The 143,455-nt window shown below is 40.8% G+C and overlaps 10 protein-coding genes across 13 annotated transcripts in view; 4 read left to right on the top strand and 6 right to left on the bottom strand.

Annotated features, from left to right (window-relative positions):
* Positions 1-22,772: 22,772 nt before the first annotated feature.
* On the bottom strand, positions 22,773-45,910 carry LOC306977257 (hydroxylysine kinase-like; the record flags this gene model as incomplete). Its single annotated transcript, XM_079575463.1, has 10 exons — positions 45,836-45,910; positions 35,196-35,446; positions 30,702-30,768; positions 30,467-30,609; positions 30,209-30,389; positions 29,696-30,111; positions 27,193-27,363; positions 26,091-26,165; positions 23,700-23,817; positions 22,773-22,930 (listed from the first exon to the last, which is right to left on the bottom strand). The coding sequence occupies exons 2-10, from the start codon at positions 35,439-35,441 to the stop codon at positions 22,773-22,775; spliced, it is 1,575 nt and encodes a 524-aa protein (XP_079431589.1). The 5' UTR covers positions 35,442-35,446; positions 45,836-45,910.
* LOC306976697 (hydroxylysine kinase-like) lies at positions 39,398-44,174 on the bottom strand. 2 transcript variants are annotated; one of them, XM_079574732.1, is made up of 5 exons: positions 43,851-44,174; positions 41,743-41,885; positions 41,485-41,665; positions 40,946-41,412; positions 39,398-39,444 (listed from the first exon to the last, which is right to left on the bottom strand). In XM_079574732.1, exons 1-4 carry the CDS (start codon positions 44,152-44,154, stop codon positions 40,970-40,972), a joined length of 1,071 nt encoding a protein of 356 aa, XP_079430858.1. In that variant the 5' UTR covers positions 44,155-44,174; the 3' UTR covers positions 39,398-39,444; positions 40,946-40,969. The 2 variants fall into 2 exon arrangements, with proteins under 2 accessions (XP_079430858.1, XP_079430857.1); XM_079574731.1 differs by lacking the exon at positions 39,398-39,444 and having other exon boundaries at positions 40,932-41,412.
* A 1,248-nt stretch (positions 45,911-47,158) lies between the features above and the next one.
* hykk.2 (hydroxylysine kinase, tandem duplicate 2) lies at positions 47,159-49,724 on the bottom strand. The gene is made up of 4 exons (XM_079574446.1): positions 49,405-49,724; positions 48,111-48,253; positions 47,850-48,030; positions 47,159-47,777 (listed from the first exon to the last, which is right to left on the bottom strand). The coding sequence occupies exons 1-4, from the start codon at positions 49,706-49,708 to the stop codon at positions 47,335-47,337; spliced, it is 1,071 nt and encodes a 356-aa protein (XP_079430572.1). The 5' UTR covers positions 49,709-49,724; the 3' UTR covers positions 47,159-47,334.
* Positions 49,725-57,038: 7,314 nt separating this feature from the next.
* nmur1a (neuromedin U receptor 1a) lies at positions 57,039-67,071 on the top strand. Its single transcript, XM_079575265.1, has 3 exons — positions 57,039-57,174; positions 62,311-63,252; positions 66,333-67,071. Exons 2-3 carry the CDS (start codon positions 62,334-62,336, stop codon positions 66,710-66,712), a joined length of 1,299 nt encoding a protein of 432 aa, XP_079431391.1. The 5' UTR covers positions 57,039-57,174; positions 62,311-62,333; the 3' UTR covers positions 66,713-67,071.
* Positions 67,072-74,152: 7,081 nt separating this feature from the next.
* On the bottom strand, positions 74,153-75,728 carry dynlt2b (dynein light chain Tctex-type 2B). The gene is made up of 5 exons (XM_079575287.1): positions 75,585-75,728; positions 75,292-75,425; positions 74,856-74,925; positions 74,405-74,468; positions 74,153-74,337 (listed from the first exon to the last, which is right to left on the bottom strand). Exons 1-5 carry the CDS (start codon positions 75,629-75,631, stop codon positions 74,290-74,292), a joined length of 363 nt encoding a protein of 120 aa, XP_079431413.1. The 5' UTR covers positions 75,632-75,728; the 3' UTR covers positions 74,153-74,289.
* Positions 75,729-85,678: 9,950 nt separating this feature from the next.
* LOC306977256 (5-hydroxytryptamine receptor 3A-like) lies at positions 85,679-92,620 on the top strand. Its single transcript, XM_079575462.1, has 15 exons — positions 85,679-85,747; positions 85,916-86,085; positions 86,153-86,313; positions 86,403-86,613; positions 86,683-86,868; positions 87,008-87,219; positions 88,430-88,496; positions 88,600-88,763; positions 89,127-89,171; positions 89,242-89,348; positions 89,520-89,689; positions 89,900-90,063; positions 90,661-90,871; positions 90,955-91,164; positions 92,359-92,620. Exons 2-15 carry the CDS (start codon positions 85,917-85,919, stop codon positions 92,613-92,615), a joined length of 2,334 nt encoding a protein of 777 aa, XP_079431588.1. The 5' UTR covers positions 85,679-85,747; position 85,916; the 3' UTR covers positions 92,616-92,620.
* A 2,010-nt stretch (positions 92,621-94,630) lies between these two features.
* LOC306977255 (5-hydroxytryptamine receptor 3A-like) lies at positions 94,631-98,033 on the top strand (the record flags this gene model as incomplete). Its single annotated transcript, XM_079575461.1, has 7 exons — positions 94,631-94,721; positions 94,866-95,035; positions 95,106-95,266; positions 95,337-95,547; positions 95,824-96,030; positions 96,881-97,125; positions 97,944-98,033. The coding sequence occupies exons 1-7, from the start codon at positions 94,687-94,689 to the stop codon at positions 98,031-98,033; spliced, it is 1,119 nt and encodes a 372-aa protein (XP_079431587.1). The 5' UTR covers positions 94,631-94,686.
* Positions 98,034-98,134: 101 nt separating this feature from the next.
* Positions 98,135-100,155, top strand: LOC306977253 (5-hydroxytryptamine receptor 3A-like; the record flags this gene model as incomplete). The annotated part of the gene is made up of 8 exons (XM_079575460.1): positions 98,135-98,289; positions 98,359-98,403; positions 98,469-98,578; positions 98,666-98,835; positions 98,906-99,066; positions 99,168-99,378; positions 99,584-99,868; positions 99,941-100,155. The coding sequence occupies exons 1-8, from the start codon at positions 98,155-98,157 to the stop codon at positions 100,153-100,155; spliced, it is 1,332 nt and encodes a 443-aa protein (XP_079431586.1). The 5' UTR covers positions 98,135-98,154.
* Positions 100,156-101,813: 1,658 nt separating this feature from the next.
* Positions 101,814-116,476, bottom strand: rubcn (rubicon autophagy regulator). 3 transcript variants are annotated; one of them, XM_079575417.1, is made up of 22 exons: positions 116,286-116,476; positions 115,133-115,286; positions 114,920-115,003; positions 114,653-114,812; positions 114,414-114,520; positions 114,079-114,304; positions 111,138-111,542; positions 110,867-110,914; positions 110,376-110,468; positions 110,182-110,297; positions 109,882-110,080; positions 109,693-109,800; positions 109,160-109,234; positions 108,029-108,089; positions 107,716-107,851; positions 106,880-107,025; positions 106,737-106,801; positions 105,403-105,641; positions 105,222-105,283; positions 104,989-105,142; positions 104,196-104,289; positions 101,814-102,650 (listed from the first exon to the last, which is right to left on the bottom strand). In XM_079575417.1, exons 1-22 carry the CDS (start codon positions 116,318-116,320, stop codon positions 102,514-102,516), a joined length of 2,904 nt encoding a protein of 967 aa, XP_079431543.1. In that variant the 5' UTR covers positions 116,321-116,476; the 3' UTR covers positions 101,814-102,513. The 3 variants fall into 3 exon arrangements, with proteins under 3 accessions (XP_079431543.1, XP_079431545.1, XP_079431544.1); XM_079575419.1 differs by lacking the exon at positions 109,160-109,234 and having other exon boundaries at positions 101,815-102,650; XM_079575418.1 differs by lacking the exon at positions 110,867-110,914 and having other exon boundaries at positions 101,815-102,650.
* Positions 116,477-119,278: 2,802 nt separating this feature from the next.
* tsc22d2 (TSC22 domain family 2) overlaps positions 119,279-143,455 on the bottom strand; it is a 25,553-nt gene continuing 1,376 nt past the window's right edge. Inside the window, exons 1-3 of the mRNA XM_079575530.1 lie at positions 142,912-143,455; positions 121,403-121,454; positions 119,279-121,088 (exon numbers count right to left, since the gene is read on the bottom strand). The exon at positions 142,912-143,455 is cut by the window's right edge and continues 1,376 nt beyond it. Coding sequence (XP_079431656.1) covers positions 120,792-121,088; positions 121,403-121,454; positions 142,912-143,455 — 893 coding nt within the window. The 3' untranslated portion in view covers positions 119,279-120,791. The remainder of the gene's footprint in view (positions 121,089-121,402; positions 121,455-142,911) is intronic.

Below are 143,455 nucleotides of genomic sequence, written 5' to 3'. Positions count from 1 at the left end.
TGGGGATTAACCTTTTGTGCATGCTAAGGTATACATGCCCAAATATGGAAAGACATGCTTAAATTGGATCATTAATGAGAATTTGCTCATGCCATTTTCATGTTTTTAACATGTAAAAAATGTTTATTTCCAATATAATGTCACAGAAATTGCTGCTCCATCGATGATTGCCGGGCAGAATGGACGGGGCGGAAGAGGAGCGTGCTGAGGGGGAAGGCAAGGTTATGCAGGAGAGATTGTGTAGATGAAATACTATCCATACATCATAAAAAAAAGTCAAATAAAAAATGTAATCTAATATTGTGCTTATTTATACAGTAGTTTTTTTTTCCTACACTTTACACTTGTTTTTGGTAAGATCTTAAAGTAATGTTTTTGTTTCCTTTTTCACTGTTTTTGTTCTATCCTAAATGCATGATAGCCCGTCGTGATAAACTGCACTCTCAGGATGTCCTTTATGGCACAATTTTCTGCTTTTTAACCACACATTATCAATTGGGGCCGCTAAAGTCACTTTCTTATTAGAGGTCAAAGTAAACAGCACAAAAGCAAACAAAGTCCAGACATGCCACCTCTGTAACCCCTCCTCTTTTCACCTGGGACACTGCTCCCCTGTGAGCCCCCTCCGCCCCTGCTCAGGCTCCGCTCTAAAGCACCATCAGTGAAGTGACACGTCTGGGACAGCCTCTCTGCTGCCGGCCTGAGGAAATGCAGAGCCAGTCAGTCCAGGCTTTCCAACAGGAAGCCCTTTGGAGCGCTGAGGCCTGTTTGAACCTTGTGGCCCTTGTGGTAATAAGCCACACTGTGTCAGCATGCGTAGCCAAAAGTTACATCCCATGGGCAACTACACAGACCAGAGGTGAGGACCGGAGTGAACTGCGCATACAAGAACAAGACAATGGTGTGAATGTTTATATACATTTTTGTACCACTTGAACTGATCACATAAAGGCTGCAGCTAATTCATATACGGTATAGTATAGGCTCCCCATCCGGTTGAGGTGCCAGGATTTGTGGCTGAGTCTGACAGATTTGATCCAATGACAGCACAACATCATCTTGGACAAGCAGAAACTCACTTTTTTGTCAACACTGACAGCTGCACAGTCCATTAGTGTGGCCCTTTTCTGAGAAGACACTGGAGCATGTCAGTACTGCATCAACAGGTATGCAACAAAAGGATTACATTTGATTGCATAAAAATCAATGCAGGATTTTGCATAATCCGTTGTATCTAAATCTAAATAAATAAAAATCTATAGCCTATTCCAATATCCACAGCAAAGACAAACGGACTGGCCACTTGCTAATTTTGTTTATTTATAGATTCATTCCACATTCACAGCTTTTTGGACAAATCATTTGGCTATTGATGATTATTGTTCTTTACTGACCAACCTATAGACACAGGGGCTGAGTGGAAACAAGCAGGTCCCATGTTCGATTCTCACACTGTATGTGGCTTTCTTTGTGGAGTTTGCATGTTCTCGTGCTAAAAGCTTATCCTCCTGACCATGAACTTAACTCAATATATGGAGATGGTTCCCGGGCCTGGCACTGTGTCTGCTCTCTGATCCACAGTGAACAAATAATCCATCAGGGACACTTAAGTAAACCTTACATTGTTCTTGCCCATTTACAATTTCAATATTATTATGGCGCTGGCTAATTCTCAGTTTATTTTTGGTGTGGGTTGCTAAGAACTATTTGCTGTTCCATTTCAGGGGTCACGAATGAAGTGGTGCTAATATGAGAAATCCATAGTAATTACAATAATTGTGTGCTTCCCTGAGTTGAACTGCATCATGCAGAAACAGCGACATGATGGAAAATTACACTGATAATGTGAGCAGGCAAAGGGAAAGTACGCGTATATGAAACTAAACCATCACACTGGTGGGTCGCTCCACCAAGTGGCTCTGTGTTTGTGTGCCATTAATTTGAGCTTAGGAGGGTAATTGTTATCAGCTGTGAATTATAGCATATGCAGAGCCATGTGTGCATCATTTAACTTTCAGCACCAAGTATTTACAGAGCAGCAACAGACCCTCACAAACAATGCATACAGGCTTTAGGAGATTGCGGGACAGTGCACTCCGCAGACCAGCAGTGGGTTCCTCTATGCTCCTACAATCCCACGCTTCAAAACAAGTCCAGAGAACAGAGACCGAGCACAAGCCAAACCCAATGTCTTCTGTTCTTCCATATATCCTATTGGTAAAATGAAACCACATGATTGATGAAAGTCGCCATTAAGGCTGCCAGTCATGTGACGCTGATCTTAGCCTATAATGTTTGATACATGTTTGATACAGCGTGGCGTGGTTGTGTCCATTGCATCCCATATGTCCCATTACCAGCAGCCCGGAGGCCGGTTTCCAGTCTCCGAATGTGACGCACAACTTTGGAACCGTTTTTACCCTCGACACTTTTACCAAACATGTTAATTATAAAGCAGAGACACACGGGTTACCTGTAACTCGAAATCAAAGAAAATCAAGATATCAAATCGAAGGTAAATTAGGTATAATATTTGTTCATGAAGCTATTTCAATGATTTAAGATGTCGCCTTATTTTGTGCAGTTTAACTTTAAGGTAAGGTTGTTTTTGTGATCCTTGTTGCTCCAGCTAACAGAGTGAGGAAGTAACAAAAGTTGTGCAGAATATACGTATACTCTTTTTTCCTTAGGAGTTTGGCAAAACTAATACAAGCAACTCCAATTCAAAAGTCAAAGCAACTGAGAAAACAACCCGATGCACACACAAAGTCCACTGATGTTTGTAGTGCTTGTTACAAATGAAGAATGAAAAAGGCATAAACACAATAAACATAATGTGCAGTGCCGCACACACAGATGTGCCCCTGCACTGTAACTTACTACTAATCCAACACAGCCGCACATCTCACATGCTTTTGTCACGATTTTGCTTCATTGTTTAATTTTTGTTTTTTAAGAATGCCTCCCGATGTTATATGGCAGTCAGGAACATTTGCAAGAAACTGAATCATTAACAGAGTGGAACTTTCCTATATGGCATTATAAGTGTTGCAGTAAAGTTTTGAGCCAGGGGCAGAGGCACCTCTGACCTGAGTGGAGAAAACTGACCTGACAGCCAGTAGCACTTACTGCAACTGCCTTTTTCCACTACACCAAATCTGTAACTGTACAAACACAAACAAATCAATTGTATTGCAAAGTATTACTGTGCTTTGTCAATGAGTTTAAGTACTTATGGGCAGAAATTGTTTTTAACATTTCGAACACTAGTTAGAGTGGGAAAATGTCGCAGTGTGTTTTTTTAAGTCAATACTCTTCTTCAGCCAGTGATCGTTGGTGTCACTGTATGATGCTTCAGTAGCCAATGATTTGACCAGAGCTTTACCAGTGAGTAATTACTCTCCTCTATCTAGAGGAGCACACTGAAGACATGCATCACTCATTTAGTGGATGGGAAAAACTCTGGTTCACAATGGCACCCAGGAGCAGTGAGCAATTAATTGATAAACGCCAGGACGTGATGTCCCATCAGATAGTAAGGAAGTGCTGCAAAAGAGTGCACTGGGGCGTGAATCAAAGACTGAAAAATGCATTAGGAGAAAGTTAGCGAAATGCCATTAACCTACCAAAGCCCTCGGCTGATAGTGGAGGGCAATAAAGTGAGTTTTAAATTGCACCAAGCCCTGGAGATTATGGCCATGAGTGCGTAAGTCTGTAAGTCTTCCATGTAAAGCTGCAGACCTGCTTTGATTGCTTCTGACATAGACTCATGAAGTTCTATCAGCAGGACTTAGTATCTGAAAGCCATCATTAGAATGTGGTAAACGTGTTTTGTCGGAGTGATTATTGTTTATACACGTGCTGATTTACAATCATATTGAAATTTTAAGGAAAAGGAGCATTCTTAGTTAGTTGTATTGTAAATACAGACGGCATGCCAGTATGACAGCATGTTTCCACAAAATATTAGTTTTAGTCTCTCTCCAAAGGGCACCATCAGTAAAGCTGAGCATTGAATTCCCTTCCTACGCAGTCGACAACAAATTAGCAGACTTGGCAAAAGAAAGAAGCGCTGCCTTACTGCAAGACTGTGGTAGTCAAGCATATCCAAAAACATCTGTATAAAAGATACTCATGATCCTCCTAACAAACACACAGTGAAAGAAAATCACCTCACTTCTGCTGTGGAGATTCTCTTTGCTCTGGTTGAGCTGCATTGTCAAGGGGAAGATCACGGTTTGGTCCTGACGGACCTCTGCCCACTACACATCTGGAAGTTCTAGACATGAGATCTCCACACATGCACATATACAAAAACACACGCCTTGCTGAACCATTTACTACCTTTACTTTTTCCACTGTCTCCAACTGATCTGTAATCAGCTTATCCTCCAAAACTTACTGCACAGATTCTCAGAAGACTCGGGTAAATGGATTTTTATGGACCCAAGATGAACCAGTCGGTATCCTTTCAATGCTATGCAGCGTACCCATAAATAAACCACTGCTATTGTCATAAAGGTAAAGCTGGGTCACATGTTGCTCGTGTGCGCTCGAACAATTGTGAAAGTGTTGCGTGACTGAAGCAGCTCAAGGTGTCCCTTGCTACAAACAGGAAATGAAAAGGCTAAATGGGACGAGATAATCATCTTAAAATGAGCAGCTAGTATTGTCATAGAAGTTTGATGAAATCCATTATATGAATACAGGGCTTCTCATAAGGTATTCATGGACTAAAGTTTCATTTGAAGTTAATACTCAGCATATTACAGTACGGGCCGTCGAAAACAAGATGAAGAAACAAATCTTTGTCCCATGAAAAATGTAGATTATTATATGGTGTAAAACTTATGAATGAATACATTTTCTTTATCTCACATGAATTTGTCTAACTATAACTGGCATCCCCTCTGCTCTTTATTTAGCCTTTAAACACACATTATCCAATTCACTCCTCTAATTTCAAAGGAGCGTCCACACACGCCAAACCTTCCCTTAATATTTTCGTTAGTGGCACGGTTCTTCACCCGATTCACTTTGACACTGTTGCTCCAAACACATGTATAGGAGTCGTGCCTGTCTGCCAAATCAAAGCCCATGTATTTAAAGCTCTGACAATAACATTTGAGCTAAAACGTCTCCAGTGTAATCAATCAGGACAAAAGCGGAGTCAGTAGTCTCCAAACAGCGTTTCAACACCAGCATGTATTTACAGAGCGCGCCTTTAAGGAGTTAACAGGATTGTGTTTTGAAGCGAGCGTTTACAGTTTGCAGTGTGATGATGTGCCAGGAGCAGACTGGCTCCAACGTCTTTCATATACAGCGGGAGATACAGAAGGGGAGTGCTGTGCAGAATGTAATCGAGGCTTACAGTTACAATAAATTAAGATCGGACTCTTTCGTGTTACACACTGGTACGCGGTGTTATCCTGTAATAGTACATGCTTTTCAGACAACACTTTATTTTCAACATCACGCCAAATGAAATGATAGCAATAACGCATTAAGATGCTGTTAACGGGAAAACTATAAGAGGGGAAGGCGGCTTTAGAAAGGTTTGTTTATCATAAAACGTCAGCAGAAGTTGAAATGCCAGTGTAAGGGAGCCGCAGCGTGACGTATTGGTTCACGGAGCGCTGTTCTGGCCGACCCACATTGACCTCTTTTGTGCCAGAGACGGGCCACCCTTCATTCACAGACACTTCATTAAGTCCACTTCCTCGCTCCCATCAAACCACTCTGTTATTGTAGAGCGTCACTTTGCGCTGTCAGAGAGTGAAGACATTGTTCTGTTGGAGTCGGGCCTGTGTATGCCTGTGTGTCCCACGCTCGCATCATATATCTTCTTAACAGGCTCACTACGGGGTTTGGGAGCGTTTGTGGAGGAAAAAATGTCTGGGTGGGAATGTGATAGCGGTGGTGGAAGGCTGCCTCATAGTGGACTGCCGCCAGAATGCAACCTGGTGGCTGTACGGTAAAATATAAATAAATAAAAAAGGGAAGGGGGGGTTGTGGGGTAGTAAAACCTAATCATGAATGGGAAAGTCATTTTTCACTAAGAGATGTTTTGCATTATCCTATTTTAGGTTTTTAATCAATTGTATTGCTTGATGTATACACAGAAATTGGACACTAAAAATGTAGGAAGCATGTGTAATACAAGTTAATTTGTTTATTCACTCAAGGGTGCTTGATGTAAGATGAATATGTGCTCCTGGAAAGACTTGGTGGTGGCGGTAAGCTACGTACAGTATGTAACCATGAGGCGATGCTAATCTGACCCCTCAGCCTCTCTGACCACCACCAAACATTCATTCAAGTTACCTGGTATACCCTCACGGTTTTCATCTCCCCCTGGTGTCTCTGGTCAGTAAAACCACAATTGCAACTTCCCTGCCCCCCAGGTCGGAGGCCCCAATACACACTAATGAAAACATGAAGAAGCTAACAGGCTAACGAGCAAAGCTAACTGCGGGCTAGCACTACATAAACAGTATTTACAGCCAAGTTTGAGTGAAAAAAAATGATTTCCATTGTGTAATTGGATGTACAATATCCCGCTCTCCCTTTGTCTTTTCTGTCAGCGTAGCATTTACTCTCACGGACAATTAATGAGTTAAAAAAAACATGCTACAAAACCTGCAATGGCGCTTATGGCCTCTAGGGGCATAGTTTTTTTTTGTATCTAATAACTTTTTGTTCTAGTATGGTTCTAGGAAGAGCCAAATACTGGCCGGTCGTGGAGCATGTGCTGAACACACACCAGCTCGGTATGAATAATATTAACCCACAACTGAATATTTCACCAGAGTTAACCTCTTTATGTTAATGTGGTAGAACATTTTATGAGAACTATCATAGCCAGGCTTTTGATCTGGTTTTGTTACCGCAGTGGAATTTTGATAACCCCCCCCCAATAATCACAAAGAGCCACAGCAATTATCAGAGCCGGGGCATGTCAAATTGTAGATGATAATAGCCGTCTTAATTTGAACTGTGCTTTGAACTGTAGACATGCTCTTTCCCTATGAAGCCGGTGCAGACTGCTCCAGCGGGCCCACAAGTGGAGAGCGTTATTAGAGTGGACTCATCGGTGGACAAATCAAGGTGATGACACAGACGAATGCAGTGGGAGCATGGGAGGGAAGGAATAAGGCAGTAAAAGAGATGACAATGTCGATAAAGTGAAATCGGAGATCAAGCCAGCAGATGGACGAGCAAAGAATGTGACCTGCCAAGTTGCTTGTGGCACCAGGATCCCGGATGGAGCGATATGTACAGTCAGGAGATAAAAAGGGAGGGAGAGTGGATTTGACAGATGCACAGCAGAGAGGAGCCAGAGCGGGGGGAAGGAACACAGTCAAATGAGACACACAAAAGGAAACGGGCGCAGGGGGAAGATGTGAAAGCCGTGAAATCAAAATATAAAAAAGAATGCATCAATGGAGAGAGACAATGGGAATTAAAAGAGGCAATGTGAAAAAGGGAAGCGAAAGATCAGGGTAGAGGCCAGAGCTCGCCTTCCTCTGATTCAGCAGTGGAACAATCGGTGCCCATCAGTCTGTCAGCGCCTATAGGCGCAGAGGGAGTGAGAAGGTAGGGGTGTCACGTCGCTACCAATGAGCTATTGTCTGTGGGCATGAGTCGCCACAAGGCCTGGACTCACTTTGAAGTTGTAACAGATTGGGTAACAGCTTTGAATCCAAAAAAGTAGAAAGTCTATTCATATATTTCAAAAATTAATTTCCAAAGATACTGTTTGGCTCAGAATTTGTTTAATGGTCTGACATTGACCTGATCCCAAATCAGATAAACAACTTTCGTCTGACCAAAGTGCAGACCAAAAGTGATATGCATATGGCATTTTATAATTGGTTGTCTCATGTGAGTTCCAAATAAAACCAAAATGTAACTTGAGTTGTAAGGTTGTATTTATAAACAAAAAAAGAATCCTATATTACACTCATGAATGATATAATAATACTAAGTGCTAACTAAAACTGTAAGCTATGAATAGTGAGAAAAAAGTGTAAAATCCTGGTGTTGATAAACAATGTTATGTTAAAACTACATAATACTTCACAAACCAATGTAATTGAGCCAAAATACATGTGCAGAATGCAAGTATAAACGATAGATATTTAATGCTATGATAATGATTATCTCTATCGATCACTGATGTTCTCTAATCATTTCCATAACATTTCTCCAACTCTAACTATATGTTTCAATTTACCCTTTTATTGTTTTTTGACAACACACATCAAAGGAAAGGACTTGGCATTTGCAAAATGTGTTGTATTTAAATGAGCCTCAGGTCCGCACTTGGCAGCCCCACTTTAAGGACAGCAGTCCTCTGGCAGCCAGCACAACACTTGACGAAACAAAGTTGTTCCGCCTGCTTCACACAAACGGGACGACATTCAAATATGGCGTTGTGATGTTCTGCAGAGATCAGGGCTACGTTTACCGGAATCAGCACGCACAGTCTTCATAGCAGTCCATTATGAGTCTGACTGTTAACCTTTAGATGGAAAGAAACAGCAACGTGCTAGACAAAACATCAAAATCAAAATCCCAGAAGGAATATGCATTACACAATGTCCAGTGAGCACAATCCCCTGACTGTACTTTTTAGTAAGTGAGTAAGACTTAAGCCAAATTTACAACAGGGCTGCGACACTATGTAGGTCAACTGCAATATAAAGCAAGGGCTCGATGGAACAACCTGTACCTATAAACATGTAAAGTGTACATGATGAGAAAACAAGAGTCTTTTTTTCCCCCAAAACATTCAGTCATGTGGCATAACAGGGCACAATATGTTTAAATTTGCTGCTGCCAAAATAACTGCTGCAAAACCTTGACTCCAAAATCTGTGGTTCAGAGAATTGGGTGAATTTACCATAGACACAAAGGGCTTCATGGCACAAAATTAAAATACATTTACAGTTGCAGTAAATTAATTTAGATCTCTAACTCCAATAAAATACTAAAGACTAAAATTCGGTCTTACAATCACAGCCACAGCAATAAATCATTAAGTTATCTTTTCAAATGTTTCCAGAGGCGCAAACGAACGCGAGGCAAAACTGCGGGTAGCCTATTTATTTGCTTTAGAAACCTGCTCAATTCAATGAACCCGGCTCATTCAGATAATTGAAGTCAACTTAAAATTGAGGGCACGAAACCTCGACGCTGCCCCCGGTTCGAGCTTCATCAGCAGCTGAATGAATCTATATCCCAAGTAATTTTGACAGGCTAATCATGTAAAACACCGGGCGAGCCGTTAGTTTATTTGACTGTGGCCCGCAACATGTAAAAACACAGCTCTCAGTGACCTGTTAATACACTGCAGTTATTAGTCTGGCCCGGGCCCAGACTCGCAGACCGGCTTTTTGGATCCTGTGCGTTCAAACCCAGGGCCAATGTGTTTCTGGTTAGGAGAGGAAGCCCAGGAAAACAAAGCAACGAACTCGGAAGAGGGAGGCCTATGTAAATGTTCTCTTAAAACAACATGTCGGAGCACACTTTGGACACACGGTACTATAAACATTTGAACATAAATATCTGCAAACGATAAAGCGGCACTTTGGGGTTTATCAGTCCCGTGTGTGAGGAAGGGCTGCCTGGCGATTGAGCATGTTTACGGACATGTTAAGCACAAGCGCCGCACATGGCTTGTTTGTGTACATGCATCTGCGAGGGGTGTGGCGGGGAGGTAAGTGACGGCGGTTTCATGGGCGTCGCTTTAAGTCTTGTGTGTATAAATATCCGTAAAAGCCGCATTTAGAGAAGCCAACCAACCAGCTAACCGGCATGCCAACCAGTCGCACGGTGCCAGAGTTTCCACAACAGCCTTCATTTCCTCTCACTTATTCCCCCAAATAACAGAGGAAAGCAACTCCCTTTGACTCCATATCGACTTGTAATCCGCTGTTTTACAAATGCAAAATATGGAGAAGCGGTTGCTGACTTGTGTATTTCCTTATGCTCTTTGAAGAACATGTAAAAACATCCTACTCATTAAATCATTTCATTTAGAAGCAAGAGCATTTGATCTAACTCATTCAAAGTGTTAAAGTGCACTAGATATTTATTAAGATGCACAACCATCAAACCAGCTGTTCTATCTTGGTCAAACCGATATTGTAGCCTCTTCAAAGAACGTATTTCACCAACAAACACAAAGGAGAATATTACTCAAGTGAATTGGGACATGATGAATAATAAATCACAATCCGGATTAATGCAGAAACATTTTGCACAAACAGTCCTTGAGGTCAAAGAAGCTTAGAGATAACATTTATAAATGTGCGCGTCGTGTCGAGCCGTCCACTGTTGTCCTTTGCTCTATGAAGTTTCAGTCTTTACATTGAACTTATTTAACTGTTATGGTGTGTGGCATGTGCGCTCCAGAAATGCAATGGTTTTCACGGTCGCAGGCCGCTGCACAAGGCAATTATGAATGTCATTCAGCCGATACTCTGGGCAGGGATGATAGTATCACTATGTGTTCCACAGTCTACTATAACCACCTGCAGCTTCTAATCAAATCCAATCTTTTCTACTAGTGTCAAAGACAGAGACTAGACTACAGACACAACCACACCCAGAGTCACACTGGCTTTTCTGTCATTTAATATGCAGCAAAGGAAGCAGTGGATAGTGTTACTTCGCAGGCAACACACTTATCACCCGCCCCATTCCAAACCTCAAAAAAAAAAAGCACTGTGATCTGGTAAAGAGCGAAACAGGGCTCGTAATTATAATAAGCAGGAGCCACTGTGATCTTCAGTCAGATAGCACCACACTTTTGGTACTGCAGAGTAACAGCTTTCCTCAAACACATTGTGTTAAGTTCGTGCGCTGATCAAATCTGAATCTGTATGATGTATTTAAGTCCAGCAGAAAGACTAATGCTGTGTATGGCAGGTGTCTCGGATAGACGTACATCCTTTTGCTTCTATCAGGGAGTGTCTTTATGTTTATTTATCTCCAGCTCAGCCTGTCGCCTAGCATTAAACCACACAGATAGTAATCAGAGGCGCTAATGGTAACTGATAGTAAACAGAGTGGGCTCCTTTCACAGCCTCACCCCACACACAACGACACACACACTCATGGAGTGGCACACAGTCTGGCAGGGCCAACCCAAACAGCAGGGCTCACACTCTTCCCCAGGCAGGCAGCGCTGGTGTCAGTGGCCCACTGCCCTCAGGGTAGCGGCCCATCACTCTGCCTGCAGCCTGACTGGACCTCGAGCCCTCAGGGCAGATGCTGCAGCCATCAGCTCCTCTGGACTGGATTATTGATGAGAGCTGTGCCCCGTGGAGCTCTACACACAGATGCTGCTCTAACAGTCAGAGTGTAGGATGAGGTCGCAGCAGAAAACATATGCAGGTATTAGATGCATATAAGGTGTGAATAGTGGTTTTGCTTCAGCCTTATGGTCAGTATGCTTGTTCAGTGAAACACTGTGTGGTGTGAATTCACACTGTGGTCAACAACAGTTGGAAAACACAGACATACAACCTGCCCACTTCTTTAACACTTCATGTGAGTCAGCCTCACCTCAGACCACTGCAATGCAAGACAGGAAACCTTTCAAGGGGATTTGAGGAAACAGACCTTTTGTGCTTGAGCCTGAACGGTTCACTGGAAGTATAACAAAAGAGAAGTGTGTCCCAGGAGCCACCACATTCTGAAACCCACTCTGAGAAACATAGAAATGTGCTGCACTGTGTGGAAAGATGGCGAATAATGGTCCTGTCTGAGTCGAGTCGAGCTCCCAGCTCAGAAAACTGCAACCGGGGGAGCCTTTAAATGGCAGGCATACTATAAACCCAACTTTTTACTCCCATAAATCAACAGGAGTAGGCTGAGCATTTCAAATAAATACCCAGCCCAGGAGAGGGGGTGTGTTCAGGGAGGGCGAGGGCTCGGACTTTGGCCAGTTAAGTGCTAGCAGACATCCGCGGACACAGTGACATCATATTTCTCTATAACAGACAATGTATAATAAAAAACAAGTGACAGGTCTTGGAAATGTTAGAATAATCAAATGTAAGCTAAATAAATTGATTGTTAGGCAATGGGCAACAGGATAAACAATTCACTTAAGCCTGAAATAAAGTTTAAGACACACTGCAACCCGGTAGATTTATGACACAGGAGATGGGCAAAAGCAACTGGAATAAGAGTCAACACTATTAGGTTTCCTTTAAGCCGTTGTCTGTATGGCTGAGGTAATGCATGGAGTCTACCGCTTTTCTCCACTTCAGAGTCTATGCTATTGTGCTCTTTGACTTTTATAAGGGTTTGGAAATGAGTTAGAGTTATCAGTGAGTAATAACTCGAGATGAAAGTGAAATAGTTGGCAAACCGGGGGTTCAAATCCGCGCAAATAGAAGACACTTGAATAAACACCACTATCTAATCTGATGTAGAGTGGAGGAAAGAGGAGAAGAGTTGAAGGGGAGAGAGACAAGAAAGCGTAGCGGAAAATGGAACCTAGCCTGTAATGAAGTAGCCCAGAATTCGACTTACTTGTTAGATAATACTGTGCAGTAGTTAAATGTCCACAGTTTAATTTGACCAGAGAGTGCTTCATTCCTTTGGGCAGTGACTTTGCATAGCCCCAGTTGCCAGTTTAATGCTGCTGCCTGCCTAGTGCCGTTTGCGGTCAGCAGACTGGAGACTCAAGCTGTCAGGGCATTTGCCATGAGACTCCAGGCTCCCGCTCCTGCCCACCCGCAAATTTACCACTGTCTCAACCTCCCCAGTTAGCGGGCCAGGCGCTGCCACCCCCCCCTTTTCAACCCCTGTTTTGACAAGTGCTTTGGACGTAAAGTCACAGGGAACCCCCGGGCCGGCCAAAAAATGCAAACGAACCATAACACTAATTAGTCAGAAGCAGAAAAAGGCTTTCGAAATGGTCGCTCCCCAAAAAAAAAAAAAAGGCCAGCAGTGTGCGAGAGGTGGCCATTGTGGGCAAGGCTTTGGACCCCATCCTGATTGACTGAGGGGAAGAGAGACGCAGAGCAGGAGGTGAGAGCGCGCCAGGGTGGAATTACTCAAGACGGCGCTGCGGGGACCGAGGGGTGAGCGGAGAGAGAGTTTTTCTGTGACTGGCTAAAGTTACTCATAGTGTCAGCTCCACCCGTTTATCACCACTATCATCTGTGTCACGGGGGTTACTCCTCTTAGAGTGGTTTAATGGTTTCATCGCCCCTGTCCCAGAGACGTTTTATAAGACAAATAAAGTCTTTTCTCTCGTTACGTAGGGGTTTCTCTTTTCCTCCCGGGTGTTGACTCAGCAAGACCTTCTGGCCACATTTCAGGAACTGCCAGAGATGATGGATACTGTATTAGTGTGACTCGGTTGTAAGCAAATGGTTGATTAATGTCTATTGATTTATTGTGGATGGAATATTTTCAATTTGGCTAAAGGCTAAGAGCCGTATTGAGGACTAATTCAAGAATGTGCATAGACAGTTAACATATGGAGAGGATGGTGTTTTTCATAGTGTTAAAGGTGGAGGGAAGTAAAACACATGTGCAGAGGGAATGGCATGCAGCTGTCTGAAGGTGCACAAGCGCTCATCTATGTCCATAAGCATTCAAATTTGAGAAAAGACTGAAACTATGAACCGCCAAACAGATCCAGAATGTATTTTTAAACATGACAAAATCACTTTATGGCAGCACAATATGAGATAAAACTGTTCTATTCGATAAATACTCGAACCGAGACAGTTTTTATATTAAAATAATAAGCAATTATCAGATTGTGTCAAAACAAGTCAACAGAAAGATAAAAGGTGCTGTACCAGAACCAAAGCAAGGCTCTAACGGAGATAAATTAGAAACAAAAACATCGGCAACTGAACTTTAGTACATTTTTAACAAACTTGTTTACCTTAATAAATCCTTTTTGTAGTCCCTCTGTAGGTAATACATGTGTTAATGGGGTGATCGGGGGGTCTTTCATCTTCCCCTGGTGTCTCTGGCCAGAAAATCACCCTTGCAACTTCCCTGCTTCCGGGTCGGAGGTGCAATACACACTAATGGTATCATGAAGAAGAAGCTAACAAGCCAACAGGCAAAGCTAACTGTTTTTTTTGGGGGGGGTTTTCAACAGGCAAAGCTAACTGCGGCCTAGTACCACTTAAACAGTATTTACAGCCAAGTTTAAGTGAAAAAAATTATCTTCATTGTGTCATTGAGTTGTGGCACAATTTCCCTTTCTCCCTTGGTCTTTTCTGTCAGCGTTTTTACAACAATGAATGAGTAAAAAAAACACACACACTGAAACACTGAAAACCACACGTGTTTATGACAAGCGTTTGAGACATGGTCCTTTTGAATGGGGCGTCACAGTCATACTGTCTCCTCATTAGAGCTAATCACAGCAGTCAAATCACAATTGTGATTCAATAGCAATTAGCTAATCACAAAGAGTGCAATTTAAACAGTGCAACAACACTGAAAACCGCTTAATATTATGTCTCCATGTCAAGGGTTGTACGATATAGATCCAGATTAGATATTGGACGATTAATTGTGCAGAACTAATGAGAAGACAGTACGACTGTGACGGCCCATTCAAAAACATCATGTCTGAAAAACAAATGGCTCAAAAGTTTGTCAAAAAGTCCGGTGGCCAAGCCAGCATATTTTTCTCCACTCAAAGTCGTCTTCATGGGTAACTCATTTATTTGCTTACATTGGCTCCGTACAGTGAGTGAGTGAGCGAACGGAGACAATGAAGTAAATGGTCTCTGCAATATTTGTCTTTAGAGGTGCCAAGAGTCGACCCAAACCTAAAATACATTCTGCATAAAAACGTCTTGTAAAAGTATACAAGCTGCGTTGACAAATTCCAAAACGTTAAAAGCTGCAGAAATAAGAACACAGCCTTTTCAAGCAGAAATTATGTGCGGTTTTTCGTTGCATTTTATCCAGCACAACTGCACCGCGCTTTACTGGGAAAGCGGTGATCAAGCTGAGGATATGGTGTGTTTAATGTCTCAAACTGTAGGGGGCTTTTTTTACACTTGTGGTGGAGTTAATTATTATGCCGCCAAGTTAGTGAGTCTTGATGACGGCAGGAGAATAACTGTATTGGTCTGAATGTCAGATTTGCTTTTATAATTTACGGAAAATTAAGTAAACAGTGTGTTAAATGAGGTACCATGTCCTTTTTTTTTTATATAATATACTCACCACTGAAGCCACACTCCTCTGGGGCACGCCTCCAGGCTCCACTTCCTTCTGACATCGGGACAACCAAGCGTGTTGTTTTCCCTGTAATTTCAACCACATGAGAATGGAAGCAAAGGGTTAAACACAAAGCTAAGAGGTCGTCGTCATGGGGACTCATTACAACAGAAAGGTCATGAGGACAAGAGGCTCGAAAAGTGTCTGCGAAGAGCGTCAACGTGAGCGCTGACCATTATAGCTAGCGATTATTTGAGTATTATAAATCCCATGTTGTGAACTGCTGCTCTAGATGGTTGCCTGAGAGTTAAGCGTCCATGAAGGGGGGAATGTTTGTGTCACGTAAATTTCCTTTTCAAACGTTAACACCAGCCTGCCAAAGGACTGAAGCCGGCAAACGTTCGCACACATACAGTAGCTGGCACACATGAACGCGGTCCTTATTTTTGGTTTGCCTTCTGATGCAGCAGACGCCTCTGTTAAACGGCTTCAGAATTACGAGGCTGCGCTTGTGTCTGTGACCTCCCTGACCACAATCCTCCGCTCCTCTGTCAGCGCACATTACCCAGAGAGTCGCACACACAGCACTGGAGGGAACTTTCATCTTCAAATGGTCCGTTAATTAACCACATTTCAAAAAGATCAATACAAACTTTCTGACTTTCTGGTCCAAGAAATCAAGGGTTAAAATTGTACTTAATCTTACAAATATTTCGATCAGACGTCTCGATAGTTACTTTATTATGTAAGGACAATACATGTAATTCAGTTTCATAGTTTGAACAAAAACTTCAATATCAATAGAACTCATTCCTATTTGCTGAGTGAACAAAAACATGAAATGCAAAGTCCAGAGTAAGGGCTCTCAACACTGGAGTTTGCACAATATTTCCAACTATAATAAAGACATCATGGATCCTTAGTAAACTAAACCTGTGCAAAATCATGGTGTTGGTCTTTTGAGATGTGCTCTTCCACTTTTTTTTTTAAATAAGATCCAGCTTCGAGTCCTGACATGACTGATATTTATCCATGTGCTATCACTTATTACAAGAGAAAGTATTGAAACAATAATACACAATGAAATCCCACGCTGCATCAGGAATTATTTGTAGGTTGAACTTCACCCAGGCTGGAGCCAAGGCAGACTGATGCGGGCCAGTTGTTTCCAGAGAAAGCCCCTTAGGTAGATCAGTTTTTAGACTCTGGACAAAAGGAAAGGTGTCCAGAGCCAAGTGTGGAGCTCACATGAATCGTGCTTGATGTAGCTGGGTGCAAAGGGTCAAGCAAAGTCACACTTAGCTGACCCCCCTTCTCGTCTTTCTCAAGATTTCAGAGTTTTCCTCCCACACACTCACCTCCACTTCCTCTCATCCTCTGCCATCATTTTTTTGCTCTGGTGCAGCTTTTGTTCCCTCTCCGTCTCCAGCGCCATTAACACCGACGGGCTGTGTCTGTAAACAGATGCACAAACACAAATGCGTTTCCTTCAGTTACAAAGCGCGTGACGGTGACAGAGCGTTATCAGAAACACATGTCGGGAGTTGCACTTTCCCCAATCCCAAATTGTGTTTGCAGCAACTACGACGGCAGCATAAAATGAATCCAATCTTAATTCTTCGATCTAAAATGGAAGGATCAACCCCGGAGAAACCCCAATTTCTGCCCTCAAAGGGATTTTGCAGAGCTACTGGAAATTGTGTGTCAAATTAAAAGCCTATTTATCTGAAAACAGGGGGACAGAGAAGGAGAGAAAATATACAGATTTTTTTTTGCTGCAAGCTTGAACTGCCTACTGCCACAAATCCCAATGTATTGCCATATCAAATGCTCAATAGTCCTAATTCAAGCTTTGTTCTTCATGAATTAATTTAGTCAATAGATAAAGAACTCTGCGGAATTCAAAGTGCCTAGCTTTTTTGGTAACTTTTAGGAAGATTAATCGTTTTTGGTAGATAAAATTAAAAAAATGGAGGGGGTCTCAAACAAGACAAGCAAAAACTTTTAGATAATGTTCTTCAATTAAATGTTTAGAATAATTGATAGAAACAAAATTTCTGATAACAAAATCCCTTTCATAAATTTGCTTTCATGTAAAGCTTTTGGATTTAAAGGAAAGAAAATGGACAACTTCCATCTAGTCCCTTTAGGGATTGGGAGTGGGGAATTTGTTTTCCTGTTTGGAAAAAAGTTATCAAACCCCTGTTCTGTAAAACAGCAATAAACAATACCAACACGCCGTGTGACAGAACCATACAAAGGACAGGCCACATAGGGCTGGGTACTGTTACCTTTTTTTTTTTTTTTTACAATACTTTAACGATACCTGAACAATACATTCTTCTATACCTATACTAAAATATGTGCCGCCTTGAACCAGTAGCAGAACAATAATGTTAATTTATTCCATAAAATACCATTTATTTCAAATTTGTATAATTTATCTGAGCTGAAACAGTGAGTAACTTGCTGTCCCTGGACCCAACAGGCCTCAAAGCTTGGTCAAGTCATTTTTGTCTAAGATAAGATTAAATTCTTTCCAGTGTAATCTTTTTTTTTCCGATGCTAGTACAGCCCTACATCCAAGATTCAAGATTCAAGACTCAAGATTTTTTATTTGTCAAACCATGTGAATGGTTTATATTTATTTTATATTTCTCTCATCCTTGATTGTGGGGCGGGGGGAGGGGGAAGAGGGGTGGGAGGGAATGCAGGGAGTTCATATATGTAAACTGACCAGAAACTATTACTACAAATATGTTTTTTTGTTCCATAGGCTTTATTCAACCAGGCAGCACAGCTTACAGTAAATGTGGGTGAAGAGCAAAGAGAGACATTTAGCAAATTATTGGAGCCGGGACTCAAACCCACAACATTGAGGCAACACTTTACGTTCTTTCTTTCTTTCTTTCTTTCTTTTCAAGCACCGTGACATGTTTAAAAGTAAAAACAAAAAAGGGTGGTTATGAGGGAAAAAACAACAGAACGAGCCTTATGAACGTAACCATGACAAATACCAGATGCGCAGCTACGGACTTAATCAAAAAGCAGAATGTCTAGAGGTGAAGGAAAAATAAAACTTTGCTTATTTTGCGGTGCGAGCGAAACAGCTGTTCCAACACGGCGCATAATAGAAGCGCGTACAAAGAGACGCCGCGAATTACTGTGCAACAAACACCAAAAGAGCCCTGCACGTTCTGCGCTCCTCCATCCACCATTTCACTGGAGACTCGTTAAACATACCGTGTAAATTCCTGAACAATTATGCCATCCTATGTAATGGCCTCCCGCTAGTAAAAGCAATCATTTCAATATTTCAGACCATTATCGCGAGTAGATTGGAGATTTGTGTTCTTCAGATTCAGGATTATAATCACGTCTTAGTACAAATTGCGATCATCAATCCTCCGAGCCAACATTTCACACAAAAATGTATTTAAAAAACTTCAAATTTTGATGTAACAATGGATCTTACATGTATAGTCTTACTTGGGTCACATGGCCTTGTAGCTCCAAGCTGTACAAGCCGGGCCTGTGCATGATGTAACCAGCGGGCAGGGGAAAACATGTTGAGGTCTATGGCGAACGCACTGGCAGCATTTGTCTTCGCCGGACAGCTCACTCACTCCCTTTTTGGTCTCTAATACCACTCCTAAGCCTTCCTGGAAGAACGGAAAAGAGAGCAGACGAGCTCGAAGTGAAGCGGGGGTGGTTCCTTGCTTTCGAATTAATGTTCTCTCGCTGCAATATTTGTGTTACCATACTGTTCACATTGCGGTGTTAATAGTCTCACCAAAACTCCCCGACAAACTGGACAAATGAAAGTCGTTACCCCTTTTACAAACCTATAATGATTGCTTTCAGACGGTGATGATTCATGGACCGCATTTGCCTTTGCTGTGCGCATATCAAAACACCCCATTTGTTTTACTATATTGAGCTGCTATGTCACATTCAGTGGGGGAAAAATTAGCCTTTTGAGTGTATTTGTTGGCAATCTGTTGTAAAACCACAATATATTAGTCAATTGTTGGAACTTGTAACACAACAGAGCAAAGAGTTTAAAAGTTGCCAACACAGCCCGCTCCAGCGCAGTCTGAATGGCTAAAAAAGAGACGTGACATTTTTACACTAAGAATTATGAAAATATAGGAGTCTGCTCTCTCCTCCCACACAATACCGTGCGGTGCTTGCAGATAATTTGTCAATAAGTGGCGACCTGTAGGTCCACGATGTTTGCACAGGGTTTTATGTGTTTAAATTCTCCCACTGGCATATCTCGGCCCTTGTGGTGCAGAGCTAACTGATGGATTTTTGTGAACAACATAAAACCGTGGAGTCGCGCGTGAAGTTTTGTATCTACTTTCTGTAGCTGTGGGGCTTGCGGAGGTGTTTGAATGTCCGATGTGAACGTCAATCCGGAGCGGAGCATTAAACTATTATCTGCGTTCTTTATTGTCCAGGACCATCTATACGCTTGCTGCGCGGGCGGAACTGAATCACGGAACTATTCGAGTCAGACAGTGAGTCAGAATGAAGAAAAGTACATATAGTTTGCACACTATTGACAGTGTCTGTTCACCGTGTTACGCAAGTGACTACATTTTAGTTAGATTCATCTACGCCAGTATAAAGCTGTTACAGTGACGAACTGAAAACTGCAAAGTTGTTTTGTCTCAACAAGAGAGCAAGCAGGTAATTTAGTCAAGTAAACAATAAGTACCGTATTTTCCGGACTATGAACCAAAAAATGCAAAATGAAGAAGAAAAAAACATACATAAGCCACCCCGGAGTATAAGTCACACCAGCCCTGGCAACTACCTGGGCATGGAGGCGTAACTGCACTGTCAACAAGCCTCTCCCGGCAGCACGTTGTTCAAGCTCCCATTTGCAAACTCGGTCCTCTAGCTTAGTGGTTCCCAATGTGGGGTCCGGGGCCCCAAAGTACGTTGAAAAAACACAGATTTTGAAAAGAAATATACATTTATTTGCTCAAATGTTCCTCATTAAATCAGTATTTAGCTATTGTAGATGATTTCCATGTAATTTTAGCTGTAAAATCCATCCATCCATTTTCTTCCACTTGTCCGTTCCCGGGTCGTGGGGGCAGCCATTGGAGTAGGGCTGAAACAACTAATCGATTAATCGACGACTAATCGATTATTGAAATAGTCGACAACTATTTTAGTAATCGATTAATCGTTTTTGAGTTCACCCAGACTCAAATAGAGCAAAAATTACATGAAATGTAGTATTTTTGATGAAAACCTACTTTGTTTTTATAGCAAGTGTATGTAGTAAACTTTGTACATTGTAAATTTCAGGAATATCTGTTTGTGTCTCATCCAATCAGAAGCAGAATTAGCACCAAGAGCCTCCAACAAACATTTACTTTACCTTTACTCCATCAACACGTCCTCAAGCGGATCCACTTTAGCTTTATGTGATAAAAAAATTGAAAAAATGAAATTTTCCTACACCATTCATAGCCAAGCGACTAATCGATTAATCGTAAAAATAGTCGATAGATTAATCAATTACAAAATAATCGTTAGTTGCAGCCCTACATTGGAGCTGCCCAAATCACATTGCACCAACCCCTTATGGCTCCTCCTGCAGGTGGGGGGTCCACAGAAGGACGGTTTCATGGTTCTAAACGGGCTAAAGGGGGTTCTAAAGGGGCTTCTGAACCGCTCTTAGTCTGACCCGTCAACTAGTTTGCCCTGGGAGACCCTACCAGGGGCACAAACCCCCGACAACAGAGCTCCCAGGATCATTTGGGTGCTCAAACCCCTACACCACATTAAGGTGGTGGTTCCAGGAGGGGAGCTGTAAAAAAAAAAAGAACTATTTCTGTTGAATAGAGTAACTAATTATTATTGGGGGCCCTGGGAGATTTTTGGAACAATAAAGGGGCCGCGGTGTCCCGGACTTTGGGAATGGCTGCTCTAGCTTTTAGCCTGCAATTAGCTTTTTTTGTTTTCTTCATTGCAGTAAGAGAAACCTCCGCTTTTCACCAGTCCCTCACAAGGTCAATCTCAGTTATTGACTTGGGGCTTTAAATACAATGGTCTACAGCCTCGTGTGGGAGAAAAAACTGGGGTGGAAAGGATTCATTTGTTGTCCAAGCTAAGGTAGTTTAAACCTATCTATTCACCATTTAAGCACACGCCATATTTTCCCAAACTAACAACAAAATTGAGCAATATTTATGAAAGACAATATTGATTTGTTATTTTGACACGTCGCCCAACCTTACGACCCACGGCGCCCCTGAAACTGCATAGAACCTTTGCCACAATCAATCTTTCACTACAGGTCAAAAAGTTATTACAGACTTTTATCAACTTTATGACATGTTCTTATCTGTGAGTGTTTAAGAGCCTGCACGTCCTGAGACCAGAGGTTATATTGTGTTAAGCTCATCCTCTGATCACATTTCAGCACTTTGATATAAAGCTAATATTTTGTGGACCTTTTATCTCACATAAAAGCCTGATAAAACTGAAACAGCCTCCCAGCGTTGACACATTACAATCCTGCTCTTGAATCATCCGCCCCCTGTACTCTCTCCTCACTCACTTTGACATAGACAGATCCCATGGTGCACTTCAGGACTGACTTTACAGGTAGTGGGGATGGAACCTGAGCCCCTCTTCATCTTCCCACACACAGGCTCGCAGTCTGCGTCCTTCACTCCGACATTCTCCCGGTGAGTCAGTCCTGGCTCTAAATCGGGTCTGTCCAATCGATTATGCACCCCTCTGGAACACGGCTGTGTGCTGCTGCCCACCTGTTCACCTCATACAGACTGTCAGTCTGCCGGCACATGCTGGGCCTGTCCACATGCGGAACACCATAACATTGGGCTGAGAGCAGAAAGTAACCCAACTTTAGTAAATGCAAACCATGTTAAATGATATACTGCATAACTATCTCTAAACATATTTTTTATCTTTTTAACTCATGAAAGCACTATATCTTCTGAGTTGGAAAACGATGGTGCAGTAGTAGTATCAGAATAAACAGTAGGAGTGGTTGTTGTAGTAGAAAAAAAAGTATTTCTAGAATACAAAAAAAATAACATTTGGAAACTTCTCATTACTACTCTCATTGGTGGTAGGCCTTAATGATTTTAGATTGTTTTTTTTCATTATAAAAATATATTGCCATTACTCATCAGAAAACTCCAGCAGAAGTAACATTTCTGAGAAGACCGAAATATTCACTGCTTGACTAATGCAAATATTACAAAATGTATACAATTTAGTTAACACATGGTATGTTGTTGCTATTACTGTATTGTATTACTGTATATCACCTACATATGTGTTGTTTTTTTTTACTTTTTGAAGGTCTGGGATATCCAGGGCCGCTGCAAGCCATTTTGGTGTCCTAAGCAGAAATGTTTAATGGTGCCCCCAAACCCCCCCCAGAAAAAAAAAAAAAAAACCAGGAAGGAGGAGTAGCTCATTCAAATTAAATTCATGCAAGAAACTACACCAATAATATTTGCAGAATTAAAATCATTTAGTTTAGATGTTTCACTTTAATAGTCGGTGCCCGCTCCCCCCAGAACCGCCCCTGCAGCCACAGCAAACTTCAGCTCAGACGTGTCTTCCCTCTCTGCGCCTTCCCCTCTTTTCTTTCTCACTTGCCGCTCCAAGCGCAAGCACGAGAGAACACAGAGAAACAGAGAAAAAATAACTGGAAAACACCCAAAACATTAAGAAAATACATAGAGAAATAAAATAATACAGTGAGAATAATGTCTGTGCCATTGTGTGCCTCTTTCCATTAAAGAGGGGGTATTATGCTTTTTTTCAATCACATAGCACCAGTCTATAGCACACTACAATGATGACCAAACCTTCTGTTGGTCTGTAAATGCAGTAAATTAGAATAACTGCCTTGCATAAAATTGCTCTCTCAAAATGGCTGTAGTGAATGTCTTGAAATAGGCCTCTGTCTCTTTAAGAACCTCTGTCCCTTTCCGACACGCCCCCTCCACACGCTGGCTGTGGCATCAGTGGGGAGGGGGTTCTGCTGAGGGGCAGTGGTTGGTTACTCGGCTGGTGACGAAAGCTCGGAGGCGTCTCCAGGAGGTGGGGGCGTTCCTAGGAGGACTCAGGCAAACCGATCCCTAAAATGGCTGCCATCAGAGTTTTTACAGATTACTCAAAAATACGTGAATGTGCCAAGGCAACACTTCAGGCATGTTTTTAATGAGGGAATGACATAATAACATGATGGAAAGCTTGAAAAAGTCGATTTTGCATAATACCCCCCCCCCCATTTAAATATATTTTGGTTACTTGTGTAAAAAGAAATATATTAAAAGTGCATTGGAAAAACATTAAATTAAATGACTGGGATTCAGTTCAGGGAAATTGAAGGTTTTTTCAAAGCACTTGCAGCCCACAGTTCTTTTAGTCTCTTACGTTATAATAGTATGAATCGTGGCAATGCTACTTACAGATAAAGTACTTGTAGTTGTTGCGGCACTTCTGTCCCCTGTGTTGATGGCTTTCACTGGACCGGCGTGCGCCTGATGGGATGTTGTCCACCGCCGAAGACCGGGGCACACGTCCAAACTGCACAAAGAGGACATTCTGAGAGCTGCTGATAAGCCAGGAGAAACCACTGAGCCGCCACAGTTTACTAATTGACGTTTCTGTCTTTTCAGCCTCACAGCCATTGTAAGAAGCTTCCCTTTTGTTTTTAGGCCCAAGTTTGGAGGCTGCGGATGTTGTGATTTTGCACTTTAGAGGTGACTTTTTTACGGAGCCGGCTTTCTCGGAATTTAAATGATGTCCCTGAATTCTAAAGCAAGAAAGATAAAGAAAACACTTTGTACATGTCGGCCTGTTGTTGCAGATAATGACAAATTAGCAATCCGCGTAACACAATAAAAGTAAATGCTGGCCTAATTTACTAATGGGCTTGTTTTAGGCGTAAGTGTAGTGGGTTTGGAAGCTATCGCGCCTGCCAGATGAGTAATACCTTAGTCAATATAATATGGATTACACAAGACTACGTCAAGGATCCATGTAGTGAATTAGACCTAACAGGTTAGCTGGCAGCGTTGAAACTCTGGCAAAAACGGCGTGTCCAATTAATCCACGTAAAAAGAAAGAGAATTTAAGCAGCTTGAAATTCAGGCCAAACCGTGGGGTCATGGGAAATTTATTTCACTGCTCTCAACAACAGAGCATCTGCAATACGGATTTTGAATCTTGTCCAGGGAAATCAGGTTCACAACATCTTGGACAACATGAGTCAAGCAGCGTGATTGTTATTGGCAGGGCGTCTTTCTTTCTTTCTTTGCGGAGAAGTCAAAAATCATCAGGAGAACTGACCCTGACAGGCCCCAAAAACCGCTGGAACAGGCCCACGGTGACGCAGTAACTCCGAAGAGCTGTAAAGAGGGGGACGCATGATTGAAAAAGTCAACATCCAAAAGACACGCTCAAGGAAATGTGAAAAATCTCAGTCCTGTGATCCCGCTGCCATCGTTTACATCCAGCCCAACATGGCATGCACTGTGTGAATGGAGTGTGTGTGTGTGAGAGAGAGAGATCGGTGCTGGTTTCAGAGCCCGGTGGCACAGATCGGCCGACATGTTTCCGTCACTCAATAATGAATGATGAATAATGGCTCACTGTAGCGCTTTGAGAAGGTTAATAGAGCAATATAAATCCAAGTCATTAATAAAACCACGATACGGAGCAAGAAAGTACAGCACTTTCAGCATTACCACCCATAATAACTTACTGTGTGTAAACTAAAATGACCCTGTAGTGAGTCTTTACTTTGCCTGTGAACAATTATGTAGTTCATTAACTGTAACCATGAATTAATCAAGAAATCATTAGTCACATTTTTGCTGTCATTTAACCCGTTAACCCAGACACATTTTCGGCAGTTCAACTTTAACCAAATCTAAAAGCTTCAAAATAGCGAACAAAAATGAGACGTAAATGAGGATGAAAAAACAGCAAAATAAGCAACGAAAGAGCAACAAGAACACGACAAAAACACAACAAAACAGGCGACAAAGAAGCGATGGTGAAGCAACAAAACAGCGACAAAAATGAGACGTAAATGTGGATGGAAACACAGGGGGAAAAAGCAACGAAAGAGCAACGAAAGAGCAACAAAAACGCGACAAAAAAGCGACATGAACACAAGACAACAGGTGACAAAAAAGTGATGGTAAGGAAACAAAGCGGTTACAAAAAAGTGACAAAAATACAAACCAAGGGTTACAAAAAAATCTGTTTTGTAGGTCTTAGCTTTCAAATGAGGCGCTACTCTGGCCTGTAGGAGAAAATGTGCTCAGTTAAGGCAAGTGGCAAGAAGTTAACACCTTGCTCAGTGGACTACCGGTGAAACTAACACTGACACATTTACAGAAAAGTTCATCCATGTATGTAACAAACACATTTGAAATGGCATTAGACAAACGCGTAACCAAGCGCCATGTTGCTTTTTGACATGCATTATTCATTGATTGGTCCACATCACATAAAAGAAATTCAACCTTTTGAGGGGGATAAAGGCTAAAATTGAATTTATTTGCTGCGTTTTACAAAAAGGTGTGGAGCTCCACTCTGAAATGCCAGGAGGATTAATGGCGCTGATAAGTGGGGTGGGTGTATTAAGCAAAAGCCATTGAACGTTTCCACGTCTTTTTGCTTTGAATGTAAATTTGATCAAAAGACAAAAGCAGGAAGGAAAGAGACCCTCGAAAAGTGTAAGGGCGGTGCTGGTCCACTTCACCAGATACCAGTGGGCCACAGCAAAACAGACGGCAGACAACATGCACACGCCGAGGAATCTTGTGCATGAGTGCATATCCACGTACCAGGCTGCGGAGGAGGCACAGGGCATATGGTGCTCGGAGAGGGGTCGGGGAAGACCTGTCCTCCTGTTCAGTGCACTGGCAGAGACGGAGAGGAACACTCAACTTAAAATACACTTCACAGTAAATGGTAAATTACAAGACTACAAAGCAAAGACAAATATAATGGATCCTCTTTGATGTAAAATATAAGTAGAGGTGGGCAGAGTAGCCAATGTATTTACTCAAGTAAGAGTAACGTTACTTTGAAATAATTTTACCCAAGTACAAGTAAAAAGTAGTGACAAAAATAATGACTCAAGTAAAAGTAAAAAAGGAGAAAATGTGACTGAGTACTGTGAGTACTGTGAGTACTGTGAGTACTGTGAGTACTGTGAGTACTGTGAGTACTGAGAGTACTGAGTAACGGTTTCAGTGAAAAAGTCTGATTTATTGTTAATGATGATGATTTATTGTCAGTGAATAATTGTATGAAACAAAACATAAAATCATGTGGACTTTGTGAAATTTAATGCAAATACAGAAAAAACAAAATAATTCTAAAGGAGCTTCAGCTACTTTATAGATCAAAAGGAAGCATTTGCCGCTTAAATGAGTAAGAAAGAGAACAGATCCTTCAATATAGTTTTACTCAAGTAGAAGTCAAAAGTACTTTGTGATAAAACTACTCTGTACAATTTCTTCCAAAAGTTACTTTAGTACATGTACATGAGTAAATGTAACTGAATACTACCCGCATCTGAATATACATACATACATACATTTGTCGTTATTACATATAAATACATTATTTCACATTTGAATTCAAATTCGTCAATGTTCAGGACAGAACAAGACAATACTTGAAAAATGAAGCAATGGCTCCATCTAGCGTGTAATGACTGTGAAGCACGTTTTAAGCGATCGTGATTATAAAAGTTCAGCCACAAAATAAACACATCAGATTGCTTAGCGAGTTTTTTTGTTTTTGCTGGGCACCCATGGTGTATGTGTCCTGGGTCATAGGCCTACAAGCAAGATAAAACTCCACATAACAATCGATATGATTTGTTTTAAGTGAGCGGGTTTGGTGTTTTGTTCCCATGATTTTCGGCCTTTGACTCACCTTGGAGATGTCCATGCGCCTGTGGCTGCGCAAGTCTTTACGCAAGTGTGGCCCACGCTGCTGCTGACCAGCTGCGACTGCTGTCCTCAGCACAAGATGGCGGTAGAGCACGAGGACAGTTTTGTGTTTTTTTAGTTTCGATTTGTTTTTCCGATTGTTTTCCACGTAGTTCTACACCTGTAACCTTACAACACACAGTATCATAAACTCAATGTCTGACACTTTATAATGACCTAGTCCATTTCCATCTGAGTGACAAGTTTAGGTCAGGGTTGAGCAGTCTGACCAATTTCTTCTTGTTGAATTGGTGCACTATGGCAGACATATTTCTGTGAAACTGTGAAACAGCTGCATTAAAGGCCCAATTCCTGCTTATTTTTCACATGTCTTTATTGTAAACTCATACATTTGTGAATATAACACTGTGCATCTTATTATAAAGCGTAAACTTATGGGCTTGTTTTCTAACATTTCAGTGAACGTGACCCTGCGAGTTATAAAATGTGCTTATAAACTTGTTCATGTGGAGAAATGAGATGCTAAAATATATGTTAGGAAAGTGAGCTTGGATAACTACAAACATTTTAATTTAGTGGCTTCCTTTTTCATTCCTTTTACATTCCTTTTACAAAATCAGCTTCCAAGTCCAGATGGCTCCGGACACAGTTAAAACTGCTCTTAAATGTTCCAGTGGAATGTTTCGTTACACTTGTTAGTGGCCCTCAACATTGTATAAACTTCAAAATGTGGCCCTCGATGAAAAAAAGTTTGGACACCCTGCTGAAATGCGAAGTACAAAATAGAGTATTTGTAACCGAATATGGACTACATGATGGAAAAGAGGTGAGTTTTGGAAGCACATTAGGTTTGTTTGTTTGTTTGTTTGTTTGTTTGTTTGTTTGTTTGTTTGTTTGTTTGTTTGTTTGTTTGTTTGTTTGTTTGTTTGATAATTTCCTGCTAAGGATCATCCATCACTGACAGGTGCTACAGTAAATGTCAATCTCAATGTCAATTTTATTTATAAAGCACATTTAAAAACAACCTTAGTCGACCAAAGTGCTGTAACAATATGTACAATAAACACAATAAAATGTAAACACAGGTCATTTAAAGGCACAAACTGTGTCTGGTCTACATAGAACTGAAAGCCAAAGCAAAAAGATGAGTTTTTAATTTGGTTTTGAACTCCTCTACAGACTGAGCCGAGCACACATGTAGAGGAAGGCTGTTCCAAAGTTTAGGGGCCGCCACTGACAAGGCTCGGTCACCTCTGGACACACGCTTGGATTCAGGAACAGACAAAAGGAGCTGGTCTGCAGACCTCAGAGCTCTGGAAGGACACTAGAGCTGCAGCTGCTCTGACAAAAACTTAGGTGCCAGCGAATTTAGGCATTTAAAAACAATCAGCAGAATTTTAATGGCATGTGGCCTATCCACCGAGTCTTGTTAAAGCTCACATCTAATATATAAAGGTGTGGGTGTTTAAACAGGAATAAGGTCAACAGCATGATCATAAATATTTGATATGTAATAAAGAGTAGGCCTATATGAAGCAGTAGATAAGTTAACAAACGGCCACATGCAAGTGACCTGTTGGAGCATGCAAGGAAATGAGCCCCCCTTTGGAGAGGATGCCAATTTCTCAAAAACAGCACGTTACCACATGCTCAAATTTGTCCGAACTATATCCTGGATGTTCAGGGAGTTCTGAGACACAAAGACCTTTGTGATAGTTTAGCTTTATATTCACACATTCAATGAAATCCCTGCATAATCCAATGTCAAAAATAGCCAGAACACTTGAGCAGAAGTTGTGTAGTTCCTCAAAACGGAGTTGTTCAAAAGTGTGTCCAGATGTAATCTTCAGAATCAACTGAGAATCACCTGTGATCCTTACAGACATTTTCATCACCCACTTGTTGAGAGATTAGATCTGGTTGAGAACATTCGTGCATGCATACCAAAGTAGTGACTTTTATTTTTAGAGTTTTTTACAGTTTGTTTTAGATTCGATGTTCCAGGGCAGGTTGCCCAAAGGAAGCAAATGGAAGTTTAACCTGATTCCAAAGCAGGTATGTAAGAAAGTTCCTTCAAGTTACATAATCTTTTTTACTTTTCAAGTATCTTTTGCAAATGCAGGCTGTTTGATGACTTCAAAAAATGTCTCCGCCCCTCACTCTACTCTAGTTTATGGACACCAACGTAACACGACACCTTCAGATGAGAACAACGAGAACAACAAAGGGGGCAGGTTGAAGCAAAGTATACACTTATACAATGTGCATACCACACATTGAAGTATTTTACCATGTCGGCTGTTGTTCCACACATTATTATGGTATGTTGCAGTGAAGCTTCAAATTCTCGACTTGACTGCGTTTATAGATATTATATAGCTCAAATTAAGCATGTTTTGATAACATATTCACCATCATGAGGGAAGTATACAATAACTGCATATATACTGTCAACCACAGGGGGTCTACTGTTGTACTGCACTGACCTCAGCACCGTGAAACCACACTCTCTCCACGTGCTCTCTGCTCTGCTTCCAGAAGTCGTGCAGAACATGGTCCACTTTTTTGGGCCACATTATCAGATACTCATTCTCCGGCTGTATGAGAAGAGAACGGCGAACACCACAAACAACCTGACAGAAGCGGGACAGGACCAGTGCATATAGACTGTCCCTCTCTGCTTCACTGAGGGGAAGTTCACTCTCCCATCCCGCCAGCACTGCTCCTCCCACTTCTATGGGATTTGGGTGCACTGTCATCATATGCATTATGGTAATAGCCAGCTCATGAATGTAAAATCCACTGTTCATGTCTCCAAAGTCCAGGAGGCCAGATATCTTGCAGCTGTCTTTTTCAGGTTGGACCAGTATGTTCAGGTCATTGAAGTCTCCCTGAATAATGCCTGCATTTAATCATAAATATATAAGACTGTCACATTAACAACTTATATACAACTAGTACATTATTCCAGCAGAAACAACATTTTTGGAAATACTTACATTTGCGAAAATCTGAATATTTAGGGGCTACAGATGTCCTGAAAAGCTCAATTACAGACTTCACCACCTCCTGAAGTGGCTCTCCGTCTAATACGAACAAGTCCTTTTCTACCTGAGGAAAGTTTGACAATATCCATGCACGGCTGTTCCTGTCAAGCACACTGATATTTGGGTGTTTCATCTGAAAAATCATTGAGATATGCATCATTATTGATTGTTCAGGCGATGGAAAAATGTGTGACTGGCAGCTAATTATACCGTTTGCAGGACTTTGTCCACTCTGGCAGCCATCTTACCGGTCTCATACAACAGCTGTGGAGTTAGAGGGACTTTGGAAATGATAACTCCAGGTAAATAACTCAATAGTCGCACAAGGTACTTCTGACGACCAAAATCACTGTCTGTCAAAGGAAATATATGCCCAAATGGATGAAAGGTCTTAATTTATATCCAATATTTATTTATGCTACAGAGAGGCTTCTTTCACGTTTACCTTGTTCTTGCAGACTCCAGAGCTGTCCTGTGTTTGTAGGTGTGACCTTTTGGGTTGGAATCCCATTCTCTTTTTTTGTGATCAAGTTTTTATTGGGTTGTGCGGGTTATAAGTTTTACATAACAATTTCATATGCAGCACAGATTTTTTATATTTTTTTCCCCCCCTCACCCTTTGTGATAATGGGTCTTTTAGTATGGGCAGTTATGCACAATACATGTTCATGTAAATTTTAAGGAAATAAAGATACAGTAAAACAATACCACACTTAGATACTACACACTCACACACTCACTCACACCCCCATGTCCCACCCCTACTGTCCAGGCATGGTGACAAAAAATAAAAAGCAAAAAGCAAACAGCACAAGTCTTGGTAGACAAGAGTGATAGACAGAACAAACATATTTGCTAATTTCCTCCGTCATTGACATCTACAGAAATAGCTTTGGATACATATAGTTATGTAACATTTACACTGTATTTGGAATACATATCGTTATGTACTGTACATTCATAGTTATTACGTACAATCAAAGCATTTGCAATCAAGTTTCACACATTAGCTGCATTTTATGTAACAGATTTGACCAACATGAGATATTTTCGCTTTTGGCGCCGTGGATCCGAGCTGCTGAGAGCTCCAACTGGACAATGTCTTTAAATGATGAGAGCCATTGCTCCACACTCAGGGTTTGTCTAAGTTTCCATCGACATGCTATCATCTTTTTAGCAGCTGTGAGACCAGCTAGAATTTGGCGGCGTTCATTGATATTTAATTTAAGATTGGAGGTCTCATTCAGTAAGAGTAACCTCTGAGTGTAGGGCAATTCTCTTTCCATTAGGTTTGACAGAGCACCAGCAACATTTTCCCAAAAACAGTGAACCTGGGGACACTCCCATACCATGTGAAGAAAAGTCCCAATGACCTTGTCTGCACAGAAATCACAATAAGGATTGTCCTTAAGTTTCATCAGGTGCAATCTCCTAGGATAGAGATAAGCCCTATGAATGAACTTGTAGTGGATCATTTGGTGGTTTGGGTTTCTCGAAGACAGAAATACATTGGACCAAATACTTGTCCAATTCCACTCAGAGTGATCTTTTAGCTCTGTTTTCCAGAAGTGTTCAATAGGCAATTGTTTGTAAGAGGCTTTAGTGACAAGTATATAGAGATCTGAAACAAGGCCATTGTTTTTTTCCTTACACAAAGTGGTATGGAGGGGATGATTTTCTAAGCGACATCCCCATGGGACGCCATGGGCACGCATCGCTGCTCGTATTTGCAAGTAAAAAAAAAATGACGTTGCAGGTAATTTGTGATTTTCCTGCAGGTCTTTGAATTCTCTTAGTCCGTTTTGGTCTGTTATTTTCCCGAGCGTGTGGACCCCTTGGCGTTCCCATGGAGAGAAGGAGGCTATTTTTTTGCCTATTAGCAATGCATAATTATGGAAAATTGGAGATTGTTGATAATAATTGTTTTTTATTTTCATGAATTTATTGACTTTATACCAAACGGAGATGAGGTGAGAGATAATTGGACCACATTTGTTTTTTACTATCTTTAGTGGTATATTGGAGTATAAAAAGCATGACGTGTCATGGGGCTTAAGTAACTGTTCTTCGATTGGTTTCCATGATGTGAGTGTGTCTGGTTTTAACCAAAGAGAAAGTGAACGTAGGGCAAAACACCATGAATACCATTCGAAGTTTGGAAGGTTAATGCCACCTGATGATTTAAGCCGGTATAATGTTGAGGTTTTTATTCTTGGTTTTTTCCAATTCCATAAGTAGGAACCTATGATGGCATGTAATTTTTTCCAATATCCTTTTGGAGGGGCCAAAGGGAGCATGGAGTTGAAGAAATTAATGCGCGGTAGAACATTCATTTTTATGATAGAAAGGCGAGATTGAAAGGATATTGGGAGTGAGCCCCATCTATTTAGGTCATTTGTAATAGAATGCAATGTTTTATTATAATTATTGTTGATTAAAGTGTTCACTGCCGGGTATATGGAGATGCCCAGATACTTGAAACTTTCAACCACGGGAATATTAAAAGATTCCAAGTTGGTTGAGGTTCTATTCAATGGCATAACTGCTGATTTTGTCCAATTCACCTTATAACCTGACATTTTTCCGAATTGTTCGAAAGTTTGAAGAAGGAATGGTATTGATGTGTGTGGATTGCTTGTATAAATTAAAATGTCGTCGGCGTAAAGGGAGATATAATGGGGGGTGTTGTGGACCATTATTGGTGCCAGATTTTCTGATTGCCTGATAAATTGAGCAATGGGCTCCAGCGATAGGCAGAATAGGAACGGAGACAGTGGGCAGCCTTGTCTAGAAGAGCGAGATACTTTAAATCTAGAGGAGCAGGTATTGCCCGTTATCACTACTGCTGTGGGGTTGGCGTATAATGTCTTAATCATAGAGATTAACCCCTCGCTGAAGCCCATATGCTGAAGTACTGACCACAAATACTCCCACTCTAGGCGGTCGAACGCTTTCTCTGCATCAAGCGAGAGAATTGCGTTTGACGCTGTGGATTTGGAAGATGAATCTAAAATATGGAGTAACCGGCGCGCGTTATCAGAGGCCAAACGTGACTTTATGAACCCTGTTTGGTCGTGATGTACAAGACTTGTCATGATGTGCTCTAATCTCATTGTCAAAACTTTGGCATAGGCTTTAAGTTCAGTGTTCAAGAGGCTCAAGGGTCGGTAGGAGGCACATTCGGTAGGCGGCTTGTCTTTCTTTAACAGTAAGGTTATGATGGCTACATTGCTGCTGTCTGTAAAGGAACCTTGGGAGATTGAAAAATTTATCATATCTAGAAGCAGTGGGCCAAGCTGAGACCAGAAAACTGAATATAGCTCTGGAGGAATACCATCCAGACCCGGGGACTTGCCTTTATTCATGCAGTTTATTGCTTGGGTTAATTCTTTCAAGGTGATTGGCTTTTCGAGTAAGCTAGCGCTTTCAGATGAGATTTTAGGTAAGTGGAGGGAGTTTAAAAAGTTACAGCAGGTTTCACTGTTGTAGGTGGCTTCTGAGGCAAAAAGTTTTTGATAGAATTTTTTAAACGTGTTATTTATGCCGACGGGGTCAGAAGTTATAGTGCCCTCCTCTGTCGTGACTACAGGTATATTTGCAAGCTGCTCACTATTTCTGATTTTAAGGGCTAAGAGGCGGCTTGGTCGGGCATCGTTTAAATAATGCTTTTGGCGAGTACGATGAATCTGAAATTCAGCTTTCTGTCTCAGCAATTGATTCAATTCCTCTAATAATTCCTGACGTTTTATAGTGTTTTCGGATGTTGGTTGAATTAGCATTTGTTGTTCTGTTCGAACTATATTGGTTTCTAATAAACTAATCCTATTGTTCTTTGCTTTGTTAAGTCTGGAAGCAAATGAAATAGTTTTATTCCTGATACATCCTTTGACTGCCTCCCACAGAATTCTTGGATCCTCCACTGAAGGTTTATTTATATTTATAAAGAAGTCCAATTCTTGTTTGAGTTCATTTTTGAAATCATCGTTCTGGAGTAAAGTGGTATTAAAACGCCAGCGAGATGCCTTAGCCTGTCCGGTTTTGACTTTGAGTGAGCATGACACAGCTCTATGGTCTGATAGTGGAAAAGGAATCATATCCGTTTCGTAAATTAACTGAAACAGTGATTTGGAGACAAATATATAGTCGATCCTGGAAAAGGTTTTGTGCCGTGATGAATAATAGGAGAATTCCCTGGAAGAAGGGTTCATAAGACGCCAAGAATCAATAAGATTAAAATCGCTTGTCATTTTTTGTAGTGCGCTGGAGGCGAGTTTTTGATCATAGCTTTCGTTTGGCCCTGTCCTGTCTTCTTGATGTAAACGCGCGGCATTGAAGTCTCCACCTATAAGAAGCTGATAGTCAAGGAGATCTAGCAAAATAGCTTCTAAAGAATTAAAAAAAAGTTTTGTCAAAATTATTTGGAGCATAAACACAGATCAATGCAATTTTAATGCCATTATAGGAAATTTTACAATAAGTGATTCGGCCATCACCGCTTTCTCCTGTACCTAGATTAATATATGATAAATTACGCCTAATGGCTATGAGAACACCTTTGCTTTTTTTAGTGTAACAGGAGGACGCGGTCACCTCATAATGCTTATTGTTGAACCTGTATGTATCAGCTTCTTGGAAGTGTGACTCTTGAATAAATGCAAAGTGGATGTTCTTCCTATGTAGCAGATCTAAGACACTAGCACGTTTTTGTGGAGAGTTCAACCCACGGGCATTCAATGAAAGTACATTTATTTTATCCATTCATAATGATAACATTTTGGAAAATATAACATAGTGCACCCATGCCTGGACATCCTACCCCCCGCTTCCACCCACACACCCACACACCCACACACACACACACACACACACACGCACGCACACACACACACACGCGCACACACACAAAAAAATAAAAAAATAAAAAATAAAAATAAAAAAAAATCCCATTCTCATGCAAGTAGGTCATTGCGTAGGTCTGGACTTCTAGAAGAGTGATGTTCTTGCTGTCTTCTGTGTTCGATATTTTCAGCACATACTCGTTGCCATCGTTGGCTGAGACGTGAAAGTTTTGGTCTTCGTAACTGGGCAGTGGCCGGATTTCAGTGGTTGTCAGGTCATACAGCCTTTTCAGTAAGTCTGTGGCCTGACTAAGACTGAACTTGGGCGTCATATTGTTTTCAGACATGTTTTCTGGAACAAAAAGAAAATAAAATCCTTGTAAATTGAATACAAACAGGATGTGTTTTGATCAGAGTGTAGGTATACATTCCAACAGCACCAGAGCCAAATGGGTCTGCATTGTTACTGTATGATTGGACACACCATGTGGAATTTGGAGAAAAGAATATGAGCAATAATAACGACCAGAGTGACCTGGAATAGAGCGTTTATACCTTACAGGTGAGGATTTCGCAGAATCCCACATTTTTGTGCTTTTGGAGTTTTATATTTTGCATAGCTCCTAGATTGTTTCTGCTAAATGCGTGGATTGTGTGAAAATTGTATTTTTGGTGATCTAAAATATGTCATTTATTTAATGTCATTTAGAATTAAAAAAAACTAAAAAACTCCCGTCTGAGCTTCGACACAGAAATGTGCTTGTAACTAAAAAAAGCTCTAACTTAATTTTTACTTTATTTTGAAGGATGACATCTCTTCTTTTCATACATATACATATACATATACATATACATATACATATACATATACATATACATATACATATACATATACATATACATATACATAATATTACGTTTTTAAAAACATTTTCTAATACTTTTATATTTTATATATTCATTGGTTTATTTGTTCGGGACAGTGCATGTTAATGAACACATGACGGTTTCAGGCTTGTAAACACGCCACACCGAAGTGTAGCCATGAGCTCATTTCCATCCGTCGTCCCCCATGCACACTCTCAAACACACTCTTACTCATTCTGGCCTATTGTACATGTTTTTAGTGGTAGGAGAAACCGGAGTACCCGGAGGAAACCTATGCAGACACGGGAAACTCCACACAGAAAGGCCCCGTCAAGGTGGGAATCGAACCATGGACCTTCTAGTTGTGAAGTAAACACTGACGCACGATGGAAACGATGTCACCTTAAAACGCAGATTAGCCGTGGTGTTGTGGGACTTGAAGGCATGTGTGGTTTATTTATGGAAAACTACTGTTGTTTTTGTGTTAGGGGTGTGCGTGTCGATCTACTGTATCAAAATAAGCTCATGTGTATGCTCAAGCAGACTTTTCAAGGTAATTTCGCTTTTGTTTTCAATTTGACATGATTCTAAGGAAGAAAATAAGGCAGCGGGATGTTGAGGAAAGTAATGTGAAGAGCAGCTCCGAGTGCTGTTTGCAATGAACCACGCCTCAGTCGGCCTCTTTTTCTTAAAGGAACAGGCCACCGTTTTTCCATATTGAAATGTGTTCTTACCTCAGTGTAGACGAGTTCATACTTATCTGTCTGGTCTTTGTGTGTGCCCTCAGTCACGCGAAACAACCAAAGATGTTGTTAACGTTTGGCCTCTCCCAGTATATTCCTATGGCTCCAAATGGGGTGAAGGTAGAAGCGACCAAGCTCTTCCACGGGCGCGCACAAAGACCAGACAGGTACGCATCCGTAAGCTCATTTAAGAACATATCTCAGTGTGGAAAAACGGTGGCCTGTTCTTTTAAACAACGCCCTCTCCTCGCAGCCTCACCTTCTGCTGCTGAGCAGGAAGAGCATTGCTCTGGTTATGGGTGGGGAAAGTGGGGTGAAGTCTAAACCATGATGTGTTTTCTAAAACATGTAATCCTCATTCACCTTCTCTGGAAAACAGCACAAACCTGATTTCTTTAAAAAAAAAAAGTTTTACGAAATTCCTGCAGAAAGTATGCTCATAACAGAGCATTTATCCCTACTTCAGTAAGTCTGGCTGACACAAAAGAATCCTCCCTCAGGCAAAACCACTTTTGGTTCAGCCATGTGGGGGCTGTACAAAAATGCATTCGAACTGGTTCTTATAGGTGCCTTCCACATGACGTCACGCCAACTAAGTTACTCCATCTTGACGGGATATATGCTAATGAACTCCAGATAAACTCACACCAATGTTTCATTTAAAATCTACATTTCAAAACTGCTGAAATGCCTGAAACTTGTTGCACAGTTGGATGCAAATTAGTGGTGTCAGAATTTCTCATGTCTTTACTCTTTTAATGGGGTCCCATTGTACTTTTCAATCGGATATCTCATCAAATTATTAGCCTATTGAAAACTGCTGTAGCATAGAAGGATTTACTGTCAATGTGAGATTTACTGTTCGTTAATCTGTGAAAGATAGCTACAGTATCTAAACAACAAGCTGGGTGTCCAATTCAGCGTGTTTTACAGTATTATTAGCCTGCTGGTTTAGCGAAGTGTCAAGTAACTTACCTTACTCATGACAATGATACTATCCTTTCTTTTTGGTTGCCATACAGATGTATTCGATACCCATCCTGACTCAAAATATCTGTATGCAGAAAGGCTTTTATATGCTTTTAATGATTTTCCTGTGTATGAAGACGGAAAGTCTATCAAGAAACTATGTACTATGTAAATATCGCCAAACTCGAGTGAAGGTATGTTGACCGAGAACTTCGCGTCAGTAAATAACTTGGCCAGAAGCGTGTATGGGTCTGTAATATCCAACAATCCAACAATGTCCAACAATCCAACAATGTTTGCAGATCGAAGTGCCACATTTCCTTGTAAGTGAGTTGTAACAGATGTAGGTGAAAAAACACTGCATGATTGTGTGGAATCGCAATCGTTTTCTGTTGCATACGCCATTTTTGCTTCCCTTCAAAATGTCGCGTGCTTGCATTTCTAGTCACGTGACTGGGAGACCTTATTCCGCCCCGCCCACTGTTGCCACTTTTTGCTTTGTCTCGGCACTTCCGTTGTACAGACACTTCCGGTCGAGCTCGAAGCCCATTCATTTAAACCAGGGGTGTCCAAAGTATGGCCCAGGGGCCAAATGTGGCCCTCAGACCAATTTTTGGTGGCCCTCGGCCTTCTTGCTGAATTGGTACACAACATCAGAGGTGGTCCTTTTGATTTGAAATGTGATCATTCTACACAATAACCGAACAACTAACATTTTATTGTGAGACAGAGCTGGCATGAAGGTTTTAAGCATAAATAAAGGCATGGGGCACAATTTAAACCTCTGCTAGTCAAAGGTTTCACGGTACTAGCCACCGATCTGTGGCCCTTCACCCCGAGGAGGCTTCAAAATGCGACCCCCTGTGAAAAAAGTTTGGACACCCCTGATTTAAACGGAGAACGAGGGAAAATATTCTCCGCTCAAATCTGATGTTTAGTCGATTGATTTGTGTAAAATGGCCAATGTTCATTTGCACCAACAAGTCAACACTGCACCATTCCTCTGCATGGCCGAAAAACAGCTTTCTTTTCGTGTAATAACTGATTTTATGTGGACTTCTCCAGTCCCACGTTTACAGATGGGAGAAATTGGCGGCGCCCACGCGATCGTCCGGACTATTCCAGATTGTTTGTTTTGTTTACAACAATATGTGAGGGAACAAAAGTTTAACATGTTAGTTTCAGCCAACATAACCAACGCTTTTGGTCATGTTTTCGAAGCTGACAATTGATTAATTGATTTATAACTACCGAGAAAGTTTTCTTTTACAAGCCACTGCAAAATAATGTATTAAGCATGGCCTTAAACATTGTGAGTGAGTCTTAGTATGAACTAATGGTAAAATGAGAGAGATTGTCAGACAAGCTTAGTCTTGTCTAAAACTTCAGTTGAGGTGTGTTGTCTGTGTCGTCCTAGTGATCAGGAGGATCAGGACTGAACAAAACAAAACAACCATGTGTGGAAGGTTTTCTCTTTGTTTATTATACTATAGCCTATGTAGTACTAAAACAAATCAAACACTTAGAAAGTCTCATATTGTCGCCATGTACATGGAAAACCACAAAAGGTAAATCATTTGGAGCCCAGATTCTAGTCTGTTTAAAAGGGGGAAATAGCAGGAACTCACACACACATATTGATCGCATCAGTGTACAGACACTGATGGAGGAAAGTAAGGCATATGAAGTGTCTTGCCAAAGCACACAGCAGCAGAACAATTTCCTTTATAGCTACATTTCTTTCAAGGCACATGATAGTTATAGGAAAGACCTGACACTAGAGGGGGCATTGTGTTTTTTAGTGAACAATGCTGAGCAGCACTCTGAAGCCACACTCTCTCCACACGTTTCTTGCCCAGTTCCCAACTAATTTGAAAGCCAAGACCCTCTAGTGTTTAAAAATATGTGTGTAACTCTAACCCTAGCCCTCTGATCAGGGGGGATGGTAGGTAACAGGTCAATCAGATTTTAGCAACAGTCATTCTAGATGTTGTTTTTCAGGTGATTCTACCTGTAAAATACTTAGAAATTAATTTTAATTGAGTAGGTTATTAATAATGGGGGTCCCTGGGAGATTTTTGGATCAAGAAGGGGTCCGCAATGTCTTGAACTTTGGTAATTGCTGCAATATGTCAAAGCTTCAGCGTTTAATGTGTTTGGTTTGTTTATTTCAGCATTTTCATTGTTGTTTTTGTAATATTGTAAATACACATTACACGGTAATGAGAGCTCAAAGGGGGCAAAGCATACACTCACACGCACTTACATTTTACCATGTCAGCTGTTGTTCCACACATATTATTATGGTATGTTGCAGTGAAGCTTCAAATTGTCAACTTGACTGAGTTCAGATAGCTCAAATTAAACATGTTTTGATTACATATACACCGTACTGACCTCAGCACCGTGACACCACACTCTCTCCACGTGCTCTCTGCTCTGCTTCCAGAAGTTGTGCAGAACATGGTCCACTTTTTTGGACCACATTATCATACTCATTCTCCAGCTGTATGAGAAGAGAACGGCGAACACCACATACAGCCTGACAGGAGCGGGACAGGACCAGTGCATATAGACTGTCCCTCTCTGCTTCGGTCTATACGGTCCATCTATACGGTCTTAGCATGACAGATAGACCTAAACTTTGACTTTACTGTGCGGACATGGAAATGCACCTAAGGTATTATTACGCCTTACAATATAGTACCCCTTTTTTATTCGTTTAGAAAATCAAAATAAAATGTTTAATTTTGTGTAACTATACTTGGATTGTGTAACTACTCACGCAACCGTATTTAAATAGGAACAACGTGGAAGTTCTTGGTCGCTTCTCACTTCAGGGGAGGAGGATAGGCTAAATGCTAACATGTTCGGCGTTATTGCGTGACTGAGCACACGCGTAAAGACCAGACCAGTACGCATCAACTCATCTAAGCTCAGGTAAGAATATATCTCAGTATGGAAGAAAAGTGGCTTATTCCTTACAAAAGTTCTCCCACTGTAGGAAGTTGCCCATGTAATGTGTTTGTCCTAAACCTTATCATTAGACAATAGTGAGAAATAAATAGTTATAGAAGACATAGGTCTATCAGTGGCTGTAAATCTGACACACAAAAATATGGCTCCTACACAGTAACACACTTTTTTTTTTTTATTATTAAAAATGTCAACAACAAAAAATGTCATTGATTATTAATCTCATCAGTGTACAGACACTGGTGGAGGTAAGTAAGGCATATGAAGTGTCTTGCCCAAGAAAGGGAAGGAAAGACCTGACACTAGAGGGGGGCGTTGTGTTATTTTAGTGAACAATACTGAGCAGCACTCTGAAGCCACACTCTCTCCACATGTTCCTTGCCCAGTTTCCAGAGGTCCTGAAGAATAAAGACTCCTTTCTGGGACGATATCATCAGATACTCCTCATTTTCCGGTTGCATGAGAACAGAATAACGAGCCAAAACAAGAGACTGACAGAAGCGGGACAGGACCAGTGCATACAGACAGTCCCTCTCTGCCTCATCGAGGGGCAGCTCACTCTCCCATCCCGCCAGCACTGCTCCTCCTACTTCAATGGGATTAGGGTGTTCTGTCATTATGTACATTATGGTAATAGCCAGCTCATGAATGTAAAATCCACTGTTCATGTCTCCAAAGTCGAGGACGCCAGAAATCTTGTAGGTGCCGTTTTTGTCAGGTTGGACCAGTATGTTGAGGTCGTTGAAGTCTCCGTGATTGATGCCTGTAAACAAAGTAAAGTAATTCATAGGCATCAACTTCATCACATCTTTACATGCTTTGTTTTAATACTTACATTTGCGTAAATGTGGGTATTTGGGGACAACTGTTTTTTTGTAGAGCTCGATAACAGACCGCACCATGTCTTGAAGAGGCTCTCCATCTAATACATACAAGTATTTTTCTAAGACCAGAAGGTTTGACAAACTCCATATGAATCCATCTCTCTCTAACTCCATGATGTGGGGATGCTGCATCTGTGAAATGGGTAAAAATGACATATGTCCTAAAGAGCAAAAATACAGATATTTTCAGCATTAGTCTTGCTAAATACCTTTTTCAGAACTTTATCCATTTTAGCCGCCATCTTACCCGCCTCATACAACAGCTCTGCAGTGAGGGGGACTTTGGATATGGTCATTCCAGGTAAATAACTCAGTAGTCGCACAAGATACTTCTGGCAACCAAAGCCACAATCTGTCAATAGTTAAAACAGAATTATGTTTAGGGCTGATCAGCTGAACTAATGGTAACAGATTTAAGTGTGTGAATTTTTGTATTGCATTTGTAATAATGTATTTATTGTGTTGTTGTTTTTTTTACGTTTCATACACAAGACCAATGAAGACATAACAGAGTGCAGAGGACGTTTATACTAACATGGCATGTCACTTTGATTAGATATCTTTAAGATAAGACATGATGAGCCTATTTATCTCACAATGGAGAAATTCACTTGTGAAGAATCACTGAGGGTGTGTAAAGTAGACAGGAAATGTGCAATCAATTAAATAGAAAATAGAGGTATCTTATACAATGGATGAAAAAGGTTTTGTGTTGCGTTCTCAGGGTAGTGAGCATTTCAAATAATATCCATGTTATAAGTATCGGCTTTAACCATGTTCATAAACATTAGTATGATCAGCAATTCTGTCACTATACTTTATCAAGGTTACTCGTTACTTATTGCCTACTATTCCCTGTCCATTCCACACAGGTAAGTTTGTCTGGTAACGGGGCAATTGGAGCAGTTTGAATGGGCGGGACTAACGTAGACAGATTGTCAGTGAAATAAACCAATCAGCAATTAGCAGACGTGACAACAGCTGTAGTCCAATTCACAAAATATGAACTGAATATAAACAGACGAGAACGCGGAGGCAAAATACTCGACTACTTCATCCAGGATTATTTTTGGCTAATAACTTCTGCACGTGTTACTGTTGATTGAACTACAATCGGTGTTGGGGAGTAACTAAATACATGTATTTAGAACACTCATAATGAGTAGCTATATTCTGGTAAAGTAAAACTTTCATTTGAGCGTATTTAGAATACAGTTACTTTCCAAATATCAATGGAGTACATCCCAGTTCTCAATCATTACATTTTAGCTCCATATTGCACATTATTAAGAAAGAACCTTTATTGTTGACCTGTTTTTCCTCCTAAAACAAAATAAATATTAAAAATGCAGCAGTTCATACAAACACTGCACATGTGTCACATGATGCTGTATCTGCTGTTCCTGTGCATTTGCCATGAGAGTTTTTGAGTTTCTAATTACTGGTAAGTGAGGAACAGGTTCCAACAATTGTAGTTTTGTAATTATACGCCATATTTACAAATAAATATAATGACAATCAATGTGATCTGGTTTCCCCTACCACTAAAAACATGTGCAATAGGTGAAGCCTGGTGATTCGAACCAACAGTCTGGCTCCACAACATGGGATGGGTCCCCGGGCATCGGCCACTGCTCCTTACGGATTGCCCCAGTATCGAAGGATGGGTTAAATGCAGAGGACACATTTTCCTACGGGGACAATAAAGTATACAAAACAAAACAAAACAAAACAAAATGTATTCTAAAAGTATGCAAGGTATTCAGAATACACTCTGATTAGACAAAGCAACGGATTACGTTACAAAATACATTTTAAGGCAAGTATCCAGTATTCAGTAACTAAATGCAATTACAAAGTATTCTCCCCAACACTGACTACAACATAGCGGCGCAGCGAGTGACGCAACCTTGTCAATTCTCTGGGACAGTCGTGATTGGTTTGGCCTTAGCCGCCAATCAGTCACTTGTTTACCGTGCATGTCCAGACCCTCCGTCTTTGGCGCAGAAAGGAACAGGGTGTGGTTGACCAGGCTCCTGACTTTCAGGTTGTTCAGGTAGCTTTTACTGCTCTTGCGTGCTCATGTGGTGTTGTATAATTTACGGTGTGCAGAATAGCAAGTGATCATCTCCAGCTTGTAGGATAACGAGTGTGTATAAGTGTGACATACTGTACGTGATATGAACTAGAAGTGTGTTTAAAGTTCACTCATGTATTCATAATGTGGACATTATGGATATTTGCACACTTCTTTATGCCTAGAAAGAATGTATGGGACACTCTTAAGTACAAAGGAGCAAAACAACATGCCTCTTACCCAATTCTTCTACACTCATAAGTTGTCCGGTGACTGTTGGTGTTGCGGTTTGGGCCGGTATGCCGTTCTGGTGCAAGTAGGACATGGCGTAGGTCTGGACTTCAATAAGGGATGGGTTTTTGCTGTCTCCTGAGTTCATAATTTTCAGAACATACTCATCGCCGTTGTTGGACAAGACATAAAAATTCTGGTCATCGTAACTGGGCAGGGGGCGGATTTTGGTTGTTGTCAGGTCGTATCGCCGTTTCAGTAGGTCAGTGGCCTGATCAAGACTGAACTTGGGCTTCACGTGTTTGTCCGCCATGTTTTTTGAAACAAAATGAAAAAATGTGAATATGGAATAAAATCCATCTATTGCTTTTGGAGTTTTATATTTTGCATAAGTCCAACATTTTTTATGCCAATTGTAAACACTCATGAAAAAATAACTACTGTGGGAGCATCGACACAACATATGCTTGTAACTTATAAGCTATAACTCAATGAAGGGACAATAGTATTTTTACATTTGATTTCATTTTGAAGGACAACCTCTCCTCTTTTCTTACATATAAAAATAATATTACTTTAACATTTTCTAATACTTTTATATGTGTGAAAAGAGGAGAGTCCGACCTTCAAAATAAAAATAAAGGTTTAGAAATGAATCAATCTTTCATTGACTTATAGCTTTGGTCCCACAATGTTACCTTTTTAAAGGTGTGATTGAGGGATGTGCCTGAGCTACTCTGAAGATAGGAAGTGTGTTTAACTATATTTAATACTTGGTAGCCTGGCATCCAGAATGATACCACTCTGTATATTTCTCCAGGCAAGTTACTTGGAAACGCCCCAAAGGCTTACAAATATGTTGCCTCAGCTAAAAAAAAACTTATTCATCAATCAGAACCAAAAACAGAATAATAAGATCAAAGTGAAATATAGTCAATGGCAGAATATAAATCAGCATAAGGAACATGAATACCACTCATTTATTATAACAAACCTTATAATGCGCCTCATACTTACGCCTTTCATCTTCAAAGCAAACAATATAAAACATTGAAATATTGGTATATGTAATATTGAGATACTGGTATATAAAACTGGTTATAGATCGCATGTAAAGAGTATTATACCAGGGGTCTCCAATAGGCGGCCCGCGGGCCACTTCCGGCCAGCGAGATGATTCAATCTAGCCCTTGACTTGTAGAGCACAAATTCCTGAGTATGTCAAAAAAAATTGTAAAAAAAACTCTCGCTCATTCCTGTGCGGAGCTATGAATTTCTAAAGAAATAATCAGAATGCTCACTCCAGCCACTTGGGGCAGCATCAATAAATAAAGGAAAGAAATCCGCACGTGTCCAGCAGAGGGCAGTGACATAATAAGAGATCTGGAATAAACAATTGTAGTCACGTGGTAAATGGACAGTCTGTCCCAGGGCAATTGTGGCTACAATAGCAGGATTAATAAACAATGTAGCAGAAACTTGTGACACATGCTTGTAAAATGCAATACAAATGTAAGCCATTTATATGAGGCTGCAGTCCGGCTCATTATTATCTGTTTATTCCTCAATAGTATAATCCCAATCAAAACATCTTTTACTGGAGCTTCTGATTATGGACCCCGGCAATACACTCCGGATATATTTTGGCCCCAGTGAAATGTGCTCGGAGATCCCTGGTGTATACTGTATAAAAATATTACAAATATTTGCAAATGTCAAAGATGAGAATGTTTCAGATGCGTGATGTGACTTACGAAAATATGAAACTCTATTTACCGCAAAGTTTACTTCATTCATTTAAGCTTTAGCAAACATAATTAAGTATAATAAGCATTGCATAGGTATTTAATGATACCCCATGATTGAAAATATCCATTCAGTGCTCGGCTTCTTTAACTGTGCAACATTTCACTGAAATAAAGCGAGATCCACAAGTAGACCAACATAGTGGCTAAAGTCATTGGAGCAAAATCCAAAAATACAACAAATCCTACCTTGTTCTTGTTGACTCTGTCTGACTTCTGTGATTGTTACGTTTTTATAGCAAGAATCGCGTTCTGCTGCTGAGCAGGAAGAGCAGTGCTCTGATTATGGGCGGGGAAATCGGATGTATAAACCGTGATGTGTTTTCTATAATGGTCATATATAAACAAATAATCACTATTCACTGTCTCTGGAAAACAGTACACTGCTGATTTTTTCTTTTCTTAAATTTTGCTCATAACATAGCACTTATCTCTATGTCAGTAACTGACACACAGGAATCCTGCTCAAGCAAAACCAGTTTTGGTTCAGCCTTGTGAGACAACTCCTGTTGCGATATTGAGCTGTCACTTCACATTATGTTGCCAGTGGTGTTCGGCTCTACGCTGTGTTTTTTATAATAATGAAGCTTGAAGGACGCAGCGTAAATTTGGAGGAGGCAAAAAGGCATTCACGCCATTTATTAAGAGGCAACAACATAAAAACGGCCAAAGTCCCTGTTCCTCGTCCTCGCTGCTGTCTTGTCCGGCCTCCCAAGCTCTGCTGACCGGCGCCAGGACGCAATTTTTTTTCCTAGGATGGGAAAGGGCTTTTTCCATTGATTTTAGTGTTTCTAAGGTTAGGGTTAGGTCTATGGGTAGTTTGGATCAGTTTAAACTAGGGTTGTTCTCAAATGTGGTCTTTCCCGTCCTAGGAATAAAATTTAAAAAAAAAAGGTTCACAGCGACTCCTGGCGGCGCAACAAGAGCAGCGCGCAGCCAATTCGCAAGGATTTAACTAACGTCCTTATTAACCCCGTTACATTTACATCAATATAGGAGGGAGCAAAAGTTTAATGGCAACGTTTTTTTAAGCTTACACCTGAAGTATTTTTTAACAAGCCACTGCAAAAAAAACACAAATAACGGGACCTTCACTTCAAGATTTTCTGATCTTTGTTTCGTATAGCCTATATAGTTGTAAAACAATATGAATTAGCACTTAGAAAGTCCCGTTTTGTCGCCTTGTACAAAAGGTTGTTGCACATGATTTGAAGCCCAGATTTTAGTTTGTTAAAAAGGATGGAAATAGCAGGAACTCACACACACAGTAGCAATACCCTCACTTGGAATTTGTGTTTCTACATGTCCAGCAAAGCAGTCCTTGTTCGCCCACAGTAGGAAGTTGCCCATGTAAGGTGTATGTTCTAAGCCTTACCATTATAGCACCAGTGGGTAATAAATAGAAGACATAGGTCTATCTATCAGAGGCTGTAAATCAGACACAAAACAATATGGCTCCTGCACAGTATCACACTTTTTTTCATTATTAAAAATGTATAAAACTGTCCATTGATTATTGATCACATCAGTGTACAGACACTGATATGCAAGTAAGGCATATGAAGTGTCTTGCCAAAGCACACAGCAGCAGAACACTTTCCTTCATCGTTTGTAGGGTTTACAGTTACATTTCTTTCAAGGCACATAATGTTTTTAGGAAAGACCTGACACTAGAGGGGGGCGTTGTGTTATTTTGGTGAACAATACTGAGCAGCACTCTGAAGCCACACTCTCTCCACATGTTCCTTGCCCAGTTTCCAGAGGTCCTGAAGAATAAAGACTCCTTTCCGGGACGATATCATCAGATACTCCTCGTTTTCCGGTTGCATGAGAACAGAATAACGAGCCAAAACAAGAGACTGACAGAAGCGGGACAGGACCAGTGCATACAGACAGTCCCTCTCTGCCTCATCGAGGGGCAGCTCACTCTCCCATCCCGCCAACACTGCTCCTCCTACTTCAATGGGATTAGGGTGTTCTGTCATTATGTACATTATGGTAATAGCCAGCTCATGAATGTAAAATCCACTGTTCATGTCTCCAAAGTCGAGGACGCCAGAAATCTTGTAGGTGCCGTTTTTGTCAGGTTGGACCAGTATGTTGAGGTCGTTGAAGTCTCCATGATTGATGCCTGTAAACAACGAAAAGTAAGTCATAGGCATCAACTTCATGACATCTTTACATGCTTTGTTTTAATACTTACATTTGCGTAAATGTGGGTATTTGGGGACAACTGTTGTTTTGTAGAGCTCGATAACAGACCGCACCGTGTCTTGAAGAGGCTCTCCATCTAATACATACAAGTATTTTTCTAAGACCAGAAGGTTTGACAAACTCCATATGAATCCATCTCTCTCTAACTCCATGATGTGGGGATGCTGCATCTGTGAAAAGGGTAAAAAAGACATATGTCCTAAAGAGCAAAAATACTACAGATATTTTCAGCATAAGTGTTGCTATATACCTTTTGCAGAACTTTATCCATTTTAGCCGCCATCTTACCCGCCTCATACAACAGCTCCGCAGTGAGGGGGACTTTGGATATGGTCATTCCAGGTAAATAACTCAGTAGTCGCACAAGATACTTCTGGCAACCAAAGCCACAATCTGTCAGTAGTTAAAACAGAGTTATGCTTATGTTTAGGGCTGATCAGCTGAACTCATTTTTATTGCATTTGTGACAAGTATTAATTGTGTTTTGTTTTTGTCTGATCAAAATTAAGTTACCTGTGGACATTTTCACCTCTTACCCACCACCTGAACAGAGAACATTTTCTTCAGTCTGGCTTTAACCAAATCTAAAAGCCTCTTGAAAAAGGCGTCAATAGCAATGATGCAAAAAAGCGACAAAAACATGACAAAAAAGTGACAAATATCCATGCCGAAAGCGCAACAGAAACGTCACACAAGAGCAACAAAAAGTGATGAATTTATGGAGAAACTGTGACAAAAAAAAAACTGTTTAGATGAGTTTTGTAGGTCTTAGCTTTCATTTTCACTGTCATTACACTGACCTAGTGGGCTGTAAACTTTTAGATTAGGAGAAAATGCACTCGGTTGAGGTGTGGGATAAGAGGGCTCGTTTATTTCAGGTTTAGCAAGAGTCAAGATTCGAATTCAGTTCATGAGCCATTTGCAGTACAAGACCACAAGGGGAAAAAAGCTCAAAGTGCAATGTCAACACATAAAAAAACACACACAAAAAAACCACACAAATATCACATAAAAAGCGTAAGGTAAAATACTGTACAATAAAAGGTCCATACAAATATTTAAGAGCCTTGTTTAAAGTGATCACAGCTTAAACTGGTTTCATACACAAGAATAAATGAAGACATAAAAGAGAGCAGAGGACATCATACTAACATGGCATGAAAAAGGGTGAGGTTTGTTCTCAAATACTAACCATATTATAACCATGTTCAGAAAGCATGATCAGCAATTCTCGCACTATACTTTATCAAGGTTACTAGTTACTTATTAGCCTCTTTAGCACCGACTTTTATGGCTCTTGCGTGCTTATGTGGTGTGGTGTTGTAAAATTTACGGTGTGCAAAATAGCAAGTGATCATCTCCAGCTTGTAGGACAGCGAGTGTGTGTAAGACATGAACTTGAAGTGTGTTCAAAGTTCACTCATGCATTTATAATATAGAAATAGGGAGAGAGCTAATGCAGCCCACTTGCACACTTCTTTAAGCCTAGTAAGAATGTATGGGACACTCTCAAGTACAAAGGAGCAAAACAACATGCCTCTTACCCAATTCTTCTACACTCATAAGCTGTCCGGTGACTGTTGGCGTTGCGGTTTGGGCCGGTATGCCGTTCTGGTGCAAGTAGGACATGGCGTAGGTCTGGACTTCAATAAGGGATGGGTTTTTGCTGTCTCCTGAGTTCATAATTTTCAGAACATACTCCTCACCGTTGTTGGACAAGACATAAAAGTTCTGGTCATCGTAACTGGGCAGGGGGCGGATTGTGGTTGTTGTCAGGTCATATAGCCGTTTCAGTAGGTCAGTGGCCTGATCGAGACTGAACTTGGGCTTCACCTCTTTGTCCGCCATGTTTTCTGAAACAAAATGAAAAATGTGAATATCAAATAATCCTGTATATAAAAAATAATAGAGAACATTATTAGTATTCATTCTTTTTGATTTCTTCAATTCTTCATCCATTTATCCAGTTGTGCCCCTTTTATTATTGTGTATTTGCTTAGTTCCTTGGCTTGACTACAATGTTAGATTTACTTTCCAAAACACCATACACTAGAAACACTTTACACTGATTCTAACATATGGGAAATCTTTGGAAACTTTGAGAGGGGCTGCTTGGAAGTTGACAAAAGTGTAAAATGTTGGTATAAATTTGGAAGTTAGGGCGGCCAGGCGATCATATGTATGTTTCAGCTGTGCAGCCTGAAATCGCGCTACACTATTACGCATGGCACTCCAGCTGCAGTTTAGCCGAGTGCGGACACATGGGAGGAAAAACACATGCAAACTCTCCTTGGTGTTGTGTAACGGATTCTCCCGTTAGATGAAGAGGACAGTTGTAAGTCTACCGCTCAGCTGCATTCATTTACGGGACACAGGGACGCAGCGCTTACCTCAAAATGTGATTAAGAGCGGAGGATCCAGTGCCAGATCACCATTCAAACGGATCGGAGCGCGAGGAGTGAGGCTCAAGCAGGGGGCTATGTGGTCATTGGGAAAATACCCCTCTACATCCGGGAAGTTCTTTCACAATAAATCCTATCTTTAAAAAAAAAAAGTTAAACAGTAAAAACATCAAGACACAGACACAAAGCGACACCCACAAGCACACAGTAAGTAAGTAAGTAAGTAAGTAAGTAAGTAAGTAAGTAGGTAAGTAGGTAAGTAAGTAAGTAAGTAAGTAAGTAAGTAAGTAAGTAAGTAAGTAAGTAAGTAAGTAAGTAGGTAAGTAGGTAAGTAAGTAAGTAAGTAAGTAAGTAAGTAAGTAAGTAGGTAAGTAGGTAAGTAAGTAAGTAAGTAAGTAAGTAAGTAAGTAAGTAAGTAAGTAGGTAAGTAGGTAAGTAAGTAAGTAAGTAAGTAAGTAAGTAAGTAAGTAAGTAAGTAAGTAAGTAGCATTGCATTTGTGACTATTGTCCTGTGACTTACAGTTAAAACCCCTTACCGCCCGCCCAAAACGAGTGCATTTTCTTCAGTTCGGCTTTACCCAAATCTAAAATCTCGTCTGGAGCTTGCAGACTTTAGGCCGCAGTTTAACGCCACATTTGAAGGCTAAGATCATCAAAACTGATCTTAAAGTAGAACTAAGTAACTAGGACCCTAAAGGCCATAAGCGCCACTGCAGTGTCGTAGCATGTTGCAGTTTTTTACTCATTCATTTTCTGTGAGAGTAAATACTACGCTGACAGAAAAGACAAAGGGAGAGAGGGATATTGTACATACAATTACACAATGGAGATATTTTTTTTCACTTAACCTTGGCGGTAAATACTGTTTAAGTGGTGCAAGCCCACTGTTAGCTTTGCCCTCTAGCCTGCTAGCTTCTTCTTCGTGATTCCATTAGTGTGCATTGCGCCTCCGTCTCGGAGGCAGGGAAGTGGTTTTCTGGCCAGAGACACCAGGGGGAGATGAAAGACCCCCAATCATCCCATTAACACTTGTATTACCCCCAGAGGGACTGCGATAAGGATTTATTAAGGCAAACAAGTTGCTTGGTATTGCTTTAACGGATCATTTTCCTGGCATTGTGGCCTTGTTGTTGTTGCTTTAGTCACATTCTTGTTCATCTCTTTTTGCCAGTTATTTGTTGCTCTTTTGTGGCTTTTTTATTGTGCTTTTTTATACAGAATGTTTTTTTCTTTGTGTTTATATGTAACTTTGGTCAGCCAAGTGTTGTAAAGTGCGATAGAAATAAAGTTTGATTGATTGATTGATTCATTCATTCATTCATTGATGTTGAACGGGATCTGTAAACATTTTGGTTTATGTAGGTATAAAGAGGAAATTCAGTTCATTTTCTTTCAATTTTCACAGTGACAGGATTCATACCATGGGCTACAAAATACAGCTGGAAAAAAAACTCAAGGCCTTTTAGCTGTGGGGCAAAAGCATGCATAACTGATGGCCAAAAGGCACTGTAGTAAACAATAAAGTGTAATTGATGTGGATATCTTTTAGATATAATTGGAACAAATGCAAAATAATGGTGTCATAAAATCTTCATCATTCACCTCCTACACTGCATATAAGCACAGTAGGCTTAATTTCTTGTTTCCTTCTTTGAACCTCATTCTGTGAAAATAAGGTTATATTTATTGTTCCTTGAGTCACATTTGGACACACGGGTGGTTTTATTTCGCTCCTATCATTTTATCTGAGCTTTTGAGTAGATGTGAAAGACACTAATCTGTGCGTCAGTGGACCTGAAATGAGGCAACAAGGCAATCAAGCTGCTTGTTCTCTTGAGACCCAGACAAAAGAGCCTCACGGATCAACCATTTCTATCACTTCATTAATTTGTGCACCATAAAGGACGGATTTATATAGAAAACTGCATATAGATTAGTAAGAATGTGCTTGATTTCTTCATGGAGTGGGGTTTGACTTTTACTTCTAGGCAGGCTTACACTTAGGTTTAGGCTATTGTGACCATAATACTAAAATGTCAAACTCATTCCAGTATTAAGAACGAAACTTGATACTCAATACTGATTTCAATACCAAATTCCACTTTCAATTAACATTTGGTACATAGCCCTTGTGACCTCCTGTGTCCTACCATCTCTACAGCGTTATCCTCATTGTACAAAATACAATAATGCAGATTTCAAGTCAAAGTTATTGATGTTGTTGACATCAACATGCTGTTGACACAAACTGTTATAACCGCATTGGGTTTGGGTCCCAGCTCCGGCAGTTTGATGAATGTCTCTCCCAGCTTTTCATTCCTTGCCGCCCTGTGTTCTTCAATCCAATAAAACCCAAGGGTCAAAAACGTGTTGACATGGGGTTTAAATACAAGATATAGTATTGGGGTAGTGTCTGGGTATGGATGAATATATTTTCCAGCTATGTTTCCCCGTTTAAGACATAAAATGTCTTAAATGTCTTTTGTGCAACTGACAGATTGCCTCATGAATATGTGCATGGAGCAGGAACAGAAAGTTACCGAATATGAAAACCTTCCTTTGGCTAAATAATATTATTTCCAGAGACATTATAAGTCAGTGATTCTCAACAGGTGATGTCGAGACACCATCACCCAGAATGACAAGCCGTGACCAGAATACGAATTTAATTTGTGACATTGCAAAATGCTGTAGTTTTATTGTATAAGCAACAAATAAGCCCATCAGGATCAAAAACAGCTCTGCACTAGTCATTTCAACAGACTCGGGTTGTATTATTGTACTTTTGTAGAAAATATTGAAAAAAATGCTCCCGGGGAAAGATTTGGAACCACTATTACAATCGTTTCAGTTCATGAGTGATCCCTGTTGCCTCCATCACAAATGAGTGTTATTAGTGTAATGGATATATGTACCCATTGCTCAAATCTCAACGCAAAATAGTCATTTAACACTTTCTGTCACGTTTTCTCTCCTGAAACACACCACAGATGTACGACTGCTACATCTTTGTGCCATCTCACCGCTTTGCATTTTTCATGTGTCATGCTTTAAACCCTGGGAACACCGGAAAGTACAGGTTCTTGAAGGATGACAGCTCAATGGACTATGACATTGAGATGCTGCCCCTCCCCCAGGTTGAACTCTCTCTCATGAACATGCAGTGGACACACGGTCAAACATCTGCTGAACCAAAGCTCATCCTCCATAATTAACAGAGGCTGCAATGTGAAACGACTGACAACTCACTGTATTATTCACAACTATCACTGGCCCCACATCTGTAAACACCAGTTCATCAATATGTCAACAAGCACAGAGGAAAAAAGATAAATAAAAAGATGCTTGGATTAATAATGATGGGCTGCGGAGGTAAACACAGCCATACTTAGGTGAGTTCATGTTGATTATTATTCATAATTTAAATCTAGGAGATGGATTTAAAACGTCATCTGAAAAGCTCGGCCTCAGATTAATATTTGAACACTGCGCATTTGTCTGCGCAACCTGTCTTACTAGTTTATAACAAACAACACCAAGTAATTAACCTATTCATAAATGGAAATATACACATGCTTTTGTGTGTGTTCTCTTCAACTGGTCTCTGGAGCGCCATTGAAGCTTTGCAACCATATCATCTTTACAACATCAAGTTCCACGTGAAAAGAAACACTCACCTTGAAAAAAACACATTAAACTCACTGTGAATACCACAAAGGGCATCACTTTATTTTACACTACCTTGATGCATTGTACTTAACAAAATTTAGTACAATGTAATGTGCTCTGAAACAATCTGTAATAACTTGTGCCTATGGATTAGATACACAATGGAATAACTTGTATTAGTACTTTATTAGCTTAAGGTTATGGTTGGGGTTAGAGTTATGTCTTATTACATCATGTACCTACAAACTACCATTACATATTATTCCATTGTGTATCTATCCCATAGGTACAAGTTATTACAAGTTATTACACATTGTTACAGAGTACATTACATTGTACTAAATTTAGTTACAATGTATCAAAGATACTGTAAAATAAAGTGTCACCCTACACTAATTGATATTTCCACTCATAGAGTACTGTATTACAACCAGGTCACTCAATGGAGAAACAAATATCAATCCCATAGAAATCCTCTGCAAAAAAAACATATTAACATTTTGGATCAAAAGCCATATCCTCATATATCAAATATAAAATGCTCATTCTTCCAAAAAAACAAAAAACTGTTGCCTTATTTACAAAGCACTTCATGGTCTTGCCCCGCCCCCACTCTCTAGCTACATTAAACCTAAAGCGGTGAGCGTCTCCACACCCGAGCCTCCTCCAGAGGAGATGTGGAGATCCCACACAGAAGAACAACATTTGGACACACTGTGCTGTCCGTCAGAGAAGGTCAGTCTTGTACCAGCCTCCCTACAGACATAAGAGAACGCCCGACTTACAGCTCTTTTAAAAAACAACTTAAACATCATCTTAAAATCAGTCATGCGCTCATTTTAACTAAAAATTAATTTGTATAGATTTTATATTGTTTTTTTGTATTCATACATTGTTTTACTTGTGTGACCTGCCTCAGAACTACAGATGTAAATGAGCAGTTTTGCTATAATCTGACACATTTACAATTTGTGTACAACTTGTATATGATTGCTCATTAATGTGTGTTGTCCCGATCAAATAAATAGATAAATAAATCCTCCCTGAGAAAGACATAATTGCCCCCCCATTTTTTGAACGATGCTATTTATGCTTTGAGAGTTGAGGAGCTGCACCACCAAAGAACACCAAAGATGATATTTGAGCACATTGATCCTGTGTGTTTGCGTATTGTGTTCCCATAAGTCAATAATTTGGCGCATAGAGAGAGGATTCATCCATACGTTTGAGTTGGTTCACCAAGACAGTGATCAGATTTCAGTCATCAAGCATATGTAAAAAAGGGGAGCTATTTAAAAAAAGGAGGAGAGCCACTATTAGAGCTCGCAGACAGCAGGCCAGACCCCCGACCGATGTGAATTACTCTGGTCACCACAAGGCTGATGTGATTTTTTTCGATTTTTACAAGTGAAAATCTTATTGTGTCCTGAAGGTTTAAACCAAACTTCACACATAATCTCAGCTTCATATAGAATTTAGCTTGTTGTCACTTTTCCCCTATACAAAATTTTGAATCATCCCACAGCAGTGCCTTTTCAAAACGTTGAATTAATCCCCCAGCGTGGCCCCTATGTCCAGAGTCTACACACTGCATAATTATACAGAGCACTTGCGTTGATGACTAATCTCACTCAATGTACGCCACAATTAAACGCGGTGACATGACATAGTGGCTACAAATGCAGGGAAAAACCGGCAGCTTTGGGGACTGGGGTGGGCTTTTAAGTGCTCACTGTCACACAAGCGTCCATCTAGTGAGTCAGAGCTGTCCAGTTGATGCAGAGAGATAAGAACTCCTGATGTGTAGGTGTAGGTACATTTACTGTATAGGCTGAGCCCTTTGAAAATAAATGCCATGTTTATCTAGACAATAAACACTTCAAGCTTGCAAAACACTCCACACTTGAATGAATGCTATCGTTCAGGGCTCCAGTGTGAGGCCTCTGTGCGGAAGATATAGGGCAGTTTTTATCAAGCACAACAGCGTTCGAATGGAGATCTATTATATTCATCCGCTCTGTGTTATTGCAAAAGAATATTATGCACCTTTTTTTTAATCCAGTGAGCCTTACTTTGGTGTTAAAACAGTCCCTCTCTATTTAAACATGACATGAAACATGACTATCATGAAAACTAATTTTCTGTGAAACAGCCCCAAGAGAAAATAAACTAAATAAATCTCCTCATCACTTCAGTGCGTGCCTCTCCGAGCATGTTTGATAGCTCTCGAGCATTCTATCCTGTACGGTATCACTTATGCACGCGATCAGATCCTTGTCCATGTGTGGAAAGACACTCCATCCATCCACTGGGACAGAGTAGAGATGTCATTGGACGAACAGTGAATTAATGTGAACTTGAGGACCAAATATCAGTGCCACTCGCTCAAAAGATGAATGCTAATTGCTAATCGACGGCAGCTGCAACTGTCTCTCAGCACCACGGACAGCTCCTCCCCGGGGAAATCCTGCAAATGAAAGTATCACAGTGGGTTATGGCAATAAATGAATGAAGGCCCTGTCCCCTGTAAACAATAAATGCTATTGGCACTGTCCAGTTCGCTTTAAAGGGTAAGTGCTATAGACAGTAGAGACAAAGACCAAGTGTTTCATCAGACCACTAGCCCTTGGTCACCTACTGTGTCCGCCACTGAGCTGCTGAGGAGCGTGAGGCTGAAAGGACGGTCTCCTGCACATCGAAAAGCATCAGTCACAAGATAGACCCCCAACCTGGAGCAGATCGATCGAGCTTAAAAACTATAGGGATTTAGCGTGTGTGTCGCCTTAACAGTGGCCCTAAAATTAAAGGAGAGGGGGGAACATGCAACAGGTCACAAAATGTTGCCTCTACATTGTACAAAGGAAACTTGTTTCTGGAAAATGAGTAGGGAAAAATTCAAGAAACGAGCAGAAATGGTAAATGCAAATCTGTGCCAGAGCAGAGGAGTGATGTCGACGACCAGGTTCTAACAACTTTATTATTAGTATTATTAAAGTAATTGCACTGTGGGTGTAGGGCGCTGTAAATGTAGGTCTGTGCTCCTGTGCGGAGGAACATGTAGAGCTAAGAGAGAGGGGAGGACGGAGAGAAGCAGTCGGTGAGGTGGTGTTGGATGAGTGAATCTAGGGGGGGAACGGCAGACCAGCGCTGGAGAGCACGCAGAGTAGAAGCTTTTCCTGACACACCACTGAAGACGCTAATCTGACTTCAGGCGCCGGGAGAACGACAACAGGACGCGAGAGGGTGAGTGCGTTTATCTCTCAACAGATGTCAGAGGAAATCTACTTTTATTTATGATTTTAGTGTCTTTGTTATTTTTCATCCCTTCCGTTATTTTGAGCAAAAGATTAACCTAAGACACTTCAAATCAGCTTTTCTGACATAAATATTGTGCACTTTTTGCCACTGTGAATTCTGATCTCCCTGCATGTACTGAAGTGCCTGTTCATTTGGCGGTTGTCTGTAAACCACAACTCACTTGGGTCATCAGGCACTTGTAACACCTTTGTAATTATGTGCAATGTAAAGACCAACAATAAAACCAACCTCAATTATTGATCTTTTTCTAAACAAAACAAGCAACTTTGAATGCATTTTCCTACATAGTTGGCATAAAAGAACATTTAATGTATATCAGCGAAATGTCCATTTGCATTAGGTACAGTGTTGCAGACACACACTCCGTCCTTCATCTGACAGAGTGGTTTGCGCTGAGCAGAACGTGAGGCCACCTGGATTGTGTGAAAATGGATATTGTATTGAATGGATTAAAACAGCGGTAATCCACTTATTCAAAAAGTAAGTCACGGTTCTTGGAGTGGCAAACCATGAGAAGCATGATATTTTTCGTCGTAGTGAGAGTTTTGTGCTGTTGCATGTCGTGCAGACATGTCATAACGTCATGTTCCAAGTTGTCTATTATTCATGGCCATATTCTCAGAAAAAAATACATGCAGTGATTAGATGTGACGGAACGGTGTACCTGCCTCCAGCTTTCCACATTTCAATCTACAAAAAGAAAGGACTATTATGAATGTGAGAGAAAAATAAAACATATATTTGGATATGATTGTAAATGCCATGTTGCTTATTTGGAAAAAAAGAAGAAAGATTTCCAAATATTTGGAACACACAGAATCGCTGAAGGTCTAACACTTCATTTATTCCTTTAGATTTTGATTTATTTTTCTATCCTGCTGTCATTGTTATTTTAATCATATCTTGAAATAAAATGCACTCATATCTCTGCTTTTGATTGCATGCGCACGTTTCTCTGCACATAATTGTGTTTCAAGAGCTGCCATGAGGTTTTCACGGCTATGAGATCAATACTGTTTCCATTTTAGCCTATATAAGTAAAAGATTCATAGACGGTTAAAACTGAATCGTTTACGATCTCACCGTAGGTTATTTTTCCACCATGAGAATGAAAGGCTGACAGATTACAGTCGATCTCTCTCAAGCGCCGCTCCTTAATATGAGCTAATGTGGCCTTGGAGGAGATGGATTCCTTTTAGTTGCCTAAAAACATTTATACCTCTGCCTATCAACATGAACATGGACTAAATCCCATCATCATCATCATCATCATCTAACCTACACTGTTACTCTACACTCTGAGGCAGACTTCTCCGATGGCAGAAGAATAAGAGACCGTCAACCAATGGAACAAGTTAAACAGAATGTTGGTGGTTCAATCACCCTTGTCCAGTTCAAACAACCCCTGTATCCACTGAGATAAGATAAGGCATCACTTTATTGATCTCACATCTCAATTTCCCCTGTTGCAGCAGCTCGTACAGACACACAGTAAGACGCGTTCACTGAGTGTAATTGCAGTTGCAGAACACAGCAGCACTGCCACCAGACTCGGCGGCTTCATACTGCTTCGTTACCCCAAAGTTGTGGTGTAATATAGTTGTTTGTTTGTACGGGTGAAATCTCTCCCACCAAATTGCACCAATGAAAATTGTGATGCTTTTTGTTGTCAATAAAGTGTAACCAGAATATTTTGCATGTCATCGGCCGACCAACTTTCTGATTTCTTAGAGCTAAGGTTAAAGCAGTACTAAGCAACTTGTTTACCGTAATATATCCTTTCCGTAATCCCTCTGGAGGTAATACAAGTGGTGATGGGATGATTGGGGGGTTCTTTCATCTCCCTCTGGTGTCTCTGGCCAGAAAACCACAATTGCAACTTAATACACACTAATGGAATCAAGACGCTAACAGGCTAACGGGCAAAGCTAACTGTGGGCTAGCGCCACTTAAACAGTATTTACAGCTTTACAGCAAGTTTGAGTGAAAAAAAAATATCTCCATTGTGTAATTGGATGTTCTCTCTCCCTTTGTCTTTTCTGTCAGCGTAGTGTTTACTCTCACGGACAATTAATGAATTAAAAAACCGCAACATGCTACGACACCTGCAGTGGCGCTTATGGCCGCTAGGGGCATGAGCTACTTAGTACTGCTTTAAAACAAATTCAAACTGTGAATGAACATCCCCATAAACGCTAGCCTGCAGTGCATCTCCATCGTCTTCGTATTGGCGAAAACCGCACTTCAATAAAGGTTCCGAAATGCACCGCTTCACCGCAGATATGGAGCTACAGCATCACTACTCTTGGTGGATACATGCCAAGGACTTGTGCTATTTACAGCTAATTACGCCTCCTGCCATTGAAAGACGCAACTGATTTGCAGTGTTGAAGCCAAATTGTATCGGAAACTCATTGTACTAGAAATTTCAAGGTTGATTTATAGCTACAAGTAAGTGCTATATCCTTTCACCGCCATGAAAGGATCCTATGCACAAATGTATGAACTCTTCTATTGCAGCTCCTGTCAGAAAAAACGAGTAGTTAATGACTTAAATGGGTTTCAATCTGACTGACAAGTAAAAATCAACTTTCACCCAGCGCTAGTGGCAGCCTACAGCCATTGGACAGTCATTCTTATGATGTGCTCAATGGTGTATGATGTAAGTGTATTGTCAATGCTGTTATGTATCCAGGCACAAAGTGCACCCTGGTGGAAATGGATACAAACCTTGAATCGAAGCATGCTAATATATGGGAGAATAATTGCTGTAAGCTACACATGGTGCCGCTTTCTCCCTCATTATCCATGACAGAGGCAGGGAGTAAGAATTCACATTGGGATAATTGTCCACACCTGACTAGATGGGTCCAACTCCCACGACTTTGCAGCGACAGACAAGACCTTTATCCCCAAGTGTGATTGCAATCAAATTAGCTTCCTTCAACAGGGCATCAAAAGTCCCCAAAGATTTCACAGAAAATGTGTCACAGTTCACTGATGTGTGTCCCTTTGAACGACAGGGGGAGGGGGCTGGATTTGACTTACCAGGAAATGTGCTGACTTGCCTCTCGCTTTGGCCTTAAGGTCACTCAAAGGTGGGCAGTATGTTCTCGTTTCATGCATGCGAGACTCTTATTCCTAGTCTTCTTATTATGGTGGCCCATGATGGTTGAATCCCTAGAGACGTGGGCCAATCTATTCCAACAAAGTGGGAAGGAAAAATTGATCTTCACTTTCTCTTACACAAGTGAAGAAGTAAAGTCATCCAGATTTAAAATGCGTGACCCATTCTCATACTCACTTGTTCACATACTTTTCTTTTCCAATTATGTTTTTTAGACCTGATATTATCTTGAATAGGCTTTGTCGTACTTGGAAGATCAAATACTTTATGAGGTGTTACTTGGTGTGAAAAGTTTGACAACTTGACTGATCCGCAGCGGCTGATTGACTTTGTCTTGAACGTGGACATTGGAAGAAAAAAAAACATGTTTTCACCCCTGGGTCATCGAGACGCTTTCCTCGGTGACTGCAATTTCCCGTGTAAACAAAAATAACAAAGCGACTATCTCTTCAACAAACACTTTCACCTCTTGTCTCTGTAAGAGGTGAGCTGTATGAGCACTAAGGAGCGATCTCCTTAGTGCTCATATGTGGAGAAAATGTGCCGCCCACATGCTGAGAAATAGGTCAAGGGAATTGGATACCAGTAGTGCCTAAACTCTTTTTCCGATATCATATCGTTTAACGGTGTCCAGCCCTACACTTGAATCTTTACAAGCAGCAGACTTTGTTCAAGAAGTAGCGGCTTATGTCTTTATTAACTTTTTTTTTCTTACGTCAGCTTTGAAAAATGTCTTTATTGCTCCAGACATAGAATCATACGCACTCGATAAAACATATGCATTTACCATTTAATGTATAAGTATGTAGGTCTCTGGAAAGAGACAAACGGGATTAATGTGCACCTTGATCATTGTCCAGGTTTTTTGCACTTTACTTCACAGCACAGTAATAACATAATATAATGGTAATACAATGGAAACAGAATTGTATCTTGGGATAATCACTGAAAAAGCATTTAGCAGCAATGCTTCTGTGTCATTACAAGCCAGATGCTCCTCCTTTCTGTTCAAAAGAAGAACTGTGGGCAGCTGCTCGCAGCCAATCATTTCCCGATTTTACCCACATCGGTCCAATCACGCACCGAGAGGCGAGAGATCATCACAACAAGGGACGGAAGCCGTCACCCCACTCTTCCAAAACATTACAGATGGCGGCGCAGCCACTGATTCGCTGTTTTCTTCTGCTCTTTTGTCTGTTTTAAATCATTTGGAAACTATAAAATCCCTAAAAACAGAGCAAGAAACAACGTTTGAAGCGTTCCTCGTTAAAAAGGATGTTTTTGAAAAGGCTTCCTGCTGCTTGCTCCTGCGACAAATCCAGTGTTTCTCTAATTGGTTGATCCCGTCTGTCAGCCGCACCCACCTCCCAGACTACATATCTTTGAAAAAGCATGTAGTTTGGCAGGCCAGGTAATAAAATACAAGCCATGTCTCCTATTTACAGTTTTTATACACAGTTAGGGAAATGATTATGATTAAACATTCATTTGAATTGAATAATCATAATAATCACATTTATAATACTGAAGGAAAGCCGACCGAGTGACAGTGCAATTATTGTGGAGACTGATTATTATATTTGTGCCAAGGAATAAGCTTTGAATCAAATTGTGAAAGACGCGAAGCAGATGGCAGCTTATTCAATAATAATTTGTTCCTGATTCTGAAGAGAATTAAACAGACTTTGGCAGAAACAGCAGCCAAGGCTTTTGCAACTTATTGTTTTGGGAAATCAAGCAGGAGGAAAGTTGAAAGTTCAGTTTTTCAGTATTATCCGTTCTTAGTCCTCTCAACCCTGCAAAGCGAAAACGAGACAACTGTACTTACATGTCTTGGCCCTGGATGTGGCCTGATGCCAAACTATGTCTCATCTATTGTTATGCCATCAAGCATATTCACATCTACTGCTAACTTGACACTTTTTCTTTGACAGTCTGTTCTTCAGAGACTACAAGGATGTCCATGTACAACTGCAGCTTGCCTTTGATAGCCGACAAAGGTCATTACGACTGTCCTGCGGGAGAACCATGTCACAATTTGACGTTAAATGGCAGCCATATTGATTGGGAGGATGTGTGCCTGCCCGACGACCATTATCTGGAGAAATACCTTGGCCCTCGACGCTCCTCTGTATTCCTGCCGGTCTGCCTCATCTACTTGCTCATCTTCTTAATCGGCGTAGTGGGGAACGTACTCACTTGTACCGTGATTGTCCGAAACAAGGTGATGTGGACGCCGACAAACTACTACCTGTTCAGCTTGGCGGTTTCAGATCTCTTGGTGCTTCTGCTCGGCATGCCACTTGAATTGTACGAACTCTGGCAGAATTACCCTTTTCTCCTGGGGAAAGGCGGTTGCTATTTTAAAACCTTCCTCTTTGAGACAGTTTGCCTGGCGTCCATACTGAACGTCACGGCCCTGAGCGTGGAGCGGTACATCGCGGTCGTCCACCCGTTACGCGCCAAATACGTTGTCACGCGCACCCACGCCAAAAGGGTCATCCTGACAGTCTGGGGTGTGTCCATTCTGTGCGCGATACCCAACACGAGCCTTCACGGAGTTCTTCATCTCCAGAGACCTGTGTTCAGTGCGGAAAGCAGAGGCTTAGTCGATGTCGAGATGCCGGCCTCAGCCATCTGCACGCTGGTGAAACCGCGATGGATCTACAACCTGACCATCCAAATTACCACGCTGCTCTTCTTCTGCGTGCCCATGCTCACCATCAGTGCCCTCTACCTGCTGATTGGGTTACAGCTGAAGAGGGAGAAGCTGCGGCAGACTCTGGAGGCCAAGTCTGGGTTTGGCCCTGACAGCTTCTGCAATGTCCGCTCGCAGCAGCAGAAGGCACGGAGGCAGCAGGTCACCAAAATGTTGTGTAAGTAGTCAATGTCTGTTACAAAAAATTGATTTATTTTGCATATTTGACTTTTCAGTGCAGCAGCTGTGTGAGTGGTTAGCATGTTTTTTTGTTTTTTTGTTTGTTTGTTTTTCAATCACAGTAGCGTCTATGATGCCCCAGGATCAACTGGATCCTGGAGGTTTAAAGAGGGGGTATTATGCTTTTTTCAATCACATAGCACCAGTCTATAGCACACTACAATGATGATGAAACCTTCTGTTGGTCTGCAAATGCAGTAAATTAGAATAACTACCTTGTATAAAATTGCTCTCTCAAAATGGCTGTAGCGAATGTCTTGAAATAGGCCTCTGTCTCTTTAAGAACCTCTGACCCTTTCAGACACGCCCCCTCCACACGCTGTCTGTGGCATCAGTGGGAGGGGGTTCTGCTGAGGAGCAGTGGTTGGTTACTCGGCTGGTGACGAAAGCTCGGAGGCGTCTCCAGGAGGTGGGGGCGTTCCTAGGAGGACTCAGGCACACCTATCCCTAAAATGGCCGCCATCAGAGTTTTTACAGATTACTCAAAAATACGTGAATGTGCCAAGGCAACACTTCAGGCATGTTTTTTAATGAGGAAATGACATAATAACATGATGGAAAGCTTGAAAAAGTCGAGTTTGCATAAAACCCCCCCTTTAAGTGAACAGGTTTAAGTGAACCGGGTGAATGATCAAATATGGTGCCTGCCTTTTTCATGCTGTAATTTCACTTATGTCACTGTGTCCGCCAAAACCAACACATATATCATCACTTTGCACAATTATTCACCAATGAAATGTATGAGCTTCATCAACTTACCATGGTTGGTTTTCAAGTTATGTAAAGAAATGCACCATGAATTTCAGACTTCAGAGAAAACAGGAAGTTGAGAGCGCGACTGGTCTCTGCTGATTGGTCAAATGCCACAGTAGTGAGATCTGTGATGTAGGGTGATCTCTTCTGATTGGCTGCGTGAGGACTACATGCTTCTTTATACTGATGTGCAGCAGGGAGGCCATATGTCACCAGAGCCACCTTATGTAATGGGCTAGCAGGGGCCTATTAGAATAAAAGAGAGAGAGAAAAAAAAAGGTGATTCATTGATTTTCATGTCAATCACTTCACTGTGCAGCATGACTAACCATTAGAGATGACTGCTCTGTGCTCCGATGTGTGTAGCTGGAGTAGGCCCGCCCTACCTGGCCCAGAGGGATACATATAGAAGTAGCAGGGTTAGGCGTTTTGTGGGATTTAGGGGTAGGGTTATAGGTTAGAGTTAGGGCTAGGTTTTGCGCTGAGGGGGGTTGGGGGCCTAAAACTCTGTTTAAGCCCCGGGGCCTTTGGTTACATTAAGGTGGACCTGTATGTAACATGTGCAGAAATGACAAAAAGTAGTTACTTGTAGTTACTAAAGGGTTAAAGTGAACAATACTGCTTATACAACTAACAAAACGTAGTCAAAATTTTTGCTTGGAAGAAAAGTATACTATTTAATATGTATGAATTTAATATTTATGAGTACAGCTGGCCAGCACATAACATTAGGAAAGAACTCTCTGCAGTTGGGTATTAAATAGACTGCTTGTTCCCTGCGTGTGAGGACATCCACCCTTATCAAATTTGTGATGTTCTCAATCTCATAACTTTGATGAACTCCATCACAGCATTCATTGTTCTCTGCATGATGATTTTGATTCTCGAGGGTCTCGTATCAAATATTCATTACCTGCTTTTGAAAAGAAGCCTCAGCCCCCACTGTGTGTTGTAATCAAGTCCGTGCTTTGGTGAAAAGACAAATCTGTGACAATGACCACAATGTGACGGAGGCAATCTTTAGAGAGAAGGGAAGAATCGGTACAAACATAAATAGTGAAAGGGTTCATGTACTATTTATGAACTATTTTTATTATTGTGTTCCAACCTCAAAGGGATGACTCATGTACTCCTTGATGCAGTGCTTTTGTGCTTTTGTGTCTTTTCACCGATTGTTCAGTCATGAAGAAAAAAATATTGAAGAGATCAATTTCTGTTGCCTGAAAGTGGATAAAGTTAGAACATAAACATAGTGCAGTAAATGTAATACTGTACTTAAACTTGAGTTTACTTTTCCTCACTTGTGTACTCGGCCTGTAAACGCACATGAGCACTAAGACATGTACAACATTTTGGAGAACTGCATAATTTTCTAACCATCCACTTGATCACTTGAGCGCTTGATGAATAATTCAGTCATGTATGTTTTTGCATCTCTCGAGTCACTGGAGATATGGATGTCTCAAAGACTTGCTCTGGGTCTCTCCATCATGTTTATCAAGGTTGTGGGCTATATGCTATGTATGCTATGTCAAGGGTGAAGGTGAACTCTCATGTATTTGCAAAAGGTATCTGTGTTTCCATAGAGCGCATATCAATGCAAAACTGACATTGATTTACAGACTTTCAGACACAACCAAAGGACCTCGAGAATGAAGTATGAGTCCCTTGTACAGTATGTTCGTATATAATTTCAGTTAGTTTATTTATTGAGGCATTGATACGTTCGGTGTTCATAATTATTGATGTGCGGCTTGATATCCTTAGTGAGAATCTACAGGGCAAAAATAAATTGTGCTAAATAGAAATCCAAATGAAAGTATACAGTATAACATGCTAAATCAACTTTAGTATGCGTCACGTTTCATTCTTCTCAAAAAATATCTGATTCTGGAAAGAAGATTTGAGTTTATTTTTGCATACATTTCATTAAGTCGGAATGTTTTGTGTGTCTGCCACACCAGAGCTCAAGATGCTTCCCTCCTCCGATATGAGGATCATATTTTCTATCCAAATGTAATAACCTCTAAGTCCTGGAAAATAATGTGATTGCCTGAGCAACATAGGATCTTAAACCTGATACTGTTATAGTCTTCTTTGCTTTTAAGTTAACTACTAAAAAAATTAAAAATTAAACAAAACATCAACAATGTGCAAACGTCACTGCTGATGTCATGGCGATGTCATTAAACTGTCCGTATGTACGTTTTCAAGATGAAATATTCCAAGTCCGTCACTGTAACATGTGCCCTCATGTGTCCGCAGTTGTATTAGTGGTGGTCTTTGGGATATGCTGGGCGCCCTTCCACACCGACCGCCTCATGTGGAGCTTCATCAACAACTGGACTGATAATCACTTGCAGATTTTCCAGTACGTGCATATCATCTCGGGCGTGTTCTTCTACCTGAGCTCTGCCGTCAACCCGATCTTGTACAACCTCATGTCCACTCGCTTCAGAGAGATGTTCAAAGAGGTCATGTGCCATCGGCCGCACCACATGACACCCAGGAAACACTCACTCAGTGTTACCCGGGTAACCCTCCGGAGCACCCTGAGCGACGCCCCGCTCAGCAATGGGGCGGCTGTGGTGGAAGTAGAGGATGGAGAGGTCAGGGGAAAAGGTGACACCACCTTTTCTTTTTAGGATAGAAGGTGAATGTAATGTGTGTTTGGGTTTTTGAGTAGAAACGCCTTTGCTCTGCCCGATCCCGTCTGATCTCGGAAGCGAAGCAGGGAAGGGCCTGGTTGGTACTTGGATGGGAGACCGTTTGAACACCAGGAAGCCTGGGTGAATGTAGTGTGTGAGTGAGTGGTTGGTGGTGCTACTATCTCAGGGCTTTGGTGAGAGGCATGCACAGCACAGGATAACACTAAAAGATAGACAGACATAGATTCACAAGGGGTAAATTCGAGACCACACTGAACTGTCCTATGACGTACCCAGAGAGGAGTTCCAACCATGCCCTCTTTATCTTGGTTTGTAAATAGAACAGTAATCTTACATTGTAATGTTAATAATTGTATTATAGCCTACTCCCAACACTGGTGGTGACCCAAATGCGAGGGCTTCCAGGTATTTCACTTTCTGCATGAACTCAACTGGAAGAACTGCTCACAAAATCAAAAGATCTGCTGAAGTTGTCAAAAGTATTTGTGTAAAAGAAACTTTTGCTGTAAGTCAGCAAAGTCTGTCCTCATCCAGTGAGAGCATTTCATGAGAAAAGGCGCTTTTTCCAGATGATTGGTTAAATAATGTGATGTGACACCTCACTGAGCTAGTTGACTTTAATTATTAAGCAGGAAGATGAAATCAACTCCCTCCGCCAAGTCTCAAAGCTCAAAGTACTGGACAAAAGGACAGTAAAGGCTTAGCTCTAGCTGTCAGTGCACATCTGGACTACTCCCCCACAGCAGCACAAGTGAATGGGACAAGAACACTAAGGGGAGCTGTGCTTAATGCTTGCTAAAACAGAACTCTGAGGAGAATTTTCAATTTAAATAGACTATGTAAAAATGTCAATGAATTAATTATGAAAGCCCCCAAATAAAGAGATTGTGAATGGGCTGAAGAAAATGGTTAGATTTGTACCCAATGTTTTTGTTCCTGGCATCATCTCACTCGGTTAACTGGCAAACCTCTTTGCTTAATTCTCACATTTCCTATAATGTAGAATCAGCTTTTTAAATGGGATGCTGGGAAACATGTTAACTGTACGTAAGATATAAATACATCACAGAGGATAGTTCTGTTCATATATGTAGGTGTTTCAGTGTTGAAGCTAAAGACTAACATTAATCTGACACTAACAAACACTCAACCTCATTGTCTTGAAAAACACTTGGTTTGATGTTTGTATACGTTTTCTAAGTTATTTTAATAATTATCTATGGTAAAAAATGTGGACATGAAAGAGTTGTTCCAATGCTCTGGCCAACAGGGAATTAGCCAAAAACATTCCCGCTCAGAGCTATTGCTTATTTCTGAACTTTTTGTTGTACATGTTGTAAATGCTGTTTGTTGTTGTGCAGTATATGTGACATTGCTGAGATTTTTTTTTTTTCCATCTTTATCGACTTAACAATAGCACTTCAATGTTTTTGTGTACAAGTTTGAAGAATGTCCTCTGCTGAATATTTACTATTGTATTGTGGTCAGACGTACAGTATATTTATCTTGTTCTAAGTTTGCTGAAATCGAATGTCAAATTATATAAATATTGGATTGAAAACCGTCTGGAGTGTTGAGTGCAATTCATCTTTTAGACGCCACTGAGCAGCATCATGTTCGGCTGCAACCACAGCGAGCGCATAGGCTGTTCACTGTTGCCGTAGTATTACTGCACTGACGAGATATCAATGAAATAACAGATTACAAAGAACCCAAGCACTGATATTTCCAGCACGACTGCTAAATGTAAAGTGGACTTGCATCATAATCACACATGCAGCAGCTCGTCTGTCTTTCCTTGACCCTGTGATCCTCTGGACACCTGGGCAGATGCTCCTCCTGTAGTCGCCTGTCAGAGCTGAGTGAAACGCTAATCATTATTAAATGCCACTTCCTTTTAATCCAATCTGAAATGATTAAAGTCAGGTCTATTGTGACTTCCATCCATCCATCCATTTTCTTCCACTTTTCTGTTGCCGGGTCGTGGGGGCTGTTGGAGCTGCCCATATCACATTGCACCAGCCCCATATGGCTCCTGCAGTAGGTGGTGGGTCCATGGGAGGACGGCCTCATGGTTCTAACCGGGCCTGTTGGTCTCTCATAAGGGGCTTCTGAACCGCTCTTTGTCTGACCCGTCACCTATGGACCTGTTTGCCATGGGAGACCCTACCAGGGGCACGAAACCCCCGACAACAGAGCTCCAGGATCATCCGAGCGCTCAAACCCCTCCACCACGTTAAGGTGGCGGTTCCAGGAGGGGGACTTCTACTGCATGTAAAGTATATACAGCGAACTGATATATTTTTTCCTCTAAAATCTTCAAACAAGTCAAAGCCAAGCCGCGTAACACTTTAACCCATTAGGTGAGTGAGTGAGTGTCATATTTCGGTGTCCATCAGAGAGCTGGGAAGGACCAGAGTTTGTCAGTGCAGATAGAAGCAAAGGGAAGGGAGAGAGTTCAGATTCTTAATAGAGTAGCTTCAGTCGGCTAGTCCTGAACCAGACACTCAGCAGACTCTTTCCTGAAAGCAGCAGACACTGTGAGATTGGTGCACGGAATCACCCATAGGGGCTAGCAGGTCACAAGGGAAGAGTAAATTGCTTTTCAGCTGCTCTCACTCTGCCCTAGCGGCTCTAGCAGGATGCAGCTCATCATTATGCTCTCACCTTATGCACAGTATGTATGCTGGGACTATCGTTTTTTTTTTTTTTTTTTTGCAGTTTGCGAATGAATTCTACAATTCCGGATCTGTGATGCTACTTACTCAGTGATAATACTCACATTAGATAACAGCTGCCCTCACGACCCAGAAGCGGACAAGTGGAAGAAAATGAATGGATGGATGGATGTTTTATGGTCCTTGTGAAAGTCTGTCATTTTGAAGCATTGCAATGTTCTTAAATATACAGAGTGCAATTTTCATGAGCGCAGATATATAACATGGGCTGATAATATAACTCAGCTCATTCTAGGGGTGCATTCTTGGAATACAAAGATAAGCCTCCAGCTGTGTAATATTACAAGTTGAGTTGCCTTATGCTCCTCATTATAAAATAGGTTGTGAAAGGGAACACGTGTCTCTCCCTCATATAAGTTCAATTCAATGAGATTTATTTCGAGTGAAACATGTAAGTTCAGCAATCCATCTTGAAGACAGTCTAAATTATCCTCTAGCCCTGGGCCAGATGAACAGTAAAGGCACTTCAACAACATCAGCTCGCAGCTTACTGCCACAGCTGTTGCCGTAAAGTGTTACAACATGGAGCTTAGAAGAAAACTGTATAATTAGAAATCATAAGCCAAAACTAAAAAAGGTGTTATTTAATGAGATGGTGCATCACCCACTGACTGTGCTTTGCCCTTTTCATTTGCTACACTGTTGTGTATTCATGTCAAATCTGGTTAGACTTGTCTCATTGCACACACTGAAAATAGCCAAGAGACACAGGCTGTGTATTGAAACACTATTGACAAAGTCAACTCGGCCATGTACTGTATGTCAAAATGCAAATAAGTCAAATTATTTTAAAACCTGCTAAAGAAAAAAAAGGAAAAAGGAATGAACATGAATCCTATCTGTCCGTTGTAATTGTAATTGGCTCATTGTGTGGACTGATCCACATATTCCTTAGGTTTATCAAAATCAGTTATACCATTTATTCAAGAGGAGATTCATTAGCAAGGACCACACCACAACACGGTGGAGCAGAACAATCAGCACTGAAGTTGAAGAGAGGGACGGTGGGGCCGAGAGTTCAGACAAACAGTGTTCAATGAGCTTGGCTGATATAAATGCACTTGTGGCACTTTACATCAAACTATGACAGTGTTGATGTTCTAAATATAATTCTCTTGTTCTCTGTGACAATGACAATAAATCTTGAATCATGAATCATCAAAAAGGGCATCCGGGTTACTAAAGGCTCGGTTAGGTGAATATGTGATGGCTGGTAAGGAAGGTCCTGCTTCTGAACCCAGTCAATAAAGTATTAACTCAATTTCTTTATAGAGTCTGTCTGGAGACAGAATGGAAATATGTTTTTCTATCTATCATTTATTCATTCGTTCGTTCGTTCGATGGTTCGTCCGTTCGTTCGCTCATTCATTCATTCATTCATTTATTTCATTGGTTTATTTGATAGGGGCAGATCCAAAAATAGAAGTTTACTGTGTGCTGGGACCCATCTCCAGATGTCAAGCCAGGTTAATGGTCAGAATCATCAGGCTGGAGGAAACCCATCCAGATCTGGGGAGAGAAATGTATAAACTTCACACAGAATGGCCAGCATGGACTGGGAATTGAACTTGTTGCTGTGAGGCAACAGCGCTATCCACTCACTGAGGGAGGTGAGAACGTTTACAGATATATACTGTAGCAGTACATAAACAGACAGAAGACAGAGACACAATGCTAAACATGAGTACAGTACTGCTGCTGGCACAGCCATGATTTTGCACGCTTTTGAAGATGACAAATCCTGAGTTTTGTGCTATGTGCACTGGCCCTTCACAATGATAGCACTCTGATAAATTAAATGTCAAAAGGCCAATCACTATTTGAAGGCACAGAGCCTCAAAGAGGCCAGTTATTGTTCATACATGATAATCATCTCTAATTATATTGAACAATCATTACAGGGGCCTGTGGCAATAATCATTTTTCACTAACCATTCACCAGACTAGACTTGTACATTTAATGTCCGTTTATCTGATTTTTGTTACAAACAGTGAAAGAGGAAGCTAAGTTCGGACTAAATTAACATTTTAGTCCGAACTTATTCCAAACTTTCCTAGCATATTTGTAGCATCCCAATTGTTCACAAGAACATTCAGGCACCGTTCAAGACTTGCAGGGCCACTTTTCAGAGTCACTTTCACAGGAATGATGGAAAACTAGCCTGTAAGTTCATGAAATTAACTTTATAATTATAGGCTACACATTGTTTTCCCCACAAAGGTCTGAGTTTACAATATACTAAAGGAGGACAGCAAAACATTCCATCTACTAGAAGAAAGCAATCAGGTATAGCCTTTGAGGGCTTAGTATCTTAATATCCGAGCCCTATGCATCCGTCCCTGTAATTGTTTTTCCACTGCTGTGATTGACTGTGAGCCGACTCGCCTCTCCTCCGCAGGCTCTAGAGGTTTTTAAATATAAGCTTGATACTTTTTTTTTGTTTCTGAAAACATTTTAGTGGTGCTCTGATATTGTGATTGGTTATATCGTTGTGTTTTATTCTTGCTATTTTATCTGTAGCACTTTGAGATCTGTCTTCCAGATGTAAAGTGCATTATGAATACAATTTGCATTAGTTTGCATTAGTTGCATTAACTACACAGGAAAATCTATATACAAAAATAAAAGCTTTTTTCCACATTGATTTTTTTTTAATTAGTATTACTATTATAAAGTCAAGCCATGTTATAATTTCTACTGAGGCCCACCCCTGAGATGAAAGAAAATCAAGATTAATGTAAATAATCAAGAGGATTAATGATCTGTCCTGTCTCGTTCTGTAAAATTGTATTGAAGAAGTTTATAGTCGGAGGTGTTGCATGTATAACCGCTAAACATTTGAGACAAAACTAGACTGTAAACTGTATCTCTATCCAATTGGCAGTAGAAGAAACCTGTAAAATAACAGTCTTTCCCGACAAGTGCAATGCTCCAAAGAGCCTGGCGCTCTGAAGCAGAAAAAAAAAAACACTGTATTGTTCATTTGTCACTTCTTTTCCAGGTTTTGGCTCCTGTTTAATCAGCTGAAGTTAATTTGCAGAATACAGTCTTGCATTTATATGCAAAGCTCTTTTATTGTGCCATTTGTGCCTTTTGCACTTGGTCTGCGTTCTGAGCAAAAACTATTCCCAAGCCACATCAGAAAGTTTTGCTGAATTAGAGAATGGATAATTAAGAAAGTTGACTTAAACTTTTGGGGCTGACAACTCAAAAGGTAAGGACAGAGAAGATCACATGTAATCGATCTTTTTTCATTCATTTAGATCAGGCACACATTTTGTTCAGTTATGGCTAAATACAAGTATCATAAGAGTGCAACATGAATTAACACAATATTTATTTTAATGGTCTCCGAGAAGACCTGCTTTGCACATTCATGGCTTGTGGACAATCTCTAATGTCGAGGAACTGTTGTTGTTTATTTGATGTGTGCTATCTAGGCTTGATCCGTCTGTTGTTGTGTTCCTTCAGCCAGAAGATGATTAGCGCAAATGAAATGTGTCAAAACGGCAGAAGCTTCAATAAGTGAACAGAGTGTAAACATACACTACGCTGAATTCAGATGAGAGCTACGTACATGCAGGGCTATAGAAGCTCAGGACAACCTTACCAAAGGGTGAATGTGTAATGAGCCAAGCGTGAGGGATTTGCTTCATTTACTTAGGCAAGCTTCAACTGCTTTCAATAGGCTCATCATAGGCTTCATATACATGCACACATAGGAGACTATTTTAGGGGCAGGGGTGCCAAAACGAATGGCGGGGGAAACATTCACGGCTTGCTGAGATTAACAATGATGATTTTCACATCATGTGTTCAAATACAATATAAAAATATATTGGATGGATGGATGGATGGATGGATGGATGGATGGATGGATGGATGGATGGATGGATGGATGGATGGATGGATGGATGGATGGATGGATGGATGGATGGATGGATGGATGGATGGATGGATGGATGGATGGATGGATGGATGGATGGATGGATGGATGGATGGATGGATGGATGGATGGATGGATGGATGAAACTTATGTGCTTTAAAATATGAAGCGGCCGATCAATATGCAGCCTTTCTTACAGTAGAGCGATGGAGAGCCTCAGTAGACATGCACTGAATTCAAAGCAATTAGGATTTGAGTGCCTTAGAAAATGATGGCTAACATTGAATACCTTCTTTTTTTTTCTATCCAATCTATCAGAAGAGTAGTCATGACAGTCTACAATGTCATTTCATTTAGAGAGCAGGGGTCTATACAACTCAATGAGGGAGAGACCGTTTGCGAAAGAATCTATAAATGTATGGAAATAATTGGATTCACAAACCTATTTATCTCGTGGCTGAAAGTCCTTTTATGTCACTAATATCAAAGACATAATTTTGATTATTGTCGCCACTTTTGGACTCCTTTGTGAGACGGCAATTTGACATTAGCTCATATGTGCTGAAACATCTATTCCTGATTTGATTTGGTGCATGAACATACAGTAACACAAGAAGATGTCTCAGATCGAAGGGCTATTATGTGGTTTCACTTTGATTTGTTACACTTCCAAAGGATCAAAAAAACATGACGAGAAAGGACACCACTGTTGTCCACACTCCACAGTCTTATATTAATGGAAAGTACAAGCTTCTGTTGTGAGGCTGAGCAACAAGTTCAACAAAACAGTTTACGTTGAACAGCAATCAACTTAACACTGTTACTCTGGGTACAAAAATATGTTTCAGTGTCCTCATTTGCTCCACAGAACTCAAGCTGAAATGAAAGAAGTCCCACTTGTGTAGATGCTTCTTTCAATCTGCAGCAGTCAGTAATAGTAGCTCCCAAACACCACCACCACACAGAACAGGTTGTCCTGAAAAACAGAATCCATTATAATCTGACTCAAAAATGGGCTTAACCTTTATGGAACTGCAACTCACGGTGATAAAAACATCCTCTGCATAACTGTCTGTGTCAGCGTCCCAAAAGCACCTGGTGGACATCCTATGAAAGATAATATATTTATGATTTATAGCACACAAAAATGCTGAGATTACCAGTCTTTCCATTCAAACACCAGCCACTCCATATTTTAATGAGCAGTGACTATCCATCGGAATCCATTTCCCAATGTTTTTAGAAGCAGGTGCCAATTCAGGATGAATAAGTAGTATTTCTAAAGGTGCATTGTACAACTTTTCATGCAGGGAAAAAAAAGTTGGGCGCTCCAGGATCAATTGTTTGGAGGTTTTTCACTGCTGACGGACACTCTCACCAGAAAACCTACAAAAAACACTCACACAGCCGCTGGGTCAATACGGTCAAATACACACAAAAAACAACTTTTTTCACATAAAAAGTTGTATAATGCTCAATATTTTATTTACTTACTTGACTCCCTGTCCTCTTTGTTCACCAAGGACGACTTGCACTGCAAGTTTGTATCTGTCAAATCCAGCCTCTGTAACAAGGATAATGGGAAGTAAGCCATTATTCAAGATCAAAAATTTTAGATAAAAACAAATCTGTGTGTGACACCAAAGGCAAGTTGAAATCTGAACATCTAGGCCTATTATACAGTTGAGTTTATTTGCAGGTTTATGACTGCATATATATTTTGGCTATAAATCTGTACTGTTTGATGATGTAGCGCTGATGTGGCGTTGACAGGCCGGTTTTACAGTAATTAGGCACCTATTTACTTATTTGCTAGGAAATACAGTGTTAAGCAGCAAAAAAAAAAAAAAAACACTCAGACATTGTCATTTAAAAACATTTATAGCAAAATAAAAGGTTACTATTCTAGCGTAGCTTGATTGTTACTTACGCTTGACTCTGTCTTTAATGCTCTCTGCCAGCGTGTGGGACAGCTGTTGAACCTCTTCGGCGTCATATCGCACTCCCGTGAGCTGCTCTTTCACAATTTCACGTATGCACTCTTTTACCAATGCTGGCTTAAACCTAAAATAGAATATACACTGAGACACACTTTCTAAGATGCACTGACTACAGTACATTTGCCTGTTATCTACGAACATTAACGTAGCGCAAACAGATGGATTATGATGGTTATCATCATTTATCATCATTTATCATCATTATCATTATCATCAAACTCACTTGTCCTGATGATTCGGTCGGATAAGATACGTATCAGAAGTCCCCATGACTTGTCAAAGGGAGTTTTTTTTAAACGGGGAGGCAGTGTGGCTGGTGTTGCTAAAGCTAGCCCCGGCTAAAAACACGTAAAGGTTGTTTGTTACCATAGCAACGGACCAATTTCCGCTCTCCATCAAAATAAAAGTATGAGTTTTTACGTCATTACATTTTAAAGTAACTTATTAATAATTACACATATATTTATCAGACAGTGGCGCAGAGGGTGCAGGTGCACACTGTCGTTATGCCCGTGGGCAAGACACTTCACCCCATCTGCCTGAACCACTGACCCATCATACAGATACATCCGTGCCTGTTGTAGGTGGAAATACGAGGCTTTTATTGATTGACTGCTTACTATATGTATAATAATTTGCATTATTTCACATACTACTTCCACATCACATCCACATAAGTCGTATGAATAAAGTCTTAATTCGGCTACAGACCACGTTTAGAAAAGTTTCACATCACGAAACCAAACTGAATGAGATCATCACCCCAGCAGGGGTCAGTGTTTGGTAGTTCACGTTACAGCGCTGGTTTCGTTTCTCCTCTAGTTTCGTTCAACAAGCTGTTGCATGATCCTTGCTGAGGCTGAATTTGTTTATCAGATGTAGCCCATCCATTGCCTACAAGAAGATACTGTCCCCAACTAACAGGAAAATGCATTACATTTGCCTGTTGTAAATGGTTAAGATAAGATAAGCCTTTACACCATATAAAGACAACAAACGAAACCTAAGCAGTCCATTTTCTGCCTTTCGTTTTCCTCCAAAACAAAACTTCACATGATGATGAGTCACTGTGGGGATAAATAGCAGTTGAGTTGAGATCAGCTGTCAGCCTACTTCTTTCTCTGGTCAAGAGAAGTCGATCTAAACTTGATGCCATGGAGTGGACACCGGTTTTTCAGGACAAGGCAGCAGAATATGCACAAGGAGACAACTGGACACTGCAGTTTAACAAAAAAATTGTTCCTAACCGACCCAACACAGGCTGGAGGCAGTATATCCGGAACATTGTTGGAAGGTCAGTTTGCAGGAGATTTGACAAGGCATGAGCTAACCTGTTACAGAGCCTACACAAACTATCACCAGCTATCACTTATTGTCCAGTTGCTATTCTTAATTATTGCTGAAATCTGTCCTATAATGAACTTTGCTGTGATTTTGTGACTGTGATGGTAAACTGAAGGTAACTTGTCACAATGTGGATCTGAATCAGTAACTTGGACATTGCCGTTTTAAAAAAAAGTGTATGTTTTGTTTTTTTATTTTAGCTATCTTCTTTTCCCACTGAAGTTTTATACAGTGTTTTTAAGCTTTAATTAAACTTTCTAATTAAAAAAAAAACAGTCATTATAAATGTCATGAATTAGTTAAGATTAATTATTTTAATTATCCTTTCTCCTTCAAAGGTTTAGATGCAGCAGATGCAAGCGCACCTGGCCTTCCAACCTTACGAAGGTGGTCTTCCACATGCAGCTCAACAATACAACCCATAAAGGCATTATAAAGGTTCGTCGTATGCGGCAAAACTGCAAGATATGCAACAATGCTCCAATGGAGACCCCTGTCATCGATCCAGTGAACTTAGAAATCCTGATGGACAGTCTGTTAAAATACATCAGGAAGAACTTCTACCATGAGGACTTCGGAGAAATGTCCAGGCAACACGCTGGTGTGGAAGTGAAAAGCCCACATGAGCCCACACACTGTGAGGCCTGCATGGCTGGAGTTTGTACTGAGGATGTGGATGGCTTGACTAATGCACTTCGTGGATTTAGATTATAAATAGAACAAATAGAGCTATTGTACTTCATGTGTGGTGTTATTTCAGCTGAAAAGCTGTGATTTAATAGTTTTTGCTTTAAAATGTAAGAAGTTTCTCAGTCCTCATTTGAAAAGTGGTACTGTTCACTATTGTGAAGTAGTTGGGACACGGGGTGAGTAAGCACTCCTGTTACTAATAATAATGCCTTACTATTATAATGCGCTTTACAAGCCTGTATTACCAAGTTTCTCAAAGCGCTACATTGTCGTCATTATTCATTCATTCACTACATACTCGTGGTGGTAAGCGACTTTCTGTAGCCACAGCTGCCCTAGGGCAGACTGACGGAAGTGAGGCAACCAGCCTGCGCCATTGGCCCCTCCGTCCACCACCAACCACTCACACATACACTACATTCACCCAGGATGGTCTCCCATCCAAGCACCGACCAGGCCCTTCCTGCTTAGCTTCCAAGATCTGACGGGATTGGGCAGAGCAAAGGCAATATGGCCTATTTTAGGGCCTGTTCTATGTTCATTCATTTGTTCATTATGTTTCTGTATCTGTAATGTCTATGAAGACACCTGCTGTCTTCATATACATCAAACTTTACATTACAAATAAAGTTGGCAAAATCATCATCCTGCTCCATGTTTTCTGTTGAATAACCTTGATTCTATGACAATATAACACACTACATAGACCAGTGGTTCTCAACCTGGGGGTCGGGACCCCCAAGAGTGTCACGAGACAAATTTGGGGGGTCGCCAGATCATGTAGATAAAATATACATACTTTTTTTTAGCATATATTATATTTTATTGTCGCTTGTGTGTGCTATTTTACCAGAGTGCCATTACCATTATATGTTCGTTATTTGATTTATTTTATTTTAGCCATTTGTTTTTTTCTTTGTTTTTTAAGAATTATATAGGCTAATGATCCAATTCCTCACGGTGTGACCTGAGCGGGGGGTCACGAACCCCTTTAACTGTTATAATGGGGGTCGCGGCTCCAAAAGGTTGAGAACCACTGACATAGACCAATCGGTGTATTGTGTAATGTCCACCACACCTGTTCAGTTCAGTTGTGGTGTTTCTTTTCTTTGCAGAAAGTCACACACTGACAGACTGTGGCTGATCTTTGTTTACTGTCAAACCACCAACATGCAACAACGTGCTGTTTCGTGTTTTTCTAATTCCCATATGATTTGCTTGGGATTTGCTCAGATAAAGGCTCAGATTACGCTAGTACTATGAATACAGCAATCGCCGACTGAATTTAGTTGCACGTTTGGGAAGCAAGTCGGAAGAACAAATCGGAGATTAGAGTGTTTGTATTGACGCCAAGTGACTGCCCAAAGTAACATTTAAAGATGGCATCTAAAGATATTGAACAAAAGGTGAGAGGTATTGAATTATGTACAATGTCATTATTTTTACTTATGTTTTTTTTTCTTCACAGGGACTGATTTTAGTCAAGGCGACAGTGGTTGCTTTTACCATGCTTCTGTATCTTGGTATGTTTTCATTATTGATCAGAAATTACACATTACATCACACACTGTGGCCGATTCACTATAAAACCTTACACTACACCACACTTAACACTTAATTTTCTAACCAAATGATTTAAAAACAACTCTCTATAATTTTACACATCTGGTACCAGCATGAACCACGGGCCACGAAAGCACTTATCAGGAAATACTCAGAATCATTTCAGAAAAAAACAAGTTTTAATTGTCCAGGCTATTTAGATGATGTACAGTATGTGTTTTAATCAGAATCATTTTATTTATCTCTCCTGTGTCAGTCACATACATACAGATAAATGCAACATTACAAACAGCACATACTGTATAGGTACAGTCATAGACATGTGTTTAGTGACTAATGGCAGTAGGGGAAACACTGTTCTTAAATGTGACTGAGTTGGCTTTCAAAGACCTGTAGTGCCTCCCAGAGGGCATGAGTGTGAACAGGTGGTGAGCAGGGTGTGTTTGGTCGGAGGTGGTTTTCAGCGCTCACTGTGTGACGCGTCTTTGGTACAGAGTCTTTATGGATGGGAATGTGTGGCCAGTGATTTTGGATGATTTGCTGATTATACATTGGAGTTTTGTGCTATTATTGATCTCAATTATGGCTATGTAAAACTGAAGGAGGATCCTTTTTGAGCATATAATTCTTTTAGGCAACAGCAGGTAGGCAATTTAAAGCATGTAAAGTATTAATGTTTGATGTACTGTTCTTTTTTTATGCAAAAGAATGACTCTGTAACTTCTCAACTTGTGTCTCTTAGTATGGATGAAAACAAATCTGGATATCTACACATTCCCTTTTGACATTCAGAATTGCACGCATTGGTTCATTGGTTGACATTCTGTGCATTTTATTCCACTACTTGGTCCCAAACACTGACGGGGAGTCCATTGATAAGCTGGCCTTTCATGTAAATTCTAACTCATAAGAGCAGTAGTTGTAGTTGTTAAGCTGTAACTATACATACTATATATATACTACACCACCATGACTGTGTTTCGTTTGCTGATGCAGATAAGACTGAACCTGATCCTTCCCAGCAGTTTCCTCATCCCCGTGGACCTTTTCAGTTTCCTCCTGCCTCCTCAGAGCGTGGACCGATCTTCCTTTAAAATGACCCTGATTTTGGGATACACCGTCTTTCTGCTTATCATGAACGACCTTCTGCCTATCACTGGAAATGCGATACCACTCATAAGTAATTTAAATTAATCTTAACAAGTTGACAAACTTAGATTTACTTCCTTTAATTTCCGCTCTGTTTCAGATGTCTTCTTCGCCCTGTGCCTTGCTCTGATGGTGGCCAGTCTGGTGGAGACTATCCTGATCACAGATTTGCTGCACAGCTCCTCTCGGCTCTCCCCTGTCCCACGTTGGGTCCACATACTTGTGCTGCAGTTCTTTGGCTACATTGTCTGCCTGCCATGGTAGATGCCCTGTATCTATTGTTAATTCCTATTCCAATTGTGAATTATGAGTAGTTTTGTTGTAGTGTTTTAGACATTTATTGTTTATTGTTTATTGTTTATTGTTTATTGTTTATTGTTTATTGTTTATTGTTTATTGTTTATTGTTTATTGTTAAGGAACCCCATTAGCTCCTTAGTGGTTGCTAGTCTTCCTGGGGTCCAGGATTAAAAAGCATTTACAATAAAATAACATGCATTAAAAACAAACAAGGCACAACAGTAATACATGACAAGATATAATTATCAATTATAAAAACAACGCTAAAGGGAAATGTGATGGATCATTTGGATTTCTTTTTCTCCTTTAATGTCTTAACTTGGACACTATGTTGTTGAGCCTAACCAGTTCATCGTAGAAAGGTCACTTTCAAAATAAAATACTTTTACTTTGTGGTATTGAAATTCTTGTGTAAAAATAAAATAAAAAGCAACATTTTTTCCCATCTCCTCATGTAGGCCTAACTCTTTTACTCAGTAAGTGCATCTAGTACCATATCATGAACATATGACGTCATATACACACTCTTGACATAAGGAGAACATACACAATACCATTATTCAGTCCATATATATATAAACCAAACCAAACCAGATGTGCTACTATGCATGTACTAAAGCATAGGGACCTCTAATGCTAACTCACCGGTGATTAGGAGCTATGCCATCCCATAAGCCACCGCGCTACCAATCCTAGGCTAGTCGTCCAGTACTATTATATGGTTGATGTATGAAACAGCTGTTGAGATAAAACAACGCTAAAGGGAAATGTGATGGATCATTTGGATTTTTTTTTCTCCTTTAACGTCTTAACTTGGACACTATGTTGTTGAGCCTAACCAGTTCTTTGTAGAAAGGTCACTTTCAAAAGAAAATCCTTTTACTTTTAACCCAATTTAAAAATGTAGTGGATAGGCCTACAGGCTCTAAAATGTAATGAAGTAAAAGTAAAAAGTATTCATCATAACATTTAACTAAAGGGATTTTTTCAGGATTTTTGACACAGCCTAAATTTCCTAGTTATCCAGAGTGTTGTTGATTTCTGGAGATATATATTTTGAATTCCTGCAGTCCTTATATTTAAAGAGTTTAGTGGTGCTAGGCTAGCACATGTCTATGGTAACTAGTAGCCTGCATTAAAAACCTGTTCAAAATCATCGGGTAGTTCTCCAGACGTTGCCATATCTGATTTGTAGAAAGCTCCTTTATGAATTCCATGTGAGTGATGCCGGCCGCAGGTAAACAAACTACTGTAGATCCGGTAAGCTAGCAGATCACTCCGCCGCTGCGTAGCTTACAACCAGGAAGCTGATGCTGCTCTAATATAAGCTCTTTTAAATGCAAAATGGTTATATTTCAAAAAATATTCAGTCAACACACACATTTATATCGGTAGTCTGGTGTTTTAGGTGATTTGCCTCAGGTGCACTGTGCTTGGTTCAGACTGTTTTTAATGCAGGCTACTAGTTACCATAGACATGCGCTAGCCTAGCACTAGCTTAGCACCACTAAACTATTCAAAAATAAGGACTGCATGAATTTAAAAAAACAACTATCTCCAGAAATCAACAACACTCTGGATAACTGAGAAATGAGGCCCTATGTTAAAAAGCCTGAAATATTCCTTTAAGTAAAGTACTTTTTACTTTTACTTGTACTTTGAACTTTGTTACTTTCCACCAATGATGCTGTGTTGCATCACATTTTCCTGTTGTGGATTACACCATATAAAGATAACAAACGAAACCTAAGCACTCAATTTTCTTCCTTTCATTTTCTCCAAAACAAAACTTCACATGATGATGAGTCACTGTGGGGATAAATAGCAGTTGAGTTCAGATCAGCTGTCAGCCTACTTCTTTCTCTGGTCAAGTGAAGTAGATCTGATTTTGATGCTATGGAGTGGACACCGGTTTTTCAGGACAAGGCAGCAGAATATGCACAAGGAGACAACTGGACGCTGCAGTTTGATGACAGCATTGAAGCTAACCAGCCCAACGCAGGCTGGGAGCAGTATATCCGGAACATTGTTGGAAGGTCAGTGGCCTTAGGAGATTTAGTAAGCTAACCTCTTACATAGCCTACACAAACTGTCACTCACTCTTTGCTATTTGTTATTGTCATCTGTCAGGGATTTGTTTTGTTACTGTGGTGGTGCACTGAAGTCAAAGTTTTTTTTTTTATTTATGCCTTTTTTTCTCAAGTTTCATACTGCTTATGTTGCCTTATGAATTAATGAAACTTTATAATTAAGAATAAAAATGCCATTCTGAGTTGAGTGAAAACAGACATTATAAATATTCCAAACAAGTTAATTTGGCCTTCTTCTTTTGCTGATGACGTTACTGTGACGTGTCTTTTCAAAAGACTGGTTTTTCAAAACCAGTCAAGCTGCCATGACACGTCACATTAACATCATGTGGCAAACTGTGGAAACTGTGACACACTGGTCTAATTGATAAGAAAACGCTCACAAGACATTGTAAATGTAATCGATTAGATAAGATAAATTATTTAAATCATCCTTTCTCCTTCAAAGGTTTAGATGCAGCAGATGCAGGCGCACCTGGCCTTCCAACCGTGTGATGGTGGTCTTCCACATGCATCTCAACAATACAACCCATCAAGGCACTATAAAGGTTCGTCGTATGCGGCAAAACTGCAAGAAATGCAACGATGCTCCAATGGAGACCCCTGTCATCGATCCAGAGAACATAGACCTCCTGATGGACAGTCTGTTAAGAAACATCAGGAAGAAGTTCTACCATGAGGACTTCGGACCGCCCAGGCCATACGTTGGTTTGGATGTGAACAGCCCACATGAGCCCAGTCACTGTGAGGCCTGCATTGCTGGAGTGTGTAATATGAATGCAGATGGCTCAGCTAATGCACATCGTTGATTGTAAATACGATAGAACAAATAGAGCCATTGTACTACACATGTGGTGTTTTATGAGCTTGCAAGCTGTGCTTTAATTGTTTTTGCTTTAAAAAGAAAAAAGTTGATCAGTCAGTATCCTAAAAGGGGCATTGTTGACTGTTGTGAAGTAGTTGGGACACGGTGCGAGTAACCACTTCTATTCTATGTTCTATTGTATAAATTATTGAGGTGCTGGAATAGATTACTCTTGTTAATAAAAATAATAATGCCTTGCACTTGTATTGCACTTTACAAGCCTGCATTACATGGTAATTTTTATTATGTTTTTCTGTATCTGTAATGTCTATGAAGACACCTGCTGTTAAATGCTCAGCCTTAGATCGACATTACAAATAAAGTAAAATCATCATCCTGCTCCATGTTTTCTGTTGAAAAACCTTGATTCTATCACAATATAACACATTACATAGACCAATCGGTGCATTGTGTAATGTCCACCACACCTGTTCAGTTCATACAAACCAGATCTTTCCATACACCTTTAGGCGTGACTCCAGAGCCGTTGTGGTGTTTCTTTTCTTTGCAGAAAGTCACACACTGACAGACTGTGGCTTATCTTTGTTTACTGTCAAACCACCAACATGCAACAACGTGCTGTTTCGTGTTTTTCAAATTCCCATATGATTTGCTTGGGATTTGCTCAGATAAAGGCTCAGATTACGCTAGTACTATGAATACGGCAATCGCCGACTCTGAATTTAGTTGCACGTTTGGGAAGCAAGTCGGAAGAACAAATCTGAGATTAGAGTGTTTGTATTGACACCAAGTGACGGCCCAAAGTAACATTTAAAGATGGCATCTAAAGATATTGAACAAAAGGTGAGAGGTATTGAATTATGTTCAATGTCATTATTTTTACTTATGTTTTTTTCCTTCACAGGGACTGATTTTAGTCAAGGCGACAGTGGTTGCTTTTACCATGCTTCTGTATCTTGGTATGTTTTCATTATTGATCAGAAATTACACATTAAACATTGTAACATCACACACTGTGGCCGAGTCACTATAAAACCTTACACTATAGCACACTTAACACTTAATTTTCTAACCAAATGATTTAAAAACAACTCTCTCTAATTTTACACATCTGTTACCAGCATAGGCAAGTGTTCCCTAGAACCAAAACATATCAGGAAATGCTGTAATTGAAAGGAGTATGTGGGACAAAAGGTTGGGAACCACTGGGCTACAATTTGAATTACATTTACTCATTTGAAAAATACCTACACAACCACATACACATACCTTAACAATTCAACTATTGTATAAGACATTAAAAAAGGGAGCCTATAACAATTTGATTTCAACTTGTCAAACTGCCTCAATTTGGCTTCTTGTAAAGAACTTTAAAATATTACAACTTATTTAATTCTAAGAACTGTGTATTACATACATAGAAAACGTATAGTACCATTGATTCTTGTGCCCTCAGCTCCCTGCTGTGGGGTGAATTTGACCTGTTCCGAGCCGACCCAGGCCGCCCTGCTCTCTGCTCTGGAGTCAGTCTTCAACCTGAGCGCCGTCCGTCCCGTCATGAGCATGAGCGTCGCCACCAATGTCACCATGTACTTTACTATGTATGGGATTCTGGGAGTGGTGAGTTTGACCTGAATCTGAAAATAGTCTTTATTAAATCACTTGTTGCTATAATGTACAATGCCTTATGGAAAGGTCCCATTCATTTTGGTAAAAATAATGATTGAAAATTAGATCATCAAAAAGGAACAATACAGGATCAAATGATTCGTAGACTCATTACAGTCTTGCCAAAAATTAAATAAATGTAAATGTTCTAGACTTGAACTTTTTTTGTAAACTTTCTGAATTGACTCTAGGGCTCAATACAATGAAAGCTGATCTGATCTGATTTTTCCTTTCTTTTTTTTTCTTTTTTTCATATGTGATTCAGTGTTTTTTATGTTTAATGCAGCACTTTGCCCAAATACACTTTCCCCGCTCACTGCTTCTGCCGGCCGACCTTGTGAAGCTGTGAGTGAGTGATGGTTGAGCAATCACACTGACTTTCAGAAGAAGCTGATTGCTTCTAGAAGGCGATATACACTTGAATCATGGTGAAATCGTGATCTAGGTTGAATAAAATTCTGAATTGTGATCTACCTTTTTTGTATCATTAACTATTACTTGATTTAGCTTTTTGTCTTTTTCTTAGGATGAAAAAGCTCAACTCCTGAAAACTTACCTCTGGATCACATATGTAAGAAACACTCTGCCTAAACTAAAACCAAACTAGAATCAATAATTGCGTGGGGGAAAAGTAAAGTTTTGTGTTTTAGTGGTGGAACAATGAGTTTGCTTCATGGGATCCCAATGAGTGTGGCACCTCAAGAATCGCTCTTCCAAGGAAAAAATTCTGGGTTCCCGATATAGTCATCAACGAATTGTAAGTGACAGTACATTTTATTAAACATGCAGCATAACATGTAAACAATAGCAGGTAGGCAAATTAAAGCATGTGAAGTATTTATGTTTGATGTACTGTTCTTTGTTTTATGTACAGTATATACAGTATAAAGAATGACTCTGTAACGTCTCAACTTGTGTCTCTTAGTATGGATGAAAACAAAGCCCCGTTCGTACCGTATGTCTACCTTAATAGCAATGGGGAAATCAATGATGGTCAACCAGCCAAAGTGGTCAGCTCCTGCAAGCTGGATATCTACACATTCCCTTTTGACATTCAGAACTGCACACTCACCTTTAACTCCTACCTCCACCGAAGTAAGCTCGTGCCTTGGATTGGTTTCACGCATTGGTTCACTGGTTGACATTCTGTCCATTTTATTAGTAAAGGACATAAAGATGGTCCTGGGTCGATCCGTAGAGGTGATCACGCAGAAGTCGAAGGCTGTGATGACTACAATGGGAGAGTGGGAGCTTTTAGACATCACCTACCACGACTTGGTCCCAAACACTGACGAGGAGTCCATTGATAAGCTGGCCTTTCATGTAAGTTCTAACTTGTAAGGGCAGTAGTTGTAGTAGTACAGCTGTAGCTATACTACACGACCATGACTGTGTTTCATTTGCTGATGCAGATAAGACTGAAACGTAGGGCCACACTGTATGTGGTAAACCTGATCCTTCCCAGCTGTTTCCTCATCACCGTGGACCTTTTCAGTTTCCTCCTGCCTCCTCAGAGCGTGGACCGATCTTCCTTTAAAATGACCCTGATTTTGGGATACACCGTCTTTCTGCTTATCATGAACGACCTTCTGCCTATCACTGGAAATGCGATACCACTCATAAGTAATTTAAATTAATCTTAACAAGTTGACAAACTTAGATTTACTTCCTTTAATTTCCTCTCTGTTTCAGATGTCTTCTTCGCCCTGTGCCTTGCTCTGATGGTGGCCAGTCTGGTGGAGACTATCCTGATCACAGATTTGCTGCACAGCTCCTCTCGGCTCTCCCCTGTCCCACATTGGGTCCACATACTTGTGCTGCAGTTCTTTGGCACCATTGTCTGCCTGCCATGGAAGGATAAAGACGCAAAAAAATCTGGTAAATGCTTTTTTCCTGTCCATTTCTAAAGTGTGTTTTCATAGCTTTGTTGTAGTTGTAGTCGTTGATCCTCATGTAACTCTTTTACTTCTCTCAGCTCCACAATTTGAGCATATCTGTCTCCTCCTTCGTTTGATAGATATACCTTTAACTTCAGTGGCGGGACAGATGCACGGCGATAGACCCTCACATGTGTCCAAAACTCAGGATGGGGCAGCTGCTGTCAAAGAGGAGCTGTCAGAGGACACAGCCCTGCAGGAGCTGAGGAGCCTGGGCCGGGACCTCCAGGCTCTGCGCCTCCATGTGGACCAGCAGCTGGGAGAGAGCACGAGTTCACAGCAGTGGGTCCAGGTGGGTTTCATCATAGACCGCCTGCTGTTCGCCCTCTACATCCTCTTCATCTTAGTGAGCTTTGTCACCATCATCATAATATGGGTCAACTCTTACAACAAGTAGATGTGGGCACGGGTCACATGGAGTTCATATCGATTACTTTTGTGGGACCTGTGGTCTATACAAGGCTCTATATCCCTTTCTTTTTTGTCCTTGCTACAATAGGTAACATTAGCTTTTGAATTTAAGTTGTTTTTGAGGCATTACACAAATTAGCTCACATTTCCATTGCTTTCACAGTGCAACATTAAACTGCTAGCCACCATAGCCCTCTTGCTATTGTTTAAAGGTGCATTATGCAACTTTTTATGTGGTAAAAAAAAAAAAAAGTTGACATTTGTGTGTATTTGACCTTGTAGTGACTCAGCGGCTGTGTGAGTGGGCAACATGGCGCCTTTATTTTTTTTTATCACGGTGGTCTCCACAATGCTCCAGGATAAATTGTTTAGTAGGTTTTCTGGTGAGAGGGTCCGCCAGCAGTGAAAACCTTCCAAACAACTGATCCTGGAGCATCCTTGAGACCACAGTGATGGAAAATAAAGGCGCCATGTTGACCACTCATACATCCATAGGGTCACAACAAGGTAAAAAACTCACAAATATCGACTTTTTTTTTCACATAAAAGTTGTGTAATGCACCTTTAACCTCCAAGGATGTCACATGAAAACAGTCTTTTCTTGAAGTTTCTATAGACGCTAAACATCTGTATGTATGAAGCCTCTTGATCCTCTATGTTGGATAACACACATATATTTATGCACTGATTTTTTTTCATATAATTAATTATTGCTGATATAGTTGGTTTTGTGCTGTCTGCTATGTTACAGTTAGATAAGCGAAATGTAAGAGCTGAAAACACCTTATCTCACCAGACACACTCAAACATATGTCTGGTGAGATACGCAAGTAAAAAGTGAAGTTAATTTCAGAAGATCATTTAATCGTGGACCGTCAGACTAAATATTTGTGTGACATTGTACTATTTGAGTGGAAAATAAACACATGAAAAAAAATTGTGTAAAAGTTCATTTAATATCAGTTGGCATTTTGTTTTGGAGGCAGATACTGGTAAATATATAATAGCTAATTATAATAAACCAGACTTTATAAAAGGCCTCCGACTGAAATGTTAAAGCACACTTACTTTACGCACTGCTGATGTTTTAGTGCCGCCTGCAGAAAAGCAACAAGTGCTCTAGGGTGCTCTTCATCTTCATCACTCTGTTTGCGTGTGGTAAGTTCAACTTTAACTATTAAAAAATATGTCTAAAAAATACAACGCTCAGACACGTTGCAACAGTCCAACGTTTATCAGCAAAGCTGTTGTTCTCCTCCAGCTCCCGGGGAACCTGTCATGTTGAACTGCTCCTCTCCCACCACCCTGGCTCTGCTTGAGGCCCTCACTCCTGTCTTCGACCTCAGCAGCATCAGACCAGTGTCAAACCTCTCCACACCGACCATGGTCCAGGTCGAATTTGTCATGTTTGGCATTTTGGGCGTGGTAAGTCCATTTAAAAAAACACAACACAAATACTTGGGAATTGACTCTGTGCATGAATTCTAATCATTACAACTTCGCCCAAGAAGTGACTTCTTGTTTCGATTCAGCACGTCAAATTATCTTGGGTGGTGTTGTTATGATTTGAGTCAATTGAAGGTGAACTGGATATCATGGAAGAAAACATTTGCTTCCTGTACCAGCGCCTGACACGATAATGGTTTAAGTGCTGCTAAAGTCTAAAGTGCTGAAGTGAATATCAGTAGAAGTTGTTGGTACTGTCACTTACATAACCTACAATATCAGATCGCAGTAATGTAATGTGAATAACCATTTGGAAATTACAATGTGTGAATGTTTTCCCAGGATGAAAAGTCTCAGATCTTGACTACATTTATTTGGCAGTATTTAGTAAGTCTAGTACTATCTGATCTGTATGGCATGTAGTCAAAATGTGAAGGTGACAAGTGTGTTTTTAAAGGTCTGGAAAAACGAGTTTGTGTCCTGGGACCCGGAGCAGTGCGGTGCCCGGCGGATAACTGTCCCAAGAAAATATGTGTGGGAGCCAGACGTTGTCATCAATGAATTGTGAGTAGCAGCCTTCTTCTTCTTCTTCTTCTTCTTCTTCTTCTTCTTCTTCTTCTTCTTCTTCTTCTTCTTCTTCTTCTTCTTCTTCTTCTTCTTCTTCTTCTTCTTCGTCTATGGCGCAAGTGTAAATGTTCTTATCTGTTTACCTTTATGTTTTCTTCGACACCACAGCATGGAGAAGAACAACGCCCCACCCGTCCCATATGTGTATTTGCACAGTAATGGAATAGTGGTGGATGATAAACCAGTGAAGGTGGTCAGCTCCTGCAAGCTGGACATCTATATGTTCCCCTTTGACACACAAAACTGCACATTCAGCTTCAACTCCTACAAACTCAGGAGTGAGATCTGTTTTAAAGCCTTTTTTATATATACTGTATATATATATATATATATATATATATATATATATATATATATATATATATATATATATGTATATATATATATATATATATATATATATATATATATATATATATATATATATATATATATATAATGATTTGTTTTGAACTAAAATGTTGTTCTTTTTTGTTCTTTTTTTCCAGCAACTGATTTGCAAGTTGAAAGCGCGTGGGAGGATGATTTTAGATTCAATTTGTCCAAAAAAGTCATGACTACAATGGGCGAGTGGCAGCTTATCGGACTCAGTGCGAAGAAATTTGAATTTGCAATCCTTGAGGGAGATTCTTACCAAGAGCTCCGCTTCTACGTAAACATCACTATATCCCTAAACTATGCATTCATTATTCATACAACATTTAAGTGTTTGTGAGATCTTTGAGCTTTAAATGTAGACTATATGTCAACAGGTCATACTTCTTTATTAGGAGCAGACAATTGTAAAAACTGTGAACTGTGATCAATGACTGTTTTCTGTTCATAGTTTATTGACATCAATTGAAAAGGGAGGGAAATGACCATGACAGCTCACTGTACAGAGCCACATAGTTAAGCAGTTCATTTCAGTTGCCTTGACTACTGTAAATAATAGAAAAAAATAAAACATTTTGTGGCCTTCACATTTTCATAATGACAGAAGCTACTGGTAACTCATACCATAATACACAATTAATGTTAGCACAATCAGTCAGTTCATTATGATAATATGTAAAAACAAATCTTGTGTGTAATATGAGAACACAGTGCTTCAGACAGTGCAGTGCCAACCAGTGAGCAGCAGCCGTCAATGAAGTCACATAGAAACTATAGATACTAAATGCACATTACATTTCAGCTCACCTTACTTAGTGAAGACCAAATGAGTCCTCAGTTTCAGATACTGTTAAAAGCCTCCACTCTGCTACAGGTGACCGTGCGGCGCAGTCCTACCATGTACGTGGTGAACCTCCTTCTGCCCAGCTGCTTCCTCATCATTGTGGACCTCTTTAGCTTCCTCCTGCCCCCTCAGAGCGTGGACAGGTCTCTCTTCAAGATGACTCTCATTTTGGGTTACACCTGGTTTCTGCTCATCATGAATAACCTGCTGCCCGTCACAGGAAACACCATACCTTTGATGAGTGCGCAACATTAAATTCTTTTTTTCCGTGTAATTCTTTTATGGAACAATACGAAGTTGATTAATGTAACAATCCTGCTATAGATGTGTTCCTGTCCATGTGCCTGGTTTTGATGGTGGGCAGTTTGCTGGAGACAATCGTTGTCACCAACCTGCTGTGTGGCTCGGCTCATCAGTCCCCGGTGCCCTGGATTCTCAGAGTGATCATTCTGCAGTTCTTGGGACCCCTGATGTTGCTCCCCCCAAAGCCGAAAAAGAAAGAGGACACCGTGATTTCAAATCCTGCCACACAAGGTACAATAGGTGACTCACTCAGTATTGATGTGGTGAAAACCAATACAGAGAGATTTTTATTCCACAATGTGAGTTTATCATCAAGTTGTATTGTTCAAAATCCGCCATTATCAGCCATTGTGTGAAAACTGTGTCAATTGATTTGTATCTCGTTGTTGCAAAAGCAAAAGTGTGGGGCAGGCTTTATCTCTTTACCCCATCTTAACCAAGCAGATTTCCCCAAATCTAAATGCCTATCATCGTCTTTACCCAAATCTAAATGCCTATCATCGTCTTTACCCAAATCTAAATGTCTATCATAACGCCTCATTTGAAAGCTAAGACTGACAAAACTCCTCTAAACTAATGTTTTTCCTCACGTTTTTTCTGTTTTTCCATTGCTTTTTTGTTGCGTTTTAGTCACTTTTTTGTGGCTTTTTTTGTTGTTGCATTTTCTACACTTTCGACACATTTTTGTCACTTTTTCGTCACATTTTTGTCACATTTTTGTCACATTTTTGTCACTTTTTTGTCACTTTTTAATCACATTTTTGTCACATTTTTGTCACATTTTTGTCACTTTTTTGTCACTTTTTAATCACATTTTTGTCACATTTTTGTCACTTTTTAATCACATTTTTGTAACATTTTTGTCACATTTTTGTCACTTTTTAATCACATTTTTGTAACATTTTTGTCACATTTTTGTCACTATTTCATCACATTTTCTTAACTTTTTAGTCACATTTTTGTTACATTTTCATGACTTTTTAGTCACTTTTTCATAATTTTTTTGTCACTTTTTCATCACATTTTTGTCACTTTTTTGTTATTTTTTTTGTCCTTTTTTTCGCAGATTTTCTCCAGTTCGTCTTTACCCAAATCTAAATGCCAATCATAACGCCTCATTTGAAAGCTAAGACTGACAAAACTCATCTAAACTAATGTTTTTCCTCACATTGTTGTCACATTTTCATCACATTTTCTTAACTTTTTCGTCACATTTTTGTCACATTTTTGTCATTTTTTTTTTCACTTTCTCGTCTTTTTTATTGCTATTTTGCCCCTTTTTTCTTCAAGATGCTTTCAGATTTGGGTAAGGCCAAACTGTAAAATGTGCTCTGTTTGGGTGGGGGTTAAGAGGTTTTAAATGGCTGTGCAGTAAAAAACCAAAAGAGCCACAATTAAAACCTACCTTTAAATGTCACCCTGTAGGACCCCTGAGTAAAGACCAGCGCCCACCGCACACCTCAGCCCTGCCCAGGAGCAAGACCCTGGAGGCTCTGCGGGACTTGGGCCGGGACCTTCACCTGATCCGCCAGCAGGTGGACCAGCAGCGCAGCAGCAAAGAGACCTCAGAGGAGTGGTTTCAAATGGGCTACATCACCGACCGCCTTGTCTTTGTCACTTACACCCTGTTCATATCAATCAGCTTCATCACCATAGTCATCATGTGGGCCCGGGGTGCATGAGCTTTATTGCTCATCTTGCATATCACATTTTAATTGTGATATGCAAGACTAGACTTTGAGACAGGACAACCATAAGTAAGCAAGACTGCCATATGTAGAGGATTGTAGGCAGCATATATACATTATATTCATTATAAGTAGACACAATGAATGGTGATGCTAAGCTGTATCTGTATTTCTATCACATGTCCCGGGTGATATTTCATGTGGAAATGTTAATTGTGCTGTGAAATAAACTGGCTGATAAATCAAACAGTGTCTGCTTAAACTAATCCCACCCAAGCATTTAGATTTCAACATTTGGGCCTTAACATGTAAACATTCACAGTAGAGCGTGGAATAAGTAAGTACACCCCCTGAATCTCACTGAACTGCAGCAGTTTTGTAAAGAGGAATGGTCCTAGATTGATCCTGATCGCTGTGTTTTGATGTTGATGTGCTGCTCCATTTTTCCTGCACACATGACGTTGTGTTTTCCTCCCAAACTGTTCAACTTTGGTTTGTGAAAGAGCTCTTGGATGCTCCGCTGCTCTACTGGAAAAATAAACTGTGGATTGATTAAACCAAAGTTGAATTCTTTGCAAAAATGTGAGAAATTCCAAATAGTGCACTTACTTTTTCTTCCCATTGTAGACTTAGACAAACTTTATTGATTCAGAAGGGAAATTTACTGTAGTTCAATAATAGTAATCTTACGAACTAATTAGCAGCAACTGAATACCCACTTCCGCCTTTTGAATGTCTGATGCTATGTCGGAAAGTTAACAAAAACACGTGCTGTAAGTTTAAAAAAAACAAGGGTAGGCAAAATAAGCATTAGCTTCAGCCTATACCTTTTTCGGTCATTTTGTATGTTATGTTATGAAGAAGTATACTTAACTGAATGTAAATCTTTTGTTATAATTTTGACCGAATAAACTGAAACTGAAACATCACCACAACTAGGTGTGTATTAACTTATATTCTTGTATTCTTGAAAGACAAAAATACTTGTAGCAATTGTACAACTTTTTAGTTCTAGCGATCAAAGAGCTTTTTGACTGAATAAAAAAATGTTTGATCAGTGATAATGAGTGTGTTGATAAAATAAATATTTTTGCACAGCTTGTGTTATACCCTGAGGGCTTCCACAGACGTTCACACAGCACAACACTCCTTTAAGTTCTTGCATATCTTTATTTGCTGCTTTTTCTGTGGCGTGTTGCGTTATAAATATAGGTTTAGTAGAGCTACAACTATAGGCTACCACAGAATGGGCTTACTACATGTCATCAGACAGAATTTTACATTGAATTATACAAATGTTCAACACTGTGATGATAATACGTGGCTTGTTTAGACGAAACAGGTTTACTTGCTGCAAGGCAAGTGCTGATGCAAACAGGCAGGTCTGCTTTGATCAGTCGAGCATCCCGCTGCTCTAAACAGAGCTGTTGCCTTTTAACCTCATTAATGTGTAGTATTTGGAGAGAAAACACTGAGTAACATCATGAACTGTGTGACTAGCCCCACTGGAGTTATATGCTTTGTGCTGGTTCAAGGTAAGTCCGGTGTTTACTAATCTATGGAATTGAATACAAATGATTTATTTGTGATATTTGCACATTTTTTTCTTAATCCAGCGTTTGTGGCAGCGCTAAACTGCACCGACCCGTCTCCGGAATCTCTTTTTCAAGCGTTTGAAAAGGAATTGTTTCCAAGAAAATTTATTCGCCCTGTAAAAAGTTTTGCACATTCAACCAACGTAACTCTAGGACTTACTTTAGTGGCCATTTTAGGAGTGGTATGTGACTCTTACTATTCAAGTATGAACTAATGCCATATTAGTTAAGTATCTTTGTTGACTTCACAGAATGAAAAAGCACAGACACTTTCAATGTTGATGTGGAAAACATTGGTAAGTTTTCTAATTGGCAGTAATTTTTTGTTTTATCTGTTCATTTATCATTTATAGGCTTCAGAATAACCAAGAATAACCGACTTTGTTTTTGATATTCAGCATTGGGACATAGAGGGACTGAGTTGGGATGAAGAAGAGTGTGGAGCAGGCAGAGTCTCCGTCCCACGACAAATGCTCTGGCTCCCGGACATCATCGTCACAGAGTTGTATGTTATTTGCTGCATAAGAGCAGCTGGAGTGACACACAAACAAGCAAAGAAGCCAGCAAATTATTTATTTCGGTATATATGTTGATTTTGGGGGATTGGTATAAACAAATGCCAGTGTTTCTTTTCTCCATTTCATTGTAGCATGGGGGAGAAAGAAGATCCTTCAGTTCCTTATGTGTACCTGAACAACAAGGGCCATGTGCTCGACGACCAGCCCCTGAAGATGGTCAGCTCTTGTCGACTGGAGATCTACTTTTTCCCCTTCGATATCCAAAACTGCTCTCTGACCTTTGGATCTTTTCTGCACATAGGTGACAGCCGACTCAAATCCTACTTATGATTCATTACAAAGCTATAACTGAAAAGTGGTTGTTGTTATAGCCAGAGACGTGACGATTTCAGGAGCACTCACTGCTGAAGAGGTGCTCCAGGGGTCCAGAGAGGTCATGTACACCGAAGGAGAGTGGGAGCTTGCAGACATAACTGTAGCGCAACATGCTCTGGAGTTCGAAGGAGCAAGTTACTCTGAAATCAAGTATTATGTAAGACCAAACGATCACGTCTCTCAAAAAAAACTTGTCATGTGTGATGTTCTTTTTCGGCTTTGCCCAGATCATTTTACGTCGGAGGCCTATCCTGTATGTGGTGAACCTGCTCGTCCCCAGCGTCTTCCTGGTAACGGTGGACCTCCTGAGCTTCCTCCTGCCTCCTCAGAGCGTAGATAGATCCTCCTTTAAGATGACCCTGATCTTGGGCTACACTGTCTTTCTGCTCCTCATGAATGACCTTCTGCCTGTCACTGGGAACGCCGTACCTATCATCAGTATGTCTCCTTTTTCCCCACTAAGAACATTGATATAAAAAAAAACATACTTGTAGCTTTACTTGTTTTTGTTTTTTTTGGGGTGTGTTGTGTTTTGTTTTGTTTTTACTAACTTAAAGAAGAACTAAGTCACTTGTTTACCTTAATAAATCATTTTTGTAGTCCTTTGGGGTAATACGAGTGTTAATGGGATGATTTGGGGGTCTTTCATCTTTCATTTTGGCTGCTCTACTCGCCTCAGTCTCTCAATCTAAACTCCACTTCTCTGTCTTGCAGATATCTTCTTCTCCATAACCTTAGCTCTGATGGTGGCCAGTTTGTTGGAGACAATCCTGATCACTAGCATTCAGTTTGGCAGCAATCAGCACAGTGCAGTGCCGCACTGGCTCCGGGTGCTCATGCTACAATACCTGGCTCTTGTCGTGTGCCTCCCTCGTCAAACAAAGGCCAACAGAGTCACCGTCTGCCTTCAGCAACAAGCAGGTAGTTTGTCCTCTTTGACACTTATAATATTATTAATTGCAAAAATATATATATATTGAAAAAATATTATAATAGTTGTATTTATTATTTTTTACAATAAAAATACATCCTTTATTTGAAGATCTAGAGCTAAAAGTGCATAAAGATCACTTACATTTGTGGATGTAGAATGAACAAAATATAATAATTAAGCTGATTAACATTGTTTTTGCTTTCAGTCACATGTTTTGAATGTAAACCAAAAATAATATGTTTACTTAACAAGAATCCAGAGTCAATATTATGTACTATAAATTGTAAGCAATCTTTCCAAAACTTCTTTGTGAATGAGCACTTCCAAAAAAGATGACTGATCTTTCTGGGTGTTTCTGGGTGTTCAGTTGGGTGTTCTTTACAGAAGAAGTGCACACCTTTAATAAACCTAGTAATGAGTGAGAGTCAGACTCCCAATGGTGCGTTAATGGGCACATTCAGGTTGGGACAAAGAACTACTAACCCTTAACTTCCACCTGGTTACACATGCAAATGCTCAGAGCCGCGGGTCCCTTTGTGGGGCCACAATTAAAGGGTTAACCTGATCTGAGAAAAAATTCTGTTGTAATTTGAAACCTATAAGAACCTCAAATACATTTTAGATACACATGGCACAAAAGCCTGAAACAAACCTGTAACTAAGGCCTACAATTTTCCAGGGATAAAATAAACCGTATACAACACGTTATACAACAAATTGCGTCATTTTGTCCTTATCCTCTTCCTCATTGGTTTATGTAAATTTACCCAGGCTTAGGACTGAGTCAGAGTCAAGTCCACTCATCTTAATGGCTGTAGTTTTCCATGTATTCTACAGGAATAAACAATGCCTGTGTCCACTTGTCGGTGAAGGACCTCCAGCTCATGTCTGGGCAGAAAGAGACCCCGTCCTCTGCCCAGGACCCGCTCTTATCTGAACTGAGAAGTCTGAGCAGAAACATTAGCGCCATCCGGAGGCAGGTGGACGATTACATCCGAGGCACCAACAACAACAAGGAGTGGCAGATGATGGGCATTGTCATGGACCGGCTGCTCTTTGGCCTCTACATAATCTTCATCGTGGTCAGCTTCATCACCATCATCTGCATCTGGATCATCAACAGCTCATACACTCACTGAAGAATCACAGTCATAATAGTAATGTCTTGCACTTATGCCATCGTTCATTCACTCTCCATATCCAGTTGTGGCTTTAGCTGCCCCGGGGCTAAGTGACAGAAATATGACAGTCACGGGCAGACTTTTCACATATGATTTAAAATCTATATGGCCCACATATTTACTTTCATTGAGCTAGTGTTTTCTACTACACGTTTTCAATTATTTTTACAATATACATTACAAATATATTAGCAGAAGAAATTGTTAATGTTGATGTGGGGAAAAAAGTAACTGCTTTGTCCCGTTGGTTTGAAGGTGTTGAAAAATAAAATGGGTGAGTGGTTATCAAAGGTGTTAAACAACAGGTCCTATCATGATTTGTTTTTCATGTTATTTTTTACTTCTTTATTTTTTATACATAAACAAACTATATAATAGTGATTGTTTTTACTTGCTTTCCTATTTCTTTTATACATATTTTTTACATTCTGCTTTTTTTTGTACATTTCTACAAAAGAATTAAAGTTTTTGAACTCTGCTGATGTTCTCACATATACTGTATGATCGATGTTCTCACATATATGATCAGGACAATATATATTGAGTCATTGTACTTGAATAAAAAAGTATTGATACTGATAAATGGAATGGTTTATACGAGGAAGTAATTGGAGGCATCAGTTGTTGAAGTTTCACACTTTTCTCTCTTGGGAGTTGGTTGCAATAATCCATTAAAAACCCGCAGCAGGCGTGAGTTACTTGCGTTTGGTTGAGAACAGAACCGTATTCACTGCAGAAGTTGTTTAATGAAAGGACATGATGACAATGCAGAACCTCGGCCTCTTCTGCCTGCTTCTTACATCAGGTAAGTGTAATTTCTCTGGCAGACTGAAATGTCATTAAGTTTTCTGATAATACCTTTCTAGTGTACTCACAATATAAGCCACATGTTGTTTAGCAGTGTGGTTATGTGAGAGCAAGCTGCAGTGCATGGAAGGGCATAGTGGTCCGACCTACGAGTCCATGCAGGCTGTGTTTGACCTCCAGGCGTTTAGACCTGCAGTGAACCTCAGTAACCCCACCATCACCAACATCTCCTTCACCCTCTACGCCGTCCTGGGAGTGGTCAGTGTCATACGAGTCCCAACCTCATCGGCTGTGCCAGGTTTAATCTTTCCATTTCCCTTCATTTAGAACGAGAAAACGCAGATTCTCACCACTTTTCTCTGGCTTCGATTGGTAAGCACAGGTTGGCAGCACAGAATATTTACTGTACTTTACAGTTACCAGTACTTTCTGTACAGTATTGGCATCATGAGTTTCTCATATGGGATCCAGACGAGTGTGATGGTGTCACGAGGCTGTCCCTCCCTGTGAAGCAGCTCTGGTCTCCAGACATCATTATTTATGAATTGTGAGTGTTCACTTGTTGTCATGACTTGAGTGTGGTTCGCCTGTGCTTTCCTCCGTTTACTAATATCTAATATCTCCCTGCTAACAGCGTAGATGATGATGTGTCCCAAGCCTGTCCCTATGTCTACGTCAACCACACTGGACATATCCGCTGGGACAGAATGCTTCGTCTGGTGTCAGCCTGCAACCTGGAGATTTTTAGCTTTCCCTTTGATGTTCAGAACTGCACCTTTACCTTTGGCTCTTACATGCACACAAGTAAGACGGCAGTATTTTTTTACCCCTCTGAGACGTTTGTCCAGTTTGTTGATTGTTTCTTCTGCCACAGGGTCAGATGTGAGGGTCAGCCCAGCACTGACCTTCGAAGAAATGTCAGGAAACTCCAAGCGTTACCTTGCAGCTAGTGGGGAGTGGGAGCTGGTGGACCTTCTGGGAGAGACCTCCATCCTGCGGTTTGGCATCGACGAGTGGGACATCATCACCTTCTGGGTGAGGCTTCTAGAGCAGCTGCAAAATAGACTTTTGAATAGTTGAATAATGGAAGGGAACAGGAAATGTTTGTAATAAAGAGCATGTCATTTCTGCTTCAGGTGGTGATCAGGCGTCGTCCAGTGCTGTATGTGGTCAACCTGCTCATCCCCAGCTCCTTCTTGATGATCATCGACATCTTGTCTTTCTACCTGCCACCACACAGTGTGGACCGCGCCTCCTTTAAGATGACCCTCATCTTGGGCTACACAGTCTTTCTCCTCATCATGAATGACCTGCTGCCCAGCACTGCAAATGGCACACCAATAATAGGTGAGAGAGAAATTAGTTTGATGTGTACGGTTAGTGTTCGCTCCGGGTTTGATACCACCTGGATGGGGCCTTTCGGTGTGGAGTTTGAAGTAGTGGAGTGAATATAAAACCATGTAAAACGTTTTGTGACCGTGTCTGTGAGTGGTGCTATTCCTTCCTTGATACATATTACATATAAGCCTTGACAGAATTTTCTCCTTTCTAGGCATCTATTTCTCTGTGTGCTTGGCCCTGATGGTGATCAGTCTGCTGGAAACAGTGTTAATCACCAACGTTCTCCACCACAACTCTATGAAATACAAGGAGGTGCCAAACTGGGTGAAAATAGTGGTCCTCAAACACATTGCTCGCCTCATCTGCTACCGTTCACCAGAGGACCTCCCATCCCCAGTGAAACCTGACAAAGATAAGCCCAACAACCTTAACTGCACACCACCCCCAGCTCGCATCCAAACAGAAAACAATGTGCCACCCCCGGGCACACATGGAGGTAACTGGTGTATACAGCACAACTCATCATAACAGAGACATCAAGTCTATATTAGTGCGTTCTGTCTTCTAGGTGTGGCCCTTCCCGAGCTGCAGCAGATCTGTGAGTATGTGGGTGAGCTGAGATCGCACCTCCATTCTCTGCAGAAGGAGAGCGAGATGCAGGACCAGTGGTGCCACGTGGGATACGTGCTGGACTTCCTCCTCTTCCGCATCTACCTGATGCTCATCTCCTGCTACGCTCTAGTCATCATCTGCATGTGGTGCATCTGGATCAGCCAGGGTTAGAAAAGCCCAATAGCATGTGGAATCTGTAGCAACAAAATACATTGTAAATGCTTTTATCCTAAATGTTCAAGTCAGACTATTTGTGTCTGATTCAGGTTCCCCATTTTATTTGTATGTAGCACTTTGGGCAGCTTGTGTTTTTCAAATTAGGCTACCGAAATAAACATTATTGTATAAAATAAGTCTTGTTCCTTGAAATGTTCTCACTTTAAGTAGAATTATCTGGTGCTTTAAATTAGGCCCATCAAACAAATTTATCCCACTACTATATTGTACTATATTGTAAGGCGTAATAACACCACAGGAGCACTTAGACGTCCGTACAGTAATATATTCACTTTACTGTGGTGGCCTATTTCTTTAATACTTTTTCACATGCATGTCCTCAACTACCATTTGAAGTTTTGAGTTGTACATTTTTACATAAAGTATAGTCGGTTGCAACAATGTCCTGGCTTCAGCCTAAATCAGTGGTTTGCGACATGGATCTTTTTATTGGTGGGTTGCAGGTTCTAAAATATGATGATGTCATCAGACCCAACGGGGGGCAGGAGCCAGTTTTTCTTATTAACAGCATTACACTTTCACAAGTTGTAGCTAAAAAGAAAATGTATGAATTAGAAAAATTATGATTAATATCAGTCACTGGGTCCATGATCTCTCTGTACAAGACCAAAAATGTCCTCAAAAACAAAATTATTTTTCCTCTATATAACAGTATAGGCCTTTAGAATGCTGTGATGTCACCTGCAACCCAGCAATATAGTTGTCGACCTTTAGCCCTTTAAGCCCCTCCCAGTGCTGCAGTCAGGCCACACCTCCCAGTCCAAAATTATGGCCCCACAAATGTAGGAAGCCTAAAAGCAATTACCAATAAGCATTTATTATAAGCAAATGCAAATGGAATTGGAGGGTTTTATGCACTTGTACTCTGCAGTTATTTGCTGATTTTTAACCATGAAATTTGCTCAAACAATGTCACTTATAACCTTACCCTCTGACAAACCCCCTGCCATCCTATGTGTGAGGCCCACCCCCACCCCCCGTCCTAAATGACAGTTCAAGGTTTTATTCTTTGGACAACTTTGAAGTTTGTAGAGTCTGTTTGTGGGCTCTGAACTAAAATAACCCTTTACTGTTGAGCAGGAAGGACACCCTTAACAGTCTCACCAATCATTTATTGTATTTACAACATAATTATAGCATACATAACAATCAAATCTAAAACGATTATAAACGTGTAATCAGTATTGCACTTTAAACCTTCAAAGCAATTTACCATGTAAGGCAGTCAGATAACAAGGACAGTGTATTTGTAAGCAGTCTTCATTGATAAGTGCTTTCTCGTGTGAGTTTCCAGCAGCGCAGTTAGGAAGAGTTGGACTATTGTTTTTAGGTGGACCGTGTTCTCAAAGCCAGCTGATAGTACATATCGGTTTTAGGTATTTTGAACACAACAAAAAAAAAGATTTGTGGGAAAATAAAAAAGTAACTCACAAAATTATACATTTTCAGTGCAGTTGACTCGACTTTACCCCAACGATGTCACGTGTGGGTCAGACTGGGACAGACCATTTGGACACATGTCATAAAACTCCTCGGACAAACTCTTCAAATAATTGTTTAGGATGAGGCTCCTTTTACATGACTTCATTGCCAGCTCTTTCAAGTCAAGTGTGTTGGTCCCAAAAGTACCACAGCCTTTTTTTTTTCTTTTTCCAATGGTATAAAAACACACACAAAACTAAAAAGGTGTGGCAATAAAGAGGGAACAAATCAAATAAATACATCTTTGTGATACTTGGCCTGACCAACACACATTTTCAAAATAATCCAGCCGTTTTAAAGTTACCAAAACTCGAGCTAAGAAAGACGCTCCAACAAATGCAGCTAAAATTTTAAATATAAAATCACTCACTATCAAAGTTCAATAAAACTCTTGGAAAATACAGATTTCTAGTAAAAACGTATATCATCTTTGGCCCTCTCTTTACATGACTTTACGTCTTATCAGTTTCATACTAAAAATGCACCATAGATTTACAATTTACAATTCCTGTGGCAAGATTGATATTTTTAATACATCTATTAGAAATCACCACTAGGTGTCATTAAAGCCACAAATTGATTAATACACTCTGCTTAAAAAAAATAAAAATGAAGAAGTACTCAATAAAAAAAAAGTGACAGGACTAAAACTTTACAAATTAAAGTGCGCCTGTGGAAGGGGCTGACGTACGATGCACACATCATCAGCAGTGGCCATGTCTGAGGTGTTCAGTAACTACAATCACTTCTGTCAAGTTTGTGCTCCTTCTTTATTCCTTGAGTTTGCTTCTTTTCTTTTTTTTTGTCGCCTCAAGTCCCGCCTCCTTCGTCCTCTTGCTCCTCCATGTTTTTGCGAGCCATTCTCTCCCTCCTTTCCGCAAGACGCTGGCAGCGAGGACACTCTCTGCCCGGCTTGAAGCAGTTGCGGTGGTAGCACGCGTGGCACTCTGAAAAACAAGACAGGCAAATCTTTAATGCCAGGAAACAAACAGTGGACTTTTCTTTTTTTTTCCCCCCAGATAAGGATCTTCCTTGTGGAAAATAAACCGTTCACGCCCTTAAAGCCAAACAAATCATAACCCGTTCAACAGGTTTCTCTGAAGTGTCCCGGCGCGGCAGCCAATCGGAGACAAACGTGCGCAGTATAAAAAGGTGCAGAAGGCAAAGGCAGCAGGAGTGGAGGAGGAGGAGGAGGCCAGAGCTGATATCATGGGAACTGAACACCATCCACTAGTCCTGTCCCAACTAACTTAATACTTAACAAATTAAGTGATTGAAAAAAACAAAAAAATAAACAAATGGAAGAATTTAAAAACAACTTTATTCAATTTCATCTCAAATCTGAGAATAATCTGGCTCAAACATTATGACAGACAAAAAACAAACAGTAAATAAACAATAAATAAGCAAAAACATCTACTTGATTTGTTGATAGCAATGACCTCACTCCTCCCTTTATCTCAAATGTAGAAATGTGTTTTACGTTTTTAATTCATGCCATAAAACTAAGCAGTAAGCACCTCCTCCTGCCCAACAGTCTCCACTATGCTACTATGATGAGCAGCAAAGGCACAAAAAGGAAATGTTAAGAGGAAATAGATAAAACTGCATGGAAACAAAAAAAACAACTGCTGAATAAAAGTTTCAGTCAGACGTTTTGGGGCTGGTATCAGTGTCCTGGCTCTCCTCACTGTGGGCACCTCCTGTGTCCAAATCCGTGATTCTTTTGCCTCTGGTTAACCTTCTGGCCTTGCGTGTTTTGTGCGATCTCCAGTGCGTCCTGGTTACAAACGCTGGCTGTTCTTTATCCACGACTACTCTGTTTGACTCACCGTCACATTTCAAGGACAATAAATCACCTTCCCCTTTCTTTGAAACATCACTTGCCAGTTCAGTGGTTTCTGTCGTTTTGGTCGGCCTTTCGTTTTTGGAAAAGCCTTGGACCAGTTTGGACAACCTCCACAATGCCTTTTTCTCACTTCCTTTTGCTACTTGGTCCAAACTGTCGATGCTACTGCAAGTTCCGCTTTCATTCGCTGCACCGTCATCCTCCTCAGTTTTGGATAATCTCTTTTTTAACTTTTCTATCTGAAGAGCTTTAAGTAGGTTCCCTTTTTCTTTTCCATCATCATCTCCCTCTTCCGTTGCTTCTCCCCTCCCTGATTCAGCTTCTCTTTCCTGCGCATCGTCTTTACTCTTCGATAAAGCTTTGATCAACCTCTTTGCGCTAAAAACATTTAGTACAGTTTTTTCCTGTTTCGCTTCAGCCGTGTCCACACTTGTTTTTCCTGCAGCTTTCGGCTCCTCTCCATTAGCGCGTGAATCCTTACTACGGTCAAAATCCTCCCCGCCCTCCCCTTGCTTCCTGTCTAGCGAGAGGAGCCGTGCGAGCCTACGGGGTTTGCTGATCTTCAGGTCAGTCCAGGTGACGGAGAGGGACAGACGAGAGGAGGGGGCGGCTCGGATGTCTGATACCGGGACACAGGGCTCACCTTCGCAGCGCTGGCACTTGCTGAGCTGGAAGGGGAATATGATGTCCTTGTCGTTGTTGCAAAACTCGCACACAAAGCCCTTTGCCTGGCACAGCTGTGGGGGGAAAACACACAAGATTAGATTCCAAACCAAGATTGACAAAGATTGACAAATGTGATGGAAAAAGTCTGAAAAATTTGACGGAAAAAGTCTGAAAAGTGTGATAGAAAAGTCTGAAAAATGTGACGGAAAAAAGTCTGAAAAATGTGATTGAAAAAGAGACAAAAATGTGATGGAAAAAGCGAAAAAAATGTGATGGAAAAGTCTGACAAATGTGACGGAAAAAGTCTGAAAAATGTGGTGGTAAAGTCTTAAAAATGTAATGAAAAAGTCTGAAAAATGTGATGGAAAAGTCATAAAAATGTGATGGAAAAGTCGGAAAAATGTGATGGAAAAGTCATAAAAATGTGATGGAAAAGTCATAAAAATGTGATGGAAAAGTCTGAACAATGTGATGGAAAAGTCTGAAAAATGTGATAAAAAAGCGACAAAAATGTGATGGAAAAAGTGGCAAAACTGTGACCTTGGTAAAGCTGTACTGAAACCATTTCCTTTCACATTGCATTCAGAGCATTAGGTCACTGCCAGCACCGTAAAATGTACAAACAGAAATGTTAAGAGCTAGAAGGCAGATAGTTGTACTTAATCTTTATACTTTTATCAGCACCAAATAAAAAAAGAAACAGCCATGCTGAGATTGGAAATAAAAGCAAATCCGTCGGATAAATATCAAGGGTGTAAATATCAACTTACCACACAGCCAGCTACGTGCCTAGTGCCAAGTTTGAGCAGTTCTTTCAATCGAGGGCCCAGCTCCCCGCTGCGAACAGCTGTGAGGTCATTGAGGGAAAATAGGTGAAGGTCTTCTGTGAGGTGACCAGGCAGAGGGTCAAACTGGTCCAGAACCCTGAAAAAGCAACAAACACGACGGATGAAGTGTGTTTGGTTACTTTGACGACAAAGAATAAACAAAAATAATGACTCACTCTTTGGCAAAGCGACAGGTCTTGAAGAGGTTTTTCATATGCAACAGCTGCACCCTTAAAACCTGGAACAACAAAAAACCATTTAGGTGAAAGTGTGAATGATGTGACCTCTCTGGAGCGCATATCGAAGTATACATGAGCTGATCACAACGTTATAATAGAGCTGTACAACTCCTCTTACCCGGACCGTCTCCAGCGCCTTGACCTTCTTGTACAGGCCACTGTTGATGTCGTTGGGGTTAAACAGAGGGTCTCCGGCGATCTTGCTGAGCAGGTCCCGGGCAAAGTTGCTGACATAATACTTGCTGAAGTCCCACTTCCTCAACACTCGGCCAGGTACAACAGCCTGCGCGTTCTCATGGCAGCACTGGCAAAAGTAGCGGCCCAGATATTCACAGTAGCGCAGTCGCTTGATGTAGTCTGAGGAAATGCACATGAAATGATCATTTGATCTCCCATTACTCATTTAGATTTACTCAATAACATGTGCTTGAGTAACTTTTTGAAGTAACTGTATTCCCTCTGTCTTGGTACAGCTGCATTTTTGCCCTTTTCTGCAAACTGCATTAGTGGTTTCTGTCTTCCACATTGTTTTACTGGATGCTTTTGTTAGTCTTTGCCGTGTTTTTGTGGAGTTTTTCACTGCAGAGAGTTCATAATGGCCCTGAAGCTTTTTAAAAGTAAACTGCTGACTTGTCAGCTAAACCCATTTGAGATTTACACATTTGTTGTTCTGAGACACTGAAGAGGCACCAAGAGTCTCTACACCTGTAGCACAGTGGAGGCGTCACAAGAGGAGATACAGGAAACAAAAAAGGGACAAACGAGGAGGTATCTGGACGAGACTCACAGCTAAGCCGCACATGCCTTCTATTGTTCTGACTAATGGACATTCACTGGAGAATAAAACAGATGAACTGCTAAGCTCTTCCCAGAAGATGGTGAAAGACTGTTGTGGAGCGGACAGAGCTGCGTAGGAGGAAGAGGAAGGAGGAGGTGGAACAGTGCAGGACACCACGCTCTGAAACAGGGACACAACCAGGAGGCCCTGCACCATATCAGAGGAGCACTAAAGGCAGCCAGCCAGGTTTCCACCAGGTCTTAGGGTTTCCTCTACCTCCAAAAACATGCTGGTCAGGTTAACCCAAAGTGGTGGCGCAGCTCAGGACTAACACCTGAACACAGTTTTGTTGTGCGTTTGTACAATGACAAGTAAGGCACTTTACTTACTTATTAACTAAAGTAGCTTTATCTCCCCACAGTCATTTTATTTCTACATAAAAAAGTAGAAGAAAAGTACTCTTATTTGAGCAACACAATTGGTCACTCTTTTGTGAGTAAAAATTTGAAAATAAATGAATGGCTTTTATCTCATTTTCATGAAGAAAACATCAGATGATTGATCTTATTGTTCTCTATGCCTCTACACACACAAACACAAAAAATTTAAATCTAACTGTAAATAGTACCTTTTTTTTTAAAACTTTGACCTGAATGTAAAAACCACGTTCTCACCCGGGTCGATGCGAGTGCCACAGCCAGCGCAGCGGTAGTTCTGTTTGGCGACGACCAACTTCCTTCTGATGGTTCAACAAAGAACAAACAGATTATAAAACGGTCGCTGGGGTCAAACACGCGATGACAGACATGGCACGGACTTGGGCGTAGGGTGAATGTTAAAGATGATCTGCGGTCGCGGCGGGGCCCACTCCAGGTTCCCTCGGACACGAATCCTCAGTTTGTAAATGTCAGCATGTTCGCCGTCGTCAGGGGAGATGGGCAGCGAGTCGGGAATGGGCAAGAGCTGTGGATATAGTTAAGTGGTCAGAGAAACTACCTCAAGAAATGCACGAGTAGGGCTGGGTACTGTTAAAAGACACCAGTCTGGTATTGGGGAAAAAATAAGTATCGAAAGTATGAACCGAAAAGATGTATAAAATCTTTATATTCAGGTTTTAATCCTGTTGGTCAAAACTGAACAGGAATAAAGATGAAAAAAAAAGAAAAAAAAGAAGAAAAAAAAGAAAGATTGGGGTAAATTTGGGGAAATAGGGGGGGGGGAAACAGAGGGAATATTTGGGGGAAAATTGTGAAAAAAATTTAAAAATAATTTTTTTAAAGTGTCAAATTTGGGGAATAAAAACTCATAGAATTGGGAAAATGGTGGAAAATGTTTTTGTTAAAAAGTAAGGAAAATATAAGTGTTTTTTTTTCACCCTTTTGTCGTTAAAGGAAGTATCTTGGTTGTTTCACCTCAAAAAAAAAAATGATACAAATGCAAAATACATTAAATTGAAGGAAAATGAATATATCAACATTATATATGACAAATAATTTAACATAGGTATTGAACAAAAAGGATTGTTCAGGTATCGGTATTAAATTATTGTCAAAGTACTGGTATCTACTTTTTTTTTTTTTTTTTTTTTTTTAACACAGTGCCCAGCCCAATGCACGAGGATCGCTTCAGTGATTTATTTGAAAATGGCATTACTTTCTGAGGAGCGTCGTGTTCTGGGACCAGCCAGTCGAGCTCCGATGCGGCCGGCAGCTGCATGCCTTCAAACTGCCGGAGCAAACCCATGGCCACAGACTCAGCAGAGTTGGACTGGAGGAAGCTAGGAGAGCTGCTGTTGAAGCAGAGAAAAGTAAAAGTCTCAGTGAGTTTTTTAGTTTTTATCATCTCTGGAGTATATACTGTATATTAATAATGAATGTTGTTTTGGAAACTCAAAAAGGTCAGCTGTAAACTTCCACTCTTTTTTTTCTTTACAGAAATGATGAAGTGAAAGAGGAAGAAGACTTACATGGACTCTGAACTGAGGAAGGACCGGCCACTAGAGCTCACGCTGCGTTTTATGTCTGCATCTGAAAGTCAGTTACAAAATACGTTTACACCAAATCACACAAAAACTGACCATTAACATACGTATAGAAGACGCCATTTCAAACTATCATTTTGTATCATTACTAATGCCAATTCTATATGTTAGAGAAACGTGCAACTTTAAATCAAGAAAAGCTCTTCCCGTGTGAGAAAGAGAAAACCCCAAAAAGTGCCCGCAAGATAAAGGAAGCAGCATGCAAAACAAGTAAACACCATCACCCAAAGACTGAAACGTTTAGTCTAACAATGTACACTCTGAAACTACATGCTGCAGTGTTTTCCACATGACTTGTTTAGAGTCTCTCATTTACGCAATAAACGGGCTTACACAGTGCAGAGATTTTGGAGGAAACATAAAAGGCACAGTTAATTAAAAATGGATTTCTCGAAGGATTATAAATTGTGTTTGAGGAGGTTCCCTCAACTGGATGCTTACATTGATTTCACCTTAATTACTCAGTGAGATTAAAAACAAGCACTGAGCGACTACATTAAAATCCATCATTTTATCAGATTAGTAAATAGTTGAATGAACTGAATAGATGGATGAGTGGATGGCATGAATAAATGGGTTAATCAGTCGAACTGAGAGCCTTCTGTAAACACTGTACTTACAAAGAGCCAGTTTCCTACTGCAGTCTCCTACAAGCACAGGCATATTCCAATTTTTACGCTATCAAGTCCCTAGAGCACTACCCAACAAGCAGTAACAAACAGCCAAGCACAGGATTAAGAGGAAGACGCCTCTGGCTCAAGTCCAAACTGAAAAATCTGCCATAGTCTTTATCTAAAAATGCAATCGGACTAAATTAGGATTAAGTTTGGCTTTGAATTGTAATCCAAAAAGAAGGTTTGGAAGTTTTTTTTACCACTACGACGACAAATTAAGTACATCTCCTGATCGAAACAAGATTTTTAGAAAGAATGTCAGCAACTGGGTGAGGAAAAAAAACAGAATAAACTAAACTAGTCTCAGTTTTGATGCAAGCCATTGAGGGGCTTCCTCTGAAAAGGCCTGCAGGCAGCACAGAGCCTCTCCTGCAGCAGGTACCTGAGAAGAGCGAGGCCAGGGACAGGGAGAGGCCGTTCTGTGACACTGCCAGCAAGGACTGACCCTCACAGCCATCTGAGAGACAGAGACACTCAACACCACCAGCACCACACTCAAAACATTAAACACTCTGCCATGCCGCTTTACAACACTGAACTTAGACTGGTGATCTTCTCTTGTTGTTTTAGTTTTATTAAAAAGGTGGTTTGAAGTAGAGTTTGGACTTGGAGGAATACAATAAAAAGGTACAAGACAGGAATATGTATTTTTTTGCTTAGCTTAGCCTTATTTAAAAAGGTCAAGGTTTTTAAGCACGAACTGAATCACCCAAAAGGGGACAGTGACACCCACATCTGCTTCAACACACCGGCTGATCTGAGGCGCATAGATAGAAGTGAGGAGGAATCATTTAATGTCAATGAATGATCAAAAGTGCCTGAAGATTTGTATGATCAGATGTGAAAAGGCGAATTGATAATGAAAAGATGATGTGATGAAGGGTGAAACATGGAGAAAACTTTGGGGCTTTTTACCTCGCAGTTCACATTCTTCTACCTCCTCCGCTGAGCCAGAGTCAGAAAGGCCCTGATACGAGTCTTGGGAGCTGCGCCTGGAAGTGCCGCTGTCTGTGGAGTGAAAATCTGGAGAGAGAGAGAGAGAGAGAGGAGTGTCACACGAGTCAAGTCAGATTGTTGTGGAAGAAGTAGCTGAAGTAGACGCACAGTTACTGGAAGGTGCGCAGGGCGGCACGCGGCTGCGGCGGATCTGCTGTCTGCGCAGACGGATCTTCTGCTTTAGCTGCTGGATCTCACAGTCGCTGTCGTCCTCCTCCTCGCCCTCCTCCTCCTGGCGCCGCAGGTTGTACTTCATTAATTCAATGGCTGCGATTAGGGATTCTGAGATGCTAAAATGAGCGTTCTCCTAAAAAGCCACAGAGGGAATAGCAAAAAAAAAAATGAAATGGCCGTGAAGAACAACATGCCAGCCATTTTCTGTGCTCTTGTATTTGAACAAGTGCAAACCTTTTCGAGGTCGGCACAGCTGCCAAAGTCCTGCTCTGAAAGGTAGCTGATGAGGCTCTGACCCTCTGAAGGCTTTCTGAACATCCCATCAGAAACACGTCTGCTCTGGGGCCCGTCTGTGTCAAGGCAAAAAGCAACACTCGAATAGAAAGTGATGAAACTAAACAAGCACACGTCTTAGTTGCGCCGCTTACCTGACTCCATGTAAAGAGAACTGGGAGTGCTGGCGTCACTGTGCTGCTGTGAGAATGGATTGTATTCCTTCATGGGGTCATCTCCAGCCAATTCTTAAAATAAAAAGATTTCTTAAGGATTTTGATCAAAACATAGACAATTTTATCTGCATGCAATGATAATGTATAACTCGCAGACATGAAACGTATGATAAAACTAAAACTGACTTTCCACTTATTCAAATGCTCTACTGAATGAATAAAAATAAATGACAATGAATGTTTAGACCAAGTCATACAAAACTGGGTGAATAATATGTGCATAAATGAAGAAACACAATGTAAAACCTGTTGGTCAAACCACTTGAACAAACTAACACGGGCCTAAACGTCAAAAAACGCACAAATGATTTGCCAAGAGTGGAGGGGGACGAAAAGGAAGGCACATGGTCATGCAGGAAAATGGTGGGAGGGGGTCGTATGATGGAGTACTGCCGAACTGCACTGCCAACCTGCAACCGGATCTTCAATAATTATGGTGATTTTCCGCGGGCCACCTCCTTTGCACGATTAGTGGGTGTGGGCGGGGGAAAAGATACGGCATAAAGACAGTTACCCAAAGCCATGAAGCAGAACCCAATTATAGAGAGAAAAAAGTTGAATCATCGAAGCAGAAAGAGGATCTTACAATTAAAGGAGTGGACACCTGGTCCTCCCAAACATATTGTATTCTATGCCTTACACACTATGTAATTTGACTACTTTTAGTTACATGTAACTCACCATTCCTGAGTTTTTGATTGATTCCCGTATCAGAAAACGATCGGGTGTGCCCTCGAGCCCCCCGGCCAGGCCCTCTCTGTCCCTCAGAGAAAGATGAACGCCTGGGTGGGGGCGGAGCCAGTAAATTGTTCATTGGATTCTGTTCCTTCACTTCTCCTTGATCGCTGCCGGGGGTGGAGCTCCTGGAGTCCCGGCGATTGCGTTGCCCCAGGTTACCAATAGCGAGATACTCTGGGCCGTCGTCGTAGTCGCCTTCACCGGAGTCACAGGTCTCATTTGGAGTTGGGGACTCGGCTAATGAGATGGAAGGGGCCAAGAGAGGCGCGGTTACCCCCGGCTCACTCTCTCCCGGCCTCGACACACACACCCACGGAGGTCCCGGGGTGTTTCCAGTGGACAAGGTGCCTGAAGGGGGAAAACAGTATGGGTATTAATACAGACTTTAATGATCAGTGATTATTTTTAACAAATAGAGAATAATTTGATATTATTGTACTACAGACTATTGGATTTACAGACATGCAAATACATATATAGTGAAAAAGTTGACAGTTCACGGGGCTGTGGCAGAACGCGCGGTTTGCGGGCATTTTTAACAGAACACGTAGATTCTATGATTAATGAGCTCAAACAATCCACTTTTTCGTAGTGCATATGATGGACAACTATTAATTCAACACTAAACTTTCATTTTGTTTTAGAACTGTAGTTCTACTAATGGTAGTTTCATCACAGAGTGAGCAAGAGAGAGTAAAGGATTTGTACATAATTTGGAATTCCAAATCAGGTTCTGTACATCAGAAGATACTGTCTTCTATTTGAATTATATTTAAAAAGGACAGTATTGCTACATCTTCGATTTTTAAATATAGATTTTAAACTTTTATTGACTATTTATAGAAATATAGCATACACTGCAGAATATGCCACCCTATACCATACTAAATAAAATGATATCCGTTTTTTCCTGGCTTCAGTAGGCGACTAAAAGCTTACAAATGGTTTGGCATTATTGAGTAGTTGCAAGTCTCTTTGGACAGGTTCAGTAAACTTGCCAACGTTAACATCTCTGATCAGCAGAAACCACGTCAGAACCGCTCATGCAGTGCCTCTCGAAAGTATTCATACACTTTTGTCATGTTTACAACCCTAAACATAAAGATTTTATTTTGATTTTTTTTTACTGAACGTTCAAACACAAGTAACAGACAACTGTGAAGTGAAAGCAAAATGATACATGATTCTGTTATTTTTCTAAAAATAGAAAAGTGAAAAGAGGGGCTTGCATAAGTATTCATACAGCATTTTCTGAGTGCATTAAATTGCCTTTATAACATTCCTAATGACTCCAGAATGTTCACACCTTGGCCTAACGGTTAAATAGAGGTCACCTGTGTGTAATCTACTCTCAGTATAATTTCAGCTGTTCTTTTAGGCCCTCAGAGCTGTGGTCGGAGTGTATTGGTCACTAAACAACATCATGAAGGTCTAGGAGCACCAGAGAGGTCAGGGATAAAGTTCTGGAGAAGTTTAAAGCAGCATTAAGTTATACAAAGATTTCTCAAGATTTGAACATCTCACGGAGCAACTGTTCAATCCATCATTCAGAAATGGAAAGAGTATAGCACCACTGCCAAGTTACCAAGACGTGATGATCGTCCACCTAAAATATCAGAGCGAACAAGGAGAGCACTGGTAAGAAATGCACCCAAGTGCCCCAAGATAACTCTGGAGGAGCTGTGAAGTCCTGCCGCTGAGCTGGGAAATCTGTACATGGGACAACTATAAGTCGTACTCTACACAAATCTGGCCTTCATGAACGAGTGGAAGAAGAAAGCCATTATTGAAAGGAGGCCATAAGAAATCCTGTTTGAAGTTTGCTAGAAGTCATATGGAGGACACAGCTCCATGTGGAAGAAGGAGCTTAGGTCAGATGAGACAAAAATTGAACTTTTTACCCCAAATGCAAAACGTTATGTATGGCGCAAACCTAACACTGCTCATCGTCCTGAGTGCACCATCCCCAGTGTCAAATATACGGGGGGGAGCATCATGCTGTGGGGCTGCTTTTCCTCAGCGGGGACTGGGGAGATTGTAAGAATAGTTGAAGATGGATGGAGCCAAATACAGGGACATTTTGGAGGAAAACCTGCTGGAGTCAGCAAGAGAACTGAGGCTGGGGAGGAGATTCACCTTCCAGAAGGACAATGACCCTAAACACAAAGATAAATCAACAATGGAATGGTTCAATAAAAACATTAATGTGCTAGAATGGCCCAGTCAAAGTCCTGACGTAAATCCTATTGAAAATTCTGTAGAATAATCTGAAAACTGCTGTTCACATACGCTCTCATTCTAATGTGACAGAGCTTGAGTTGTTTTGTAAAGAGGAATGGGCTAAAATGTCAGTCTATACATGTGCAAATCTTGTACAGTCAGACCGGTTTTCTATTTTTTGAAAAATAACAGGATCATGTATCATTTTGCTTTCACTTCACAGGTGTCGGTTACTGGTGTGTGAACGTTCAGTAAAAAAATAAAATCTTTATGTTTAGGGTTGTAAACATGACAAAATGTGCAAAAGTTCAAGGTGTACGAATACTTTCGAGAGGCACTGTATCTGTGAGCACCCAATGACCACACGGTCCACCTGGAGAGGTCAGCCCTCTCCTCAATGACCCCAACCGCGCATCAAAGACAGAGAGACAAGGGCATCTGCCCGGTCAATTTAGCCATAGGATTTAGCCTCACAGTAAATGTAGCTATCCGTTAGCTTTATAGGCTAGCTGTCACGTTTCAAGCGGTTATTATCAAATATAAAGCTACAGGCATCACAAAACTTGGATTAGTTTGGTGCTCAGTCAAAACGGCGAATTTCGCCGAAAGGCAACAGATTTGCATGCATAGATTTAGAAGAGGTCTGAAAACTTTCTGAACTCACTTGTGCTGTAGCCCTTTTGGAGGCCGACATCTGTGGAGGGACTACAGTTGGGAGTGGCGGAGTCAGCATCGCCCAGCGAGCAGTTGGAGGTGGTGAGTCTGCGATTTAAAGGAGCACCTTTGGTAGTTGAATCAGCACTTCTCCACACCCCAGCCGCCCCTGGCAGGACACACAGGCTCTGACTCTTCAGCAGTCCCAGGCCTGGACAGCCCTTTAGTGGGGACAGCTGGTAAAGAAAACGGGAATATGAGCAAAACTATTTAAAAAACACCCAAAATCCAACTCAAGGTCCAATATTAAAACATTATGAGCCAAACATAATGCCATAAACATACCCCGACAGTGTCTATTTGAGCCAACCGCTTGGCATCATTCTGCTCAACAGCTTCAAGGCACTGAAACATAGCGGTAACATGAGGCTCGCTAAGCAGGAAGGCATCATCTGCAAAACATAGAATAAAATAAATCATCTCAACAAACTATCTCTCAACTGCCAACGAAGATAGAAACTCATTCAAATGGATTCCACTTTGGGATAAAAAGTTTTATGTTAAGTGTGAAATGTTACACTTGCCGTTATAGAACTTGCGCATGTGTCCCAGATGCCTGAGGAGAGGTCGGAGCTGTGCTGACAACTTGTGAACCTGGAGACTGTGAAGCAACCAGCGCTCTGCCTTGTAGCTTTCACTAGTATTTGATATCCCACTGTTGACTTCTGGTTCTAGGCGAATGAACTAGTAGATGTAAACAAATAATTGCACATTTTCAGTCCTTTTTGTCCCATGCAAAGTATTTAAACCAAGTAAACATACTGAATGTTCAGGCAATTTGTAGAACAGACCTGTTCAACATGTGGAGCCAGCAAGGGACAGATGAATCGAACACATGATACAAATGGCCAGTAGTCTTTCTGCCTGTAGTACACCTAAAACAAAATTCAAAGTGAGATGATCATATTTGTCATCTATTTTATGGGTACACTGTATAACAAACCCTAACATGTTGTACTCAGTAGTGAATGGAAAATGCTGATTGTTGAGTATGAAGTGCTGACCTGCTCATTCCTCAATCCGTGGCTGAGGATGTTGTTCATGTCTTTGTGCAAGCGCTGAAGGCCTCCATAGCGTGACCACACATTTGGGTTATTCGTGGAGACAAGGCCCTCCACTGTGGTCTTTAGACTGGAAAACAGCTTCCAGTGCTCCCTCCTGGCATGAAGACAGATGGGCATTGAGTAGAGACACAGAAGAGAAGAGAGCACAGCATAGCAAAGGAAGTGCGAGTGGCGGTGAAATTAAGAATATGAAAAACATCTATTCATGCATGTGTTTTGATTCAAGACAAAACATGTCTCTGCAGCGAAACTTTGGATGCCATTATCATTTACTGAAGTACAGTAAAGAAAAGCCTTGGTACAAACACTAATGATAAAACACAGTTGTGGATCTATGCTCCTGTCTCGAAGCTGAGAATCACGAGTTCAGCCACTGCAAATCAAATCACATCATGCTACATGCAATGAGGGCTTTAAAAGTAAAACAGGAGCTCTCTCAGGGAAGGAATTCCTGGTTTAAGCCGTTCAGAATTAGGGATTAACTTCGTTTAAGTGCGAGCCAGGGTTAAAAAAAAAAAAAAGTTTTTATCATTGTTATCCCAGAGTAGACAAAAGGCTGCAGAGCCAAAACAGTCAAGGCTATTACAAGAAGCATACATTGTTCTCTGCAGCCTGGTATTGTTAGGTAAATATAGCTTAAACACTGGTTTTAATCTCCTTCATTTCTAGTTAGCGTTAGCTTAGCATTTGGTCATTCTAGCTTGATGCTAAAAGCAATCAAACAAGACAGTGAAGTTGTTGTTGGGTTGTTTGTTGCTTTTCTCTCCTCGGGCCCTGTGATTATAGACATTTTGTAGCCAGTGGTGAAATGTTCTGATAAACCTGTGACAATCACGTTTAAGTTTCGATTATAAAACAGAAACCTTTTTAAATGTTTGCTAATCTACAACTATGGGGCCAACACTGAGTAACAACATATTGACGTTTCGAAAAAGACAGTTTTCATGGGAAGTCTGCTCCAGTTGTTATTAATAGTCAGGGTTTAAACAGCGTAATACTTTAGGTTAGTTTACGAGTGTGTCCTCTCTATGTGTCAGACCGACCGATGTAGCCGCAGAGCTAATGCTAAGCACCCGGTGACAGCCTCACTGACCTGCGCTCCTCCGCCTCTTCCACCGGCAGCTCCATGTCCGGCCCGCGGAGCCAAAACGCCCGATGAGACGCCAGCTTCTAAAACAGGCCAATCTTACCCGTGTGTCAACCCGAAAAGCAAAGAAAATGCGTGAACCTAGAGTCTTCCGCCATGTCTGTCTCTCTTGTACCGTTTACACACAGAGGACCAGCCCTCAGCAGTGGGCGGGGGTGTTCGCTTCCGGTCCATCCTTTCAAACAAAACACTTGACACAAAATATCGGTTAAATTCAACTAATGTAAATTATATGTCATATTTGCCCGACTGAGCGAGGTGCTGCTCTGTCAATTCCCTCACTGTGCGACTGATAAATGTCACATTATTGGCATAATGGCGACCTCCAGCATCGGCCGCTTGTCACATGTTGGCATAAGGCTGCCTTCAAGTGCTGTCGTAATTATGGTAAATACCACTTGCCGAGTGGGAAATTGCACATGAACACCACCTAATCTGGTATTTTCCGCTGAGAAACTGTGAAGATTTTATGATGCTCGAGTTCCCGAGATGAGATAACCTTTGACTTTGCAACACAACAGGGAGCAGCAATGGTACGTTTGTATGTCTGATAGCTGATTGTTACTATGCTTTCACCATTTAGCCACTCAATTTTAATAACTCTTTTTTCACACTTGTAAACGCAGTAGTTCGGCGGTTTATAGACAACTTTCTCACAAGAATGTATATGTTTTTAGTGCATTTGTATTGTGTGTGTGTTTTTTTAATTAATGTTTCACTTTGTTACGACATAAAAGCACTTGAACACAATGCACTCGGAATTTCCACTTCACTTGCACATGAAGGCAGCATAAGATTATTACAGAAGCGTACATAAACTCTTGTGGTGGGCCTCCCCGTTATCCACAAGATGGCACCACAGCACCACGCCACCTTAATATGTGCCCATGTAGCGGCGCTGGAGACCGACAGTGAACCGAGAGGCGACTGTAGGCCTATGTCAAGATCAAATGGCCTAGTAAGTGCATCAGGCAATGAGTGTTAGGCTACTCCACAAAGAATGCCGAAATTGCGTAATAATAATAATAATAATAATAATAATAATAATAATAATAATAATAATAATAATAATTATATTATTATTATTGTTGTTATTATTGTTGTTGTTGTTGTTGTTGTTATTATTATTGTTGTTGTTGCTTTTATTATTATATTAATCATCATCATCATCATCATCATCATTATGGATGAAGTGTGTTGCCTAAAGAAACGACAGCATACACTTAGTTGTCCGAGCAAATATCACAACCTGCCCTGACCTTTGATTTTGTGGATAAACGCGATGACCACTAACCTATACGAATTTAAAGCGCGATGAATGACAAATATCTACATCTATTCATTAAAAAATATATGTAAAAAAAATATTCTTGCATGAATTAAAAGTTCTGTACTTATTTGTTTGGTTGTTGACTTTTAGGCAAAACTTTTTTTTTTTTTTTTTTTGTCACTTTTTAGCAATTAGGCTTTTTAACTGCATAAAAATGAATTTGACAGTGACATGAATATCACGTAAGTATGTGTGCCTACGTGAGTAATAATGAGTCACACTCACACAGGTGCAAGAACAGACATGATCACTGAAAGTTGCCTACATGAATGGAAAGAGCTGTCGGGCTGATATTGTACACACCAGGTTTATCCAATTTCTAAAAAGCAACACTGACACAATTTGGGAATTTTGCTTTTGACGTCTTGTTTAATACCTCAGTTAGTTAATAAGAATTTGTCAAGACATATTCATCACATTGTCATCATGACAGTAGTCAGAGCTTTTTATTTCCTTGAATAATCCAAACTATTACATCATCAGATGATATGTTGAATCACTGAAGAGAGTGTATTAGTGTATAATCCAAAAGTCAGCTAAATTCAAGGCAGTTACTGGGTGACCTTTGACTTATTCATGCTTTTCTCTGAAACTGATAGTTGATCCAATTAGATTTAACTTTGTAACAAGTTTCAAGGAAAAATTGTCTTCACATGGCGGTGCCTGAAAAAACAGAATTATGGGTAGCTAGGTATGTTTCAGAATTTCAGTCTTTTTTCTTTGTTGTAGACAATGTAAAACAGGACTGTTGCGTTATGAAGCAGAATAGTGATACCAACAAATAATGAACTTGTTCTTGACGTCATTAAAACACTTCATCACTGGTGACACCAAACACATCCCAGTCTGAAGCTTCAACACTTTCACAAAGTACTGCATACTGAGAAGACAGGGCCTGGCTAAACCTGTTTAAGTGATTTGACAAGTCTATAACCCTAATATTGTTTGAAGATTTGGGGGCTGCAAATTTAACAACCCATTTTTACCAAATACCAATACATGGTGAACAAAACTATATTCAAGATTTACGACTGAGAGCCTACACAGACATTAAGATTATGTTAGATTTAACCTTTCTCCCAGATTTGACATTTTTGTTTATTACTGAGAGCTCTATGGGACTCCCTCTTCCCATGTCACAAATGTGGTAGACTATAAAAATGTACTTGTTTTAACTTTTCTTCATAAAATTAACTTTTTGTTTTTCTTCTCAGTAAATACTAAAATTTAGAAAACTAAAATAGAACATTAAGACTCTCAGACTGTCAAGCTACCAATTGGGCTTGTTAAACGTGTTGCCTACGTGATCACAAACACTGAAAATACCCCAGCAATGTCAGCAATGAAAATTACAGCTTTTCTGTCAAGTTATTTTAAAAACTATTTAAATGTCCAAGCTTGACATTTATCAACATTACATAACAATCTGCTCATTAGTGTCACTTTGTCATCTTACCCTTCGAGTGAACCTACTATATAAGCTGCTTTCGAATGAAATAAATCATGAATAAAACCTTTTTTTGAAGTGTAATGTAAACAGTGAGCTGTTAACTTTTTTTTTTTAAAGAAAAAGAGGCAGTTTTAATAAAACAGTAATTTATTTTAGAAAGAAAACTAAAATAGTTTGAACAGCACATTACAAGGGCATTTAGATATTTTCTCCAAGGCTCAGTGATCACATACAAACAGCACACTTGTACACAGCATTTCCTTCAAATGAAAGAATAAAGAGAAAGCGTTTTAAACAAGAGAAAGAAAAGCCAATTTGCCGAAATACGGGACATTTAGCAAAAACATGCCCGATACAGTTACAAAGCTTTTTTTGTCTAGTCCCGAGCTACATCTAACAAACCGGTTTCGTCTGACAGTATGCAGGCTGCTGAGGCACATGGAGCACTACTGACAGGGCATGTTTTTGATTTTGAGGGTCAATCTTTAAAGTGTAATAAAGTAAAATAAATTACATTCAAAACACAAAGACTTTCTTTTGTAACTGAAAGACGTTTCCGTTCATCAACATGGTTTGTTTCCTTTCAAACAACTTCTCTCCTCTGGACTGAAACCTTGACAGAAAATATGGAGGGTGCTGGTCGATAAAAACGTGAGGTAAGAAAGTGATTTGGGGGATACAAATCAAGCAGAAAACAGCAACAAGATGTGAAGAGAGACAAAATAAGTGTGCATTTAAAATATATATATATATGTATATTACACAGCTTTGCGTCTTTGGTTATAAAGTAGGATGGAACCATTTTCACAGCTTTTCATTCCCAACCAGTTCCCCCAAAAATTCATGTGTATTTCTGACAAAAAGTCTAGAAAAGAAAATTAATACATCTTAAATCCCATCATAACTTTCAACTCTTAAAAAAAGGCTATCATTCTCTTAATACCTAAACTTTAAAATAATACATTCAATCTGGATTCCAGCTATTGCAGACCTGGCTTTAGTGTTACACGGTCTTGAAGATAAACTTCAAAATACCTCACAGACTCTGAAGATATCAAAAGAGAGATTTTTTTTTCCATCAGTTTTTAATTACATTGTTCATTTACAAAATAGCAGCCCTGAAAATAAATAAATGCAAATAGCAAAACAGATCCTACGAATATGATCGATGCTAAGGTTGTGGCACTGAGGGAAAGAAAAACAAGCTGTTGCAGCATTTAACCAGCCAAGGCTCACGGCTTGCTCCGCTCAAGCCGAAGCAACCCAGGAGCTCCCCGTGCTTTCTAGGGAGAATGAATCGCCCCCTGCCACTGTCCCTCCCCCAGTGCTGAAGACACTGAGGAGCACCTAGAAGGACTCACCAGCCCGCACTGTAAGCAGCTCTTGGTACCTTTTGGCCCCCGTCACCAGCTAAAGACAAGCATGTTGTAGTTTGGTGCGCTCAGGCTCTTGCTGCTCCTTGTTTCAGCCAATCACAGGCCAGAACAAGACTTCTCATGTGGTGGTAAAGGTCTCTGATGAAGCCAAGAAAGGCACATAGACTCAAATGGAGCAGTTCAAGCACAGAGCCAAGCCTTCTGCGTTATGGACGCTAAGGGAACAATGGAGGATGCAGTTTTTGAACCTCCCTCTCATTTTCTTTGGAAGATGTGCATTAAGAGGGGAATGAAAGTCATGCTGTGGTGATGTTCGACTGGTGGGATGCGCTCCTCACAACGTCGTAATGGCCCAGTCCATTCCTGTTGTTTGTAGACATTGACTGTTGCTGTTGTAGCTGTGGCAAAGCGACATTATTGACATGATTTAACTGAGAGGAAAGCTTGTTCAACTGCTCAGTGTTGGCCAGAGATTTGAGAACAGCATTCTCGCGCTCCAACACAGAGTTCCTTTCATACAACTCCTTGATCTGCACTTTCAGAACCTCCACCTCTTCGCGGACGGCGTACATTAGGTGGTTCTTCACCAGGTCCTTGAAGAGAAGAAGAAACAAAAATGTCACACTACAGTCATGCCATTTCAAAATGTTTCACCTCGCCTAAAATAGAAGCAGAAAAATGTACAAGGAATTCACTTTTTAGCACATTCAGCGCTTAGAAATGAGGCTGGCTTTCCAAGAAGTGCTGCCCCTAGGTCCCTAGTATGTGATAAATAAGGTCATGTAACACTAAATGTCTGTCACCACATGGTTGCTTTAGGATAATCACTCATGACACAAGTCATTGTTCAGACTTGCAAAGAATGTGACCACAGTTGTCGTCATGTTTTTACGAGCTGTAAACTTACCATAGCTTGCTCAATCTTGTTATCAATGGCAACGACACTGGCACCGGATGCACTGTAGAGAGAGAAGAGAACAGTTACCACAAGATGCCCATCTGTTATCTGAGCCTTACGCTGATATCATCTTAGCAACAGCCAGAATGAATGAAACATCCCCGGAGGGAAATTTCCTGGTACTTCCTGCCACAACACCGTATGTTGATATTGACAGTTACAGCATTTCTCAAGAATGTATAAAGTATATACCATGTGTGGAAGATGGATATTAGTCACAGAATCAGACAATATTAATAAACAAGCAATAATATGACAAACGATGAATCATTCTGTATTTCATACTAATCTACTCATCAGTAGTGGAGAAAGACACATTGTTCCAGCTAATCTGCCTTCCTGCTTCATGTGTGAATCACAAGATACAGTATCAACAATGACAATGAGAACTGAGAATGTAAATAAGCCTACCAAGCACTGACACACACACTGCCATACACCCGCAGGTCTAAGCCACACTAAACAAAAACATTCATGTTAATAGCCTGCAAGTCTCATCAGCCCAGCAGGGGATCAGCCCTAAGCTGTCGCCAAAATCTCGCTTTACATTATCTCCCAAATTTCACTGCTGTCTAACAGAGATCAAACGGTCTTCGGTGAAAGAAGAGCACACCGATCCACCAAGGAACACATGTAAACCACCCCGTTTCTCCACGCCCATCCCCCGCAACACAGCAAACGAGAACAAGATTAACATTAACATACGACTTTCTCTCCTCATAGAATTTAAGCACACAAGCTTTAACCTTAACTTGTACAAAGATCTTACCCGCTATAATGTGAAAATCCACAAGACGTTGGACCCAAGCTGCAGTCCAGCGCCCAACTAGGATAACCACAAAAAGATGCTACAGCGCGACTGGCTCGTGGGGGGCTGACCATGGGGGCTGACCATGGGGGCTGACTCGTAGCCAAAGGGAACACAATGTGCAGCTGAGGTTCAATAATTTGTAATAAACAACGACTCGTATCTAAAAAAAAAACATATTCATCTATACTACATCATGTTTGACGATGCGTAACGGAAAATTAAAATGTCTTCGGAAGTAGCACTAATCCTCAATGTGCTTGAACACATTTTAAGACGTTTCAGCGATATAGTCCATAACATGAGAGAAAACTCAACCTGAAATACTATTATTACATACCTGTAAGTGGATAATTAACCACGTTTTTGTTATTTGTTACAATACAATCCCTGTGATTCCGAAAGAAGCAAATGTAAAGAGAACGTGTCGGGGCGCACGTAGACGGACAACCCCCAACAATGCGCGCAACGACGCACGTAAAGCCCACAACAGCAACACATGGCACGCGTGTGGAAAAGTCACGTTTTATTGAGTGAGCCAGTGTGTAATAAAGTAACATGTAAACTAACGCAACTCAAGGAGAAGCACTTAAAGAAGAAGAGCAAATGGTCAACGTTAAGTTTGGTAATATGAATGTCTTGATATTATGAAGAAATATGAATTTCTTCAGATTACCAGATTTTTCCAAACTCACAATCGACATTAAAAGCCTGGCTATGATGTGACTGCTTGGCTTTAAAGCAAAAACGACGGTGCCTAACAAGAGTCAACAAGCGCGTGTAAATAACACATGGCATCACACAGGACGGGGTGGACGTTTACCTGACGCATCTCGCTCTATAGGTCACCAGCCGTCCCGTACATGTCGGAGATGTTCCCGGTGAGCAGGGCAGGCTGTAGCTCATTTTGCAGCGCATGTTCGTCTATAAAAGTTTGGTTCGGGTAAAGTAGTAAATCCTGAGAGTGGCTCTCGCGCTGTGTTTATGCTCCTGAGTTGTGGAATCCCTGAGCGTCTTCATATACTCGGCCCGTCACATGGAGGAAAGGGGCGGAGTCGAGCCTTTCCTGCCTAAATTTGTCCTGTAAAGACCTGTTCAAATTCGTTGGGAATACCAAATGCTTAAGCCAAAATGTACATGTGGTTTTAATAAATATGGGATTAAGAAGTTATGTCACAACTTCTTTGCTCCTCTGCTCCTCTTACCCAATATCAACTACTGGCCAATGAGCACCAGTTTGGGACGACTTTCATTTATCAACAATGTATACAGCTGATATTCAGGGGTTTTGACGCAACAGCAAACAATCCCTCATTTAAACTAATCAGAGCATATTCACCAATCATGGGAGTATCACGGCAAGTCACACACTATTGAGTGAATTAAATTGAAACAATTCACACGCTTCAGATGTAATCAAGTCTGAAGTTAGATGTATAGTTCCTCCCGTCTCCTCAGAGAAAAACGTGAGGCATAGCTGAGAGCCTACATATTTCTTATTTGCATATAGGGCAACAAAACAGCTGAAGAGACGTGGCTGTGTCATGTTTTGTTACTCTTATTGTCCCTGCGGCAAACATGTGAGGCATAGCTGAGCACCTACATAGTTTTCATTTTGCATTTGGAGAACTGAATTAGCTGTAGATAATTTAAGACAAGACTTTATTGATCCCACAATGGAGAAATTCGGAGAAATGAGTCGGTATGGGGCCCATCAGCTCGGAAGTGATGAAAAGACAGTAAAGTGGAGCATGTGCATTCCTCAGAAGCAGTAGGCTGATCCTGAGGCTGATAACATTCCACTGTTTCACATTTAGGACAATGAGGGAGAAAAACAGGTCCACTTAAAACTTACATTTGATTAGTTACACACTATTCAAAGTTCAATTTTCAAAAGCTTTTCTACAGCTGTTTTGAGACCGGAGCGACAATAATATTCAGAGTGACTTGTTGTCATTAGGTGTCCAAGTAAAACAAACCAGCAGAACATTTCATCCAAAAAGGAAGACATGCGGCGGTTTACATAAGGGCCACTCGCTGCGTCGCCCTCATCACAGTCCTTTACTGCCGGCTGCCACAGTGTACAAAGTCTGCAGGCCCACTGTGCGGCACATTCCTGCTCCGGACCCCTCGGGCCTTGAGGCCACCACCTTTTAACCAGGACAGGCCCATCTGTGTCACAGCCACCATCACGCTGCGACAACATCTGTTTAGGAAAACAACTCTCAAACCGCAGTGTTGCAGAGTTCAGTGCAAACCAGAGTCAAGATACCATCATCTGTAAATCTAATCTAAACCTCATACAGCCCCCGACTGTAGGTCTTTGTGGAAAGTAGTGTCAGCTGATGGTCTTAAACACAAATATATATACGGGTGAGCTAAGAAGGAGACCTAAAGGGACACGTGCAGCAGAGAAGTGTGGTCTCCTGCATCTTGGAACACATCACATGACTATACAGCATCAGAAAGCTGGACGTAGCTGCCCCGGCACACTCCCCGGCCTCTAAAGCACACAAACAGACAGCGGGGGGAGGCAGCTGAATAAATGAGGCTCCAGCCGTTCATCGATGACCTCACCTCTTGATGAGTGCACTTCCAAACAATAGCTTCAACAACTGCAGCACTGACGACTCACTGTTGTGCTTTTGCAAATGTGCAGAGCTGGTCTGGGTGCTTTGTATCTCCATGCAGTTATACTTCTACACCAGATGGGGTCAGCAGTGTTTCCAAGTGGTTCAGGCCCAAAACAGAGGTAAACGGCAAAGGGGGAAAAAACTTTGGGCCAGAGCAGTTTAGTCATCTCTTCCCACAAGTTTGACAAAGCACTCATTGTTAAAGAAAGTACAAGAGAATCCTTTTATACAGATGTTTATCTGAATCTATTCGTCTCTGTTTGATTATAATCATACCATTCACAATTGTATCGGTGATTACAACTGTCAGCAGGACTCGATAATTTGTTTGGTGTAAGAAAATATTCCAAAATAATGATACCTGTAATTGCAATATATCATTTCAACACAGTACGATCCACTCAATTTAAAAAATACTTCCAAATTAAAACTGAAACATGGCTAAAACGGGTCTAGGTTATGTGTAAAACTTGCACATATTTGTTTTAGGCAATGTAAATAAAAAATGTGTAAAGTCTGTGGCCTCTTGTGATACGGATATTGCGTCACCTGGTATTACAGTAACGGTAATGGCAAAGGTTCAAATTTTCATCTTGAATCCACAGGGGCTGGATCACTTCTGGGGAACGACAACTGAAAGCTGCCTTTATTTGTTTAAGAGAAAGGGTCGAAACAAGTCAATGACCCTCAGTCTGAGCAAACCTCCCCCAAAACACTTGGTTCTCATCACCAGCCTCTCAGAAAACAAAGACTGCAGTATTTTAGTGAGAGGCTTTTCTAAACAAGGGACCAATGGGCCACCGTTGCATTCATGCCATTTTAAGTGAACCATTTACATCACAGCAGAAGTCAGTTCCAGGTTTCCACCAACACCATAAACTTAGTAAAACACATCCTCCAAGAGCTGCAAATGAAAAAAGATTTTGTTTTCAAATAAGGGCAGCAAAGAATACCCGAATCAGACGTGCATTATGGAAAAGCAAGCTAATAATTCTGCAGAGGTGGGTAGTACCCAGTTATATTTACTCATGTACCTGAGTCACTTTTCGAATGATTATCATAAGTATCCGTGCTTTTACTTGTACTTGAGTAAATATTTAGGTGCAAATGCTTCATTATGATCTACTATAATAAAGATGTAGATCAGGGGTAGGCAACATCAGGCCCGGGGGCCAAACCTGACCTCCAGCATAGAACCTCTGGCCCTCAAGATGATATATGATGAGCAATTATTACACAAATCAGAGAGTGCTTTGACATTTGTAGAGTTAAAGCATTCTAAAAAAATTGAGAAATACTAAATTACTTCAAAATGTTCAAACAGAGCGAGTACTTAGGTCATATATTATGTAAAACACTGGCATTTATTGAAAGTTGCTTTACTTTGGGCTGACATTTTTCCAGGTTCTGCCCTTGGTCTTTTAACAAAGCAGAAACTTGCCTGCCCCAATGCAGATCGTTCCGTGCTCCTTGTTCTTTACAATTATTTTGTTTTTCTGTATTTTCATGCCATTTTCTTGGAATTGTCTTTGTACATGCCACAATTTCCACATTATCTTATGTTTTGTTTCACACAATTTATAGCATCGACTTTTTCACTCAAGCAGTTACAGTACTCGCAGTACTTCAGTAACATTTTCTTTAACTTTTTACTTGTACTTGAGTAAAATTATTTCAAAGCAAAATTATTCTTACTTGAGTAAAAATCTTGGCTACTATACCCACCTCTGTCATTCTGTATATTTTTTTTTCATTCTGTATAGTTTTCCTATTTGCAACTCTTAGCGGATATGGCTATTTTGCATTTTTACTTGAATTTTTAATACTGTACGATTATATAAAGGCCAACCGATATATATTCGTACAGTATTAAAAATTCAAAGTGCAAAGCAATGATTTCAGGTCATGCCGTGCTCAGATTATTCTAGACAGGCAAAGTGAGTGACATAAGGATGTACTACTGCAAATGTCTGGTGAACATGTAAAATGTGTGGCACTTGGATTTCACACCATAAATATCCTTAGGTCACCCTCTATATTTAAACTTTCATAATATTATGAAACACACTTCCCATGAGACAGAGTTTGCTTCAGTGAGAATAAGTGTATAACTGTTCTCAGCGCTTGAGAGCTTTTTGTGAAGTTTCTCCAAAAACTCACATTTCAAAACGGCAAATGACAATCACAGGATGCACAAGTATATTAATGTCCGATTGTGAATATCGTGGATATCTGGGAGGCCACAAAAGAAGCAGGTACTGGCTTCCACAAAGGAGGCTAAACAAGACTCAAAAGCATTTGGAGCATTGTGGGAGTTTTATTTTCTTAGCGCTAAATAAGAATCACAAGCAAGTCTATCTGTTGCCACCAAGCTTCCTCGTAAACAGACAGACGGAACTGTCCCACTCACACCCATGACCTGTTGCGTAAGCTTCAGACTTGTGGACAAACAGGCCCTCGACCCCCCCAATGTCCCGGCATTCATGAACACACACACACACATATAGACCAACATTAGCAGATGAGCCAGACAAGGACCATGAGAAGAAATGGGTGCCCTGCGGGATATATATCTAAAGTCCCAGACAAACAAGTGTCCATCTTCATCATTCACCATGCTAAAGTATATGCCTTTTATTCAACCTTGTGTTAGTGCTGTTCCAACTAGGCCTGTCACAATAACAAATTTGAAGTTCGATATATTGAGGCAGGAAAGGATCGTGATAAACGATATTATTGACTCTAGTGATACTACATACTGTCAACTCTTAAGCATACAAATGACAGTAAAACTTTGTTCTAAAAGTGTCATCATATCGTTAAATACCACACAAGCTGCAGTAAACATGAAATAAAACTAAACTCATTTTGCTTCAGTTATAAATCAAAGTTTTACAAAGAAAAAACAGGGGGAAATGCTAATCCATGTTCAGACAATAAATATCAAGCCCAAAATGTATCGTTAATCTGCCATTTATTGAACGATAAGTCGGTATAGTAATTATCGTGACAGCCCCAGTTCCAGTACCACGTTTTCATTCTGATTCAATACCTATGTTGAGGCTGAGTGAAGTATACTAATCTAGTGAGCAGTGAGACTAGTCAAAAGAGCTAAGCCCATAAGTACATGGCTAATAATCCAATATCCAAATGCACCAAGATTCACGCTCTGAAGATAAAATGGAGGCATCAGAAAAGTAAAATGAATACTTTCTCTGTAATTATTATCGGGAGAGGGCCAGGACTTATCACGGGAACTCGGCTCTGAAGCTATGGTCAGGCTAATGTTGTTGGGGACCTGGCGGCTAGAACAGGGGGAACTGTAGCATCGGTCACAGTTAAGGCTTCATTCTTTATTATGATCATTCAACAAGCGGAAACAAAGGTGTTCTTTTAGCAACTGTGTAGCACTATAAATAGTGTTGTTTATTTAGATAGCAGAGAAATTGTGGTTATCTAAAAGTATTCCTGGGTAAACTAAGGTTAGGTTAACATTCTCCAGAAAGGTTACTCTTGTACAATGCCTTCTTTGAGACTCTTATGCAAGACGTGCTTCAGGAGTTTGATCACCATCCATCATTTACTTCAAGCAGGGGATAAACAAATCTGATTCCCCACTCTGTCAATTCATGGCATGCCCAACAAGGAAGTAGTTTTGTTGATTTTGTTGATGGGGGGTTCTTTTCAATATCTGAACAGTCAGTTTGAAGATTGATTACATTTTATTATCTACTTTTAGTAATGGGGAAACAAATAAGCTATCAAGCCATCAATTCAATACTGTAGAAAGTTTAGTGTCAAATAATAGTTTCTAATAGTTAGAAAGAACAGGTTTAGTAGCCAGAAAGACACGTTGGGGGTCATTTATGAAGACAGATTCTAAATAGCCAGTGCAACCTGGAACAAAACATTTGTTTGTGGAAATGTTGCATCGATTTTTAAGTTTGAAGTTGCGTGTTCTCGAGTATTAGAGCCCCAAAATTTGATGTGTACATGATAAAAAAAATCAGCAAATTACTCTCCTGCTGATCCAGTTTTGCATGGAGTACTCGTTGTGGACACAGGCAAAGGCTTGGTAACGATGTATTTTGCATTTGATTCCCTATATTTGCTACAATAAATGAACAAAATGTGTGAATTTAACTGAGTCATTCATGGCAGGACTGTTTCCTATCAATGCATTAAGATTCCCACGTTTAGTGTTCCTGTTGCTCCTCGGCCCAATAATGAAATGTTTGTTTCGGTGTCATTAACTGCGTACCTGCTCTGGATCATATATCCCAGGGAGGGGGAGAGCCAGGGGCTGGTGATCACCTCTGCTCGCTTTCAATATAAATCTTTTTCTTTATTGTAGCGAATCATAAAGTTGATCATTGCCTGCAGGCCGTAAAAGTGCTGCTGATGTTTTACTTTGGCCGAATCACAATGAACCCATTCAGCTGACCAAGAGAGCATTTTGCCCATGTTTACAAACCCAATGCAACTTGTAATTTGCTTAATCTTACAGGTTGCATGCGAGCAAAGCTGTTGATTCATAGGAAGCCACTTCAACAGACCTGAACTTGCTCTTAAACCACCGCGATGAGAGTGAAACAAGGACACCGTTTGAGATACAATTTTCACAAAGCACTCATTTCCAGGAATGCATCTTTACACCCTCCAACTGTTGTGAGCAATCCCTGCTCCACTTTCAACAAGTCCAACCATGCTTGCGACAAAAGGGAGGTGGAAAGAAGTTTACCTGCGGTTAGATGAAACGTTTTGTATGCATTAGTCACGGCCTGTAGGCAAACATGAGCTGGATAGTGAACAAACAAGAGCTTGGAACCCGTTGCCAGCTTCGGCGTACTGCTGGCTCAACAGCTACTGGGTGTTTATGTAAATAGTAGCATCTTATTGGGAGCAGCTGCTTTGAAGTGTGACTTTTTATTGAGAACGCACAGTTACTTACTTATCTTAGATCAGTGCCAACACATCAGAACCATCATGGAGGGTTCAAGGAGACGACTGCTTTCCTAAATTGGACTAATACGCAGAGCTAATCTGTTAAATCAGAACATTGTGAACAACAGAACAAACTGGCTGTGTACTGATGCCAAACAATTAATAATATTCATTACAATTATTATGCAACAGCAACCTGATTTGTTTTGTCAGATAAGGTTTGACAAACAGGACTCAAAATGCAGTTGGAGTTGAATGTTTTTGGCCCCGTTGGTTTAGTTGGACGGTATCACATAAAAAGGGGTGACGAGCTGGAAGAGACATTCTGCAAAGTGGCACAGGGGTTAGCGCTCGTGCTTCACAGCTTGAAGGTCCAGGGTTCAATCCCAGCCGAACTGGGCCTTCCTGTTTGCACGTTCTCCCCGTGTCTGCGTAGGTTTCCTCCAGGTACTCTGGTTTCCCCTACCACAAAAAACATGTACAATAGGTCATGTAAGAGTGTGTTTGAGAGTGCGAGCGGGGGGCAACGAATGGAAATTACGCCTTGGTTACAATCCGGTGTGGTGTGTTTACATGCATGAGGCCTTTGTGTGTTCATTGATGTGCACTGTTCCGACCAAATCAACAAATAGAAAAAAATCTATCTAATGATGCGGAGGCCGGAGCGGTGTTAGGCACACATGCTCTGCTAGGCCATGGTGCCCTTAAAAGTTTAAAACACGTAAACTATTGTTTGTTTTACGTTCTCAGGTTCCAGCTTTGTGCAAAACAAACTGTGTGCGTAAGCAGGCATGACACAACCTAAACTGAATTCCATTCCAGTAATTTAGTTGCAGAGGGTGTGGATGCTGTGGGACCCACTTAAGGACTTTGTGTCATTGGTCTGAGATCATAAGCGCCGATCCTGTGGGTGCTGCGGGGCTTGAACACCCACTCAAATCCAAAATCTTTGCAAATTCGCCTTTGTAATTAGACGACTTTAACCTAATTACAAAATTATTCAATAATTATAACCAGTAAATCACAGGAGCCGCCACTCTTTTGTTCTAACATGTGTGCACGGGTCGGTCCATTGCATTGATATAGCTGCGAGGGAGTCAGCGCCGTACTCCACTCATTTCACTCTATAAGCACAAGTTTGTGAGATCAATTCTGACCCTCATCTTTTTTTTGACTGGGTACCCACTGCGGAAAAACGAAATTGCCACTTATGTCTAGCTTCCTTTCAAGCTCTTCCAAAATTATTTAATGAAATGATAAAAGGCCGAGTTGCACCTAAAGGAGCAACCTAAAGGTGCAACTCGGAGTTTCTCAGCAGCAGGATACAGGATTGAAGAATACGCATTTATGATGATCATCACTGAGAACACGACTCGAGTGTATTGGTACTAAGCAACATGGATTCAACCCTGAGTGTCATGGCAATGCAAAGACTTCAGAAAATGAGTTGAATGCATCCCACAGCAAATCAGCATGACATAACAGCAAGACGGCTCATAAAATATTATACTTTTAGATTTAAGGTTTGTGACATAACCCTGTAACATATTAACCCCGTCCTAAAGCCTTCAGGGAATTGGATCTCCTGGTGGTTGAATGTCTGAGAAATAAGTCAAGTCTCGAAAAGAGAGAGTGGCCTCTCATGATACTCTCATGCTCCTCTCACGTAGATATACAAATCCTTGGAAGGAGTCGGGAGAAATTAAGACATTGACTAGATGGTCTGAAGACACTCTCTGTAAAGGCCGATTGTAGCGGCCAGTGGCCCTATACCACTGGCTACTAGGCTGATAAGTGAATAGGTGTTTAGCACGTACTCGTGTTAAGTAAGAATCCTTTTATTTCCTTATTGTGGACACCTACAAAACCAAAGTCAAAAAAGTGTTTGCCTCCACTTTGCAGCACTGAGGCCACTCCTTTCAGCCCTTAAATAGGTAGCACACATACATAAAGGCCTCTAAAATGGCTCTTACGCCTCTTATGTCCAACACTGTGTGCTTGACCTGAAAAGCTCATGTTATGTGCATCTGAACTTTTCAGATGTAATGAAATTAAAATACTTTAGGACATGTCACATAAAATTCGGCCAATTAGAATTTTATGTTAAGAACACAGTCCGCATTATGTAACTAATGGAATCAAAAGTCATAAACACAAACGAAAGACAACATGAGGACAATAGTGGCACACTCTGTGCTTTGTATTCAAAGACAATGATCTTGTTACATGAGCAAACCAGTTTATGTTTGTTTGTTTGTTTGTTAACTTTATTGTCCCCGTAGGGAAATTTGTTCTCTGCATTTAACCCATCCTTCGATGCCGCTGGGGCAACCCGTAAGGAGCAGTGGTCGACGGCCGTGCCGCGCCCGGGGACCCATCTCCATGATGTGTAGCCAGGCTGATGGTCAGAATCACCTGGCTGGAGGATTCACCTATTGCACATGTTTTTAGTGGTAGGGGAAACCGGAGTACCCGGAGGAAACCTACGCAGACACGGGGAGAACATGCAAACTCCACACAGAAAGGCCCCGTCCTTGGTGGGAGTCGAACCCGGGACCTTCTAGCTGTGAAGCGGAGGCGCTAACCGCTGCGCTACCGTGCCGCCCAACCATGCTAGGTTGAATGGTACATTGTTTATTTCACAGTAACTTACCAGCGAAGTTCATTAAGTAAAGTCAGCAGCTTGATCCTATTGGTATAAAACAATTGGGAATAATTATGAAGTAATATAATATGTTGTACAAAGTCACAGTGACAGGACCTGCCAGGTTCACACAGGATACAGCAGTGTGGTGTGGAGGCCGTGCGGACTTTGCTAATATCCCAAACTAACCAAAGTCAAATTATGGACGCAGAGCAGAGACGGGTGTGTAAATAATCTGAGTCTATTGCTATTGTTATATGCTGCAGTATTCTGTGATAGGGCTGAAACACATCGAGCAGGAAGTCTGTGAGCAAAGATTTGATATATTTCACAATACAATCAGCCTGCAAAGAAGCACTAAATTAGCTAATGTGAACAACATCAAAGAAGTTCATCTTGGAAGAGACTACCGATTATTGATTATTGATTCCTGAAGGCAGCCGCAGAAAGGAGAACACAGGGAGTGGACTGGAACTTGGAGAGAATGGTGAGTTTGAATAGTCTTTTTCACATAAATGTGCTGTTTACTTGGATTCTGTAATTATTACTGCGTGAAACGAACTTATGGCTGTTTGGGTGCTCTGCGCACACACACTGCAGTTAAGGAGAGTAACCGTCCGCTCACAACCGCTCTAAATTCAGCATTCAGAGTGTATCTGGAGTTCGAGGTCTCTGTATGTTTAGAAATCTTTTTTTTAATGTTTTTTTAAATGTATTTATTGGTTTACTTGGTCAGGACAGTGAATGTTAATGAACACACTCGCCTCTCATGCATGTAAACACGCCACAGCGGACTGTAGCCATGGGGTAATTTCCATCCATCATCCCCCACTCAATAATCCTGGCCTATTGAACATGTTTTTAGTGAGAGGGGAAACTGGAGTATCTTCCCTTCTCTGCAGACGCAGAGAGAACATGCAAACTCCACACAGAAAGGCCCTGTCCAGCTGGGATTGAAACTGGGACCTTCTAGCTATGAAGCACAAGCGCTAACTGCTGCACCACCACCCATGTTACGCATGAACCCAGCTGAACTCCGGTACAGTGTGCCTTCTCTCTGATAACTATGTACCAACCAGGACATTGTTGACATTCTTTTCAGCTGCTTGTAAAAAATGTCACTGCACAGTACAGTCACATCAGCGTTTAGGGGTCAAGCTAAAGTCTTCTTCTTCCGTCTTATGTCCTCAGACTTTCAGCTGTTAATGCAAGCCAATCCAAGGGGTTGTTGTCAAGACCAATGAGATCTTGCCATTTTGTAGTCAGTTTTTAAGGCAGCTGGTCAGTATTTGGTCCACAGTTCATGATGGATTCGCACTGGGCGCCATCCGTGACTCCGTCCTATGCGCCTGACCTGAGGCGATTTAGTGTGGTCCATTGCTCACAGGGCAGATGCTGGACCGGTACATCTGTTGGGTCCTCAGTGAACTGGTTTAGCCCTCCATTTTGTTTTGACCCAGGTGGACTTGGGCAGGTCAGCTGATGATGTGTGGAGCAGTCTGTGGGCGTGGCCAGTAAAGAGGCGGCGAAAATTAAGGGGGGTGAGGTGAAGACAGCCTCCACATGGACTCCCTCGCAAGTAGCTGGAGTAGTTGCCAGATTGCATGCTCTTCAAGCGAAACAAATGTCTTCACAATGTCAACAGGCACAACAGCTAGTGCTCCTCCAGCTAAATGTTGAAGATCTCACCCTTCTCAAGTTCAACATTCTTGAGCAAATGTCCATCAAAAACAATGTGGCAGCGATCATCCTTCAGGAGATCCATGTAAAACAAGAAGCTCAAGACCAGGAAACTAGTCTTTGTAGAGCTTAAGTTTGTTGCCGGTAACAGCGTCTGGTATAACCTGCCAGTCCACAGGCTACACACATGTATTTGTTACCTATTGGAGACTTGCTTTGACCCACGTTATCTGCCCAGCCAGAAAACATGGTAGAAACAGGCAAAGATGATGAAAGTAAAAAGATATTCAAATGTTTTTAAGTCATTCAACATTTTAAAGCTTTTACAGGCTCATAGGACACAGAGAAAACAGACTCTCTTGATCAACTGTTTGCACAGCTCTGCTCATCCTGCTGGGTGGAAGTGAATGTCCCTTGACTGTCTGCCCTTTTGAGTAAAACCTTTACGAGGCTGTTGTTCAACAATGGAACAAATAATGGAAGTAAGGGTGGTCCACATAAATGAGATAGTTTTAACGAGCTCTGGGATCCAAACAAAGGTAGGGAAATTTATTTGCAAAAATAACCATCGACTACTGTAGCACTGTCTGTTAGCAGTGATTTACAGCAGCTTCCTTATCAGAGCTTTTGGCAGCTTTATCTCCACCACACCCCTCAAACAGCAGCAGCACTTCAGAGCTTCATCTCTCTTGCAAACTACAGTCTAAGGCACGCCAAAGTCTAACAACGTTTTATGGAACAAGCAAAAGACATGCTCTTCAACCATGAACCAGCATGATGCAGGAAATCAGACTGAAATGAGTCCAATAAACTGAATCTCAATTAGAAGTGTTTTTTTAATATCTAAATACAGCAGTGATATTCAGATTAATGTAAACCATATTCTCATGCTTTGCTATTGCCTTAAGTCCTCATCCTCTTTAAGGTTGTCTTGAGGCAAAGCTCAGCTGCTGCCTGTCTGAAAAAAAGGAATCCCAACACAAATTAAAACATTATGTGTTTAATTAATAGTCTAGTGCAGGAATGCACAAACCTTTGTCATTGCAGCCACATATGGAAGTGTACAGGAGGGCCACAAACCAGTGGTCAAAGCAGTGAAACATTAAACTGAGGTCACTCTTTGGTCCAGGTCTCCTGATTAACACGGCTCTGTTCTCTTGAGTCCCGGCTTTGACAAAAACGAAAAATTGGTAAAACATGTCTGTGTTTAGTTGTGATGCGTAGACGATGCTTAAACAACATAAAACTGGGACACACTGTCTCCAAAATGCCCTTAAGCCAAGGCATGTGCGCGTGTCCAGGAACAACCCCACCCAGCACCAGAAGGCTCAGATCAGATAATGATAATTTTGAGGTCAAATAAACCATACCTTGGAAAATTAAATACATACTTTTCAGTGACTAAGGTTTTGTGATGTTGCAACAAACTTGGCCTTAATTGTCAACAGAAACTAGCTGAGAGCAAATACTTGTCAGTATTCAGTAAACCGGGGTATAGGTTCGTCTCAGGACAGAAAAACCATCAATGATCATTTCGCTGACGTGTAGCCCCAAGTCAGAAATAGAAAGCCGTGAGGGGAACTTTTACTTTTGGTATTTTTACTCAGTTCTGACCTGCACATGACTACACTTGACATTTGTGAGCTTGTGTCAATCTGACACACAATATAGCCACTTCACATATTAACATTTCAGCAAAATCCCTCAAGCATTTGGACATGTCTTTACGTGTTGCCCGTTCAAGGGACACTGAAAATCTCATGGGATCAGGATGAAATAAGTTGACAAAAGCACTGTCAAAAGCTATGCAAAGGCTTTGAGACAACCTTAGAGCACACAACAAAGCTCATTAAAAGATCGACCTCACAACGCAAGAGCTGCCAGTTAATATTACGGATTTAAGCCACAACGGCTGCCACTCAAAATCACAAAGCGCCTGTCAAGTTAATACTGAATAATGTGCAGGCTACAGGTTCACAACTTTAACTGGCTTCTTGAAACGTTTCAAAACATTTCTCATGTGTGCGATGAAGAGCATATCACTTAATCAAACTCTTTCACTCGACAATACAGAGCAATATCTAAAAAATAAGATGAAGACTGTTGGCTCTAATGTAAACGTGAAGGGCCTGACCGGTGCTTGCCTCGGGTCATTTGAGGAAAGTCGTTTTTCTGTGTCAGGCACAAAAATGACATTTCCTCGAATTAAATGGTTAGACGATGCTGTTTGTAGAAGACAGCATGACATTCACTGTTTTCAGGTGAAACAATCAAATGAACTGTTTTAAATTGACAGTATAAAGATGAGCTTATGATTTGCTGTTGCTGCTTTGAGTAAATGGTCAGGCTTTATTTGTTTAAGTCTTATTCGTTTCGTGTTAATCTTAAACATAGAAAAAGCAAATCGGTAAAAAAAGTAGTCATTTTTTTCCCAAGTGCTTGACACCGTTTCTTACTTGCTCTAATGCATAAGTAATATATTCATGCCGTGGCGTACCCTGCACAGTACAGTGTTGCCTGTGTGTGTCAGAGCACTCAGGTAGAAGTTTTGTCAGAGGAACATCTCTGTGGTGAACAGGGACGTGACTCTTTGCATGGTGCTTCCCCAAGTAAGAACAAGTTCCAGCTGTGGAGCCACCACCGGTGTCTACACTGCCCACACACAACTCCAGAAGCCAAAACACATTTAAGCCAATGAAGAGAAGCTGTTTGAGGGCGTGCTACTCACTCAATGGCACAAATGCCTCAGTTAACTGTACACCGTACTGTACACACAGGTTAATACATCTATTCTCTGCTGGTGAAACGTCCCCAAAGGTGAACTTAAATACGTCACACTTCCATGTGCATTCTTGCTTTAATTTTGCACTTGAATGTTAGCAGGAGCAGAGATGAGTGCGCTTAATCAAAAACAAAAACAAATGAGTGTTGTAACTCCAGACTGGGCTGAACCCTGTCTGCTCAGTTTCAAAGACGTATTTAAGCGGAGAACTGGCCTGTGGTGCCTGATGTCCAGTCAACTCTGGTGCTGTAACTGGTCATAGTTTGTGACAAGGGGCGCACCCTTTTCTGCAATTTCACAGCGTCAAGTAGGGATGACAAAACAGACTAGCGATGAATTAATTTGACCAAACATGTGTTACATTTTTATGATTTAAGTAATACACAAGTTGGGCAGCAGCAGTGGAATAGTTTATTTGACAGTGGCGTTACAATGCGGTGCTGATGAATTCCTGGCCTGTAACAAATCATAACTAACTACTGTGCATTCCAAACACTGGGTGTATCTCTCAGATGTTTAACCCCTGGCTGTGGGACAGTTTACTAATTTAAAACATCTTTGAACCAGCCTAGTATCCAAACGCCTTAAGGAGGTTATTCATCACTGACTGACAACATAAACAATCTGCTTACAGTGTTGCATTTGATTTCCCTCCTGAACTGGCAGTGGCCGAGCAAAGGGCAAACTCTGACATTCAGCGCTGATATGCAAATTGCTCAATATGTGTGAAACTATGACTAATGCGATGGCACCAAAACACGAGGCTGGGCGAAATGCTTCGACATGTTAAACTTGGCGCTGATTCACGGGGAGAATTCAGAGGCGCACTTGTGTGAACGCGCCGCATAAAATAGTCCCACTCTGCGGCGTTGGGCAGCAGGTCAGCTCCACTTGTCAGAATGTGTCATTTAGTACAAGACAAAGAGATGTTCATGAAGTCCTTGAGTAAAAATGAAAAAGTATTTAAAAAATATGCCAGAGCAGCCCAAGGACAAGCTTATGCCATTGCTTGAAGATCTAAGTAGCCCATACTTTGAATAAATATTGATCATATTTATGAGCATGACATTCAATAAATACTCTCAGCAGCTTGATAACAAATGCCTGATTTTAAAGATCTACAGGGTACATTTAGTTAGTTAATCAGGAAGAGATTCTAATCAAACAAAGTATAATTTCGTAAGACAGAGCTGTGATCAGATAGACACAGTAAGGTCGCCGTAAAGAGCAGGAGGAGGAGAGATCTCTGTTCTGGTCTCTTATGTGGAACCAAAGGATGCACTTCGACACTTGTACCTGTGTGCCCTGATTCACCCATTACGACAGATCCCACCCGAGTGTGGTCAGCGCAGCAGTTTGAAATGAGCAAATCAAGCGTTATCAGAGGGCACACTCACAATGACTCACCTCCGGTTCCTCGCAAAGGCCTGCTCAATGACAGAGTGACTTAAAACAACCAAGGTGTTTTCACAAGAAGGGAAATTCACCCGAGAATGGGTTATTTAAGACGGGGAGCGCGTAAACAGAGGAAGTCTTTGACAAAATGTGAAAGCAGACATCAAAGGAAAGCAGGAAACCGGCTTCTTTCAAAATCTGCACCTTTCGAAGATGTACACACAATGATATTTCTCATCAACACACGACAAATATGATGCGCTCGAGCCAAACCACACCATTGCTCTGAATCTGACGAATCTAAGATAGGACCCGAACCCACACGCAGTTCACATTTGATTTCACTAAACTTCCTGTCAGTCCTATATTGTCAAAACCACACAAAAACATGACAAAATGAGCAACAGTGGGCCACATCAGTCTACAGCAGCCACTGCAGGCGGTTTGTGGACAGAGGGAGGATGGATGACTCAAATACAGCTGCCTGCCAGGCTTTCCACACATCCTTATTACTCACTTTGCAGACATCTTGGGCTCCAGGGGTCCATCTGCACTCAGAAACCTGCCCAGGGAAAATCGGATATCACAGTTGATACGCACAGTATGGTCAGTAAGTCCGTTTAAAAAAAAAAAAGAAAAGAAAGAAGAAACATCCAGAAATGTGTCTGGTTCTGCAATTCTTCTGAGAATGTGTGGACACCAACACATTTAAAGGGCAGACAGTGAACTTTACTTCCTTAAAAGTGATCCAGAATATCTAACTTTACAGTAAATAAGCAAAGAAAGGAGAATTAAAACTCCATGTGGCTTTTAACATCCTACTGTACTCAATGGGCTGCAAAAATATGTTACGCCAATTATCATGTACACAATTTCAAGGCAAAAGACGGAATCTATCTTTATCTTTAACTTAGCAGAATTAAAAGTACAAGTGTAGCAATAAACAGAATGCCACATCCGCACAATGTTTACAACATGTGGTGCCCAAAACTCTTCTAAATGAGCTAACTATAAATACTATCACATAAAGGCCCAACTGTTCCAAAGTACCCATCTTCATGCTATTGTTACATTCCAGGCCCAAAGTGTAAGACACACGCTGGTACATTAGAGGACATGGCAAGTACGCACTGGTAACAGGAGGCTGTCAACAGCTTTTCTCTTTGGTCTCTCAAATGAGCGTTTGCATACTTAACATACTGTGACCACAGGAGGAGGGGTCCAACCTGTCCCGCCACAGACCAGAAGTCAACACACAATTGACGCAGAGTCACCCACACACAAGTTATGGTGGTCCACAAACAACCCTCAATGGACCACAAAACTTCAGGAATGAGTGTCGGCCATTGGAGTTGTTTACTTGCTTTGGCACTCTTATTGTACAAGAGCCTTGTCCACATCTCAATAAGAACATTAAGAGTGTGAACTGATCCACTCCAGAGGGCAACAGATCTCGGCAAGGACACTTTCTGCAAGGCAGAAAGGCTCACTGCTGCTCTTAGGAAGTTTCCAATACACAGAAATTACTAAGACAAGATTAGTAAAACGCTACCTGTTGTTAAACAAGCAGTTTGCGTTCATGACAATCTGGAATTGAATGTCCTAATTCCAGATGGTGCAGAATCCACAAAGTTACAAAGTTACAACTTCTTCCAAGCAGAAAAGTGGAAAGCCCACAAGTTTAGAAAGGAGTGAATGTCGGGTGGAGTCCAAACCAAGTCAAATGAATGAACTTATGCAAGTTTTTGTTTTATGTAATGCTCGGCCAGGTAATTACAATATATAACCCATGACTCAACAACAGATGAGTCATGTACAACAGTATGCAAGAACACTTACCTGTCAGTCACCTCAATATTTAATAACAATAGTCCTTGGTTATCAAGTGAAAGCATGGTTTGATGAAATCCGAGTAAGGTCCTAGTTTATTGGAACTTTAAACTGGAGTCAGTAATCGTAATTGGTACAACTCGATTTACTCCTGGTCTAAAATTGGTGCAGCATATGTTAAGTCTTCACATTAGTGAAGTACATGTATGCAATAGTATTGGCTCTTTACAGCAAACGTTTATTTTTTGCTTGTTTTTTACAAGAAACAAAATGAGCAGCTTCCTTGTTTCAAGACATGCCAGACATGCCCTGGGCAGACAGCAGGGGACGGCCCTGATGCCATTTGCCACTCTCCTGTCTGTGCATGTGCTAAGTGACAAAAGCAGGGAAGAATAACATTACAGGAGATTGGCATTCATGAGCATGATCACACATTAAATAAAGAGCTTTTGATACAGAACTGCTAATTCTCAACTTGGTGTGAAAATGTCTCCTTTTGATGTTGATGGGGTTCCCAACCAGGGGTACGGGGGTACTTGAGCACTTAGGAGGGGGTGCTTGGAATTATTTCTGATTAAAAAGAAAGTGAAACTGAGTAGAATTTTAATATTAATTTCAATGGAAAGCTAGAATTGATTCTGAGAGTATTTTAGTAAATAAATATTGAATAATAGTTTAGTTAGGCACTTTATAATAATACTGGCAAGATCCTCGAGGCAGGGGGTGCTCGGAGTATGAATGATCGAGTTAACGGGGTACGCGAGACAAAAAAAGGTTGGGAAACACTGAAAAACGTATCGTTATTAAAATCTCAAATTTTCCTACACAGATGTACACATTGTTTTAGCCTACAACAAAAATACATTCTATTCTGTCATTATGTTACACACAAGCAGCTATGACACACCCCATTGTAGCAGCAATGTGACAGCAGGTTATTTTTATCGCTAACAAAAGTTTTAAATTGCACCTTTGAAACCTCTGTACACAATACCGGTTCAACAACAAATTACTTACACATCACCACACATCATTCAAACATTGCGCTGTGGTTTCAGATGCAGCGTTTGAAGTGTTCAGGTGCCAGTACGGCATTTAACAAGCACGATTCTTTTCTCTCGGGTTTAATTTGACTTAATAAACCCGTCACTTATCGGTCATGAAGCCTGTTGACTGAATGGAGAAAAATATATCAAGCATGAACATTTGCTGTGTAATGTTATATTGTTTTAGCAAGTTAAGTAAAGTTACCACCAGGCAGTCAAACTAAACGACTCCAATAACTCTGCCTTTATTATCATCAGTAAAACTTCAGTTGTTGAGTCAGGGCTGCTGGCAAGCCATTTTGGTGATCTAAGCAGAAACAGAATGGAAGAGATTTATCATGAATGTTTTGGGATTCATCATGAATCAAACGTGTGTGATTCTTTTATTAGTTTATCAGGATACTTCATTGTGGTGAGGAACTTTTCCTGCTTTTCCTCATCACTGAGGCGAGAGAGAAACAGAGGCTCCTCAGTAAAACTAAAGACTAGTCTGTTATAAGAGTTTACACCCATTCTACTGAGGGAAAGCCATTTGTCCCAGCCAGGACCAGCTTAATGGCTGTATTTGGAACGTGTGGCCTGCTGAGCAGAGATGCTAACCATACCAAGCTGGGAGCAACTTATTCTCATCTTGAAACCCCACCCCTGCAACGGTTTGTTCCACTTTTGTGTGACGCACTTTAATTCAGAAGAGAACAACACAATGACAGTGGATTCCAGCAGAGGTCTTGCTAACAATAGTCTGAGGAGGTTTGCTTCATGTCTCCGAGGGGTGTCAACTCAAACACTGGGCTTTCGGCTGAAGACTGGGATTTACAGAAAGTGACGTCTCAGCATGGATTGCATTTGGGAAGCGACACAAACCATATGAAAAGGCTGCTGGGATACAGCTCAATGCAAACGGGGATTTACGGTCAACTTAAGTGGTGCCAACAATCCTTTTAATTTCCTGAAGTAAAACACAATTGCAACTCGATCTATGGAGAAGTAAAGATCCAACTATGTTATACACAATTTAAATGACGAACAGACAAGTTCAGAAGTTGTCATAGTTAACCACAGGCCAGCATGAGAGATAAAACTAAAGAGGTCACTCCAGGTGACTTCGTCCGAGTACGTGACCGCGTGTCCTTTTCACCTCTGACATTTCCTGTCTTGTCCTGCTGCCAGAATCACCATAGTAACACCACTGTGGCCTTTATCTTACCATTACGCACAACACACTGCATCAGTCAATGTCAGGTGAGTGGAAGGGCTGTTGTACAATTTCAGATATCAAATCCAGGAGCAGAAAATGTGGAGAAAACATAGGAAAATGAGTATAACCATTCATGCTTGGAATGGCAAAAAGAGGCAACACTTATTCACACTTTTGCAAGAGTCATCCAGATGTTTCTCAAAAATACCATGAGCACATTACAGTCAACTGAATGAGTGCGTCAAGGTGGTGTAAGAGAGAGACCACTAGCATGCATGAAGAGGAGAATATTAGAACCCATTTCCAGACTTCCTCTCACACACACAGCTAAACTGATGACTGGCAAAATCAATAAAATGTGTAACTACGTGTTGTTACTCTCAGGGAATAAATGTATTGAGAAATACAGTGACCTAGTACGGTAATTGAATGGCTCAGAAAATAACCTTGATCAAAATGTTTTAACCTTTACTATGTAGGCTGTTTGTGCGTCCTTACCCGTCATCATCTCCGTCCACTGTGATGGGGATGCCAAACAAGCTGACGGCAGGGGTGGGCAGGCGGAGACCCTCAGTGATCAGTGGCCTTACAGATGCTTTCCCTGGCACCGCACCGGTGATGGACAGAGGCAGGGCATCGGACTTGGGCCAGATGTCTTGTGTATGACCCCCTGGGGTAGGGGAGCGGCCTGGAGCTGTACTGATGCTGTGCACTGTGACACGCACACCCTGTAAACCACTGAGCGAGGTGATGGTGACGGGGGACGAGGCTGTAGCGCCCATTCTTCCAAAAGTCTGACTGACCGGGGTCACTGCTCGGACTGTCTCTGGGTGGAGGCCTGGACCAGCGGCGGTGCTCACAGGTGGCTGGCTGCTCGGAGGCACCGTAGATGTCGCAGGAAAGCTCTGGGTGCTTGAACCAAAGTGCTGTGGATGGTAGTCTGTCTGGGAGATGCCATTGGAATAAGCAAGGTGCTGAGGCTGAGTGGCGGAAGGCATGACTGGAGAGTTTTGCAACATGGCTTTGTGGTTGAGTGAAATAA

The sequence above is a fragment of the Gobius niger genome, assembly GCF_951799975.1.
Source record: "Gobius niger genome assembly, chromosome: 17".
Taxonomy (NCBI): domain Eukaryota; kingdom Metazoa; phylum Chordata; class Actinopteri; order Gobiiformes; family Gobiidae; genus Gobius; species Gobius niger.
This window is presented reverse-complemented; position numbering and strand designations above follow the sequence as displayed.

Excerpts from the sequence above, each read along its gene's own strand:
- hykk.2 (XM_079574446.1), bottom strand. The coding sequence starts at position 49,708 with ATGGCGGACAAAGAGGTGAAGCCCAAGTTCAGTCTCGATCAGGCCACT. Across the intron at positions 48,254-49,404 it reads TATGAGTGTAGAAGAATTGG|ATTGTGGCTTTGGTTGCCAG; the intron begins GTAAGAGGCATG and ends AACTACTGACAG. Across the intron at positions 47,778-47,849 it reads ATACCCACATTTACGCAAAT|GCATCAATCATGGAGACTTC; the intron begins GTAAGTATTAAA and ends CGTTGTTTACAG.
- dynlt2b (XM_079575287.1), bottom strand. The coding sequence starts at position 75,631 with ATGGGGACTTCTGATACGTATCTTATCCGACCGAATCATCAGGACAA. Across the intron at positions 74,926-75,291 it reads CATTAAAGACAGAGTCAAGC|AGGCTGGATTTGACAGATAC; the intron begins GTAAGTAACAAT and ends TCCTTGTTACAG. Across the intron at positions 74,338-74,404 it reads CAGAGGATGTTTTTATCACC|GACAACCTGTTCTGTGTGGT; the intron begins GTGAGTTGCAGT and ends TCTGTTTTTCAG.
- rubcn (XM_079575417.1), bottom strand. The coding sequence starts at position 116,320 with ATGGAGCTGCCGGTGGAAGAGGCGGAGGAGCGCAG. Across the intron at positions 115,287-116,285 it reads GAAGAGGCGGAGGAGCGCAG|GAGGGAGCACTGGAAGCTGT; the intron begins GTCAGTGAGGCT and ends TCTTCATGCCAG. Across the intron at positions 108,090-109,159 it reads CCTGGCCTCGCTCTTCTCAG|ATGCAGACATAAAACGCAGC; the intron begins GTACCTGCTGCA and ends ACTGACTTTCAG.
- nmur1a (XM_079575265.1), top strand. The coding sequence starts at position 62,334 with ATGTCCATGTACAACTGCAGCTTGCCTTTGATAGCCGACAAAGGTCAT. Across the intron at positions 63,253-66,332 it reads GCAGGTCACCAAAATGTTGT|TTGTATTAGTGGTGGTCTTT; the intron begins GTAAGTAGTCAA and ends ATGTGTCCGCAG.
- LOC306976697 (XM_079574732.1), bottom strand. The coding sequence starts at position 44,154 with ATGGCGGACAAACACGTGAAGCCCAAGTTCAGTCTTGATCAGGCCACT. Across the intron at positions 41,886-43,850 it reads TATGAGTGTAGAAGAATTGG|ATTGTGGCTTTGGTTGCCAG; the intron begins GTAAGAGGCATG and ends AACTATTGACAG. Across the intron at positions 41,666-41,742 it reads TGGATAAAGTTCTGAAAAAG|ATGCAGCATCCCCACATCAT; the intron begins GTATTTAGCAAG and ends CCCATTTCACAG.
- LOC306977256 (XM_079575462.1), top strand. The coding sequence starts at position 85,917 with ATGGATGAAAACAAAGCCCCGTTCGTACCGTATGTCTACCTTAATAGC. Across the intron at positions 89,690-89,899 it reads CAACTCCTACAAACTCAGGA|CAACTGATTTGCAAGTTGAA; the intron begins GTGAGATCTGTT and ends CTTTTTTTCCAG. Across the intron at positions 91,165-92,358 it reads TTCAAATCCTGCCACACAAG|GACCCCTGAGTAAAGACCAG; the intron begins GTACAATAGGTG and ends GTCACCCTGTAG.